Source organism: Echiichthys vipera (assembly GCF_963691815.1).
Source record: "Echiichthys vipera genome assembly, chromosome: 11".
In the NCBI taxonomy this organism is placed as follows: Eukaryota; Metazoa; Chordata; class Actinopteri; order Perciformes; family Trachinidae; genus Echiichthys; species Echiichthys vipera.
The window spans coordinates 31,342,552-31,464,447 of NC_139836.1; the positions used below are offsets into that span (position 1 = coordinate 31,342,552).

Here is a 121,896-nt window from a genome sequence, read left to right on the forward strand (position 1 = left end):
GCAGTGGAAACTCTCCTGAGTTTAGCAGGTCAGTGAGGAGCAGCTGAGGACTCAGGCAGGTCCGTGATGGCGGCACAGGGAGGCGTCCTGTTCCAGCAGAAGGTCAGCAGAATGCTCAACAGGCGGGACCAGAGACCAGTGCTCAAACCCAACAAGACTCTGGTTCTGAGAGATGCTGTAGCTGACCGCAAAATGAAGAAAGGAGGTAAGTATCCGCTTATTCATTCATGGAACTTTAACTTCAGGTCAGGCAGTAGAGACTCAAACCAAAATGCCCTGGACATGAATACATTAGAACGTTACATCATTATAAAACCAATTCGATATTTGGGGTTATAATGGTATAAAATAGCGCTTACCGCTTAAGGTTCAACAATATAATTAATTAGATGAATATAGATATGACTATATGGTCTATATCCTGGGAAATCCCATGACTAGCTATTAATTCTTGGATTATTTTGAAATATTGTTGTATTACTGTCCAGAATTTGATAGAATATCAGCTGTTACTATACCACTGATGTACTAGCATGTTTTTTAAATAAACAAGGCACTTCAGTAAAAACCTTTATTTTGTGAAAAAAGCTGTTAGCAAAATTAGAAGAACACTTTCAGATAACTCCCAGTTATTGGTGTTAATCTGGCACCTGGTGACAATTGACTTCATTGTAGGACACACCCTATATATGACTGAAACCCTGAGACAGCAGGTTGTCCAGATGAAGGCCAAAGGGCTGACCCTCTCAGCCATCAGAGAGAGGTTGGGAGTTCAGTCTGTGATTTCAAGAATACTGAAACTTTACAAGGACACAGATTAATTTAAGATTCAAGAGGGTTTATTTATCCCCAGGGAAATTATTGTGCAACAGTTTCAATACAAAGGTGGGAAGGATCAGAGTGACAATAAGCTATCATAATCAAATCAAAATAAAGCTCACGTAAAATATATCAAACAATAACTAAGTGTGACAGAGTGCAACAGACATTGTGGTTAAGCGTAGGTATATACAATATAAAACAATACGCACTGTGCCGTTAAGCAGCATATTGAAATAAAATAAGTACAAACTAAATAAGTGATAAGGAGCGATAATTGAAACAGTGTTAAAAATGTAGTAGCATTTCCTACAGAACTAAGTTACAGTAAAGTACAGGGAAGTGTAGCAGCCTTTCTTACTGAAGTAAGTTACAGTAAACCACAGTGAAGTGTAGCAGCCTTTCTGACTGAGGTAAGTTTACAATACAACTAAATAAAGTGATGCAGTGGTGTTATAAAGTGACATTTTCTCAGGCCAAGTGTCTCCACTGTTCCTTACCTGACCGGGGGGAGATGAATTATACAGTTTGATGGCCACTGGAAGAAAAGACTTCCTGCGGCGTTCAGTGTTACTCCGGGGGAGAATGAGTCTATGACTGAAGGTGCTTCTGCCGGAGGTCAGCAGCTGGTGGAGAGGGTGAGAGTTGTTGTCCAGGATGCAGTGCAGTTTAGACAGCATCCTCCTCTCAGACACCGACACCAAAGAGTCCAGTTTGACCCCCAGGACGGAGCCAGCCTTCCTGATGATCTTACTGATTCTCTCGGCGTCGGCTGCCCTCAGAGGATGGACGAGCTAACGGCGCTGACCCAGCATCAGGGGGACTACCGCGAGTGCAGCATCATAGTGCTCACTGAGACGTGGCTAACGGAGCTGACCCCCGACACGGATGCTAACCTGGACGTGTTTCAACTACGGCGGGCAGACAGGCCGGCAGAGAGCGGTAAGAGGACAGGAGGAGGGCTGGCTGTGTTTGTTAATGACAGTTGGTGCAACTCTGGGCACATCACTGTTAAAGAGCAAGTCTGCAATAAGGACATCGAACTCTTGGCTGTTAGCATGAGGCCATACTACCTCCCGAGGGAGTTCACACAGGTTATTGTGTTAGCTGTGTACATCCCCCCCTCTGCTAACGCTGATGCAGCTTGTGATGTTCTTCATTCAGTCTCAAGCTCACTGCAGACACAGCACCCACAGGCCCTCTTCCTCATCTCTGGGGACTTAATCATGCCTCTCTGTCCTCTACTCTGCCCACATTCACACAGTATGTCACCTGCCACACCAGAGACAATAAAACGCTGGACTTATTGTACGTCAACATCAAGGAGGCATACAACTCATCCCCCCTCCCTCCCCTGGGAAAATCTGACCACAACCTGGTGCATCTCCTGCCTGTGTGCAAGCCCCTTGTAAACAGGCAACCAGTGGAAGTCCGCACAGTTAAAGCATTGACTAAAGAGTCTGAGGAGGCTCTGAGGGACTGCTTTGAATCAACTGTGATCACTGTCCTGGAGAAGGCTGGAAACACTGTGAGGATTATGTTCTTTGATTTCTCCAGTGCCTTTAACACCATCCAGCCTGCACTTCAGGGGGACAAGCTGGAGCTGGCAGGGGTGACCCAGCACCTCACATACTGGATCCTGGATTACTTTACTAACCGGCCACAGTATGTGAGGACTCGGGACTACGTGACGGACACAATAGTCTGCAGTACCGGGGCCCCACAGGGCACAGTCCTGGCTCCTTTCCTGTTCACCCTGTACACCGCAGACTTCTACCACCAATCCCCTCACTGCCATCTACAAAAGTTCTCTGACGACTCTATCGTCGGCCTCATCAGGGACGGTGACGACGGAGCCTACAGAGAACTTATTAAGGACTTTGTGGACCGGTGCCGGCGGAACAACCTCCAGCTCAACGCCGGGAAGACCAAAGAGCTGGTGTTGGATTTCCGCAGGCACAAACAACCCTGCACACAGGTGAACATCCGGGGAACGGACATTGAGATTGTGACATCTTACAAGTACCTGGGAGTTCACCTGAACAATAAACTGGACTGGTCTGACCACACTGCAGCAACATATAAGAAAGGTGAGAGCAGACTGTACCTTCTGAGGAAGCTCAGGTCCTTTGGAGTGCAAGGGGCACTCCTGACCTCCATCTATGATTCTGTGGTGGCATCAGCCATTTTCTATAGAGTAGTCTGCTGGAGCAGCAGCATATCAGCAGCAGACAGGAGGAAACTTGATAAACTTATCAAGAAGGCCGGCTCCATCCTGGGATGCCCTGTGGACTCAGTGCAGGTGGTGGGAGAGAGCAGGAAGCTGGACAAGCTGTAATCTCTGCTGGTACAGGAGTCCCACCCCCTGCAGGTCACTCTCACGGCACTGGGCAGCTACTTCAGCAACAGACTGATACACCCTAAGTGTGTGAAGGAGAGGTAACGCAGGTCCTTCCTTCCTGCAACTGTCAGACTTTACAATCAGCACTGCTCCCAAAAGACTACTGACCTCATCCTGTACCCTGTACCCTGCACTGTGCAATATGCCTGTACTATGGGCACTTCTGCTTTTTGCATTGCATTTGGCACTTATTTAATCATATTTATTCACTCCATATCACATTTTTATAAACAAACAAAACAAGAACAACTGCACTACATCATGTGAATATGTACATATGTCTATTTCTTCCCTTTTTAAATGTAACTTTATTGCTTATTTTTGCTATTTTTTATCTTTTTTTGCTATTTTTTATCATATTTTGTCATATTCTGTTGCTGCTATGACAAAAGAATTTCCCCGTCTGCGGGACATTAAAGGTTTTCTGATTCTGATTCTACACCGGAATTACACTTTAAAACTTCAGTTTGTAAAGACAATGTTAATTAGGCATTGTATGGTATTAAAGGTTAAACATGAAGCCTTTTCTCCACAGATGCCACCTGTATCACAGAGATGTCAGTCCTGATGGCCTGCTGGAAGGACAACAAGTTTGTGGACAGCCTGTGCTCTGAAGAGACGAACGCCTTTTACAGTTGTGTTGAGCAGGCTCGGGTATGTTCAAGTTCACAGAAGCACAACTGACACATGAACTGGTTTGTGCTGTAAGATGACATGCATGTTCAGTTTAAAATGGGCTGCATGAGTAGAGGAATGCACCATTCTATAGAGCCCCTGAAGAGAGGGCCTTCTAATGCACACTGGGCAATGACACGTTCACTGAAGTATCAGTTTAAGTACACAAAATTATTTTTTGTACAAATTAGGGATTTGCAATATTGATTAAATAATTATCACAATATTAATCTGGATATTTCCTTCTATCTATATGCAGTTTATGAAAATACGGCAAATGTATGCAAAATAAAATTATCAACTGCAGAGTGCATCATTAATTCAATTCAATTTCATTTATAGTGCCAAATCATATCAAAAGTTATCTCAGGACACTTTAAAATAAGATAGGAAAAACAAGTGACAGAAATTCTTCTTGGACAGGGCAGGTTCAATTTAAACAATAAATAAATACATACAAAACAGACAGTCCCAAACAATGACAATACATTAATGCCAAAAGTAACGCAATGGGGTGACTGAGTGGAGTGAGCTATGTTGCCTATTTGTGACTGTTCAGTGTGGTGATGGCAGTGGCGATAAAAGATTTTTTATAGATGTTTTTTCATGCCAACGGGACCTTGTAGCGTTGACCTGATGGCAGTAAGTCAAAGGATTGGTGGAGGGGGTTGGTGGGGTCTTGTGTGATTGTATTGGCTTTCCTGAGTACTGACCGGGTGTACAGTTGTGGTAGGTTTGGGAAGAGCCAATTATTTTGCCGGCCTGATTAACTATACGTGCAAGTTTTGTTTTGTGCTTGATGGTGAGGGTGTTGTACCAGGCTGAGATATTGAAAGTGAGTACAGATTCAATAAGGTGAACAGTAAACCACAGTTAAAATGTCCTTGCTGACATTAAAAGCTCTGAGCTTCCTCAGCAGGTGGAGGCGCTATTGGGCCTTCTTGTACACAGAGTCAGCATGATGTGAGAAGGACAGTGATGTGTCCAGCTCTGTGCCAAAGTATTTAAAAAAACCTCAACCTGTTTAACTGGCAGACCCTTGATGCTGAGTGGTTGAAACATTTGCTGTGAGCTCGGTGTTCCCCTGCTCCGACAGCACAGCTCCTTTGTTTTCTCAATGTTGATTTCCAGAGATATTTCCTCAAAAGTTATGGCCAAGGTTTTCACTGCCTGATGGTAGTCAGGCAGAGCTCTTGTGTCTGTCAAATGGGCCAATACTAAGGCCATGTCGTCTGCATACTTTAAAAGTGTCATTCATTCTCCACTGCACGAGATGTTGTTGGTGTAGACAGAGAAGAGAATGTGGGATAAAACACAGCCTTGGGGGAGACCAGTATTTAAAACCAGTTTGCTGGATTTAAAACCATTCACCTGCACTTGTTGTGGCCTGTCCTGTAGAAAACTTTTAATCAATAAAATCAGTGTGGGTTGGATCTGAAGCTTCACAAGAAAGTGCAGGATTGTGAATATGTGTACAGTATTTAAAGCAGAGGAGAAGACCATAAATAAAATCCTTGTGTGGGGGTGTGATGAGTCCAGTAGTCGGGTCACGGTATCCAAAAGGGTCAGATTTGCATCTTCCACTCCACGTTTGGCCTCATAGGCAAAACTAGAGTGGATCCAGTCTTCCAGCTACCATGCTGGAGAGAAGGTTTCCCACTCTATGACTTATTTATGATTTACATAGACCCAACAATTCCCCCATTGAGTACAATGCCAACGAAAACCTTCAAATACCCCCAGAAGCAATTTCATTCAAAAAGCAACTGGACTTGGTTATTTGTCTAGGAAGACGTTTCACCTCTCATCCAAGAGGCTTCGTCAGTTCATGTACGCATCTGACCAGGCTGGGACTGGTCCAACTAACTGCTGTGGAGATCCAGGTATTTAACCTCTCACAAGGTCGATGATGTCACTGGAACCCTTTGTGCTCCAGGTGCCAACGTCCGTCGTTAGAGTTGCAGTCGTTGGTGGGAAGTTGGTTTCGACTTTGTTAGTGCTCTATTGAGTCTTAACGACAGTCGTTGGAGTTACAGGAGGCCATTTGTGAACACTTGTTCTTTGAGGTTAGTTGGTTGAATCTCCTGGGAAGGGATGAAAGGACTGCATTGTAAAGTGAAGATAAGTGGTGTTAGAACTCCTCCTCTGTTTAGCGGTTTTCTCTACTTTTGCATAGATGGCTTCTTTTACTCCTCTTTCAAACCATCTGTCCTCTCTGTCCAGTATTTGGACATTGTTGTCATCAAAGGAGTGGGCTTTCTCTTTGAGATTTAAGTGGACAGCACAGTCCAGGCCTGAGGAGTTAGCTCTCCTGTGTTGGGCCATGCATTTATGCAGTGGTTGTTTTATTTCTCCAATGTAGAGATCTTTGCATTCCTTGTTGCATTGGACAACATAAACCAGATTGCTTCTGTGGGTGTGTGTAGTAACCCCGAGCCATTGGTTCAGATATGTGGACGAAATCCAAAGAGGTGCAAACTTTTACCGAACATATACACTCTGTGGACAGAAACATCAAGTTCACCAGAGAAGAAGTCAAGGACAATAGTTTGCCTCTCTTAGACTGTGACGTCCATATGGAGAATGACAGGAGCCTCCTCATTGGGGTATTCAGAAAACCCACTCTCACAGATCAATATCTACTGCTTGACTCTCACCACCCCCTGGAACACAAGCTTGGAGTTATCAGAATCCTGAACACAGAGCTGATAATGTACCCACCTGCTCACAGGCCCAAGGGGAAGAACGCAAGCACCTGAGAGGCGCCCTCACAACCTGGCTACCCCAGCTGGACCTTTGTGAAAACGGCAGCTGCTTCCAGAAAGACAACCAAAGTGGTTGAGAAAGAAAAAGAAAAGTTATTCCGTATGTGGCTGGGGTATCAGAGAAACTCAGGAGGATCTTCAACAAACACTGCATCCCTTTGTATTTCAAACCCAGTAACACATTCAGACAGAGATTAGTACATTCCAAGGACAGAACACCACACACCCACAAAAGCAATCTGGTCTATGCTGTGTGAAAGAAATTCTCTGAAGTCTTCAGTGTTTCTCAATCATATCTTTACTAAATACTGCATGCATACAGGAGAGACATCCTAACCAACCGCCGGGTCTCCAACAATCTCTCTCTGTCCCCAAATTTCTTCAGCAGATATACAAGTCAGATCAAAGCCTCTTACAAACACAATGACATTAGAATAAACAAAACACACTACCCCATGTTTATGGCCCCTGTGGAAGTTATCAGTATTTACGACCCCCCTTTTGTCACCATTTGCAATCTCATGTGACTCCTATCCACAATCCCCCAGCACTCATTCTCAGCTTGACTGTTATGCTAATCAAGGATTTACAATCATAGATAAATAAGGTAGGTCATCTTTGGTTATTTCTCACAGCTGTCCAATGCAACGAGGAATGCAAAGATTTCAAATCAACCAGGAGAGCTAACTCCTCAGGCCTGGTCTCTGCTGTCCACTTACATCTCAAGGAGAAAGCCCACTCCTTTGATGTCCAAATCCTGGACAGAGAGGACAGATGGTTTGAAAGAGGAGTAAACGAAGCCATCTATGCAAAAGTAGAGAAACCATTGCTAAACAAAGGAGGAGGTCTGAGGGCGCACTCACACTGTCCTACCGCACCAGGCCAAAACAGGTTTTTCGGCTAAAGCCTAGTGTTTTTGACCAGTGTGAGTGCACCCGCTCCGCGCATAACTGCGGCCAGCTGGCCGTCCACGGCCCATCTGAGAGAGGTGGGCTTTTTTAGAGCGTGTTTGCACATGTACGAGCACGAGCGCGCACACGTGTACGAGCACCAGGCCTACGGCGGTTCTGATGTCATTTATGTGCGCCTGTTCGGACATAGAAAATAGAAGGACGGACCATCCATGGACATTTAACAACAACAACAATGGCGGCGAAAGGTTCACGTTGGTGTGATGCGGAGGTGGAGTGTTTACTGCAGATTTGGTCGGATGAAAATATTAAAAAACAGTCGGACAAGACGCACAAAAACTCCGAGGTCTATGGAAAGATTTGTAAACAAAACGACGCATTGCGATGATGTTAGCAATGCGTGTGACGTGTTACGACGTGATGACGTATAGGCAGGCAAGAAGCATTGGCCGAGGCCCAGGCAGTGTGAGTACAATTGGGCTGGCAAGCGGGGGGAGAGGGAGGGGGGGACGAGTACCCTAAAGCCCGGGGCGCGGTGCGGAAGGACAGTGTGAGTGCGCCCTGAGACACCACTTATCTCCAATTTACAATGCAGCCCTTTCATCCCTTCAGGAGATTCATCAATCTAACCTCAAAGAACAACTGTTCACAAATGGCCTCCTGTGACTCCAACGACTGTTGTTAAGACTCAATAGAGCACTCACAAAGTCGAAACATACTTCCCACCAACGATACCCATCCGTACCGTGCCCTGTGCTTTAGGGTACTTGTCCCCTCCTCCCTCTCCCCCCGCGGCCCAGGCCCGTTTGCGCAAATGCTTCGTACCTGCCTATATGTTATCACGACGTAAAAGGTCACACGCATTGATTGTGTTATCGCGATGCGTCGCTTTGTTTACAAAAAGCGTGCGATCTTTTGGCCACATAATGGAAAGCAGCGCAGAAAACATGGTAACGTTTTTGGCTTTGTGGTTTTTCTAACCAAATCTGCAGTAAACACTCCACCTCCGCATCGAACCAACTTGAACCTTTCGCCGCCATTGTTTTAAATGTCCGCGCATGGTTCGTCCTTCTTTTTTCTATGTCCGAACAGGCGCACTTAAAATGACATAAGAAACATCGTAGGCCTTGTGCTTGTGCTCATACATGTGTGAAAGCTCATGCTCTTACATGTGCAAACGTGCTTTACAAAAGCCCACCTCTCCCAAACAGGCGGTACGGTTGCACTCACACTGGTCAAACTAACAAGACTTTGGCCGTGAAGCGTGCTTGTGCACAGTACGGATGGACAGTGGCCCTCATTTATCAGTCTTGCTTGAAAACGGGCGCAGATCTGAGGGCAGAATTGGTCGTATGACAGGACACACGTGTGATTTATGAAACATTCCCGCTGAGGTCAAACATGGAGAGGAGAAACGCTGGTACGAAAAGAATTTTTCCGACACACAGGTCGGCATTCTGACATCCGAGATGGAGCAAAATAAAGATGTTCTTTTTGGCAGTCTTAAGAGTGGAATAAAAGGGGCCCATAAAATCGCTGTATGGAAAAGAATAACGGAGGCAGTCAACCCGAAGCAGCGCTCCACTGTGACCCGTGTGCATGTGCGCACTGTTGAACCTGCGCTCCTGCTCTGTAGCGGGGTTTGCCAGCGGGGTTATTAGGTATTCCATTAGAGGATAACCTTTGTCACCGAAAAGAACCATACCAAAATGTTAATCATCTGATATCTTGTTTGATTTAATGCAATTTATCGAGGGTAGCCACTTACCGAAGAGATGACTTTGGCTCTGCCGTGCGCTTTCCTGCAGCCGCGCGCCAACACATTCATTCAAGATTCAAGAAGCTTTATTTATCCCGAGGGAAATTATTGTGCAACAGTTTCAATACAAAGGTGGGAAAGGATCAGAGTGACAATAAGCTAACATAATCAAATAAAAATAAAGCTAACATAAAATAAATCAAACCATAACTAAGTGTGACAGTGCAACAGACATTGTGGTTGCACAACGTAGGTATATACAATATACAACAATACGCACTGTGCAGTTTAGCAGCATATTAAAATAAAACAAGTACAAACTAAATAAGTGATAAGGAGCGATAATTGAAACAGTGTTAAAAATGTAGCAGCATTTCCTACAGAACTAAGTTACAGTAAAGTACAGGGAAGTGTAGCAGCCTTTCTTACTGAAGTAAGTAACAGTAAAGTACAGTGAATTGTAGCAGCCTTTCTACTGAAGTAAGTTTACAATACAACTAAATAAAGTGATGCAGTGGTGTTATAAAGTTACAAAGTGACATTTTCTCAGGATACAGTGTCTCCACTGTTCCTTACCTGACCGAGGGGAGATGAATTATACAGTTTGATGGCCACTGGAAGAAAAGACTACCTCCGGCGTTCAGTGTTACACTGGGGGAGAATGAGTCTATGACTGAAGGTGCTTCTGCTGGAGGTCAGCAGCTGGTGGAGAGGGTGAGAGTTGTTGTCCAGGATGCAGTGCAGTTTAGACAGCATCCTCCTCTCAGACACTGCCACCAAAGAGTCCAGTTAGACCCCCAGGACGGAGCCAGCCTTCCTGATGATCTTACTGATTCTCTCAGCAGTCTGCTGCCCCAGCAAACAACAGCGAAGAAGATGGCACTGGCTATCACCGACTGATAGAACATCCTCAGCATGGTGTTACATACATTGAATGACCGGAGCCTCCCTAGAGGAAATAGAGACGACTCTGGCCCTTCTTGTAAACAGCCTCAGTGTTCTTGGACCAGTCCAGTTTGTTGTCCAGGTATACTCCAAGGTATTTGTAATCCTGGACAACATCCACAGTCACGCCGTTGATGGAGATGGGTGTGGGGGCAGATTTACTCCTGCGGAAATCCACCACTAGCTCCTTAGTCTTGGTGGCGTTTAGAATCAGGTGATTAGCTTCACACCAGTCGATGGAGTCCACAACGCCCCTGTACTCCTCCTTCCCCTCAATGACACAGCCAACAATTGCAGAATCGTCAGCAAACTTCTGCAGGTGGCAGGACTCATAGAGGAGCGGAAAGTCTGAGGTGTACAGGGTGAACAGAAAGGGGGAAAGAATAGTTCCCTGTGGAGCTCCAGTGCTGCTGACCACAGTGTCAGACACTCCGTCCTGCAGTCTGACATACTGTGGTCGACCCGTTAAGTTATCCGTAATCCAGGAAACCAGGGGAGGGTCCACCTGCATCGCCGTCAGCTTACGTCCCAGCAGAGCAGGCCGGATGGTATTGAACGCACTGGAGAAGTCCAGGAACAAGATTCTCACTGTAGTTCTCGGTCTGTCCAGGTGGGCGCAGGCACGGTGGAGCAGGAAGATGATAGCGTCCTCCACACCTAGTCTCGGCTGGTAGGCAAACTGAAGCGGGTCCAGTGATGAGCTGAACAGGTGCGGAAGAAGTGATAGGACCAGCCTCTCCAGGGACTTTATCAGGTGCGACGTCAGCGCCACCGGTCTGTAGTCTTCGGAGGTGCTGGGACACACCTTCTTCGGTACTGGTACCAGGCAGGATGTCTTCCACAGCACAGGGACCTTCTCAAGACTCAGGCTGAGGTTGAAGATGTACTGCAGGACTCCACTCAGCTTCGCACATGCTTTGAGGACCCTCAGGCTGACACCGTCGGGACCTGCTGCCGTGCCTGGGCGGAGTCTGCACAGCTCCTTCCTCACCTGCTCTGCAGTGAAGGTCTGTCTGCTGTGTGCCTTGGTGAGGGTGGAGAAAGGTAGGGCAAAGTCGGGAAGGAATTGAGTGGGAGGGGGGGTGTCACCAGGGCTGGAGGTTTGGAGGTGGATGGTTGTGGAGGAGCCGTTGGGGGGTTGTCCAGAGCCCTTTGATCAAATCTGTTAAAGAACAGATTCAGCTCATTGGCAGGTTCACTACCACCACCTACTGTCTGGCTACCAGATGGTTGGTAGCCAGTAACGCTCCTCATGCCGCTCCACATGTCCTTTAAATTGTTCTGCTGGAGTTTGTGCTCCAGCTTCCTCCTGTAGGAGTCTTTGCCCTGTTGAATCCTCTCCTTCAGCTCCCTCTGGACCTGCCTCATCTGCTCTCTGTCCCCTTCTCTTAAGGCCCTCTTCTTCTCATTCAGCAGGACCTTGATGTCCCTGGTGACCCACGGCTTGTTATTTGGGAAACCGCGTACAGTTACTGTAGTAACAAAGCTGTCCACACAGAAATTGATGTACCCTGTAATGCAGACCGTGAGATCATCAATATCATTTCTTCATGAGCGTGCCTCTAAGTCAGTCAGTATGGCTTAGATTTGGTCTTGATTAATCAAATTTTTAGACAGCACGTCTTTCGCCATGGCAGTCCACTCCCCCATGTCTGATACACACTGTGCTGCCTCCTCGGCTTCTGTCAAATCGGCCACAATTTCGTTCAGCTTTCCATTAACGTCCTCTCTGAAACTAGCCAAATCTCTCTTCATATTTCTGGAGAGGTTGTCATGGAAACAGCCAAATTTCTCCTTCACATCCAGGCAGATAGCCAGTATTTCTTTGTGTATAGCGACGATGCAAGCTATACAAAGCTTCGAGTTATATATAGACATAGCGTCTTTTCCCGTCGTGTCTTCTTAACTTTTTTCTTGGTTCTAACAAAATAACAAATCCTGAGTCAAAACAAAAATAATAGAAACATTGTTTGTATATTACTTCTTACACAAAGGCCTATATCATATCATTTCATTATCTATATCTAGTATAGTATAGCTAGTATAGCTGTTTCCCCCAATGGCTAAAACATCACCAGAAACTGTCTAACTCACCCAATTAGATAGGTCTAAGAACAGTCTTAAATATCTTTCTGAAACTGGCAACAGGTCTCACAGTTGCCATGATCTATGGAAGCCTTTCCACATCGGAAGACTTAAGTATGTTCTCATTACAGAAAACTAGACTAAGCAGGAATGTCTACCTCTCAAAGTTTGCTAACCTCATCTTACAGAGTGGTGAAGCAAGTTTACCATTCTGGGCTGCCTGTCAATGTGCAAAAGTTTCTTAGTTGTACTTAATAAAAACATTACTCATTAAAAAGCACCGGTAACAAATCATCTTTCTCTTTCACAGGCTGCTATGAAGAATAAATCTAACCAGAACAGCCTCCAAGAAGGACGTTTGCACCCAAAACAAGCCACAGCCTTGCTGAAGAGATATCCCACCCTGCGCACTGAGATATAAGAAACTAACTCTTTAATGTGTAACTTATATGGTTTATAACTTAATGTGCAGGTTAAAAAAATTGATTTGATCATGTTAGGAGTTGTCAGCTTCTGTATGATTCAACTTATGCCTGGAGCAGAACACTGGAAAGTGTGATTTCAACGCAAACGCACTGCACCACTCCTTCAATTTGTAAAGTTATTCAGTCATTTCACACTGCTGATCAATCATTTGTAATGATACAACCTTTGTATTCATAGCACGCTGCTGTTCATGGTATGAAATATAATGTTTCACCTTGTGTCCTCAATTGGCTCTGATGGATCTGATGCCATATTATCTCAATTCAATTCAGCAGAGAGGTCTCATTCAGTGCAGAGATGTTATTAGTGGATGTGATGGAATTTTTCTTCTTAGGTTTCATGGCTCCTGGCTGGAAGTATACTGTCATCATTGAACACTTAAATGCATTGACATTCCTGTCGAAGTTGATATTGGTAGTTGACAGATGTTGAATTAAAATCAAGACTCACAGTGGTGGATATTCATATTTCACAATGGACTTCAACGTTTTAATCAATTATTTATTCATTTATTGTCAAATCATTCATTAATTCAGAGCAGGTTTTGTGTGTCTAGTGATTTTACAGTGTAACGCGACAAGATCAAAATAGTCAGTAGGCCTATGACCTCTAAAAAAAAAAACTGCATTTTGTTGAATGTGATGTTGATTTTCTCCCGTCTACAAAGGAGATGGAGTACAAATTAATTTATAGTGATTTGTGAAAACAAGTTAGCAATCAAGCACGGACTTTTTATACATATGGTAAAACCAATGAATGCATGGTAAGATAATCTAAATGTAATGAATACATTTCAAGTGATAAGCTAAAACTAATGGACAAATGGTTAGCTAAGCAGCTGGGATATTTAGCTAAAAGTCATGCGTAAGCAGTTTAAATAGCTAAAAAAGTCATGTATAGACAGTTGAAATAGTAAGCTAAAATTCATGTATGAAGAGTTTTAATAGTTGGAAAAGGGTAATGAATAAATGGTTAGCTAACATTAATTTAAATAGTTCTCATCTCATCTTCAACCGCTTATCCGGGGTCGGGTCGCGGGGGCAGCAGCTTTAGCAGGGGACCCCAAACTTCCCTTTCCTGGGCCACATTAACCAGCTCTAACTGGGGGATCCCGAGGCGTTCCCAGGCCAGTGGGGAGATATAATCTCTCCACCTAGTCCTGGGTCTTCCCCGAGGTCTTCTCTCAGCTGGACGTGCCTGGAACACCTCCCTAGGGAGGCGCCAGGGGTATCCTTCCTAGATGCCCAAACCAGCTCAACTGGTTTCTTTCAACGCAAAGGACCAGCGGCTCTACTCCGAGTTCCTCACAGATGGCTGAACTTCTCATCCTATCTCTAAGGGAGACTCCAGCCACCCTCCTGAGAAAACCCGCTTGTATCTGCGACCTCGTTCTTTCGGTCATGACCCAGCTATCTTTCCCACCAGGAACGAATCCGACTTATTGCCGTAGATCCAGACACAGCACTCTCCTCATTCATCTCCGTAAGATGGCGCTGCGTGAGTGGCAGCCTGTTACAGCAGCTCTCGCTCACTTTTGAGCTTTTTCCTCTTTTTATATTTCTTTTGCACATTTTTAACTATTCTTTCTTAACACTCTTTTGAGATCTCTAGGGCAGTGTGGAGACCAGACTTGCGTACTTCGTTCTGGTCTCAATACTTATTTTTTCAACTTTTTCCGTTGTGTACGCAGCCCTGTTGTTTACAGTAGGGATCAGCTGTTGGCCCAGAGTAGCACTGCGGTGCAGCTGCACGAGCGGCCTGATGTCCCCCGCGAGCTGAGGAGGAGGAGACGCGGGTGTCATTCCGGAGCCGTCGCAGGAGGACATGCTACAGACCCGTCCTCCCGTTTGTCATCATGGGGAATGTAAGATCTCTTCCCAACAAGATGGACGAGCTAACGGTGCTGACCCGGCATCAGAACTGTGTGTTTCTCATGGGGAGGACATTGACAGCTTAACAGACTGCATAACGGACTACATTAATTTTTGTGTTGATAACACTGTACCCACCAGGACTGTACGGATTACAGCCCCTGGATTAATCCTGACATAAAGGCCCTTCTTAAGGAGAAAAAGAAGGCCTTTAGGTCAAGAAACAAGGAGGAGCTGAAGGCTGTGCTGAGGAAGAAGATCAGAGAGGGGAAGAACAGCTAGAGGAGGTAGATGGAAAACCAGCTGCAGCAGAGAAACGTCAGTGGAGTCTGGAAAAGCCTAAAAACTATCTCAGGGCAGAGGACACCAGGCTGCAGGGGATCAGTCGTGGGTGAACAGCATGAACCTGTTTTTCAACAGGTTTGATCAGAGCGTGGTACCTGTACCAAAGACCCCTCACCCAAAAGACTTCAACAGCTACAGACCAGTTGCTCTCACTTCACACCTGGCTGGTCCTCATCCATCTCCGCCCTCTGGTGGGCCCCTTTTTGGATCCTCTCCAATTCGCATATCAACTCAGCATTGGAGTGGATGACGCCATCATTTTCCTCCTGGAAAGATCACTGTCTCACCTGGAGAAGGCTGGAAACACTGTGAGGATTATGTTCTTTGATTTCTCCAGTGCCTTTAACACCATCCAGCCTGCACTTCTGGGGGACAAGCTGGAGCTGGCGGGGGTGAACCAACACCTCACATCCTGGATCCTGGATTACCTCACTAACCGGCCACAGTATGTGAGGACTCGGGACTACGTGTTGGACACAATCATTTGTAGTACGGGGGCCCCACAGGGAACGGTCCTGGCTCCTTTCCTGTTCACCCTCTACACTGCAGACTTCTACCACCAATCCCCTCACTGCCATCTACTAAAGTTCTCTGACGACTCTGCTATCGTCGGCCTCATCAGGGACGGTGACGATGGAGCCTACAGAGAACTTATTCAGGACTTTGTGGACTGGTGCCGGCGGAACAACCTCCAGCTCAACGCCGGGAAGACCAAAGAGCTGGTGGTGGATTTCTGCAGGCACAAACAACCCTGCACACAGGTGAACATCCGGGGAACAGACATTGAGATTGTGACATCTTACAAGTACCTGGGAGTTCACCTGAACAATAAACTGGACTGGTCTGACCACACTGCAGCAACATACAAGAAAGGTCAGAGCAGACTGTATCTTCTGAGGAAGCTCAGGTCCTTTGGAGTGCAAGGGGCACTCCTGACCTCCTTCTATGACTCTGTGGTGGCATCAGCCATTTTCTATGGAGTAGTCTGCTGGAGCAGCAGCATATCAGCCGCAGATAGGAGGAAACTTGATAAACTTATCAAGAAGGCCGGCTCCATCCTGGGATGCCCTGTGGACCCAGTGCAGGTGGTGGGAGAGAGCAGGATGCTGGACAAGCTGTCATCCCTGCTGGTGCAGGAGTCCCTACCCCTGCAGGTCACTCTCACAGCACTGGGCAGCTCCTTCAGCAACAGACTGATACACCCTAAGTGTGCGAAGGAGAGGTATCGCAGGTCCTTCCTTCCTGCTGCTGTCAGACTTTACAATCAGCACTGCTCCCAATAGACTATTGACCTCATCCTGTACCCTGCACTGTGCAATATGCCTGTACTAAGGTCACTTCTGTTTTTGCACTATTTGGTAATATTTACTCATATTTATTCACTCCATATTATATTATTACAAAAACAAACAAACAAAACAAGAACAACGGCACTATATCATGTGAATATGTATATGTCTATTTCTATTTCTTCCCTTTTTAAATTTAACTTTATTGCTTATTTTTTGCCATTTTTTACCTTATTTAGTAGTATTCTGTTGCTGCTGTGACAAAAGAGGTTTTCTGATTCTGATTCTGATTCTGATTACCATTTACTGCTAACAAAAAGTTGCTTTGGGAAAGAAGGTAAATTTGCAACTGCAGCTATTTACAAAATTATAATGTACTTATAAAGTTGCCTTCTTGATTTCAGTTCTTCCATACTTCCGCACAGCTTCCATTTAGCTAGCAGTAAGCTCTCAGAGCTGTGCACCAATAGAATAATGAGGCTTTATACTATTTCCTGTTTAAACAAACTAAATTCCTAATTTTTGAGTATAATAGTGTATGTAAGAGAGTATGATAGTATTCGTGTGTGACTATAGTAGTGTATGTAAGAGAGTATGAAAGTAAGTGTGTGACTATAGTAGTGTATGTAAGAGAGTATGATAGTAAGTGTATGTGACTATAGTAGTGTATGTAAGAGAGTTTGATAGTATGTGTGCGTGACTATAGTAGTGTATGTAAGAGAGTATGATAGTAAGTGTGCGTGACTATAGTAGTGTATGTAAGAGAGTATGATAGTAAGTGTGTGTGACTATAGTAGTGTATGTAAGAGAGTATGATAGTGTGTGTGACTATAGAAGTGTATGTAAGAGAGTATGATGTAACATGTGAGAGCAAATATGAATTATTTCCTAAACGGCCTCTCATAATAAACAGTTGAAATAGGTAGCTAAAATGCCTGTATAAACATTTGAAATAGTAAGTTAAAAGTAATGGATAAACAGTTGAAATAGGTAGCTAAAATTGATGTATAAACATTAGAAATAGTAAGTTAAAAGTAATGTATGAACATTTGTAATGGTGCGCTAAAATTCATCAGTTGAAATAGTTAAAAGTAATGGGTAAACAGTTAATGAGTTAATCAAATATGTTTTGTTCCAGGGATTTTCCAAGTGGGGGGTGTGTCGAGGCTAAATATTAATTATTTTTCTTTACTGCTAGCTAGAAAATCATGGAAAAGTTTGTGGAAGTACTGCCAGGTAAACGTAAGGCAGAATATGAATCCATACCAAACGCCACAACTACCAAAAACAAAGACCAGAAAATATGATGAGCCATATCTTGGCCCCGGCTTCACCAGTACAACACTGGGGACCCTGCAGTGTGTTGTGTGTCTCAAAATATTATCTTCTGTCAGTATGAAGCCGAAAAATTTAAGAGGCCAATTGGAGGCTTCACATTGTTCACATTCACAAAGAGAAGCCCATTGATTTCTTCAGAAAAAAAGCATAGTCATACACAACAGAGTTCTCTCTCACTCTCTCTCATCTTCAACCGCTTATCCAGGGTCGGGTCGTGGGGGCAGCAGCTTTAGCAGGGGACCCCAAACTTCCCTTTCCTGGGCCACATTAACCAGCACTAACTGGGGGATCCTGATGCATTCCCAGGCCAATGTGAATATATAATCTCTCCACCTAGTCCTGGGTCTTCCCCGAGGCCTCCACCCAGCTGGACGTGCCTGGAACACCTCCCTAGGAAGATGCCCAGGGGGCATCCTTACTAGATGCCCGAACCACCTCAACTGGTTCCTTTCGACGCAAAGAGGCTCTTCTCCGAGTTCCTCAAGGATGGCTGAACTTCTCACCCTATTTCTAAGAGAGACTCCAGCCACCCTCCTGAAAAAAAACATTTCGGCCGCTTGTACCCGCGACCTCGTTCTTTTGGTCATGACCCAGCTTTCATGACCATAGGTGAGGGTAGGAGCGAAGATTGACTGGTAGATCGAGAGGGTTGTCGTCCGGCTGCAACTGTGCGGTAGAGCAACAGCAACACCGCCCCCGCTGCTCCGATTCTCCGGCCAAACTCATGCTCCGTCCCCTCACTCGTGAACACGATCCTGAGGTAGTTGAACTCCTTCACTCGGGGTAAGGACTCATTCCCTACCTGGAGTAAGCAATCGACTGGCTTCCTGCTGAGAGCCATGGCCTCAGATTTAGAGGTTTTGATCCTCATCCCAGCCGTTTCACACTCGGCTGCGAACCGATTCAGTGAGTGCTGAAGGTCACTGACCGACGATGCCATCAGGACCACATCATCTACAAAAAGCAGAGACAAGATCCTCAGCCTACCCAACTGCAACCCCTCTCCACCACGACTACGCCTTGATATCCTGTCCATGAAATTCATGAACAGGATTAGTGACAAAGCGCACCCCTGGCGGAGGCCAACCCCCACCGGGAACGAATCCGACTTACTGCCGAGGATCCGGACACAGCTCTCGCTTTGGGTGTTCAGAGATTGGATGGCTCACAGAAGTGACCCACTCACCCCATACTCCCGCAGAACCTCCCACAGTATCTCCAGAGGGACCCGGTAATATGCCTTCTCCAGATCCACAAAACACATGTAGACTGGATGGGCATACTCCCAGGCTGCCTCCAGGATCCTTGCGAAAGTGAAGAGTTAGTTCATTGTTCCACGTCCAGGACGGAATCCGCATTGTTCCTCTTCAATCTGAGGTCGACTATAGGACGAACCCTCCTTTCCAGCACCTTGGAGTAGACTTTACCAGGGAGGCTGAGTAGTGTGATACCCATGTAATTGGCACACACCCTCTGGTCCCCCTTTTTAAACAGAGGAACCACCACCCCGGTCTGCCACTCCCTTGGCACTGTCCCAGACTTCCACGCAATGTTGAAGAGACGTGTCAACCAAGACAGCCCCTCCAAACCCAGCATTCAGCTTTTCTGGACGAATCTCATCATCCCTGGGGCTTTGCCACTGTGGAGTTGTTTGGCTACCTCAGTGACTGCTGCCAGAGATATTGACAATGATTCCCCATCAGCCTCCAGCTCTGCCTCTACAAAAGAGGGCGTGTTAGTTGGATTAACGAGTTCCTCAAAGTGCTCCTTCCACCACCTGATTACCTCATCGGCTTAGGTCGCCAGCGTCCCGTCCTTACTGTAAACAGCTTGGACGGTTCCCCATTTCCTCCTCCTGAGATGTTGAATGGTTTTCCAGAAGCACCTTGGTGCCGCCCGAAAGTCCTTCTCCATGACTTCTCCAAACTCCTCCCACACCCGCTGCTTTGCCTCTGACACAGCAGAGGCGGCTGTAGCCCCTCTGGCCTGTTGGTACCTTGCAAAGGCCTCCGGAGTCTTCTGGGATAACAAATCCCTGAAGGCCTCCTTCTTCAGTCGGACAGCTTCCCTGACCACCGGTGTCCACCACGGTGTTTGAGGGTTACCGTCCCTTGAGGCACCTAAGACCTTGAGGCCACAGCTCACCGCTGCAGCTTCAGCAAATGAAGCTTTGAACATTGCCCACTCCGGTTCAATGCTCCCAACCTCCACAGGGATGCCAGAAAAGCTCCGCCGGAGGTGTGAGTTGAAGATCTCTCGGACAGGGGCCTCCTCCAGACGTTCCCAGTTCACCTGCACTACTCGTTTGGGCTTACCTGGTCTGTCCAGAATCTTCCCCCATCCTCTGACCCAACTCATCACCAGATGGTGATCAGTTGACAGCTCTGCCCCTCTCTTCACTCGAGTGTCCAAAACATACTGCGTCAGATCAGATGATACGATCACAAAATCGATCATCGACCTTTGGCCTAGGGTGCTCTGGTGCCACGTACACTTAAGAGCATCCTAATGTTCGAACATGGTGTTAGTTATAGACAATCCGTGGGTAGCACAGAAGTCTAATAACTGACGACCACTCAGATTTAGATCAGGGAGGCCGTTCCTCCCAATCACGCCTCTCCATGTGTCTCCATCATGTCCCACATGGCCGTTGAAGTCTCCCAGCAGAACTATGGAGTCTCCTACTGGAGCCCCATGCAGGACTCCATTCAGGGTCTCCAAGAAGGCCGAATACTCTGAACTGCTGTTCGGTGCATATGCACAAACAACAGTCAGAGTTTTCCCCCCTACCACCCGCAGGCGTAAGGAGGGGACCCTCTCGTCCACCGGGACGAACTCCAACACCGCAGCGCTCAGCCGGGGGTTTGTGAGGTTAGGGTCACGAGTGAGGGGACAAGCTTCATTTTAAAAATATACACTTTAAGGTATATAAGTGATGTCTTAAACTAGACAGAAATGTATATACTGTGTTGTGAGAGGTTGGTGCAACCTAACAAATGAGAGAGGTGTTTTGGAAAATACATAAGCATTTGGGGAGAATATGAATGATTTATAAATCAATTATTTAGAGTAGACATTGTATATATTATAACTATAATCTCTTGTTTATTTTTCTGATTTATTTATTTGTCTATTTATTATTGTTGATTTGTTTTATTATTAAAATATTATTATTATTATTATTATTATAATATATTATTAGTGTCATTACCATACCATCATCATTATCAAAGCTTCTTACCTTATTTATCATCCCATCATTATCCAGTGTCTTAACTCACTCATTTACGAATTCATCATTATAACTATAATCTCTTCTTCGTTTGTTTATTTATTTATTATAATTTATTTATTTTATCATTATTATATATTTTTTCTTTTTTTAAATATATATATATATATATATATATTTATATATACATACATACATATTTTTTCTCACTACAATAATCAAGATAATGACATCATTAAAATAATATAAAGGCAGAGGATGGGCCGGACTGGATTGGTTGGAGGTTGAGGTTAGATGGGGCTCCATGCCCAGTTCTCTTGTGGCATGGCAGGGCCTCCAGTGGGGTGGCTGTAACCCCCCATGAAAATAGTAAATAAACCACTCCACCAAGGGCAGACAACCTCCCAAGGGTCTGGAAATTGCCCACACCAGGAAGTGGCACAGGAGGCTAGATTTACAACGGGCTAGCAACTGCCTTATGGTTTGACTGCAACCCAAGGTACAATCTAATAAAGGAAATGAAAAATGTGTGTATGTATGTGTATGTGTATATATATATATATGTGTGTGTGTGTGTGTGTGTGTGTGTGTGTATATGGCTTGGGGACCCCTGGATGCCCTGCCCTGTCCTCACCTCCCATTGCCATATATTATCACTGAAATATTTAATTAATGATCATTCTTATGATAGTCATAATCGTGATATATTGGTTCATATTAGGTTATTTATTCTTTTTTTTCTTAAAAAAAAAAAATGATTCATTACCTTATTTACTTTGTATCTGTATTCTATCATCTGTATATGTCAAGTTATATGTGTTCATAAATACTGTACCACTGCCTCCCATTCACATGCACGCATACACAAGCACAAGCACACACACACACATAAACATGCACTCATATACCACCTATACACATATTGTAACTTTACATTGTATTCTGTTTATTCTGTTATCTGTACTTTATGTCCACTGTCTGTATTTGTAATCCACATGATGTGATGTATTTGTCCCTCGACTTAATAAAAAATAAAAAAAACAGAGTAGGGTCCATCTCTCTCCACTCTCTCGCAGCAGCACTGTTGTTGTTGCGTGACGCTACGGGGGTCAGAGGTCTGAGTTGGGTCGATGACGCCAGCGTTAACCAAAGAATGCGGTTTCAGGCTCCAATAACGGCTGCGTGTGGATGGTTGGCCTAACAGATACTTAAAATGTGCGGTTACAGGTAAACGTGTCCTTGTGTTGACGGGCCCTTTAGAAGCTGTTGAAAAAGCTTATTGCTTCTTGTTGGCTCTGGGTGAAGAGGTGGGATCATCGCATAATGCGCTACCTGGACGAAAGTCAGGGTTTGATCATCCCCGGCTGGGTTACCTGGGTGAGCACCACTAGGTGTCAAATAACAACCAGAGGGGGTTCTCATTTTTGTATGGCTGTTCATATTATTTTTTAAATGTGGCCCATATCAGATTCCAGTGTGAACGGCTCTTGGTCCCGCTGTCAGTGGACGCCAGCAAATGTGTGAGCAGGTGATAGCAAGGACAAGGAGAAAGAGAGCCAAATATTTAATTATGGCTTATGGCTTTTTGTGGAGCAATGGCTGCTGCTTATGTAAAGATGTCAAAGGCTACTTTTAACTGCATCTGTCAGCACCTCTCCACAAGACTAGCAACAGGTGTGGGTGAGTGAGTGATGTAAAAGTTGCATGATTCTGATATGACTGTTCAGACTGAGGTCGCATTGCAAATCTGATCTGATCTGCGGCCCAAATCTGAATTGAAAAGATCAGATTCTATTTGATTTGTGCTCTAAACACTGTCATGAGAAAAAAAAATAGATCTGAATTGAGTCACATTATCAGAATTGGACCACTTTTGCCTGCAGTGTGAACCAGTGCTGCTTGTCTTTCAAGGAGGGGAAGCTTATTTTTCCGGCCCACTTCATAAATGTGTTTGTTTATTTAGATCTAAATTCTACCCTTCGTTCTTTTTCAAGAAAATGATCTGTGACCTTGTTGTATCAACTAGGTGTCTTTTCCAGGGACTTGACCAGTGTCCTCTCAATGGCCAGCAGAGCTAGGCTGCTTAAACTGCCTTGGCCCAGCTGGAGCTGCTGCGCCAGGCTACTGTGAAGTATGACCGCCTGTGAGTGTGAGTGATCGTGACGGGGGAGAAGCTCCGCAGCTGCCACTGCTCGTTGGAGAAAGAAAGCGCAGAGTGGCAGAACAGAGTCGCCAAACACAACGCCAGTCGTTTTTAACAAAGACAAAGTTGCTGCCGGATCGGTAAAGTCTCTGGATCAGTTCAGAACAACGGAATGAGAAACTTGGAAAATGTTCCGGTGGTGTGTTTATTAAATTTTCAACATAAATAATCACACTACAACACAATAATTCAATTCAATTCAACTTTATTTATAGTGCCAAATCATAACAAAAGTTATCTCAGGACACTTTACAGAGTAGGTATAGACCACACTCTATGACTTATGGACCCGTGGAGTACAGGCGCAGAACGAAACTATCACAGTAAGGCTCATCTACAATGAGATAGAGATAGACATCACAGGGCAGTAGCATGTGTCATTTTTCACAGTCCAAAACGTAAATAATCTGTCAAGCCCCTTAGAGAAAAGCATTGCAAGTAAAAATAAAAAGGAGTGAAGAACAAACAAACAATATTATTTGTTGATGGTTTACACACAGGGGGAACATTCCTCCAATGCTTTCATCCCCTCTAAGAACGGCATAAAAGATCTCCACATACTTTTAAAAATTAGATGTTTACCCTTTAACATGAGTTTTCAAGTGCCAGTGAAGCTGATAGTCCTGTAAGCCATACACTAATACTTGGTTTAGTCGTTGATTTCCATGATTTGGCTATAGTGTATTTGGCTTGTAGCATGCAAAAAATAATCATAGATTTATTGGCTTTGCTAAGGTCATGGTTTATCGGAAAAATACCAAGGATACACAGTCCCGTAGGCAATGGTATAGTGTGCCCTCTCTACCACACTTGTAGCACGTGTCAGGGTTGTTGGGGTTGAATTTATTTAGCTGAGTTGGTGTTACATATATTTATATTATCCACTTGTACTGAAGTAGTTTAAAATGGGTATTTATTGTTTGCGTTTGAGATTTTAAGCAAATCTTCTGCCAGTCCTCAGTGGAAATTACTAAATTTAAATCCTCACACCATTTCAATATTTTCCTATCTGAGGAAACCTTTGGTCCTTCCATGATTGATGCATAGAAGCTTGAAGTCAATCCCCTCTTAAGATGTTTAATTGTTGCTATTTCTTCTATAGGGCTAACTGTAGGTAGAGATAAAGACTTCTGTAATTTAAATATATAGCTTCTTATCTGCAGGTATTTAAAAAAAATGGTTTGGTTGGATGCCATATTTTTGTTTCAGATGGAAGAGAGTGTTGTTGTCAAATAAATCTGCAATTTTGATAAGGCCTTTGTTCGCCCAAATTTTGAAGCCCATATCTTTTTTGCCAGGTTTAAAATCACTGTTGCCCCTGTCACTGTTGATTGGAGTAAATTGAGATAACACAGGCATTGCATCTTTATGTTTATGAACGTCCAACCATACCAGAATTGTGTTTTTAACAAAGGGATTATGTGTTATGGCCTTTAATTCCTTTAATTCAGCCAAGTATAGAGTATAGGGATGACATACTTCTTTCCATACTCATCCAGGATTGAGGTGTTTCTTCTGAGAACCAACAATAGGCATTAGTGAGCTGGGCGGCCAAATTATACCATTGGAGGTTTGGGAGTTTTCAGCCTCCTCTATCATAGGGGAGATAAAGCAAAGTTAAGCGTAGTCTAGCCTGTCTGTTGTTACAAAGGAAATTGCAAAACATGCTTTTCATCTTTGAAAAAAAAATTAATAGGAGGACTAAAAGTAATGAAATGAAAGAGGTAAAGGAATTTCGGAAGAACATTATTTTTAGGTATATTGATCCGCCCAATCATTCAATTCAATTCAACTCAATTTTAGTATCAAATCATAACAAAAGTTATCTCAGGACACTTTACAGAGTAGTTAAAGACCACACTCTATGACTTATTTATGATTTACATAGACCCAACAATTCCTCCGTAGAGTACGCAGGCAACGAAAACCTTCCCTACAACAGGCAAGAACGTCGGACAAACCCAGCTCTGTGGAGGACTGCCATCTGTCTTGACCGGTTGGGGAGGAAGAAAGGGAGAGAGAAAGAGAGAAAAGACTGACTGATGGATAAAGAGAGACAGACAGACACACTTCCAGAGATGCAAGCAGTAACAGTAACTATAATAATATCTATAGTAATGTGAATATGACTTATATGTTATGGCAGTTAATACAGCTGAATAGTAGAAACAAGCACAGCAAAGGTGATAGAATATGACAATGATAATAATTATGCTGGCAAGCATGGTCAAAGATGAGTAGTGGCAATAGCAGCTACGATACAGCGAGACATACTACTGATGGTGTTTTTATGGCTACAAATTTTATAGTTTATTAGACTAGTGATAGTATATATTAGTAACAGTGATAATAGCAACATGAAGTGTCATGCAGGACCACGGCAGCAGGCACCACCACGTTCAGCAGAGACCTGCGAGACGACAAAGCACACACAACTCTGGGGAAAAAGGTTGAATTAGTAACATGCATTGATGAGATATGAATGATACAGACAGAGAGGAGAGAAGCTCAGAGTATCTGGAAAAGTATTATCCCCTAGCAGACTAGGCCTATAGCAGCATCATTAAGCAGAACAAAATCATTTAAAAAATAACAACATTGTTAAGGGATTGTAAGCCCTAGCTGTAAGCTTTATCAAAAAGGAAAGTTTTAAGTTCACTCTTAAATATGGGGACAGTGTCTTCCTTTCCGAATAATATTTGGGAGTTTGTTCCAGAGGAGAGGAGCTTGGTAGCTGAAGGCTCTGCCTCCCATTCTACTTTTGGAGACTCTAGGAACCTCAAGTAGCCCAGCATTCTCAGAGCGCAGCGATCTAGTCGGGTAATACGGTACTATGAGCTCTTTAAGATACGACGGAGCCTGACCAATAAGAGCTTTGTAGGTAAGGAGAAGGATTTTAAATTCTTTTCTAGATTTTACAGGTAGCCAGTGCAAAGAAGCTAATACAGGAGAAATATGTTCTCTTCGATTTGTTGTTTTGTGTTAGTACACAAGCTGCAGCATTTTGGACCAACTGGAGACTTTTAACAAACTTATTGGAACAGCCAGATAATAAGGAATTGCAGTAGTCCAGCCTAGAAGTAACAAATGCATGGACTAGTTTTTCTGCATCTTTCTGAGACACAATGCTCCTTATTTTCGCAAAATTACGCAGGTGAAAATAGGCAGTCCTTGTTGTTAATTTTATGTGAGAATTGAAGGACATATCCTGATCAAAAATAACACCCAGATTCCATACTGTGGTGCTGGAGGACAACACAACATCATCCAGAGTAACAATATCTTTAGCTATTGAGTTTCGGAGAACTTTGGGGACACAAGTTATTTCTGAGTTTAACATCGGAAAATTTCAGGTCATCTTGCTTTTTATTTCCTTAATGCACATTTGAAGTTTATCTAACTGATCCGTTTCTTCTCGTTGGATCGACAAATACAATTGTGTATCATCAGCATAACAATGAAAATGTATGGATTGCTTCCTTATAATAATTCCTAAGGGAAGCACATATAAGGTGAATAGAATCGGTCCGGTTCAGGCACTGTGTCGAGCGGCAGCCAGCAACAGTTGCTCCCTCTCTTTTCCCCACTTTTTAGCTACTTAATCTTATTTACTGTCTTTTTATTAGTGCCTTTTTTCCTGTAAGTCGTCGTGCTAACCTTAGCCAAATATGTTCGTTAACTTTCTTACATGTTTTTTGTCCGTTTGTCTCATTCTTGGGACTATTTTTGCCGACCGCGTCTCCGTCTGGACGCAACAATGCGGCGGCTCCATTGTTTACACCCATGAACAGCTGTTGTCGCTAGCACCAACGGCGCTAATGCGGGAGAGGCCTGAAATCCCCACAGAACTGAGGAGAAAGTACAGGGGATGTAAGGCTGGACGTAAACAACGGGAAAAGAAGAGGAGATACAAACCATCTCTCCCTTCCATTACCATGGGGAACGTGAGGTCGCTGGCTAACAAGATGGACGAGCTGGCGGGCCTGGTGGAGACTCAGTGGATGTATCGTGTGAGCAGTGTGCTGTGTTTCACGGAGATGTGGCTACACGAGGACATCCCAGACTCTAACGTAACTGTGGACGGCTTTCAGACTGTTCGGGCGGACAGGAGTCACCGTAAGAGTGGCAAGAGGAAAGGTGGGGGACTTGCTATTCTTATTAACAACAAGTGGTGTCATGACATTCCTCCGACTGCAAACGCGGCGCGCGCATGTGACATCATCCACACCGTCGTCGCGGGACTTCAGACACGGCACCCAGACGCATTAATTGCAATATCTGGGGACTTCAACCACATCACTCTGGCTGCAACACTGCCCACTTTCATGCAGTTTGTGGACTGTCCCACCAGGGAAAACAAGACACTGGACCTGCTGTATGCTAATATTAAGGAGGCTTACAGCTCCACTGCCCTTCCTCCTCTTGGAAGATCAGACCACAACCTCATCCATCTGCAGCCATCGTATAAGCCCCAAGTTCTGCGGCCAGGACTGTGAGGAGATGGTCACAGGAGACTGATGAAGCTTTACAGGGCTGCTTTGAACTCACAGACTGGGATTTGCGCTGTGATTCACAGGGAGAGGACCTTGATGATCTCACGGACTGCATAACAGGGTACAAACCATCTGGTAGCCAGACAGTAGGAGGTGGTACTGAACGTGCCAATGAGCTGAATCTGTTTTTCAACAGATTTGATGAAAGGGCTCAGGACGACCACCGGACGGCTCCTCCACAACCATCCACCTCCAAACCTCCAGCCCTGTTGACATCCCCCCCCTCCCCCTCAATTCCTTCCTGACTTTGCCCGACCTGCACCCCCGCCCCCCCCCAACGCACACAGCAGACAGACCTTCACTGCAGACTCCGCCCAGGCAAGGCAGCGGGTCCCGACGGTGTCAGCCGGAGGGTCCTCAAAGCATGTGCGATCCAGCTGAGTGGAGTCCTGCAGCACATCTTCAACCTCAGCCTGAGTCTTGAGAAGGACCCTGAGCTGTGGAAGACATCCTGCCTGGTACCAGTACCGAAGAAGGTGCGTCCCAGCACCTCCGAAGACCACAGACCGGTGGCGCTGACGTGGCACCTGATGAAGTCCCTGGAGAGGCTGGTCCTATCACTTCTTCCGCACCTGGTCAGCTCATCACTGGACCCGCTTCAGTTTGCCTACCAGCCGAGACTGGGTGTGGAGGATGCTATCATCTTTCTGCTCCACCGTGCCTGCGCCCACCTGGACAGACCGGGAACCACATGGACTTCTCCAGTGCGTTCAATACCATCCGGCCTGCTCTGCTGGGACGTAAGCTGACGGCGATGCAGGTGGACTCTCCCCTGGTTTCCTGGAAACGAAGTGTCTGACACTGTGGTCAGCAGTACTGGAGCTCCACAGGGAACTGTTCTTTCCCCCTTTCTGTTCACCCTGTACACCTCAGACTTTCAGCTCCTCTCTGAGTCCTGCCACCTGCAGAAGTTTGCTGACGATTCTGCAATTGTTGGCTGTGTCAGTGAGGGGAACGAGGAGGAGTACAGGGGCGTTGTGGACTCCTTTGTCGACTGGTGTGCAGCTAATAACCTGATTCTAAACACCACCAAGACTAAGGAGCTAGTGGTGGATTTCCGCAGGAGTAAATCTGCCCCCACACTCATCTCCATCACAGCGTGGCTGTGGATGTTGTCCAGGACTACAAATACCTTGGAGAATACCTGGATAACAAACTGGACTGGTCCAAGAACACTGAGGCTGTCTACAAGAAGGGCCAGAGTCGTCTCTTTTACCTGAGGAGGCTCCGGTCATTCAATGTATGTAACACCATGCTGAGGATGTTCTACCAGTCAGTGGTAGCCAGTGCCATCTTCTTTGCTGTTGTGTGCTGGGGCAGCAGACTGAGGGCAGCAGACGCCAAGAGAATCAGTAAGATCATCAGGAAGGCTGGCTCCGTCCTGGGGGTCAAACTGGACTCTTTGGTGGCGGTGTCTGAGAGGAGGATGCTGTCTAAACTGCACAGCATCCTTGACAACAACTCTCACCCTCTCCACCAGCTGCTGACCTCCAGCAGAAGCACCTTCAGCCACAGACTAATTCTCCCCCGGTGTGACACTGAACGCCGGAGGAAGTCCTTTCTCCCAGTGGCCATCAAACTGTATAATTCCCCCGGTCAGGTAAAGAACTCCACTGTTCCACTGTATCCTGAGAAAATGTCACTTTATAACACCACTACATCACTTTATTTAGTTGTATTGTAAACTTACTTCAGTAAGAAAGGCTGCTTCACTTCACTGCACTTTACTGTTACTAACTTACTTCAGTATGAAAATGCTGCTACACTTTACTGTACTTTACTGTAACTAACTTAGTTCTGTCAGAAAGGCTGCTACACTTCACTGTACTTTACTGTAAGTTAGTTCTGTAGGAAATGCTGCTACATTTTAATGAAATGCTGCTACATTTTTAACACTGTTTCAATTATCGCTCCTTATCACTTATTAGTTTGTACTTTATTTCAATATGCTGCTAAACTGCACAGTGCGTATTGTTGTATATCGTATATACATGTTGTGTGTGAAAGACTGACACGCACAGACGTTTCGCTTCAGAACATCAACTGCCTTTTTACTTCAGTCTCATGTCTACATACCTGACTTCCTTGTTTACCGTTTTCACGTGCTTCTTGCGTCACGTAACATCCCATAATACTCAGTCTCTTAAAGGTCCCTTAACCGCTATTTAGCAACATACAGCAAACCCCATGTATCGCAGTTTGACCATGTTATTAGAACATAACATTTTCCCTCCCCGCACAAAGAACAAACAACATACCCCCCGCATCTGACAACCAACCAAAACATTACTTAAGGAACTGAATGTCCAATCAAGATGGACATAAAACCGCTAGATTAAGCATGGTAATTTGGGACATAGTCCTGCAAGGTAACAGGCCGAGCTCTAGCCCGCACCGGCCTCAGGTTCGGCACCCCAGCCTCCTGGCACGGCGCAGGGGAGAGTGGGACAGGGGCGGGGTGTGTCACTGGGGCCGGGGGCGGGCCTGGATCAGTGGCCATGTTGTAGGCGAATTGTGACGGTGCTCTTGCCGTGGCCGAGTGCTCAGAGAGGGGTGCTGGGACTTTCCTCAGCCTACTAGCATGCCACCGTTATCCATCGTCAAGCAGAAATGTGGCGGGGCCAAGAAGGCGACTGATCTGTCTAGGTTGGGACCAGAACGAGGCCATCTTGTTGTGTCTCTGCGGCTGGCGAGCCCTGACCCAGTCGGAGACCTGAAAGGACGGTGGTCTCGCCCTGCGTTTCGTGTCAACCCTGCCCTTTGTGTCCCGCTACCGTGCAGCAACAGTCTCCCGGACTTGATTCAGGGAGGGTGTGGGGAAGTCACCATTTGGTGCTCGGAGCCTGTGCAATGGCAGCCCCAATTCTCGTCCGAGCACCAGAAACACCGGTGATACCAGTGTGGTGGAGTCATGGCTTGCTCTGTAATGCAGCAAAGTCTGGTTGAGTGCCCCCTCGAATGCGCAGCCTTGGACCAGGTGTGCACGAATTCCATTCTTCAGGGTTGCATTAAAACGCTCTACTCCCCCATTGGCCTGTGGGTGGTAAAAAGCGGTTTGGATGTGCCTGACACCCCTGCTGGCAAGAAAGTCAGAGAAGTCCGCAGATGCCATCTGTGGGCCATTATCTGTCATTATGGCCCGAGGCACACCCCAGCGGGCAAAGAGGCCATCCAGTATCCGGATCATGACGTGCGATGTCACCGTCCCCACTGGCACAACCTCTGGCCACTTAGAGTGGAGGTCATAAACGACCACCGGGAAGCGCTGGTGGTGGAGAACACCACGGCCGTGGATCTCCCCACAAATGTCCAGCTGTACATGTTCCCAGGGGCTTGAAGGCCAGGGGAGCAGTTGTAGGGGAGGGGTTGATGGGGGTCCGGTTTTCCCACTTCAGTTTCACGATTCCCAGGTGACCTTCATGTGCCATTGACAGGATACGTGCACGCAAAGTGTTTGGGATGACGGTGCAGAGTCCCCTTGAGACACTTGTGTCTGCCCAGCAGGAAAGCTCATCTTTCACCCGAGCAAACGGTTTCAACTCTTCTGGGATGCATGGCGGCCAACCGTTTCTGATGTAAGTGCACAGCTTGAATAGTATCGGGTCTCTTCCTGATTCAGTGTTCAGTTCCTCCAGTGTGACTACTGGCTGTAACAGTCTATAGAGTGCTTGGATGAGAGCCGGTTCTCCGTCATGTGATGGTACAGAAGGGTTTGGGGCTGTGATGGAGCGAGAAAGGAGATCTGCCACTACATTCTCCCTGCCTGGCGTAAAGACAAGGTCATAGTGTTACTGGCGGAGGTGTTCCGCCCAACGGTGGAGTCGCAGAGGCTTGTGTCCCGAACCTGACGTGGAGAGCACTGTTGTGAGGGCCTGGTGATCGGTCCTGATGGTGAAATGACGGCCATAGACATACATGTGCCACCGCTCACATGCCCAAACACAGGCCAATGCTTCACGTTCACCAACGGAGTACCGCTGCTCAGTGGGTGTCAGGGCCCGAGATGCAAAGGCGATTGCCCTCTCTGTGCCATCATGAAGCTGTGATAGGACAGCTCCAACTGCAGCAGTGGAGGCCTCGCAGGTTATGAAAGTTGGGCTGGAGAGGCTGAAATGATCAAGGACCGGAGGGGAAGTCAGTTGTGTTTTCAGCATGGAAAAGGACTCAGTGCACTGTGGTGACCAGTCCCACGGCTCCTCCTTCTTCAGGAGTTGGCGGAGGGGTGCTGTCGTTTGTGAGTAGTTGGGCAGGAAACGCAAATAATAAGCTGTCATTCCTGGGAATAACGGCTTATTATTTGCCTGTGTGGTGGAGGTTGGTTCGGGGATGCGCTGTATTGCGTCGATGTTGGAAGAGAGAGGTGCAATACCTTTGGCTGAGAGGCGAAATCCAATAAAGTCCACAGTCGGTACTGAAAAGAGACATTTCTCCCTGTTCAAGGTCAGGTGATGTTTGGTGAGGGCCACAAACACTCTGTGCAAGTGGGCATCGTAGGTGGCTTGGTCTGGCCTATGCACCACAATCTCGTCCAGGTAAACTGCTGTCCCCGGGACCCCAGCGAGCATTGTGGACATGACCTTTTGGAAGCAGCTGGGGGCAGAGCTAAGGCCAAACGGCATGCGCGTGTACCTGAACACCCCAGCGTGTGTCACAAATGCCGACAGGTCCCGGCTGGCTGGGTGAAGGGGAACTTGCAGGACTTGCAAATCCAACTTTGTGAAGATCGTAGATCCATGGAAAAGGGAGGTGAGTTCCTCAGCTGTAGGTAAGGGGTATTTATCTGGAATGACAGCTTTGTTGACCCGTCGCAGATCCACACAGACCCGGAGACCCCCTGACTTTTTCTGTGCGACCACCAGGTTTGAGATCCAAGGTGCTGCATTTATTGGCTCAATGGTGCCCTCTTCTAGCAGGGAGGTGAGCTCTGCAGTGACGCCCTCCCGGAAGGCGAGTGGCAGGTGCCTCAGGGGTTGAATAGCTGGTGTCACGGCAGGGTCAACCAGGGGTCGATGAGTGAATGCTGTCAAGCAGCCTAGGCCGTCGAACAGCGCTGGCCACTGCTGGTGCATGGTTGGGGAGACCTGCATTATAGCCCTTCCACTATTGTCCATCAGAGAGAAGCCCAGTGTAATAAAGAGATCAAGGCCGAGAAGGTTGGTTCCCTGCTGTGCCACATGAAAGGGGAAGGAGGGAAGGTGCGACGTACCGTAGCGGACAGGCAGGTCCAGGGTGCCCACTATTTCAATGGCAGAATTTGCATATCCCCGCAAGCTTGTGGATGGGGGTCCCAGTGGCATGCGGGAAAATAATTTCCTGTATGTGGGGAAATTGAGGAGCGATGCAGCAGCCGCTGTATCCAGGATGAGTGGCATGCTCACTTCCCCCAGCTGTAATGTGCAAGTTTTGAATGACACTCGTGTAGAACGGACATTACTAATTTCTGTATATCCAGAAGTGGGCTTGGGAAGCCTTTGCTGCTGTGCCACATTGGTTGGGGCTGAACGACAAACTTTAGCAAAGTGGTTTAGTTAAGAACAGTTTCTGCAGGTTAACCACAATGTCTGTTGCACTCTGTCACACTTATTGCTTGATTTATTCTATGTAAGCTTTATTTTATTTGATTATGTTAGCTTATCGTCAATCCTTTCCCATCTTTGTATTGAAACTGTTGCACAATAATTTCCCTCGGGATAAATGAAGTTTCTTGAATCTTGAATCTTGAAACCCTGTGGGACAAACTGAGATCTTTCTGATAAATAAGACTTAAACGAGCTTAATGCGGTTCCTTTTCCAATTAGAGGCTCCAGTCTCGGTAGCAGGATGCGATGGTCAATAGTGTCGAAGGCAGCACTAAGATCTAGTAGAACAAGCACAGAGACAAGTCCTTTGTCTGAAGCTATTAGAAGGTCGTTAGTAATTTTTTACCAGTGCTGTCTCAGTGCTATGGTTCACTCTAAATCCTGACTGGAAGTCCTCAAATAACTCATTATTATATAAAAAGTCACACAGCTGATTGGCGACTAATTTATCAAGGATCTTAGAGAGAAAAGAAAGGTCAGATATAGGTCTATAGTTGGCTAGTACCTCAGGATCAAGACTGGGCTTTTTTAAGAAGAGCTTTAATTACAGCTACTTTAAAAGACTGTGGTACACAACCTGCTGATAAAGACACATTAATCATATATAATACAGGAGTGCTAACTAAAGGTAACACTTCTTTAAGTAACCTAGTTGGAATAGAGTCTAGGAGTCAAGTAGAGGGCTTTGATGCTGAAATAGTAGAGGTTCATTTGTTAAGGTCAACTGTAGAAAAGCAGTCCAAGAATATATCAGGTGGCACAGTTTTTTCTAAGGTTCCTGGGTTTGATGAAAAATTAGTGCCAAGCGAGTTGATTTTGTCTCTGATAGTTATAATTTTGTCATTAAAGAAGGTCATGAAGTCGTTACTACTGAGGGTTATAGGAATACATGGCTCACTAGAGCTGTGGCCATCTGTCAGCCTTGCTACAGGGCTGAAAAGAAATCTAGGATTGTTCTTATTCTCCTCTATTAAAGATGAGTAATAGGCTGCTCTGGCATTACACTGGGCCTTTCTTTATGTTTTTAGACTTTCTTGCCAAACTAAGTGAGATTCCTTCAATTTGGTAGAGTGCCACTTACTTTCCAATTTTCGCGATATTTGTTTTATTCACGCGTTTGTGAGTTACACCACGGGGCTAACTTCCTCTGTTTCATTATCTTCTTTTTAAAGGAGCAACAATGTCGAGTGTTGTTCGTAGTGAGTGGGGCGGCAGAAGCTCAGTCCATAGGTGACTTGGCTGGAAACCGAAGGGTCGCTGGTTTGAGTCCCTGTGTGGACCATGAATGGAGCTTGGACTGGTGGCTGGAGAGGTGCCAGTTCATCTCCTGGGCACTGCCGATGTTGGAATAAATGTGCATAAAGTAATCTCATATTAACTCAAATTGCCTTTACATATAATCTAACCTTACTTGGTGTGTGTGTATAGCCAATTCGTGCTGAGTGGATGCAGGTCAAGGAAATCAGATAAGCGTGACTGTTAATGAGTCACCAAAAGGGGGGTCTGTGGAAACACAGACCCTGCTCAACTGATTAAGGACAGGATATGTCTTGAGTTGCAGCTATGTGACCCTCACCTTAAGAATGGTAATTCATTGTAAACATTGTAACCACCAAAAGCCAATAAAATCAAGGGGTCTGGCAGAGATTACCTCAGATCGGTAGGAGATTTGTAACTGAGCAGATCTCTGTCCGTTCTCCTTGCAAGTAAAATAACTCTTGTCTTTCTCTCTTTTGTTAAGTTTTGGGTGTTTTAGGTTGCTTAAACCTGACAGCCGAGGTGCTGTTGAGCAAGGCACCGAACCCCCAACTGCTCGGGTTGTGGTCACTGGCAGCCCCCTCGCTCTAACATCTCTCCATTAGTTGCATGTATATAGGTCCTTTCTGTGCATGTGTGTATTTCGGGCCTGTGTGTGTGTAAAAATGAAAAAAAATAGAGTGAAAATTGAATTTCCCCATTACGGGACAAATAAAGGAATTCTTCTTCATCTTCTTCTTCTAGTGAGCCTGCAACACTGTCAACAAGGTAATCAATTTCGGAGAAACTAATGTTAGTACAGGAATCTTGAATATTAGGATGAGGCATTCAATTAAATGCAGATGGAATCGCTTCCTTAAATTTAATTACAGCAATAGTGTCAGATAAACATCTAGTGTAGAAACTTTTGCCCAGAGGTGAGTAGTCCTGTAATATAAATTCAAAAGTTATTAAGTAATGGTCTGATAAAATAGGATTGTGTGGAAAGACTATTAAGTCATTGATTTCCACACCATAAACCAAAACAAGGTCAAGGGTGTGATTAAAACAGTGAGTAGGTTTATGTACACTCTGACTAAAACCAATCGAATCTATTAGAGAAATAAACTCAATACTAAGACTATTATTATCAACGTTCACGTGAATATTAAAATCTCCTAGAATGATTACTTTATCAGACTTAAGGACCAAATTTGACAGAAACTCTAAGAATTCAGATAGAAATTCAGAGTACGGACCAGGAGCACGATACACTATAACAAATTTAATTGGCTGCACAGTTTTCCAGGTTGAATGTGAAAGACTAAGAACAAGACTTTCAAATGAATTATAATATAGTTTAGGTTTAGGGTTGATTAATAGGCCTGAGTCATAAATAGCTGCAGCACCTCCTCCTCGGCCACTGCCTCGAGTAATATGAGTATCAACATGACTGGGAGGAGGGGATTCATTAAGGCTCACATATTCTTCATGACACAGCCAGGTTTCAGTCAGACAGAATAAATCAATATGGTTATCTGATATCAGATCATTTACTAATACAGCTTTTTGCAGCAGATTTTGTGTTGATTTGTATCAAGTTTTTCTGTATAGCTCCTCTTCTGTTAATTTTTGATCTGGTTAATTTAGATGATCGTGGGGCAGAGAGCATTTGTATACTATACTGAGCTGGAAAATGCTCCACAGGGAGCGCAGAGTGGTGTGTAAGACTGCCACTCTGCTTCCTGGGCATTTGTGGTAAGGGCAGCGCAGAGAGGTGTATTAAACTGCGACTCTGCTTCCTGATCCCAACAACCCTCCAAAGTAGGATGTATACCATCTCTCCTAATAAGACCAGGTTTCCCCCAGAAAGCCTGCCAATTATCTACGAAGCCCACATTATTTACCGGTTTATTTACGCTACCAATTTGGAAATTGGTATCGTTGATTGAACCTGAAACTGACTCTATCAAGAAGTATGAATGGAGTAGCTCAGTCCATAGGTGACTTGGCTGGGAAGTCGCCGGTTCGAGTCCCTGTGTGAACCATGAATGGAGCATGGGTGGCTGGAGAGGTGCCAGTTCATCTCCTGGGCACTGCCGAGGTGCTGTTGAGCAAGCCACCGATCCCCCAACTGCTATTGGCAGCCCCCTCGCTCTGACATCGCCCCATTAATTGCATGTATATAGGTCCTGTTTGTGCATGTGTGTATTTCGGGCCTGTGTGTGTGTGTAACCTGTAATAATAACAGAGTGAAAAAATTTAAATTCTCTTGCGAGATAAATTAAAGGAATCCTTCTTCTTCTAACATGAGGTTTTATTCTCTCTGAGTGCTTGCGGAAAAGTATAGCAGATTTGGATTCATTAATTTTGTAGCCGGATAGTTTACTAAACAAGTGATGCAGTGACTGTTCTAAATGGGATGAAGAAATTACAATATCATCCGCAAATAAGCCTATTTTTGTCAAGATCTGGTTCTGTCAGTACCCTCCTCTCTTCCATTATGTGTGAGTTTGTCTCCCCCTGTCTGTGCTTCCCTGCATGTTCTCTCCCTCGTCTCTGTGTAGGTCCGGTAGGCGTTCCCCCAAGCTGCAGCCTGTTCTGCTGATTACCCCAACACTTTAAATACCTGAAGCTGACAGGCATGCAGCGCCGGACCGTCGTCGACCCTGTATAGTTTCCCGCGTTCCCGTTTCCCGTCCGTCTCCTGATCTTCCGTCGTCTTCCTGTTCCTGTAATTCCCGTGTTCGTTTAGTTAGTCTTTGTGTTTGTATATCTGTAATGTTTTTGTGTTTGTCCGTTTATTATATTAAACGTTTATTTTGTAACTTTACCTTTTTGTCTGTGTCTGCATTGGGTCCACCTTTTTGTGTTATACCTGAACCGTTCATGACAGAACGGTCCGGCCATAACATGGACTCTGCGGACATGGAAACAGAACCCCCGGGTTTTTCCGTGCGTCACGCGGTTACTTCCCAGGGAGTACTGCTTCGGTAAACATTCACAGACGCTGCAAGGAATTCTGGAGAATCTCAGTCAGTTGACTGCCTGCGTCACTCGTCTGGAGTTTAGACAGGTTGGACCTTTCCTTGCTGCTCCCGTGAATGCTGAGTCACCCGCTAGTACCGTGAGTACTCTCCTCCCTTGTGAGCCCTATGTACCGGCACCAGAGCGTTACTGTGGAACGTTGGGTGAATGCGGAATTTTTATTTTCCAGTGCTATCTGGTGTTTGGTCAGCAGCCCCGCACATATGCTAACGATAGCACCAAGATAGCATATGTGCTAGGTTTGTTGTCAGGTAGGGCTCGAGCCTGGGGAGCTGCGTTTTGGAACAATCCCCTGACTCTGCAGGCTACGTTCCAACAGTTCTCCAGTGAGATCATGTCGGTATTCGATCATCCCGTCTCTAATAGCGATTCCAGCAACCGGTTGCTGGATTTACGCCAGGGTTCCGCTAGTGCTGCAGATTACTCCGTTGAGTTTCGCACGTTAGCGGTAGAATTATGATGGGATGATCGGGCTCTTCAGAGTATTTTTGTTAAGGGGCTTAATAAGGAGGTTGAGGACAGTTTAGTGGGTAGATCTGAGACTGATAACCTTCAGGAGCTCATTAGCCTCGCTATAAAGATTGACAACCGTCTGCGTGAGAGATGCCGTGAGAGATGCCGCGAGAGACGGTCAGGGTTTCCCGTGACTCCTGTTCCCCCTATTGGCTTTCCCGAGCAGATCCCCGTGGTACCCGTGAGTAGCCAGGTTCCTTTATCCTCCGTCCCTGACCAGGAGGAACCCATGCAGCTAGGACGTAGCCATCTGACCCCCACAGAACGTGAGCGGCGTTTCCGTAACAGGTTATGTTTTTATTGTGGGGATCCGAATCACCAGATCTCTAATAGTCGGAAGCGGTTAAACTATCAGACTCACCAGTCACGGGCGGGGTCCTGGTGAGTCGTTCAGTGGTCCCTAACAATCCCCGTCAGCGCATTAATCTAGATGTGGTGTTGTCGTGTGAAGGCAGGGAGTATTCTCTGCAGGCACTTATTGACTCTGGTGCCGACACCAATATTATAGATTGTGATTTTGTAACCATTAACGCCATCCCCATGAACCAGCTGGAGACCCTGTTAAGTGTTAACAGTCTCGGTGGGAGCGAACTCGCTCAGATCTCCGCTGAAACCTTACCCTTAACTATGTCCCTGGCTGGTAATCACTCTGAGTCAATAGCGTTTCATGTTATGCCTTCCACCAATGCTCCAGTAGTTCTTGGTCTCCCCTGGCTAATCACTCACAACCCGGTCATTGACTGGTTAACGGGTCGGATTGTGAGTTGGAGTGGTCATTGTCACTCTTCCTGTCTTCGCTCAGCTCCTTCTAGTTGTCCTAGTGCTCCCAGTTCCACTGTACCTGATCCGCCTGATTTGTCTTGTCTGTCTTTGTCTGTCCTGTGTATCACGATTTCGCCGAGGTGTTCAGTAAGACTAAGGCGCAATCGTTGCCTCCTCACAGTCCTTACGACTGCCCCATTGAGCTCTTGCCTGGATCTACCTTCCCCACTAGTCGTCTTTATAATCTGTCCGGTCCCGAACGGGAGTCTATGGAGACCTATATAAATGACTCACTTAAGTCAGGGATTATTCGCCCTTCATCTTCTCCACTGGGAGCGGGGTTTTTCTTTGTGGCTAAGAAGGATAAATCCTTGCGTCCCTGCATAGATTATCGGGGACTCAATAACATCACCATAAAAAATAAGTACCCTTTACCATTGATTAACTCTGCATTCGAGCCGTTGCATGGCGCAACCGTGTTCTCGAAGCTCGACCTCCGCAATGCTTATCACCTCGTGAGGGTGAGGGAGGGGGACAAGTGAAAGACAGCCTTCAATACACTCCTCGGACATTTTGAGTACCTCATCATGCCTTTCGGTTTAACTAATGCCCCGGCAGTATTTCAGGCGTTGGTAAATGACGTTCTTCGGGATATGCTCAACCGCTCTGTGTTTGTGTATTTAGATGATATCCTGATTTTCTCGAAGGACTTGAATGAGCATGTGGTGCACGTTTGTCAGGTCCTTCATCGTCTACAGGAGAATCGTTTGTTCGTGAAGGCAGAGAAATGTGAATTTCATGTGTCGTCGGTAGCCTTTTTGGGGTATATTGTGGAGAGTGGACAGTCACGGCGGTGACCGAGTGGCCCACACCTACCTCTCGCAAGCAACTTCAGAGATTTTTGGGTTTCGCTAATTTCTACCGCCGGTTTATTCGTAACTACAGTCAGGTAGTCTCACCTTTGACCAAATTGACCTCTCCCTCTGCTCCGTTTGACTGGACCCCTGCCGCCAACAATGCGTTCTTGACTCTGAAGAAGCGTTTTTCTTCCGCACCTGTTCTTGTGCAACCAGACACTAGTCTCCAATTCATCGTCGAGGTGGACGCTTCAGATCTAGGAGTGGGGGCGGTCTTGTCCCAGCGAGTGGTTTCCGACAAGAAGATTCACCCTTGTGCGTTCTTCTCTAAGAAACTACTGTTATGCTGATTACTCCAACACCTTAAATACCTGAAGCTGACAGGCATGCAGCGCCGGACCGTCGTCGACCCTGTATTGTTTCCCGTGTTCCCGTTTCCCGTCCGTCTCCTGATCTTCCGTCATCTTCCTGTTCCTGTAATTCCCGTGTTCGTTTAGTTAGTCTTTGTGTTTGTATATCTGTAGTGTTTTTGCGTTTGTCCGTTTATTATATTAAACGTTTATTTTGTAACTTTACCTTTTTGTCTGTGTCTGCATTGGGTCCACCTTTTTGTGTTATACCTGAACCGTTCATGACAATTTTGTTGTCAATCACATTTATTTTAATGCCGGTAATGTATTGATAACTCCTAATGGCAATAGCCAAGGGCTCAATTGCCAGCACAAACAAACGGGGTGAAAGTGGGCATCGTTGGCGTGTGCCTCTTGAAAGATTAAAAGGTTTGGATATAATAACATTAGTTAATACAGAAGCTACGGAGTTGTTTTATAGGACTTAGAAAAATGTTCGAGTGCTTTGTGAAGATATTGATGCTCGACTCGATTGAACGCTTTCTCTGCATCTAACGAGAGCACTGCTGTATCTGGATGTTCTGTTTTTGCATAAACAATATTGAGAACCCTGTATACGCAGTGGAAAGCTTACCGTCCCCTAACAAATCCATTTTGGTCTGGATCAGAGAGAAAATGCAGGTACTTCTAAAGCCTTCGTGCCAGTACTTTGGTAATTATTTTAGCGTCAGAATTAATCAATGAAATCGGTCGATAAGATTGTTGGTGAATTTCCAGGCTTCAGTATCAAAATTATAAGTGCGTGACACATGGATGTTGGACGTTTGCCAGAATTGAAAATTTCTACAAACACATCCAACAGTGGGGATAGTAACTTGTTCTTAAACATTTTATAGATGTCAATAGGAATCCCATCTGGGCCAGGAGCCAGAGGATATTTCAGCTGATGTGATGTGGTTATCTAAGTCAGCTTTAGCTTCCTCACTTAGGCCCTCATTTATCAAACGAACGTACGGCTAAAAAACGTGCGTACGGCCATTTACTGGCAAACTTCTGCATTTATCAATTTGGACGTGAGCAGGAGCTACGATCACATCTCACGTCTGGTCTGAGATCGTGTACGCACATTTCAGCCTGTGTATTTGCGGTGCAGCACAGCAAAATCTGGCTGAAAATAATTAACAAACCTCAGCTGTCATTAAGCATAAGCAGTCACATATTAAGAACAGATCAAACGTATATACCGGTAACCCACAACGGTCAGAACATTGGTTACTTACAGTCTTTAAACTATTTTAAAGAGTTTAAAATCACAACCTTGGATAATAGCGAACACAAAACAACACCTTTTTGTATGTTCTGTGGAAATATACTGCAGCCATAATTACAAAATGAATTAAATGGATCTTTTGAGCAAGTTGAATGTATTTGACTCAGCGTTTCCTAAATATAATCCCAGTTTTTCTTGCAATTAATAGGTTCAAAGGTGTGTGCTTTTAATGTGGTTACCTGTATTTTAACTACTCCTATAGGTGGAAACAACAGCCTTCTGATCCAGGCTATCACCTATAATGCGAGGGGGGGCATTTCACGGCAGGGGTGCTGAAAACAGAACAACACCTGTCCAACAGTGCGCACACGCGCACACGGGTCTCAGTGGAGCGCTGCTTCGAGTTGACTGCCTCCGTCATTCTTTTCCATACAGCGTTTTTATAGGCCCTTTTTATTCCACTCTTAAGACTGCCAAAAAGCACATCTTTATTTTGCTCCATGTCGGATGTCAGGATGCCGATCTGTGTGTCTGAAAAGTTTCTTTTCTAACCTGCGTTCCTTCTCTCCGTGTTTGACCTCAGTGGGCGTGGCCTCCGAAACAGGAATATTTAAGGGTGTAATATGTTAATGACGATCGAATTCAAGCACCGCATTTATCAAGGCCCCGCTCATTCGTACGCTGAGATTGGTCAGATACGAATGTTTCATAAATCACATGTGGGTCCTTTCCTACGACCAATTCTGCGCTCAGAACTGCGCCCGTTTTCACGCAAGATTGATAAATGAGGCCCTTAGTGAGGGGAGCGTTAACTGATCAAAAAAGTCTTGGAATGATTCATTAGTCACTGAACATTCCGATGAGTATACCTGTGTGTAATATGATTCAAAAAGTGCATTAATTAATTGAGGGTCTGATGTTTTAGCTCCATTAGCAGTGACAATCTCTGTGATAATTCTTGCATTTTGTTATGTTTTTATTAATCCTGCCATTAGTGGATAACTTATTGTACCTTGCTTTTAGGATTGCTAATTTCCGTTGTTTTACTCTACTATTGTTCAGTATCAGTTACTTCCAATTCAAGTTCCTTTATATCTCTTTCCAGCTCCAATATCTCTAGATATTGTTTGTTTGATTTATTTCTTGTGTATCCCATCATTTGACCCCTAATAATAGTTTTGAAAGTCTCCCATCTTGCTGAGGCGGATGTTTCTGTTGTCTTTAACTCAAAATAGTCATCAATATTTTGCCCAACATATTCGACGAATTTGGGATTTTGTAACCACTGTGGCCTTAAGCTCCAGAGTCTTTTTCCTTTGACAGCAGTTGTAGCTGTGTAGTTAAGCATAAGCAAAGCATGATCGGAAATGAGAATACTCTTATAATTACAATCATTGAATCTCTGAAGCAAGGGAATTGGACACAAGAAAATAAGCTATGTGACTGTATGTATTATGTTTGGCAGAATGACAAGAGAATTCTTTCTTTGCCTGTTTTTTTACTCTCCAAATATCAATTATGTTAAGCTCCTGCAAAAATTGATGAATGATCTTCCTGTTTCTTGCATGGATAAGATCTATACCTGAAGAGCGACAAGTTATGGGTCAAGGGCGCACTTAAAATCACCGCCGTTAAAATTATGACACCCTGAAGAGGAGAGATTTGCAAGAATACATTATTATAAAAGCCCATATAGGTTCACAAGAATCAAGTCTTGGTTTATTAAGGAAGCTTGTATAGTAATATATATGCTTGCAGGGTCCAAAACCGTCTTTTGAATACGAAGAGGAACAGACAGCACTGCAATTCCTCTGGCATATGATTAAAAAGAGCATTTGACTACTTAACCTGGCCATCTTTTCTTTAAGCGACCCGTTTCATTAGAGAGCAAATGTGTTTCTTATTTTGATTATTTTGCTTGATCCTATTCATAACTTGCTTAACTTTAACAAACTAATTTTTTAGACCTCTAACATTCCATGAAACTATCTGAATGTCTAAATTCCTATTAATGTATTAATACTGTGATTATGGCAAGGCCCAGATGATACCGTTTTGCCCTAAGTGTGAAGAAAAGCACCTTACGTTTCAAGAAAAAGAACATTTAAACACTCATTGTAAAACAGAACTCTTAACCCTTCCCGTCCCCTGTAACAGAGTTTACACTGAAACCCTCCCCGCTTAAAGCGATCCAGTTAAACTCACCGATCCTTCAGAAGGAGCAGGTGAGAAAAAGACGAGTTAAAAACAAAACAAAAAAACCCACAAGAGAAAACTTACTACATAAACTATATAGGTCAAGTGCTCCGATCCCGGTGAACACTAATCATGTCATCCGTCACCCTTATGATAAAAGCACAATTGTAAGCCTCCAATCATATTCACCTGTAACGTTATACAGGGCAAACACCACTTAGATACTGTGATAATGTTCTTAAAGGTCCCTCATATTTGTTTAATAGCTTGATTTGGCGTACATAATGTTAACAGTTGTTTCCACCTCTTCTGGTGTGTTGAGCTGGTGTCGGCTGCCTTTATGACAGATCATCTTTGCGGGGAATATAAGCCCGAAGTCCAGGTGCAGCTCCCGGAGTTTCAGCTTCACATCGTTGTATTGACGGCGTCGTTTCTGTACCTCCACAGACATGTCCTGAAAGAACATGACTTGGCACTCCCGATATACCACTTTTTCTTTTTTTACGATCTTCTCTCATTACCCGGACTTTGTCTTGATAGTTAAGGAACTTCATGATGAGCGTGCGCGGGGGTCCACTGGAGTCTTGTCGGCCGGGCAGCCGATGGGCACGTTCAATAACAACTGGTCCTGGGAATGTGTCCGGACCGAGGATTTCGGGCAGCCGGGTGTGAAGGAATGCAACCGCATCTCCCCCTTAATTTTTCTCGGGCAGGCCGATGAGCCGTAGTTTTGATCCTCTGTGTCTGTTTTTGAGGTCGCCAAGTTTTAGCGTAAGCTCTTGTCTATGTCGTCTTCAGCTTTGCTAATGCGGGACTCTGCCGCAGTTGGCCTCTCAGAAAACACACCAATTGCTTCTTTTATCTCTTGGTTATAAGAGACGACTTCACACGGTTGAATACAAAAGTCAGCTCTCATTGAACGAATGGCAGCTAAAATATTAGCACCGTCGTCTTTGTGAGCCGCATTAGCATCCTCCAAATCCACCTAGTCGTCTTCGGAGGTGCGGACCATGCTAGCGTCGTCGTCTTCATCGCCACCTGGTGCCGTTTTAATTTGTTTCTTTCTTGGCATCTTGTTCAAAATATTAACAAGCAGTTTTTGTAAAAGTAACTGAGTTGATTGAGGGTCGACTTGGCAAAATGGAAGTGCAAAAAAAGCACACAGTATTGGAGCTCAGAAACCTGCTGATGCTCAGGTAGACGCCATAAGCGGAACCCCTGTTCCGGTGGATGTTAATTCTTCAAGATCCCTGATTCACTCATTTAGCTGTCAATCAAAAAAGGATTCTGCCTCCGACAGCTCATCCAATCATCATGCAAAAGCCGAAGCCCAGCACTTATCCAATAAGCGTCTATTTTTGCTGTATTGGAACAACCTGCTCTACGCTTCCCCATTGAAGTCAGCAGAAGCTAATCGTCCGACTGTGTAAAGAGCTGTGGCGCTTTCGGGATGAATGATGAGTTGCTCTGGTTACCTGCGATAAGTAGCTGATTCTTAACAAAAGATGAAGGCTTTCTAGCGTGTATTTAAACAATGAAATGTACACACAGCAGTGCATAATTCACCACTTTTATTTTTTGAGACATTTTAGGGTCTTAGAGCAATCGCCACTGGCGCCTATCCACAGCAACTTTCTATTCCCTTTGTATCGTGCACCAAGCACTTAATTCACAGCAATTTCTTACCCTCAAGACAGCGTAATTAAGCCTTAAAGTTCTATCTCCTACATACGAGATAATGCCCGAAAAAAATTGTTAATCTTGCCTTTCAGGGCTGGATAGAATATGTAGATAAAAACTACCAATGTCTAAAAAGTGTACCATGAAAAAAATTACTCATTTCCCTCCAAATACACAACACAACAAATATATGACATAGGTCTAGTCGTTCTTAGAAATTTTAATGAAGAAATTCTACACATATCCTAAATGCTTTCATGTCTGCTTCCTGCTGTCAGACTCGGAGTACTCCAGGACTCTGCTCCAGGCCTGGGTCGCCCTGCTTCCAGCCTGGAAGTGTAAGAAGAGATACAGTGATCGCTTCACAAGCCACATGCTGTGTGCCGGGAGCCTGTCAGAGCATCACCGTGTGGACAGTTGCCAGGGTGACAGTGGGGGTCCACTGGTTGTCACTAATCACACATGACCTACCAAAACCCTGAGTACAACTCTCTCTCTCTCTCCCTAACCGGTCAAGACAGGTGATAACAGTCAAGATAACGATAATGTTTTTTGTTGCCACTGTGTGCACAAGATTGCTGGAATAATACTGTATATAAAGAGTATTATTATTATTATTATTAATAATAATAATAATAATTATTATTATTATTAAACTGCGACTTGCTGCAACTCATTGGGAAATTGTTGGGTCTCTCTAAATCATGAATAAGTCATAGAGTGTGGTCTAGACCTTCTCTATATGTAGAGTGTCTTGAGATAAGGTAGGTAGCATCACAGAATGTACCAATCACCTAGGGTTGCCTGCAAATGAGAAAGTCATGCAGGACGGAAAGCAGAGAAAGAATGACAGTCATGGAAAAACAAAAAGATTGGTGATAGTCCTGAATGTGTACAAAGAGACATCGTATTTGTTTTATTAACATTCCAAATATCTGAACCAAAACCAAAGGTCAAACCATTACTCATTAATATTCTATCCATTAATGGCATCAAAATGTATTTCTTTTCATTCCTGCTGATATTGTGCTTACATGGTGTAATTAATGTGTAATTGTTTTTTATTTTTAACTATAGTGTATATAAAGTATACCTTTTTTCTGTTACATATTCTGCATTGCCTAATGACATTTTCATCTTTTATCATTTTAATTTATTTGGAAAAAAATATTTACTTTGTTAAGCTGTATTTGTTGAAGTATGGTTCATTTTTACACGGTTACATTCCATCATGAGGCTAGAGAAATGCTAATTTTAAGTAACCATGCTGCTGGGGCTTTTATTATACTGTATCTCAACCACAGGACACTTTACAAGGACTAGCTGGCTAGTCTCTGTGTAAAATTGAAGCCTTATACCATTCAATACATGTCTCTAAACCATAACAAATTATTCAATTCTTCATAAGCCCTCGCAAATTCCTGTATGGCGCATTATAACATCTCATACACAAAAAAAAGTTAAGAGAATAGTGCCCTAAACAAAAACACTTTTTTTTACTGGTTAGTTTATTGTGACAATCATACTTTGTGCTCCCTCAACATTATGTTGCTCTTTATGATTCTCAGCACTTACCGCAGATGCTTAAAAACCTTACAGGGAAGTTTATTGCCTGCATTGCTGTCATTTAATGTGAAGTAGGTTGAGGAAGAATGAAAGGAGCAATGTGTAATATCTGGCTGGATGTCTCTATTATATTGCTGAGAAATCTACTGAAATTAGCATGCTAACCAGTTAGCTCGAAACCATCCTGTCTTGTAATACCACTTTGTGCCTGGAGAGGTGGTAGTGGGTCACTCTAGTCCCCCGTCTGCCAACCAGAGAGGAGGGTGCGTCATGCCTTCGCCATCCTAGGAAAAAAATGTTATGCCCCAGCTCACAGAAGTACCTAGACAAGGGGTTTCCAAACTTTTTGCAAAGAGGGCCAGATTTGATAAAGTGAAGATGCGCGGTGTTGAGATCAACCTGCAGTTGCCTCCCCGGGTTCGTTGATCGGAGGATGGAAGAAGAGATCTTGAGACAATGGCTTGAGATCACACCAATATCTTTATTGGAGCACTTTGCAAAGCGGAGACAAGTTCTGATACAACACCAACCAGGTCATACATCAGACGAGTCTGTTGTGGTCTAAGAGTAGCGGCTTTAAATACACTGGTGGGCTGATGGTAACGCCCCCAAGGTAAAAAAGGTGGCAACAGACGTTAATCTGCCTAGCAACATCTTATAACACTAAATGCTGAGAGAAGGAATTTAGTGCATGTCCCTATATGGCTATCTAGAGAGACAGATGTGTCTGTGTTTGCAACACACAAACTTGTTAGTTAATGAATATGTGTGTGTGTGCCTAAAATGAGGAAATGAGCATTTCCTCTGTTTGTTAGAATCTTTACGAGGTGATGGGAGAATGGGCCGAGATCTCTATCTTCCTCTCTTTTCTGTGAGGCTCTGTGATGCAAGTTTATTATCTGCTCAACCAGCAAGGACTAGTCTCATTCCAGGGGTTTATGTACCATGACCCCACTGTGTACCAACTTCAGTTTAGCCATTTCAAAAAGCCACATGAAGAGAGCAGCTCATTTCTCTTACTTCCACAATTCCCCCTTTTGAGCTCTCAAAAGAGCTCAACATCAAGTGTTCGCAATTGCAGACAATCATTGATAGTAAACATGAATATAGCTCGGCCGTATGCTATAGTTCAGCCGTACATGGGTTTTAAGAAAAAGCGTTGGAATCACATCTGTAGTGGGTCTAGACATCGACCAGTCTAATATCCCGTACATAGTCACCATCTTCATTCTCCTGGTTTTCCTGTTCTTCAGCTAACAGTAGAGGCATGGTCATCATGACAGGAGCTTTAGCTTCAATGGTGGTGGTGATTAGCCTAACCATCAAAGATCTGATACATGGTACACAACAGCATCCACAAGTTACTAGTATAGCCAGGAAAACAGCGATAGACAGAAACAATGACAGAATCAATGTCTTCCATTTTCCAAATACTCTGGTGAACCATTCATCCAAGGGGTTATCCAATCCAGAATGAACGTGCATAGTTTTAGAGAGGGTTCGCAATCCTTCTAAGGCCTTGGTCACTGAACCGTCCGGCGCTGTATTGTTGGGAATGAACGTGCAACACATGTTCCCAAACATTGCACACACACCCTTTTTCGGCTAAAACCATGTCCAAGGCCATCCTATTTTGAACTGCCATAAGTGAAGTCGGGGCTAATTGAGCCGAAAGACCTTCGACTGCGTCCCTGGTTAAATTGGTTAGTCGCAGGACATTGTAATGCACATAATTGATGCGATCGACATTTTTGTTAGGCGTGATCGGGAACACAGCACTAATAAGGGGGATGTTTTCGAAACCTGCTGCTACTTGATCCACTAATTTGTATCGGTTGGGGACCCCGCGTGGTACTCCAACTGCATCAATATACGTAGGATTGTTTAATGACGTATCAAATGAACCGGTGTGTCGCTTCTCGAGCACATGACGTCGTCGACGTTGTGTGAGTGCCTGTCTAACGGTTTCGGTGGCAGACAGATGTCTCAAATGGTCGCCTATCAAAAGGAGAGGTGTTCTCAGTCTTACCATCGCGCATTTCCCAATGCTATGTGGGAGAAGACGGACATAGAGTCGGTTAGTGCCGCAATAGTAATACAATCCTGCCCGAGCCCACGTGCCAATTTCACTTCCGTTTCTGATTTCTTTGCACCAGGAGGAGTCTATGGACCCATAGTCGAGTTTATCAGGCATTTTGCTGTGAGTTAGATTACATCTTGGGGTATAGTCAGACCATTCATAACATATGTACGTACCATTGTTCTTATTGGGCGTAAATGGACCTACTGTGGTTTTGTTAGATATCGGGGGAAACAGATGTCCCAGAGTGGAACAGCTGGTATCAATGCCGTTAGTCAAGCTCATCATGCAATTATAGCCTACTGTGTCGTGTGGAAAGAGTGGCGCTGGGACTGTTACTAAACTGGGGCGAGCAGATGCACATGCTACACAGTCCCCTTCACTCTGTTCTCACGCTACCTGAGCTACCCAGGATACCCACAAGTTTTCTTCAGAGTACCCGGTAGCCATCCGTACTACATCTGCCAGTTTCAATAGAGAGTAGTCTATAACCTTAAAGGTAGATCCCAGATCCGGTTTAGTCGCCGGGGCTGGAGTGGACACAGTGGCTAATGCGGTGAGGTTTTGAGGACGAGCCGGGTGTAAGTTTAGTTTTATTAGGCCCATAGGGTCCTTTCCTGTGATATCTAACCCTAATAAGAAATAGAAGGAGTTTTCGGTATAGTTCCAACAATGTCCACTTGGGCGGTTAGGATACGGATTGGCTGTTAATTGTAGGACACTCATTGTTAATGGGTTTGTTTGTGCACTAAAATCCCTCTGTATACGAAAGTACCCTGCCGTTTTTATCTTTCCTTCCGAGGTCGTCGTTTGCGGGTTAAAGTCTCGATTGGTGGCCTGCCAGACATGGTTCCAGCTAGGACACCAAACCTGGCTCCCTGGCCACCCCAGCTGGCAGAGATATACGTCATACCCTCTATACGAAGTTGGCTTGCCTCCACAAGGAATTACGCTACATAGGTCAAATTGGAATGCCGAGGTTGAATTTAGGGTGTAATATAACTCAATTCCCCCCTATTTCTGTATACACTTATCCTTTTTTTGCGTTCCTCGTTTCTCACGAGAGAACGGGCTAAGGGGTGTCACCATAGATATAAAGAGTAGATGCCGCATCGAACGTTGGGCCGCGAGAAATGCGGCCGCCATCTTGGATCGGTCATCCTACCAGATAAGTTCTATGAGTGACTCGTTGAGCCTATGAGTTGAGCAGCAGAAGGAACAAGATGCCAGAGCACTGTGCAGCGTATTCCTGCTCTAATCTAATATTACAATATTACAATTCATAATCAGTACAGTACAGTACAATTTTAAACAATTATACATAAATCCATGCATTTTTGAATGTTATAGTGAGTCCCTCAGGCTGTGGCAGGTAGATACATATTTATTTAGCTGCCAGAGGAGCTGCTGTCCCTTATTTTATTATTATTATCTTGTCACAGTAGAGGCGTGGAGATTAGCCTCTGTGGGAATCTTAGTTAATTTACCCCCGGCCAGATGTGTGTGTGCAAGCCTGTGTGTGTGTGTGTGTGTGTGTGTGTGTGTGTGTGCCTGTGTAGATATGAAAGGAGAAGCAGGGAGGAGAGGGGTTGTCGTACATGTGGTCTAGTGTAAATGGATTGCACATTTCCAGCAGTAGGTCAGCGGAGGATGTGCTGTGGTTTCATGAGAGGAAGACACTTCAGAGACAGTTCATCTCAGGTCACCTCAGATATTCTCAGTTTTGTTTTTTTAAATATTGAACATGACTTTGAGATGAATTATGAGATAATTTTTCATGTCATGTCACTTTTTTTTTTTAAGTTTAGACTATCAAAGGAGAAGTGACAGAATCTGATCAATATCCTTTGCTGTTAAACTGTTTCATCAAACAGGAGCAACATGATGTGGGGTTTATTATAAAGAATGAATTAGAGATTTACGAGGCAAGCGTGAACATGTATTTCCACTCTGTGCCCGATATTCTCACAGCTGAACAAAATGTTCCACACATTTTTACTTGGTTCTCCACATCTCCACTTAAAGCAGGACGAACGTCACATGTTTGTAAACCAGAGCTGATGAGTCCAGGCTTTTTTAGTTCAGTTGTACCACAGAAGTTGAAACAGTCTGAAAAGAAAAAATCATACATTTATTTAACTAAGGAAAAATCTTAAATGGTTTGTATAATTTAAAATGGATATTACTGAACTATGCCCCGTGTTTTTGTTTGCACATTAAATACAATTACTACATAATTAAAATATGTAATAAAGAAGACATTCACATAATTAGACCTTGCCTAAAAACAAGGACAGAGTCATTTTAGATACTATACAAAGTACTCCTACAACATCACTTTCTTTACCAATTAGAGCTACACTCAAATTGGTAACTGTGCAAGAACAAAACAGTGTGAAAATGATCGATTTAACAAAATTTTATATATATTTTTATACCACACACACTCGCTCCCTCTCCTCTCCACTACCACGACTATGCGACTGGCAGAGCATGGATCATTTCTGAATATTTATAAACATATAGGGTTCGGCTCTTGGTTTTTTTAGTGCTTTAAATGAAAGTGTGTCTGTTTGACTTGTATTTAGATGTGTCCAAAATGTCATATCTCTCTCTCTGACCTAATTGTATTGATACTCTTGATTTATATGTATTTTAATTTTCTCTGAGTGTGTGTGTGTGTGTGTGTGTGCTTGCGTGTGTTTGTGTGTTTGTGTGTGTGTGTGTGTGTGTGTGTGTGTGTGTGTGTGTGTGTGTGTGTGTGTGTTAGTGTGCTTGCGTGTGCTTGCGTGTGTGTGTGTGTGTGTGTGTGTGTGTGTGTGTGTGTGTGTGTGTGTGAGAAAGAGAGAGAGTGAGTGAGAGAGAGATTTATGTATTCATGTATGAAATATAGCCTATTAATACTCTATAAATGATTTCTCTTGTTGTGTTTATATTTATAGTGTTTGCAAAACACCTATCATACATCACATATATCATATATCAGAATATTCTATTACTGCTAATCCCACTGTGAATATTAAAATACGCTGAACCGTGTCCTGTCCTTACACTGAGTGGAGCGGGCGACCGGGCCAAGATGGCGGCTCCACCGCTCGTCAGCGCCAATAGGCCCAACGTTCGATGAGGCGTCTACTCTTTATGTCTATGGGTGTCACTGCCTGACTCTGTTCATGCTGACCCTCGCATACCCAAAAAATCAGGGGTACAATTATACATGTTAGAGCACCACACGATAATAACACCCCTCTATTACCAAATAGTAGCATGATTTAGCACTAAAACCTAGTGGTGCCTGTGAGTATTAGTTTTAGCAAACCTAAAGCAAAGTAAATAGCAAATATTACAGATAGAAAAACGAAAAAGTTCAGTTGACACGTTGTCATGGAGATGGTGGGTCTGGCGACGTCGTCTTCTTCGGGTGTTGGTTTTAACGAGCTCAGGTATACTACCTTCCCTCCAGTGCCACCAGGGGATTATTCTGCCCCTTGTTGGTCGGTGGTCTTTTCTTCTGTACCAGCCGGTACAGTGCACGATGCTTTCAGGTCCTGATGCACCTCACTCAAGGAGCGTTGTGGTTCTGCTGCTGCCGCACACTGGCTCCAGTGGTACCAAGTGTCGCCTTTCCCCTTCAGTCGGACGGCGTGGGATGTTCGCTCCACCACCTGGTATGGACCTGTCCAGCGAGGTTCGGACCACTTCCGCTTGATGACCTTCAGCACCACCCAGTCTGTCTCCGGCGTTGCCTGGGCCTCCGCATTGCCGAGTCGATCGGTCACCTGTTTGGCGAATGCTGAAACGAGACTTTGCAATTCACGGAAATACTCTCTGTTGGTTAGTGGTTGGTCATCATTTTTCATACCAGGCAGCCTAGACTTTGGCCCTGGCAGAGCCCTTCCCGTTTGCAACTCAAAAGGCGTGAAACCTGTGCTCTGATTCACAGAGCTCCTAACAGACATCAAGGCTAATGGTAGGGCGTCAACCCAATTCATTTTGGTCTGTGCACAGATTTTGGCCAATTTGTTTTTTTATAGTCTGATTCATTCTTTCTACTTTCCCTTGTGACTGGGGATGGTAAACTCCGGGAACCCATGTCTCCTATCCACAATCCCCCCAGCAGTCATTCATAGCTTGACTGTTAGGTAAATCAACATACAGGGATTTACATCATAGATAAATAAAGAGTTACAAAAAAAAGTAAGGTCAATCTTGGTTATTTCTCACATTCCCCCCTTTTGACACAAAGTGTCAAATAATTTTCTTGAAATAACACAATATCATCAACGAACTCTTTCTTTGACTACACACTGCAACCATTAGTAGAGGTTAACTTTTAACTCTCCGAATATGACAAGGAAAAATAAAAACAACGAAAAACCTTAAAACAAAAACAATTCTATTCACACCGTATCATCATCTGCTATTGCATTGCCCTGTGAAAACTGAGTTTTTACAGTCAGCGTGAACTCTTTTAGCTGTAAACAGGTAAAAGTGTTGGAGACAAAAGGTTAAAAACAAAAGGTTTTCCTGTAGGAGTGAGAATGCCACAGTTTTTTCCCAGAGTCTGCAAGTTATGGACAATATTAAAGCATATTGTGACTCTGACACTGTATCATCTGTTGCGCCTGAAAGAAAACCACAGATTAATACAAATAACTCTGTTGCCTTAGCCGACGAGTTATTTTGGCAGTTTAGTTCAAAGGCAAACACAGAAAGAGCAGTTAGATGGATTCCTCGCAGAACCATCTATGAAGAAAAACAGAATCATCATCATCATCAACACTATGTATCAAACAATGCATCAAATGGTTTTGATCCACTGTTAAACATTTCCATTCAAGAATGGTTCTCCATCTTCAGCTGTCGGATCAAAGGCCCAAAAGTTAAGACGGTACAGCGCTTCAAGCTGACATAAACATTAGTGTGACAATGAGTATCATGCAGAACATGCACACATTGAAAATACAATAGGGTCAGATGTTAGTGTTTGTTGATCGACATAAAACTATTGACATACAACTATCATGCAAAAATTAAAAAGAAACAATCAGAGCTCGATCAGGTAGGTCATTTTAAGTTGGTAGAGGCTGTTTGCCTCAGCAGTCACAGTCTAAAAAGTCAGTCATTGGCCAAGTTTCTTTATACAGGGCTTGGGAGATCTCCACAAAAACATAAAATAATCCATAAGTGGCAATAGAATTTAATCTATTTATTTATTCATTTTTTCTTTTAAAAACCCATCCAGTTCCTATGGATGCAGTCAGGACCCACTTATTATCATTATTAATAATATTATCCTTATTATTATTGTTATATCTAATGCTTCAATTTGCAAAAACAAGACGTATGTTTCTGAAAACTTCACCATCACTATGGCAGTTTTTTAAACCAGGTTTTCCCAGAAAACTATACCATTAAATTCCAAAAATTAAAATACCATTGAGAGTGAAAGCAAAAAACCCAGAATAATGAGTCAGGATTTACAGTGATGCATCAATATTGCATTTTCTAAACTCAATCACCAGAAACTCAAACCTGTGACATCTATGATGCCTCTTCAGGTAAAATGGGAGTTATATTTGAGACATTCCACAATGGCATGCTTGTTTTATAAGAAATAATCAGTGTTGCTTTCAATTACTTGAATTTTTTCTTATGTGAGCTAAAAAAGATTTTGTCTGAGCATAGTAATCAAAACCTTAACTTTCTGGTTGTCTAATGATCAACTCTCACTGCAAAACCCTAATTTTCCCTATTGACACCAATATTTATTCTTAATAAATGCATGTATATGCAAGTGTATGTGTGTGGAACATTAACATCCTGTTCATTCTAAGTTCAGTTACGGTGTCATCTAGTGTGGATGTTTTTATCTTTAATTTCTAATTTGTGATTTTCAAATGCTCTGACCTTCCTCCGCTGTCTGTATGGCCTGTTCATGGGGGAACCATGAAAAAAAACCCAATCAGAAACACGCAACCAGGACTTCTCTGGATCTTGTCCCAGTCTCCTTCTTTCTCTCCTTCTGCTGTTGTCTTGATGAGGCAATCTTTGTCCAGGATTCTGTGCCCCATTCTGCTGGTATAGCGAACCAAATGGCCAGTCGAATGTTGTGTTCACACCTCTCCAGCTCCCACCTCCTTGCAATCTTTTAGTTCCTCTGGCTGCCATGTCCTGAACACAAGCTCTTCAGTGTTCAATTCAACTGAACATCTGGTGCCGTGGACATCCGTTTCCTTTTTTTTCAGGCCAGTAGTCAAAAAAGAAGTCGCTGTTTGGAGAGAGAACTTTTCTGGAGAAGCAATGCTAGCTTTTTCTTTGTTTCAGTCTGTTTTCCTCAGTCACTGGTTTTGTGACAACTGACACATCAGATGCAGGTTCAGTCTCCCCTCCCCCTCATTGTCAGAGTCCTTCTGGGAATATGCATATGGGCTTGATGCAGGGGCTGCATGGCCTGGAGACAGCATGAGGAGGCCCTGTCTTTTATCCCTAATAACTGCTCCTCATCATTCACACATACTTATTTCTTTAATTTCTTGTCTTTCTATAACTGAGTTTGCTTTCCTCCTATCTTTCCCTACTCGCTGTCCCTTTCTCTCTCATCACTTTACCCTCTTCACTACATCTGTACCTAGACATGTGCCTAATAAAAGACGAAAAATAAAAAAACCTCTTAGTCTAGTAATGCCAAAATGGAAGCTCTCAACCACATTAACCCATTTATCTGCTATAAATTTAGCAGGATCTGTAAAAATTTTAACTTTCCCAATTTGTTTCCCATTTTTCTATTGACTCACTGGGATGTGCTTTTACTTTCAATGGGCTTATTGTTCACTCAGACAGATTTCACACATGCTGATCTTTCCATACGAATATGGTTAGATCTTATCACACATACACTAACTTTGGATAATCTTTCAGCCAGGTGGTCTATACGACAACACACCCTTTTAATATCCAAACTGGATATTTAGACACTGAAATGAGTTACCACCAAGTTTATTTTTCTTATCACATTCATACGCCCATTTTATTGTAGTTGGGAATCCCTACACTCATGCAAATTATATTTGCATTTTAAAAATTTCTACTCCTTTGTAGAATTGAATTGATTGATCATTCATTTTCTCCCTAAATGCTTATGTATTTTCCAAAACACTTCTCTGTTCTCGTCAATGGGGGTCAATGCCGGTAATGCCGTTCTAGTAAAGGAAGCTTCTACACAGACTCACGTCTGTGCGCCTTCACTCTTGGGGTTACCCCAGAACATGCACCACTTTTCCCATTTCAGATAAAAACAGCTACAGAACTATACCACCCTCTGTTGTCCCACAGAAATGTGTATTCCTCAGAACCTGAGTCTGATGTCAAAGTGGATATACACATGAACCTCCCACACTTCGTTAAACACACTTATGAGTCCCAGACTCGACTTATAGCAAAATTGCGATACAAACACACATATGAGTCCCAGACTCGGCTTATAGCAAAATTGCGATGCCTTTACATATGAGTCCCAGACTCGGCTTATAGAATTCGGGGTAACCTCAGTTCCCCGGGCCTCTAACCCACTTATAGAATTCGGGGTGTCCTCAGTTCCCCGGGCCTCTAACCCAGTAACCTCCTAGGTTTTGTCCGTATCCTCGTCAGAATAACGGTGGGGTCAACCACGACCCAGGACCATTCTCAGTTTACCATTCTCAGTTTACCATTCTCAGTTTTGCCATTATCTCAATTTAAATAGTTTACTCACTGTGGCGCAGGCAAGACACAATGTTTTAGAATGCCCAATGTGCAGAGTTTCGATTAAACAGGTTCTGCTTACCTTTACTAATGTGCAGGATTGTGTCTCACGCTGTTCCCCGTGAAGAAACCTTTTTGGGTCGAATTTACCTTCTCCTCCTTCCGATCCCGGGCGAGCCCCCAAATTGTTGAGATCAACCTGCAGTTGCCTCCCCGGGTTCGTTGATCGGAGGATGGAAGAAGAGATCTTGAGACAATGGCTTGAGATCACACCAATATCTTTATTGGAGCACTTTGCAAAGCGGAGACAAGTTCTGATACAACACCAACCAGGTCATACATCAGACGAGTCTGTTGTGGTCTAAGAGTAGCGGCTTTAAATACACTGGTGGGCTGATGGTAACGCCCCCAAGGTAAAAAAAGGTGGCAACAGACGTTAATCTGCCTAGCAACATCTTATAACACTAAATGCTGAGAGAAGGAATTTAGTGCATGTCCCTATATGGCTATCTAGAGAGACAGATGTGTCTGTCACACAAACTTGTTAGTTAATGGATATGTGTGTGTGTGCCTAAAATGAGGAAATGAGCATTTCCTCTGTTTGTTAGAATCTTTACGAGGTGATGGGAGAATGGGCCGAGATCTCTATCTTCCTCTCTTTTCTGTGAGGCTCTGTGATGCAAGTTTATTATCTGCTCAACCAGCAAGGACTAGTCTCATTCCAGGGGTTTATGTACCATGACCCCACTGTGTACCAACTTCAGTTTAGCCATTTCAAAAAGCCACATGAAGAGAGCAGCTCATTTCTCTTACTTCCACAGCGGGGGCAGTAGTTCATTCTGATGTTTTTTTAACAACAGAGTCCCATGCAAATGAGCAGTATTATATCTTCATCTTTTAAATGGCAGTGTAACCAAATATAAGCATAAGTCCAAGTGCTTAAATATGCTTTTGGCTTTTCACTGTTAGTAGTGACAGATTTAAAACATTCAATTTCAGATTTCAGACACTTACTTGCTGTCACTAATGAGAAGGGTGATACTGAGATCTGGATTTCAGTAAGGAGGCCAGGTCTGGTTTGAGGGAACTCGTTGAAATGCGTAAAATGTCACGCAAGTGGGGGTCACTTAGTGTTGACCTCATTCGGTTCTTGTTTAAGTTCATGACAGAGAATGTTTGTTCACACAGATATGTGGAGTCAAATAAGCTCAGCATTTTCTTAGCAAATGTTCGCATTTCTGGAAACCTGCCTTTATCCAGCTGCCTGTAAAAGTCAACAAGAGTACGCTGCTGGTGTTTACCGTGCTGCTCATCATCACACTGCAGCTCAATGAGCTCCAGCTGCAGCTGTGGAGGAGCATCGTCAGGGTCCACGGAGAAGGGAGAAGAGAAAAGCAACATGTCCTTTTCAATAGTAGCAAAATCCCGAAAGTGTCTGTTAAATTCCATAGAGCTGCTGTTGCATAACTCATCATTTGCGCACCGATGTTGTCCTGTGGGAAACGGTCCATGACCTCTTTCAAAGCTGGGAAGTGAGCAGTGCAGGGCTCTGTTTGGGACAATTGTCTTTGGAAAAGTTGCAGCTTGGATCTAAAGGCCTTGATGTGAGCGTACAGCTGGCTCACCACTGCATCTTGTCCTTGCAGATTAACATTCAGCGCATTCAGATGCTTCGTTATGTCAACCAAAAAAGCCAAATCTGCCAGCCATACAGGATCGGACAGTTCTCCCATCGGTTGCATCTTTTCACATAAAAAACGTCCAATTTCTTCTCTGAGAGAGAAAAATCGCTGCATTGCGGACCCCCGACTTAGCCACCTCACATCGTTTTGATATATTACGTCTCCATATTCAGCCTGAATGTCAAGCAAGAACTGCTGAAACTGTAGGTGGTGTAGAGCTTTAGAGCGAATAAAATTGATAGCCTTTACCACTGGTTTCATAACATGGTCAAATTGGAGATGTTTGGCGCAGAGAGCCTGCTGGCGAATTATACAGTGAAGTTTAATAGCGTTACCTCCTTCTTCACTGAGTTTATTGCAGATCAGCGTGGACAATCCACTTCGCTCACCAGCCATGGCAGGCGCACCATCGGTAATGATCCCAGAAACTTTACTCCATGGTAGTTTCAGATCATCAACAGCTTTACAAACAGAAACGAATAAATCTGTTCCTCTTGTTTGGCCTTTGAGGCTTTGGAGGTCAAGCAGCTCCTCTGTTACGTTCATGTTGTCATCAACTCCTCTTAAAAAAATCAAGAGCTGTGCAGTGTCAGATACATCGGTGCTTTCATCACGGGCTAATGAGAAATAATCAAAAGCCACTCCCCTGTCCCCCAGTTGTCTCTGAATATCTGATGATATGTCCTCGACTCTCCGTGCCACGGTGTAACGTGTCAGGCAAACATTCATAAATTCTTCCTTCTTTTTCGGGGCAAACGTTCTCCACCATTTTCAGGACACAGTCTTTGATAAATGTACATTCAGTGAAAGGTTTGCCATGCTTAGCTATTAACAGGACCACCTGGAACTTTCCTTTGACTCACTGGCCTGCGTGAAAAATCGCTGTTGTGATGCCAGAGCAGCTTGCAGTTGTTTCACTTTTTCAGCGCGGTCACTCCCTGTTAGCTTGTCGTATGTGTTAGCATGTTTAGTTTGGTAGTGTCTCTTTATGTCAAAGCTCTGTTACCTATTGGTATATATATATATATATTAAGGCAACAGAAACAAACAAAACACAGAACCAGCTGCTACTCAGACACAATACTTTTTCATGCCTTGGAAATAAAAGAATACATCTAAATCTGTCTTAGTTACTAAACTTGTCTTACTGTCTGGAGAACTCAAAACATTCTCTATGTTCTCTCATTTTACCGTAATTGCTGGAATTTTCATTGGAACCAGTGCATGGGTTGCTAATCTGTCAAATGTGTTGTATCTTGAAAAGTCACTGTACAGTAAACGTCTGATAAAATACTCATGACTACTTATTTTATCAGCTCCCCATCTGCAGTTTATATGCTACTGTATGTTTTTTTATGTTTGACTTTTGCTTTGTGTGTTTTATTACATCGATCTGCGCTGATATGGAGCAGCTAATTATCCTTATCACTACACTGCTCTCTCTTCTTCCTGACCACCGACGACCATGCCGGAAGAAGACAGGAATGTCTGCTGAGTGAGAGTTTTGCTGTTTAGTCTTAATCTTTCTAACATGAATGTAGTCATGTCAATTTTACTTCTATAACACAATATCACAAATAGCAAATTTCCCCCAAGGCACTTTACAATCTGTACCGCAGGTACAACACCCTCAGGCTTCGGAGCCCTCCCAGACCATGTGCCATGAATTATTACCAGTGATCAGCTAGAAGTCATAGCTGTTGAAAGGAGCCAGTTGAGGTGGTTCGGGCATCTGGTAAGGATGCTCCCTGGGCGCCTCCCTAGGGAGGTGTTCCAGGCACGTCCAGCTGGGAGGAGGCCTCGAGGAAGACCCAGTACTAGGTGGAGACTTTATATCTCCACATTGGCCTGGGAACGCCTCGGGATCACCCAGTTATAGAGCTGGTTATTGTGGCTCGGGAACTGGAAGTTTGGGATCCCCTGCTAGAGCTGCTGCCCATGCGACCCGACCCCGGATCTGCTGATGAGAGATTTGGTCACTGCAGAGTGGGCTTTCAGTCCAAAAAGTCTTAAACACAGAGACACTTGCCCTCATTTATCAATCTTGCCTGAAAACGGGCGCAGATCTGAGCGCAGAATTGGTCGTAGGAAAGGACCCACGTGTGATTTATAAAACATTCGTATCTGACCAATCTCATACGAATGAGCGGGCCTTGATAAATGCGGCGGCTGAATTCGATCGTCATTAACATGTTACGCCCTTAAATATTCCTGGTTCGGAGGCCTCGCCCACTGAGGTCAAACATGGAGACAAGAAACACAGATAAGAAAAGAAACTTTTCCGACACACAGATCGGCATCCTGACATCCGAGATGGAGCAAAATAAAGATGTGCTTTTTGGCAGCATTAAGAGTGGAATAAAAGGGGCCCATAAAAACGCTGTATGGAAAAGAATAACGGAGGCAGTCAACCCGAAGCAGCGCTCCACTGTGACCCGTGTGCGTGTGCGCGCACTGCTGAACCTGCGCTCCTGCTCTGTAGCGGGGTTTGACAGCGGGGTTATTAGGTATTCCGTTAGAGGATAACCCTTGTCACCTAGAGGAACCATACCAAAATGTTTATCATCTGATATCTTGATTGATTTAATGCAATTTATCAAGGGTAGCCACTAACCGAGGAGATGACTTTGGCTCTGCAGTACCCCTTCCCGCTTAATTCATTAAACTATCTTCAACCGCTTGTCCACCGGGCACACATTTAATGCGATAGCTTGGCATCACAAATCACCTGTGCATTTATCGAGTGGTAGTTTTTGCGATTGATGAATGCGTAATCATTCATGGATGGTGCCTTCAGACGCACATGAGTACAATCAATTGCTCCAGCCACAATTTTTATTTTTTTTATTTGTTTTAAGAATCCGTTTTGATCTGTTCTCAATATGTGACTGCTTATGCTTAATGACAGTTGAGGTTTGTTAATTTGATTTCAGCCAGATTTTGCTGTGCTGCACCGCAAATACACAGGCTCAAATTTGCGTACACGATCTCAGACCAGACGTGAGATTTGATTGTAGCTCCTGCTCACGTCCAAATTGATAAATGCCGAAGTTTGCCAGGAAATGGTCGTATGCATGTTTTTTTTCTGTCATATGTTTGTTTGATAAATGAGGGCCACTGAGTGCAGAGACAGATCCTTGCCCTGTTCAGCACTGAACTGGAGACCAACTCCAGCTGCAGTGTTGAACTGATTCCCCATTGAGAGTCTTCTCATAATTCTGTCCTCTGGTGCACTTGTTTTATGTGGACGACCGGCCTTTTTAAGGGACTTAAATGAATCTTGAAAATCACAGACTGTGACGGCCCAACCTCTCTCTGATGGCTGAGAGGTCATCCCTTTATACAGTATCATATATTGTTTTGGATTGAGCTACACAAGTATATAGAGTAATTCAATTCAGCCCCATCTTATATCAGCTACAGCGTGATATTTACATTAATCTATCAGTATTAATCTAATGATGTTTAGATTGTACGTTAAGTAAATGTTCATGCTATTCTAATAGTTTTGTACTTTTACTTAAGTAATTTGAATGCAGGAGTTTAACTACAGTGTGGTATTACTACTTTTACTTAAGTTAAAGCTCTGAGTACTTCTTCAACCACTGTGAATATTTGAATAAATGAATGTTGTGAAAATCGGCATTATCTTTGAGTATCTGCTATGCCAGATACACGCCAACAGGTGAATAAGGGGAGGCCTGGCACTTATTTTTTCCATTTAAAGCACTGATGATGACACAAACACACAGGGCTAACAATCAACCAGTCAATCAATCAAAAGTCAATTTCAATTTCAATTTCAATTTTATTTATAGTGTCGAATCATAACAAAAGTTATCTCAGGACACTTTACAGACAAGGTAAAGACCACGCTCAATGACTTATTTATGATTTACATAGACCCAACAATTCCTCTGTAGAGTACGGTGGCAACGAAAACCTTCCCTTTAACAGGCAGGAACATCAGACAGACCCAGCTCTGTGGAGGACGGCCATCTGTCTTGACCGATTGGGGAGGAAGAAAAGGAGAGAGAAAGAGAGAAAAGACACACAGATGGACAGAGAGAGACAGACAGACACACTTCCAGAGATGCAACAGAGCCTAACAGTAACTATAATAATATTTATAGTAATGTGAATATAACGTATATGTTAAGACAGTTAATACAGCAGAATAGTAGAAACAAGCACAGCTAAGGTGACAGAATATGAAAATTATAATAATTATGGTGGCAAACATGATCAATGATGAGTAGTGGCAATAGCAGCTACGATACAGCTACAAATTTATAGTTTATTAAACTAGTGATAGTATATATGAGTGACAGTGATAATAGCAGCAGGAAGCGTCATGCACTACCACGGCAGCAGGCACCACCACGATCAGCAGAGACCTGCGAGACGACAAAGCACAAACAACTCCGGGGAAGAAGCTGAATTAGTAACATGCATTGATGAGACATGAATGGTACAGACAGAGAGGAGAGAAGCTCAGAGTATCAGGAAAAGTATTATCCCCCGGCAGACTAGGCCTATAGCAGCATAATTAAGCAGAATAAAATCTTATCGTAAGTCCTAGCTGTAAGCTTTATCAAAAAGGAAAGTTTTAAGTTTACTCTTAAATAAGGGGACAGTGTCTGCCTCCCGAATAACATTTGGGAGTTTGTTCCAAAGGAGAGGAGCTTGGTAGCTGAAGGCTCTGCCTCCACTTCTACTAGGCAGAATATACATGCCCAATATTAGATGTGAACTGTAAGTGCATTCTACATAAAAATATCTGCCTGGTTGACACATCACCTCACTACACTCTGTCACTAATTTACTGGTGCTTGTGTTGAGCTGAAAGCCGGAAGCTGTGATCAGCTGATGGAGGAGGAGCTGTATGAGAGATGAGCCATCTTCCCCCGGCAGAGTGATATACTTGAGCCTGGTCGACAGGGACACGGGAGATCTTCGGTGATCCCGGTGTTATTTGGAGGTAGATCTGACTATAAGACTTAAGGACACGGTGTCATATTTGTGGGAAGATAAGTGGAGTCATCGGAGCGGACTGGGGAATATACAGCAGCTGTGGTCGGCAGAGAGTGAGAGAGGAGGCTCTTCCACTGCTACAAAGAGAGGAAAACATCGAACCAGAAGCGGGGATTCATGTCCAAATATGAGCCTTATGTAACCTTGGAACATGCAAAAGTCTAGAAGATATGCGATATAAATCAGCATGTAGTCCTCATAGTAATAAAGGTGTCCAGCGTCACCAGTTAATGTAAACAAACAGCTACTGAAGCTAGCTCAAGTTAGCCGGTTAGCTCTCTAGTGCTAATACATATAGCTAAGCTAATATAATAGGACAGCCTGAACAAACCTGTCGTCGGGTTCAAAACCAGTTTAAACCTCATTATAGTTGTCTTCAGTAGCTGACAGGTGTATGCAGTTATTAGCATCATTAGCCTTTCAGCTAACGTCAGATACATGTTGTTTGCATTAGCAGCCGAGCATGAAACCATTTAACTAACGTTAGCACACTAATATAGAACAAAGAAGACTTTTGAAGTATTTGTGACATCCACTCAGTTAAATACAGTTAATTCTACAATAGATATTCTAAGTTCAGATATATCCAGTTAGTCCAGGTGACTAAAGAGCAGCACGTCGGGATGGAGGAAAACAACTTCATGACTTCTTAAATATTGAATCTCATCTCTAGATCAAACTCTATATAGTGTGTTCGCTCAACGGTAGTGGCTAGCCATTTTCAGCTTTGCATTCAAACCTCTTCGGTGTGTTTGGCAGTAACAATAGTTGGTTGTTGAGTGGCTCACTCACATGACAGGCCCTGTGTTCACAGTAACAGGCTGTACGGGAGCATCAGTGACCGCAGGCGGGATGGAGGGAACTGTGAAGTCGATCTAAATGGCTGCTAGTTTGAAACACATCTAAACAAAAGAGAAGTTAAGAAAATACTTTTTTGATTTGAGTCCTCCAGATTATTTACAGGAGATTGCCGCATTGTCATTTAGTATTATGGAGCTGTGTTAGAGGGCCCAGCGGTAAGCCTCTCAGCTGTGTTTTGGTTGCTAGTGGCCTCCCCTCCCCCAGTCTTGAGACTCTTGATTCTCCCCGAGTGTTGGACACTGTCCGCTGGGTTTCCTTTGATTTTTAGGCTGAAGAAAGGCCGTGGCCTCAAGCCTCAGTCCTCTGAACTCCGGAGCCGTTAAAAAGTGGATGTAATGGAACTGATGTTCGCCGAGTGGGAGGATGGGGAGAGGTTCTCATTTGAAGACTCGGACCGGTTCGAGGAAGACTCTCTGTGCTCCTTCATCTCAGAGGCCGAAAGCCTCTGTCAGAACTGGAGGGGATGGAGGAAGCAGTCAGCTGGACCCAACTCCCCTACTGTCAAGATTAAAGGTTGGACAAATACATACTTTTACTCGCATACATTTCCACTCATTTTGAATACTTTTACATATTCAGTTTGAAAGTCTTTACTGAAGGAAATTACAACAAGGTTTAAGGACGTGGGCAGCTGTTGCTGGAGGCCCATGGTGTATTATATCTCATCATGAAAAAGTTATGTTATATGATCCTAATAAAACTGATTAATTGGGGTTATACAGTGGATAAACTTACTTGTGGTAGGCTGATATTACAAACACTGTGGCATGCTGACAGGTGAATGTGTTTCCTGACCGACCAGTCAGTCAGTGTACAGCCTCTTAATGGCTACTTCGTACAATTATGCCACTATGGACTACTATGGAATTTTTGAGCCCCTAAAACGGAGATGTTTGTAAATGCTGCTGAGCCTACTTCAGTGTTAAAACTCTGGTGTGTGTTTTAGTTTGGACAGTAGAAACAGAAATGTTTGGAAACGATGAGGCAGACACCCACGTCAGTCAGTCTTATCAGTCTGTGCGTTAACATACAATTTAAAAACCTGATTATATTCGGGTTAAGGGCATACCCCGGTTTCTCAAACACCATGTAAACAACATACCCTCGGTAAAATCGGAGTTCTCATACCCAGGTTAACAGACCTAGAGAACTCCTTCAGTACCCCGATTATTCACGCATGTCAACAGCATTCTCGGGTTACAGTCAGGCTCAAGTTTATAACTCCCCCCACCCTACTCCGCGGCGGTGACTTTTGTCCTGGAAATAGAATAAACCAGGAAGCAACGCTGCCAAAAACAATAAGAAAAAACGATAGCGTTACCTGTAAACCGAGGGAGGACTTCGCAACGGCAACTAACATCACTACCAAGAAGACCCGTTTCTATCGTAATTCAGTCTAAAAAGTCTTCCGTTTGTGATTTGGACAAAGGTGAACCGGAAAAAAAGCCGTATTCTGACCAGCTGTATGCTGGTCAAGTTAATCTGTCATTTTCCCATTCAACCCCCTCTCATGGATATGAGGGGAACTTCTGATCCTTCCCTGAACCGGGGTATGGCCTTGTGTGGCTGCTCCTTTCTCTTTGCCATGGCTTCCTCCGATGATGGATAATGCTCTATGCAACTCTAATGTTTTGTGTGTATTTACTTTGCAATGATTCCCAATGTGTGTTTTTCTCTGCTGCTATACCGCCTTATACTCATGTCTTACTTTCAGTAACAGTTCCACCTCGTCGTCAGGTGTATTTTATGTATTTTCAAGTTAGTCATCCATGATTTTCAACTGCATAGAAAATCGCACAACCTGCTTCCTGCTTACATTGGCACACACATGCCCAGTGTACGAGAAAGGTCAATGATCAGTTTTTTCAGTCGTTTCAATATGGAGAGAGATGATTTCTAAAATTCTTGTGTGGAACGCCGTATGTGTGTGTGTTCACGTGTGCACATGTGACTGACTCTTCAGAGACTAAACCCAAGTAAGTTTTTTTTTCTGAAATATGTATGTGCTGTGTTTTTCATGTGCCACAAATGTCTGTCTGCAGTAGAGCCTGTACTGTAAAAAAGAATATCCCTAAGGGGACAAACAATAAACTAACTAACTAATTAACTAACACTAGCTCGGGCTCTGCAGTATGGCCTAGAAATTTCACAATATTTTTAGGCTATATCGCGATACACAATATATATCTAAATATTTTGTGATGTCCTCAAACACTTCATAGATGCGCAGCTTAACATTTTTATGCAAACAGTCACACCTGCCTTATAATTGTAGTAGCCCCAGCAATATGTCTGTATTAAAACCTTTTTGTTTATTGTTTTGTTGTTTATTCAATTCAATTTTATTTATAGTGCCAAATCATAACAAAAGTTATCTCAGGACAGATAACAGACTAGGTATAGACCACACTCTATGACTAATTTATGATTTACATAGACCCAACAATTCCCCGTAGAGTACGGTGGAAACGAAAACCTTCCCTATAACAGATAGGAACGTCAGATAGACCCAGCTCTGTGGAGGACGGCCATCTGTCTTGACTGGTTGGGGAGGAAGAAAAGGAGAGAGAAAGGAAGGACAGATGGACAGAGAGAGACAAAGACAGAGACAGACACACTTCCAGTAACTTTAATAATATCTATAGTAATGTGAATATGACTTATATGTTATGGCAGTTAATACAGCAGAATAGTAGAAACAAGCACAGCTTAGGTGATAGATTATAATAGTAGCAGGAAGCGTCATGCAGGACCACGGCAGCAGGCAGCACCACGTTCAGCAGAGACCTGCGAGACGACAAAGCACAAACAACTCCGGGGAAGAAGTGAATTAGTAACATGCATTGATGAGACATGAATGATACAGACTGAGAGGAGAGAAGCTCAGAGTATCTGGAAAAGTATTATCCCCCTGCAGATTGGGCCTATAGCAGAACAATTAAGCAGAACAAAATCAGCTTAAAAATAACAACATTGCTAAGGACTCGTAAGCCCTAGCTGTAAGCTTTATCAAAAAGGAAAGTTTTAAGTTTACTCTTAAATATGGGAACAGTGTCTGCCATCCAAATAACACTTGGGAGTTGGTTCCACAGGAGAGGAGCTTGGTAGCTGAAGGCTCTGCCTCCCATTCTACTTTTGGAGACTCTAGGAAACACAAGTAGCCCTGCATTCTCAGAGCGCAGCGATATAGTCGGGTAGTACGGTACTATGAGCTCTTAAATTCTATTCTAGATTTTACAGGTATGTTCTCTTTGATTTGTTTTAGTTAGTACTCGAGCTGCAGCATTTTGGACCAACTGGAGACTCATTACAGACTTATTGGAGCAGCCTGATAATAAGGAGTTGCAGGAGTCCAGCCTAGAAGTAACAAATGCATGGACTAGTTTTTCTGCATCATTCTGAGACACAATGTTCCTAATTTTCGCAATATTACGCAGGTGAAAATATGCATTCCTTGTTGTTAGTTTTATATGAGAATCGAAGGACATATCCTGATCAAAAATAACACCCAGATTCCTTACTGTGGTGCTGAAGGACAACTCAACATCATCCAAAGTAACAATATCTTTAGCTATTGAGTTTCGGAGGCCTTCGGGGCCAAGTACAATAACTTCAGTTTTATCTGAGTTTAACATCAGAAAATTGCAGGTCATCCAGCTTTTTATTTCCTTAATGCACATTTGAAGTTTCGCTAACTGATCCGTTTCTTCTGGTTTGATAGACCAATACAATTGTGTATCATCAGCATAACATTGAGAATTTATGGAGTGCTTTCTTATAATAATTCCTAAGGGAAGAATATATAAGGTGAATAGAATCGGTCCAAGGACAGAACCCTGTGGGACTCCGTGACTAACTTTAGTGTGAATGGAGGATTTGTCATTACCATGTACAAACTGAGATATGAAATATGACTTAAACCAGCTTAATGTGGTCCCCTTAATGACAATGAGATGCTCCAGTCTCTGTAGCAGGATGCTATTGTCAATAGTGTCAAAGGCAGCACTAAGATCTAGTAAAACAAGTACAGAGACAAGTCCTCTGTCTGAAGCTATAAGAAGGTTATTAGTAATTTTTACCAGTGCTTTCTCAGTTCTATGATTAATTCTAAATCCTGACTGGAATAACTCATTATTATGTAAAAAGTCACACAGCTGATTGGCGACTAATTTCTCGAGGATCTGGGTCTTGATCCAGTCTTGATCTGAAGAGGTTTAATTACAGCTACTTTAAAAGACTGTGGTACATAACCTGCTGATAAAGACATATTAATCATATCTAATACAGGAGTGCTAACTAAAGGTAACACTTCTCTAAGTAACCTAGTTGGAATAGAGTCTAGGAGACAAGTAGTTTATGTTCATTAATGGTTTCTGTTGGAACTATTTTAAACCTGAATGCGAAAAGGGGGAAATCATGACCAAGGTAGTATTTATTCAAACAAGGTGACACACACACACACACACACACACACACACACACACACACACACACACACACACACACACACACACACACACACACACACACACACACACACACACACTGTTCACTCAGAACAGTCTTTTATAGATATCATACAACTCACTGGAACTTCGGTTGAGAGAGGTGGACTTTTGTAAAGCACTGATGCAGGCACAAGTGTGCGCACGTGTATGAGAATTGACGGTGGTCCTGATGTCTATTTATGTGTCTGTTCTCCGCGATGGACATGTAAAAAGATGCTGCCGAAAGGTTCACGGTGGTTTGATGCGGAGGTGTTGTCATGAAGATATGACCTAAACATACAGACTAGAATGTTTTTTGTACCAGGCCTTAAATAGGTTTAATTATGCCGTGCTCTATTTTGCAAACTACTCCTAGTGGACACTTGGAGAACTGTAGTTTTTGGCACTTCCTCATCTGATCAACAAGGAAGTCACTTCGGTTGGGGCTTGATCCCTACCCACACCTATCACACACTTCATGTATGACTCAAGATATTATTCTCTGCATCCTACTTGGCACTGCAAATTATGGATTTAAATTATTGTATCCCTTCCGATGTTCACTATGTGGCGCCAGAGAACACACACTAACATTACACCATGTTGATATGAGATACACATATACATTTCATGTAAATTTGACGATGTCTGTCACAGAAGCTTTACTTCCTTTAACTCTGACTCAATAAGGGTGTGTATATGTCTTCAGGTCTGGATCCAGCATAGCTCTGTTTGGGCAGAGCTAATGAAAGCCAAATTGAAATATGTCTGAAATTATGTAAGCTGTATCAAACTTTGTGAATATCAGAGCAATTGGGATTTAACTAAGGTGTTCCAGGCATTAGGGGGCATGATGGAGCCCGCTAAACACACATTAAGCAAAGCGCTTTATATTTTCGCAATGTTTAAAGGAGCAGTGGGTAGGATTTAGCGTTATCCAGTGGTGAGTAAGAGATTACAACCAACTGAATAACAAGCCACATTCTGCAAGTGTTACAACAGCGTGCCTTTGTGGTTAAAGACTGCAGGCACTAGACTGGCCTGCTGCAGTCCAGACCTGTCTCCCATTTAAAACAGAGACCCCGGACTGATGAGCAACTGAAGTTGTTCCTTTAAGCATGAATGGGAAAGAATTCCACCTACAAAGCTTCAACAATTCGGGTCCTCAGTTCCCAAACTGAAAACCAATATTGGATATTGGTGATCTTCATTAAAAACAGACAGGATTCTATTTTGGACATCACTGCATTGGCTCGGGAACATTTCCAGAAACCCTTGTCTGTGAACACAGGTCATCGCTGCATCCACAAATGACAGTTGAAACTCTTCCATGCAAAGAGGAAACTATAAACCAGATCCAGAAATGCCAATGTCTTCTCTGGGCCCAAGCTCATTTAAGATGGACTGAGGCTAAGTGGAAAACTGTCCCGTGGTCTGAGGAAATTCTTTTTGGAAATCATGGACGCTGTGTCCTCCGGACTAAAGAGGAGAGGGACCATCCAGCTTGTTATAAGCACACTTCAAAATCTAGCATCTGTGAAGGTATGGGGGTGCATTAGTGCACATGGGTCACCTGCACATTTAAGAATGCTCCATTAATGCTGAACCATATATACAGGTTTTGGAGCAACATATGCTGCCAAGTAGACAACCTCTTTTTCAGGGAGGCCTTATTTCAGCACGACAATGCTAAACCACATTCTGTATGTAGTACAACAAACTTGTCACCCGTTGAAAATATTTAATAATAATAATGCATTTTATCTTCCTCAGATGGTCAGGTGATTCCACTGGTGGAGTTGTCAGCTAAGCAGGTAGCATTCCACATCCCGTTTGAGGTTGTGGAAAAGGTCTACCCCCCTGTCCCAGAACAGCTCCAGCTCCGCATCGCCTACTGGAGCTTCCCCGAGAATGAGGAGGACATCAGGTGAGAACACTGATTTCCTGGATTTTTTTCCCCGATTGATCATCCTGTCAGTGTCCTGTCAGTTGATGAGCCAAGTACAAGGTTTAGACATCAATGTTGGATGGAAGATGATGTGATAGATGAATGAGATGGACTAGGGATGCAAATTATCGAGTAATTCATTAATCGATAATAGTTTCATCTTATCGATCGATAATCGATTAATTGATAAGTGGCAATTCTTCAGAGAAGCTGAATTTCCCTCTGAAAAGGTTAACTGTATAGACCTTTTTAAATGGAATTCCATTACTAGGCAACAGCCTTGGTCCTTGTTAACTTCCTGTCAGCTGATGTCCTTCACATTCACTGTAACAGGAATCAAACTTGGACAGATTTTGAATGTTTATGTTTACAACTTGAAACAACTGAAACGGTCTATACGTTACATAAAATGCTATCTTCCTTATGATATAAAGAAGAAAATGCAAATCATATTCCTTAATCACTCACTTGAGGGCAGGGAATGACGTTTTGGTAGCATATCAAACATATTCTGAATATCATAATATTACACAGGCTACTTAATATGAAAATACATTGGGCATTCTCTCATCTGTGACATTGGAAACATTAATAGCAGCAGCAGCATAAAATAAATAAATAAATCATTCCTGAATAGAAGAATACAATCAGGGCTCCAGACTAACTTTTTTCCCTAGCACCACTATGGCCCCTACTGAAGATTTTAGGGGCGCAACCAGAACCTTTAGGGGCACACACGGTAAATCAATAATAGATGCAGAAATTACAATGTGCTGTTTCAAATTCAGTGTCACATCTTCATTGTGCTCTTTTGAAGATACAAGATGGAAGGTAAACATACAGCACCATCAATGTCATGACAGTACAATATTAAAAAAATATACCATACATTCAGAATAAGGGGTGTGATGAGATGATACACAATATAAAGTCCACGAGACGCAACAAGATTTTAACATTAAACTTTAACACTAAAATTTCATTTTGGTGGTTCTGCAGGTGTCTTTACATAGTACTTGTGTTAGCTGCAGTGTAGCCTACAATACTCATGGAGGTATAGTATTTGAACCTGTCAACACTGACTGATCATATCAGTCTGTGTGTCACCTTCTGCCTCACTCGCTGCGCTGGGCGGAAAAACAAAGTCAATTAATCAGTTAAACACTGTTGATTTCTTACCATAGGGCCAACATCAAAACTATTTTGGTTCAGTGAATTGTTTCTGTCACTCGGCAGAGACCGTCTGTCGACAGCTCGTCACATATGGAGGCTTCACGTCCATCAGGTGCGACACTGTGACTATAACTTGTAGCCTGATGTTAACAAAACTGCGGGATCTCATGTCTTAAAGTTGCTCCATACTGCACTCTGTTTTGCCCTCTTCATTCTGTCAGTGTACTGCTTCTCATTTGTCTTGTTGTCGTCGTCAGAGAACTGCTTCAGTAATGTAGGTAAATGTACAGCAATGAATAAGATAGACAATAACGGCTGTAGAATTAATACATTTGTCAGCTCCATATATACTTTTCCTCATTCATAACTATTATATTGGGGTGATAATGCGATTGCAAAATCAACAACACAAGTGACAATAATTATAGATTAAGTAATATAGTTTGCTATCCATGTTATAAAAATATCTGGAACCACTTTGATCCAGTCCTCGACTGTTGGAGAATCTTTTAACAACCATTTACTTTTGATTGCTTTCTTGCTTGCTATTAATAAGATATTGTACATATATTTGTTTTCAGACCTCTTCAGTGTCCGGTCTTAATCCCAGACATAAACTCACAAATTCTGGTGGAATCACTATTTTCAGAATTTTCTCCATAGTCATTGCTTCAAATGCATGTCAAAGTTTATTTTGAATGTACAAACAATTTCATTTATATCCCCTCAAACAGCCCCTCATTCACACTGACAAAGAAAAAAGAAAACACAAAATGGACAGTGACAACAGACATCAAACTAATGGAGTAAAATAAATGAATAAGATGTAACAAATAAAATAAGATAAAAATTAAATAAAATAAAAGGCAGCATCATTTCATAACCTGTTATTCAGTCAGTGTTATCCGCTTCATTGGTCAGGAATGACATAAATGATTTTCAAATACCAGCAAACTCCTCCTGTTTACCTCTAACAACGTATGTCAATCTCTCCAGTCCAAGACAAGTCATCAACTCCTTCTTCCATATTGCCAGTGATGGTGGTTCCATATTTTTTCAATATAATGCAATCGCTCTCCTTGCGTGGAGAAGTCCAAAGACAATCATTTTCAATTGCTTCGTTGTTCTGGTGAAGTCCTTGGGGTATATGCCGAGTATACAGATAGTTGACGTCAAAGGAATGTTACACTTAACCATCCGTGATAAACATTTAACTATATTTTCCCAAGATCCCAAAATCTAAGAGCATTCCCATAGGCAGTGAATCAAAGTACCTTTTTCAGTTATACAGTTAACACAAACATCAGGGATGTTAGTGGAGATATGGTAAAGTTTTGCAGGGTTTATATAAACCCTGATTAACCCATTATACTGAATCAATTTTAATCTTGTTTATTTAATTTTTTCACATTGCCCCGTCCAATGCTTCCTTTTCATCTTCGGATAAGCTCTGGAACTGTGGCTGATCGTGTAGCTCCTGAATATTCTGATTTAATTAGAGCCCGAGCACCTACAAAGTCGTTATCGAGGGACCTATTGTATCCCTCGTGATTATTATTATAAGGGCCCGAGCACCAAGGAACGTCAGTTGTTGTTATTCATGCAAATAACAGCCTTTTTGGAAGTTTTATCATATTCAAAAACTCCCCAAAATTCACACAAAATCAAAGCTTGGTGAAAATTGACGTATTTCATTGTTTTTAGAAATGGGCGTGACACATTGGCTCATAAGCGCCCCATAGAATCAGCCAGGGTGCTACGAATGAGGTACATTTACCAAAATGGCTTCCAGACAAACAAAAAAGCCTCTTTGAGCCATATCGTAAACTCAACAGGAAGTCAGCCATTTTGAGTTTAGTGGCGATTTGGTGGACATTTTGGAGATTTGCACATTTCATACTTTAACAAACTCCTACAGATTAAACACGATCGACTTCAAAATCAGTCAGTACCATCTTAAGACATGTCTGACCAAACAATACTGAAAACTTTGAGTTTTCACTGCAACGTGTGGGCGTGGCTTGGCGCCAAAGTTGAGAAACAGGAAGTTGCTGTAATTTTAATAAACTGTAACCGTGATATGAACCCAACAGTGGATTTTGAGAACCGTTCCACCCCTATTTCAGAGCGTTTCTTTGTTTTCACAATGTTTTCAGCAATGAAATGCGTGAAATGGTCGATGATATGGAGGTACCATATACTTGGTTCCAAGTCGTAAAGATCAACTGCTACCATTTCTTTATACTCTGAAGCCAAGGGCAAACCTACAGCAGGCTTTGGTTCTGTCTTGCTGTACCTTTTGCATATCATGTACTATTTGTTGCAAAATTGTAATACATTCTTTGTCCGTATTTCCTGCGCTATGATTGAGCCTTTGTAGACGATCTGCAGAAGCATGGCCAAAAGGTTTGTGAAGCTTCAGGAGAACATTGTTTCTCATCAGTGGACTCTGTTACTGTAAGTCGAAGCACCAACAACGTAGTTAGTGAACCCGGAGTTTGTAAAAAGAGTGTTTTGAAAGACCTACCTACTGGCCCCGGTACCAGCTCCCCTCGTATTAAAGTCTATTCAAGTCAATTACCAAATGCAATCCAAAAGGAAGGAGTCAATTGGTGCTTCATTTTATGTGTAGGGACTCTTCTCATGCTACTGCAGAGGTTTGGTGTTATTTTGAGCAGTAGTAGTAGTTAAAAAAGCCGTTTTAATGCCTTCAACATAATGCCCCAAGGTAATTAGTGTTAGTCACGTCCGGCTGTTAGCAACTCTCCTGGATTTCTACGTTAATAGTTGTTACATGAAAAAAACTGTCTCAATGGCTTATTTGATGTATGTAAATGCCGAAAAAGACCATGTGATGATTTTGCGCCGGAATTACACTTTAAAACATCATCAATATGTGAGTATTGTTCCAGTTCATCGATTATCCCTTTGTTCTTATTATTTAGACCAGGCATCTCCAATCCTGCTCCTGGAGGGCTGCTGTCCTGCATGTTTTAGGTTTATCCCTCATCAAGTCTAATGCTCTGCTCGTTATCAAGCTTCAGTTGCTCGTTATGAAGCAGCTGAAGCTTGTCACAGGTTTGATAATTATTAGACTCAGGTGTGTTTCAGCAGGGAGAAACCCAAAACATGCAGGGCAGCGGCCTTCCAGGGGCAGGATTGGAGAAGCCTGATTAAGACTGTCCTCTAACTTTGGCCGTCCACTTGTTCTGTCAGCTTGAGTATCTGTGTTTGCTGTGGGGCAATTTTGCCAATCTCCTGTTGTATGGTGCTCAGAGAATGCTTAAGTTCATCCATCTCTTCTTTTACCTTTATGATGGCACTCTGCTCTCAAAAACATAGTATGATAATGGACGAAAAGGACTACATATTGACTCAAAGCCACAAAATCTGATTTGGATTCAGTGTGCCTGTGTATCTCTTTTCCTGTTTAATGTTTTTCAATAGCCTTGCACGTACAGTACATGTGTTCCGTATAATGTTCTATTGAGTGTACAATCCACAACTAAGTGTGCTTATCCACAGCTAGTTTCCGGAAAGTCTGTGAAACATTTTAAATTAAACTAAAACTAAACTAAAATATTAAGAGCTTAAGCCCTGTGATGTTGGGTAAAAAAAACAACATAATCTTCAATGCAAATTTTTCCAGTTCATTGTCTAAGCAGCAGACATTTGCTGTGAAAACAGTCAGGAGAGCTGGTCTGCTGGTTAGCTTGTAGTCTAGCATAAATATTGTTTACCACGTTTACGTTTCCTCTTGCACCGCCTCAGTGTCTCTGGTTCAAGAGGAGGGCGTTCTCACTCGTTTTTGCTTTCTGACTCTTCCCACTTTAAGATAAGACAAGCAGTTAGAGTTTTCTGTAATGAGGCCCCTAATCTATCCTAGGTGTACCCTACCCTACTAATCCAACTTTGCTGAAGAGGCTCCAAGAAGCCACTGACCCTGAACAGGATGACAGGCTTTGAACATGGATGGATAAAGGACTCCCCAGTGTGAATACGTTTTGTGATTCATTCACTTATTTGGTTCTCTTAATCTTTCCTTCACATCTTCCTTTTGTCTTCTTCTCTCCCTGTCTCTCTGTCCTGCTGCAGGTTATACTCCTGCCTGGCTAATGGCAGTCCAGATGAATTCCAGCGTGGAGAGCAGCTCTACAGGATCAGAGCTGTTAAAGACCCCCTGCAGATCGGTAGGCTGAGGTGTCTCTTGCCAGACTTTCAGCTTTCAGCCCTATTGTAAACTATAAGTGTATAGTCTGATCAGGATGGCACACCAATTAACTAGATTTAGGCTCAATCCCATTTTACCCTTTGCCCCTATGCCTTAGCCCTACCCCTCAGTATTCAAGTTTATGTGGAGGGATAGGGGAATCTCAATTCCCTCTGGCATCGAGGGGTAAAGCTAAGGGGCCCTCCACGCAAAGATTTTCCAGACCCACACTTCAAAAAGAGGGGTATGAGATGTTGTTCAATATTACTTAGAAGCCAAAGAAACCAATGATACGCATGTTAGTTAGCATGTTTGTAACAAGGCTTTATACTACATACCATAAACTGGTCCACCAGCACTCCCAGGCGTTGAAGACTTTTTTGTTTTCTGACAAGTCTTTGCTTTGCTGCAGAAAGCGCAAAAGGATGCCAGTAACAAACAAGTGATAACAGCTGAGAACGGCATGTTGAATCTCCAGCCAAAACAACGTTACGTCTGCATATATAAAGCCGTACGTAATGATGTATCGCGTTCGAAGGGATGTCCTATTTTGTAGGGGTACCTAAAGGCAGAGGGGTACAAATGAGAAATGGGATCGGGCCTTAAGCTTATGATGATGACATGTACAGCTTGAGTTATAATGTGATTTTTAAGGCCATTAGCACATTACAAATTGATTAAGTAATTTTTTATTTAACCTTTATTCATACAGGTAATCTCATTTAGATACATGGTCTCATTCTCGAGAGACCTGATTAACAGAACAGCAAAGCAACACACAGTTACATAGAACAGGACATTCACACAAAGACAAACGAGGACACAGTTCATAAAAATGACAAGTAAAATGCAGTATAGCACTAAGAAAGTTTTAATTTCTTCGCCCAACCCATTCCTGTTGTCTTCTCTAATTCTTATTGTCTTACCAGGCTTCCATCTCAGTGCTACAGTGGTGTCCAGTCAGGCTGGTCAGTCTAAAGGGGCCTACAATGTGGCGGTCATGTTTGATCGCTGCCGCATTACTTCCTGCAGCTGCACCTGTGGTGCTGGGGCCAAATGGTGTGCTCATGTGGTTGCACTCTGCCTCTTCAGGATCCACAATGTGAGTCCTATGTCTGCATGAAACTCAATAGATCTTGTTTTTTCCAACAGTAAACCAAACCAAAGTATTACTAGACTAGGATTTATCTGGCATAGCATCATCATCGATGGGAAGAAAGTGGGTCAGAGCTGATTAGTGTAGTTTTATTCCAGAGGTTGCCATAAACAAATATTTTCAGACATTGACAGGATTTTTTTTTTTTTTTACAATGACAGTCGTTTGTTATTTTAAAGCTTAATATACTTAATGTTATTTTGCTAATCTCAAGGGGTTATCCATGAATAAACTTGAAACTAGAAGAGAAAACAAAAAAAAACTTGATAAACCACTGATGGTGATGGACTGTAACTTTAATTCACAGCCCGCCCAGTTAAACTCAAAGTGTCTGCTCCTTCCACAACAGCAGAGTCACAGCACAGAGCAGCCTGACTACATTTCAAATTTAAAACCATACTAATAGGGGACCTAATGACCTAAAGTGGCAATATGTGAACGGTAAACTTGTCGGCTGCTTCGCAGCCGAAGCCCAGTGCTGCTGCACCTGCTCCGCAGTGGAAGCTCAACCGCAGAGACCTGAGACACCATATGTCACAGTGATGACACCATATGTCGAGGAAGTTGAGTGTCCAAACCACAGACCGGTTAGAAGGATAAATGGCTTGACAGCTCCTCAAAAGTGAAACCAAAGCATCTCCCACCGGTAACTGAAACTAGTGAAAATGTCATTTTTCAGTAGTTTGAAAATTGGGAGGCTACAATCTCCCCTTGGGATGGATCTAGTAGCTCTGCCCATTCGTTCAGAGCAGAGATGGACAAATTCCGCCTTCATGTACAGTACACGTCAAATACATTTTTCCTTCAAAGGAGCAGTGTGTAGGATTTAGCGTCATCTAGTGTTGAGTTAGAGATCACAACCAACTGAATACCCCTCCTCTCCCCCTTCTGGCCATTTTCCTCTGACCTCTGGCATCAACAAGGCATTTGCGCCCACAGAACTGCTATTCACTGGATCTTTTCTCTTTTTGGGACCATTCTCTGTACACCTTAGAGATGGTTGTGCGTGAAAATCCCAGTAGATCAGCAGTTTCTGAAATACTCTGACCAGCCGGTCTGGCACCAACAACTTAAATCACCTTTCTTCCCCATTCTGATGCTCGGTTTGAACTGCAGCTGATCGTCTTGACCATGTCTGCATGCCTAAATGCATTGAGTTGCTGCCATGTGACTGGCTGATTAGAAATTTGCGTTAACGAGCAGTTGGACAGGTGTACTTAATAAATTGGCTGGTGATTGTATGATATACATGAGAACCAGGGGTGTAGTTCTGCCGGAACGCATCGAAGAGGCGCTCCTGCACTTTTTTCTCCAAGTGAGAAAAAAAAGAAAAGTATAATCTGGTTGACATTCAGGCACGGCAAATAGTTTGTCATCATTTTGATGTTTGAGTTGGCTCGATTGATTGAAGACGTCAACTCATGCACTAAGAAACCTGAAAAAAACACTCCACCTTAAAATTTCCAGTTGCTGTCAAAGAGTTGTAAAAGACTGAACAATAGTGGGGAAAGACTGAATGATAGCGGCACTATTTACACCGGCAGCGGTGCAGATGTGCGACATAAAAGGTTTGAACATTCACAGCAGCTCAGGAGGAGCCGTGTCTTGTTTCTGCTGCTGAGTGAAGTGACGGAGGTTAACACCAGAGGCTCCATCCAGGAGACAAAATAAAAGCGTCTCCTCCTGTGATTTCTGAACAGTCAGGAAGCTGAAGTTGGAAAACCTCAAACTGAGCTGCTCTAAGATATTTAATTGAGTTTCCTTTTAGTGAAATGCTCTGAAAGAATTTAAGTTCCCTGTGGTAATCAGTTGTGCAGTGCGTGTGTCGAGAGCTTTTATTCTGAAAGAACGGAAGAAGTGAAGCTATCTGCGTTTCCTTTGTCGATGTTGAAAGTCAAATAGTTTTCGCTCTGATCCATAGATGATAGATATAATCATAATAAATAAACTAACAGCCTGATTGCTTGATGTTTTTTTGCGGTGCGAAAGCCTGAAAAATTGTCCTTGATCCGAAAAAACATCACTTTTCACTGTGTAATATTCACGTTCTGTTAAAGTTAATAAGAAAAAAAACAGTTATAAATATATATTTAAGGTCAAATTAATCACAGGAAAAAGACTCCCCTGGTGTGTAGAGGCCTTTATACTGTTGACTCATATTAGGTCTATGTAGACTCACAGTAGGGTACACAACCTTTATAAAAGGTGGACCATTTTAATAATGCACGTACGTCATAGGTGCGCTCCTGTAGTGAAAAATATTGCACTATAGCCCGAGAACTTCATTTCATGTAGAAAAGACTCGCTCATATTGTAACAAGTAACCTGCTCGACACTGCTCCACAGAGCTTGTTAGGGCACACTCACACTGTCCGTCCATACCGAGCCCCGGGCTTTAGGGTACTTGCCCCCCTTTCCTCTCCCCCCGCGGGCCAGCCAGTTTGTACTCACACTCCTCGCGCGAATGCTTCTTGCCTGTCTATACGCCATAATGCCGTAACACGTCACACGCATTGGTCATCGTGATGCGTCGCTTTGTTTACAAATCTTTCCATAGACCAGGGAGTTTTTGTGCGTCTTGTCCAACTGTTTTTGAATATTGTCATCCGACCAAATCTGCAGTAAACACTCCACCTCTGCATCACACCAACGTCTTTTTTTTTTTTTTTGTCCTAACAGGAGCACATAAAATGACTTCAGAGCCGCTGTAGGCCTTGTGCTCGTACATGTGCAAACGTGCTTTACAAAAGCCCACCTCTCCCAAACGGTCCGTGGCAGGCAGGCGGGCTGCAGCTAGGCCCTGTAGGTCGAGTTTTAACAGTTCCGCCGCAATTTCCACCAGCGTAGCATGTTCGGCGCTTCTGATTTGAGAAATATAGGATATCGCCTATCCTTGAATAGTATCTTTAAGTGCTTCCCACAGAGTCCCACGTCAGGGGTGTCATTAAACTCTATGTAAGAGCGGATTTGAGTTGCAACAAAAGCTTTAAACTTACTGTCCGACGGTAAGTGTGAACTGCACCTCCATGCTGAACGTGGAATTGTATCCTGTGGAAAACTAATGTCAACTGTTGTAGGAGCATGGTCAGAAGTCACTATTACTACTGTAATAGTTGAGGAAGAGAGTGGGGAGGAAGGGTAAAACAGAACAAAAAAAAAAGCAATACATAAAACATAACAAAACTACATAAAGGGAACTAGACAATAACATTGTGAAAAATCTGAGGGCTACTCCCATAGAAAAAAAACACCATCTGAGCTCTGCAGCTCACAACCAAAACCTAAACTGAGCTTCCGGGGTCTCCTCCCTTAACTAATAGTTTTTAACCCCTTAAAGTCACATGGAAATAATAATAATAATAATAAAAAGTATAATAATAACGATGATTCTGAACTGACAGACAGCCATGTAAAATAAATTAAATCAGCCAGCAGAGGGCACCGAGATGCCTAAGGGCGGGCAGGTAATGAAGGCATATCTCCATATTAAACAAATGAATAGACCAGAATGCATACACTTTACTGGTGCAGGTCGCCTCTGCACATCAGACCATGATAAGTGCCAGGCTTCAGTAAAACCCTTCGACCGAAAAAGTCACAGAAAATAAAACACTTTAGATAACCCTATGGCTGTGGGCGATAAACACCCAAAACATTATTAAATAAGGCTGTTATATATAAGGAAAATATATAATAATGAACTGAAAACCCCATGTGGACGAGCTTCCAGTACCAGGCACAAAGGCCGATTAAGGATAATCTGAATTCACATAGTAATGTAAGCAGGCACAAAGAGAAAGATGAAAAAAAACAAAAAAAAAACATCAGAAAACACTGGATCTCAAATTAAAATGTCCATCAAGCAATTTCTGCTCAAAACTTTTTAACAGACAGAATATCAGCAGCCTGTCAGGAATTCAGCTATTAACAAAGCGGTCTAAAAATAAACTCCTGTCAGTCCGGGGCAGCTATACAGTCAGCAACACACAAATTCACGGTTATCCAGACAGCATGACAGCGGCTCGTCTGCGGTGAAATCAACAGCCTCCCGCAGTCATCAGGTCTCGTCCATGCAGGTGGATCTTATGAAGGTTTTCGCCTCAGTGAAGAGAGCCTTTTCCTAACTCCGTCCTTCATCATGATGACAAGCCTGTAGGGGAACAGCAACGCAGGTCTGAAGCCCAGGTTGTAATGCTCAGACATCACCTCTCTGTATTTCTGGCATTCTGCCACCACCTCCGATACATAGTCCCCGTATATGGCAATAGGGTAGTCTCTGTACTGCAGTTTCCCTCTCCTGGTGCGGGCTTCGCCTATGAATTTCTCCTTCGCCTGGCATCTGTGTAGCCTGATGATGACTGCCCATGCTCTCTGGCCTGGCCCAGGCTTCTCAGTTAGTGTTAGGTGAGCCCTGTCTCGTTCCGGAGGTGAGTCTAGGAAGCCTTCGCCGAAAACCTCCATTAGCAGCTCTGCAAAGAAGGCTGTCGGCCCCTCCACTGCTTGAGGTACGCCAACAACACAGATATTACTGCGCCAGCTGCAGGACTCCAGTTCGCTGACTTTAGCCAGTAGTGCAGCGTTGCTCTCTGTTAGCGTCGGCACATTTCGGTGGTGTTTCTGTCAAACAAGACGAATATTACGATTTGAGGACACTTCCTAGTGCCTGGAAGGAGAGACACTGCTCCCCCCGTTTTAAAATGTGTGTGTGTGTGTGTGTGTGTGTGTGTGTGTGTGTGTGTGTGTGTGTGTGTGTGTGTGTGTGTGTGTGTGTGTGTGTGTGTGTGTGTGTGTGTGTGTGTGTGTGTGTGTGTGTGTGTGTGTGTGTGTGTGTGTGTGTGTGTGTGTGTGTGTGTGTGTGTGTGTGTGTGTGTGTGTGTGTGTGTGTGTGTGTGTGTGTGTGTGTGTGTGTGTGTGTGTGTGTGTGTGTGTGTGTGTGTGTGTGTGTGTGTGTGTGTGTGTGTGTGTGTGTGTGTGAAGGCATCAGCTGTGTGTCTGAGGGCTCCGGTCTCTGAGTCTTTGTCCAGGCTGCAGAGGGACCAGCTACAAAAATTTGCCCAGTACCTCATCAGTGAGCTTCCTCAGCAGGTAACATCCATGTCCTAAGCCAGTTGCTAACTTTATAAATAAAACTATTGGACAAAATACGGCAATAATATCCCTATGGTGAATATATCTGATAAAGTATTGATCCAGTTTTGTGTCTTCAGATTCTCCCCACAGCTCAACGGCTGCTAGATGAACTGCTGTCCTCTCAGTCCACTGCCATCAACACCGTGTGTGGAGCTCCAGGTAAAGTGACAGTAATGGCAACACTTTGTTCCTAACATACAGTAATAAGAGAGCCAGCCTGAGCTGCCCTGATGTGCACTGTGTGATATTATCACCAGCGGAGAACGTTTGATCGTTTCATTCAACCTTTTGTCTGAAAATAAGAGTGTGTGTGTGTGTGTAGACCCAACAGCAGGCCCTTCAGCATCTGACCAGAGCACCTGGTATTTGGACGAGTCAACCCTCAGCGACAACATCAAGAAGACTCTGCACAAGTTCTGTGGGCCCTCACCGGTCGTCTTCAGGTACACACTACTTGTGTGACAATATTTCTATACATATTTCATAATTTCCACAGGCACTGGAAAGTTTCCGAATTTGAGGAGTACAAAATCAAGGCCTCAAAAGACTCACTGAAAGTCTTGACATTTATATTAAATTCTCAGTGCTGTAACAGTAATTAACCATGATCCATGTCTCAATCGCCGCCTCTTTCTTCCTTAGTGCCACTTAAGTAAACTCACTTGTGTGTGTGTGTGTGTGTGTGTGTGTGTGTGTGTGTGTGTGTGTGTGTGTGTGTGTGTGTGTGTGTGTGTGTGTGTGTGTGTGTGTGTGTGTGTGTGTGTGTGTGTGTGTGTGTGTGTGTGTGTGTGTGTGTGTGTGTGTGTGTGTGTGTGTGTGTGTGTGTGTGTGTGTGTGTGTGTGTGTGTGTGTGTGTGTGTGTGTGTGTGTGTGTGTGATCTACAGTGATGTAAACTCCATGTATCTGTCATCCACGGAGCCGCCGGCCGCTGCTGAATGGGCGTGTCTGCTGCGACCTCTGAGGGGCCGAGAGCCGGAAGGCATTTGGAACCTTCTATCAATCGTCAGGGAGATGTTCAAGAGACGAGACAGCAACGCTGCCCCGCTGCTCGAGATCCTCACCGAGCAGTGCCTTACCTATGAACAGGTATATACGTAACACAACAAGAGCTCTAGCTGCTTGAAGGAAACCACTCCAAAAATGAAGATGTACACACACTAGTATGGTGGTGTCAATAGCAGGATAGAATAAAAACAGTTCCTGTAGACATGGTGCGGCTGTGGCTCAGAAGCTAGAGCGGGTTGCCCACAGAAAACAACATGTTGAAGTCATTCAACCCCAAACTGCTCCATATTTAGAGAGGCTATATACCAGGGAAGGCAGGGGCACAGTGGGACACAAAAATCTCTCCTTCCAGGCACTAGGAAGTGTCCTCAGCATCATCAGGAGTAACAGTAAGACTTTTACCAATAAGAGCCAGCAGTGGGTCCCTAGTTTGGTTGAATGCTGTCAAAGATCCCCTCTGTGAAACCTTAACTTAGTTCACCTTAGACACTAAAATTTCACGTATCCAACTGTTATGAGTCGGTGGAGAAACATGTTTCCATTTGAGGAGAATGTTACGTCTGGCGAACAAGGGGGTAAAGGGGAGCTCACAGCAGGGGATTGAGGGAGGAGGGGAGGAAGCATTTGGGGCAGTGAGGGTGTGTGGGGGTCTGGAGGTGTCATGGAGACGGCAGGAGGCTGTGAGCTGAACCTATTGAAGAATCTGTTTAGCTCGTTTGCCCTCTCCAGGCTGCCTGATGACTGTCTGCCACTCACCTTACACCCGGTGATCTGCTTCATACCAGTCCACACATCCCTTACATTGTTTTGCTGGTGTTTGGCATCCAGCTTCCTCCTGTAGTTGTCTTTACAGGTCCTCAGCATATCCCTGAGTTCATGCTGCACTCTCCTCAGTTCTTCCCTGTCTCCAGACCTGAATGCCCTCTCTTTTTTGTTAAGAAGGGCTTTCAGGTCATTGATGATCCACAGCTTATTATTAGGGAAGCAGCGTTCTGTGATGCAGTCAGTCATGCTGTCCAGATCCTCTCCATGTAGCTCAACAAGTGCATCCCAGTCTGTCGACTCAAAGCAGTCCTGTAGTGCATCAGCAGCCTCCTGAGTCCACCTCCTCGCGCTCCTAGTGTGGACAGGCTGTCGCTGAACAAGGGGAATATACTTAGGGGTCAGCAGAACCAGGTTTTGGTCAGATCTTCCAAGAGGGGGAGGGCTGTGGGACTGTATGCATCCTTAGCATTTGCATACAACAGATCCAGTGTGTTACAGTCTTTGGTGAGGCAGTCAACATACTGGTGAAATGTTGAAAGGGTTTTATCCAGTGAGACGTGATTAAAATACCCAGTGATGACAAAAATGCATTAGGATGCAGCGTCTGTATCTGGGCAACAGCGGAGTGGATGACGTCACAGGCCAGCGCTGCATCAGCTGAAGGAGGAACGTACACACCGATAATGATTGCAGACGTGAACTCCCGGGGCAAATAATAAGGCCTCATCCCCACAGTCAGCTTGTCACGTCCCTGTCCGCCCGAACAGTGCTGAATTCAGGAATCGCCACGCTGTGGTCCGGGATGTGTGAGTGAAGCCATGTCTCCGTGAAACACTACACACTGCACTCACGATATTCCCTCTGAGCCTTTATCAGCGCGGAGAGCTCGTCCGTCTTGTTCCCCAGAGACCTCACGTTTCCCATGACGATCGCCAGTACAGCCAGTCTGTGTCTTTCACTCCAGCTCTGAAGCCACGACGTCTCCTCCACAGCTCCTTCAGGACCTCAGGTCTGGCTCCAGGCAGCAGTACAGGTTCACACAGCGCAATCAGCTGGTCGCGTGTGTAAACAATGCGCTCAGTGATGCAAAGATAGAAGCCCTTTGGAAGCCGTAATGCTTCCGGAACTGGATCCAGATTTTAATGGTATTGGCGACAACCGGATTAGATGAGACCTTGTGGGTTTGAGAGGGAAATATGCTGAGCGGACACCGTTACTGTTTACAGATGCAGAAGGGGTTACATACAGAAGCTAAACCCAAGAAATAAAATCACATCAAAGCCAAATTTCTCCAAAATGAAAAATGGAAAGCCCCACTCCACCTGGTTGAAGGCTTTCTCTGCCTTCAGTGCCACCACGACCTCAGGAGTGTCCGATCCAGATGAGAATATGGTACACTTTGGAGGCGGAGACTGAGGACATTAGCAAGGCCATTACAATCCACGTTTAAAAGTGAGACCGGTCTGTAGCTGCCACCTGAAGTAGTGTTCCTGTCTGTCTTCAGGAGCAATGAAATAGATGCCTCGTACAAGGTCGCTGGCAGTCATCCTTCAGGAAATTAGTCAAGGAGTCATTGAACATTCTCACAAGGATGGGGGCCAACAGCGTCGAGTACGCCTTAAAGAACTCGCCTGTAAAACCAGTGGTGGAGTAGGTTCCATCGAGTTTCACCAGTTCCTCTGCAATTTCCACCAGTCTAGCCCGTTCAGCCCTTCTTACTTGAGTGAGATACCACTTGTCCCAGGACAGGGGCTTTAAGCGCTTCCTATACACTGCTGACGTCAGGGGTGTCATTAAACTCTATGTAAGAGTGGATTTGAGTCGCAACAAAAGCTTTAAACTTACCATCTGGCAGTAAGTGTGAGCTGAATCTCCAATGGTGAACGTGGAATTGTATCCCATGTAAAACTGTCAACTGTGGGAGCATCAAGTAAAAAGAAATCAATTTGGGAGAATGTGTGGTGTACATGGGAGAAAAAGGAGAAAGCTTTACCATGAGGTTTTCTAAACCTCCAAGGATCCGAAATTCCCAACTGTGACATACGTTTTTACTGTGTGCTGATTTGGATAGTGTAGTCTGTGTAGGAGAAGATCTGTCAAGAGTCACATCCTGCACCAGATTGAAGTCCCCACTTATAATAATGCGGTGACTGTCAGCGTTTGGGATTTTTGCAAATAGCCTTGTAAAAAAATTCCCAATCGTCCCAGGTGGGCGCATAAACCAAAACTAAGACCACCGGTGTGTTCTCAAGTGTGCCCGAAAGTATGACATAACTGCCATCATTATCTAGGATGACATTTGTCGGCTCAAACAGGACCCTTTTATGAATGATGATAGCTGCCCCTCTAACTCTATCTGTAAATTTGGAATGGAATAAGTGGCTCATCCAAGCCCTTTTAATACGTGTGGTGTCAGCTGATTTGAGATGTTTCCTGCAGGAACATCACATCCCCCTTAAGGTGCTGTAACTGTGTCAGGACCTTACTGATTTAGATTGCGTTGTTCATTCCCTTAGTATTCCAGGAAATCAGACCCACTCCAGTACCTGTCTTTACAGCATTAGCCATAGGAACAATGATAATAAGTTAGAATGACACTGCATGACCCAAAGTATTCTGTAGTAGTGGAGGAAGAGAGTGGGGAGGTAGGGTAAAACAGAACAAACATAAAAAAAAAAAAAGGAACCCAAACACACATAGAACACAACAAAACAACATAAAAGAAACAGGACAATGACACTGCGACCAATCCCAGGCTACTCCCAAAAAACGTCTAAGCTCTCCAGCTCACAACTAACAGCTAAACTGAGCGTCTGGGGTCTACTCCCTTAATTAACAGTGTTTGATCCCTTAAGTCACCACTAGAAATGAGAAAAAAATAATAAACAGAAGATATTCCAGAGCAGACAAATACAAAACCATGTAAAATAATTTAAATTAAATCAGCCAGCAGATGACACCAAGATGCCATAGAGCAGGCAGGCCATTTAGGTATTTTTCTACATCAGATAAGATCTTTAAATGCCTGTATGAAACTCACCTTTCACCTGTGTTAGAATGCACATGCTGTATCGATGATAAGTGTCAGGCTTCAGTAAAGCCAGTCAAACAGTGAACAAGAACACTGCAGATAACCCTGTGGCGGTGGGTGCTAAATATTTAAAACAAAATAAAGCTGTGAAGAAATTATATAATAACGAACTGAAATCTATATATGGACGAGCTTTCGGTGCTTGGCACGGAGACCGATTAAAGATAATCGGAATTCACATAACAGTGTGAGCAGGCACAACAAAAAAAGGATGAAAAAAAACATTAGAAAACACTGGATCTCAAATTAACATGTCCACAGTGCTTTAACAGCCAGTTCGGGGCTGTTAAAGCACAGCTTCACAGTCAGCAACACACAAACTCAAGGTTATCCAGACAGCATGACAGTGGCTCGTCTGCGGTGAAATCAACAACCCTCCGCAGTCATCAGGTCTCTTCTGTGCGGCTGGATGTTATGAAGGCTTTCGCCTCGGGGACCAAAGAGAGCCATTTTCTTCATGATGACAAGCCTGGCAGGGTCTGAAGCCCAGGTTGTAAAACTTTGACATCACCGCTCGGTATTTCTGGCACTCCGCCACCACCTCCGGTGCTTAGTCCTCGTATATGGCGATAGGGGAGCCTCTGTACTCCAGTTTCCTTCTCCTGGCGCGGGCCTTGCGTATGATTTTCTCCCTCCAGGAAGCCCTCGCCGTCAGCCGCGGACCCTCCACTGCTTCAGGTACGCCAACCACACAGATGTTATTTCGAAGGCTCCGGGCCTCCAGTTCGCCGACTTTGCCAGCAGTTTAGCGTTGCTCTCTGTTCGTGTGGCCAAACGGGAAGTCCCCACCGGGAAAATTCTGACTGAACCGACACACAACTGGCCCAACCCTTCCCCTCCACCAGGACTTAACAGAAATATGACCACTAGAGGGCAGAAGGCAAAATCACACAATTTACAATAAAGTATAGCCCGCTTATTAGAGGGTATATAATTCACCTCACTTACCCCCACAAATTATAATATTTTCCATCCATGACAGAGAAACATCAGATAAGATATGTCCATGGACGCATGCATGTCAATTGATTTTGTCTAGATGTGATTTAAAAGTTACTGAGACCTATGCAATCTTCTCCCAACACATCATGGACAATAAAATCCTCTATTGTACAAAGGCAAATCAGGTGAGAAATTTTGGCAATTTAAATTTAAGGAAAAACTAATTACATCACCCAAAACATGCAATTTCTATAATTGTATTTCCTCTAGATCTGATTAAACAAAGGCTACATTGACCAATCAATCACGAAAAAAAACTTATTTATTTTTTAGGAAAAATAAAAAGAACAAATCAAATAATTTCAGTAAAATAACAACTGGTGGACTGCAGAGCCCACTGAGAATGTATTCTGACAAGAGTTAAATGACGACTGGTTCTGGGTTGTTTCTGAATAAATCCATGATTTTTGACCATTTTCTTCTTCAGCATCCACTTCTTCATTCTGGCCTTTTCAGCCCCTCCTTTCTCCTTTCAGAATCAGAAATACTGTATTGGATAAATGCAGAGCAATTATTGGAGCGATACGCAGTTCCCATTTCCCATGAAGCTTTGCTCCGACCATTCTACCTTAATTTATGAACAAAAAGACAAATTAAATCGTTGCCGATTTTATATTTGTGGTCATGAAAGTTATGAAACGTCTGAATAAAAAAAACAAAAAATCAGTAGGCTGGATTAATGAGATTAAGTCTGACACTCTAGCAACCGACGTAGAGAGACAAGTGTTATATATAGGGGTTGGACTCTATGTGTTTGGTTTATAGAAATCATGGCGACTTTCACAGGATCGTGCTTGTTTATGAATAGCTTTAACTCAATGGGCCAATTAAGAACATCACACAGGTGAGCAGTCTGCCAGCCGGTTCACTTGAGTTTATTGGCCACCAGCTAACCAGGAGATTTCCCATCGTCCCGATGGCTGCTCTGCCCCTGTGGGCAGGTCTTGATTTGTGCCGCACCATATGTCACTTATTTAGTTATAACTTGTAACAAAACATTCTCAACCCATCATAATATAACATTGTATCATGGACAATTTGATGACTTTAATTAATGTTGGTGCATTGTTCTGGTAATAATCCAGACTCCTGTTGATATGTGGACATTTAATAAAAAGCTACCTGTTCTAAAGTGTTTTCTTTGACATTCTGGCCGTGTGTTTAGATCATCAGCTGGTGGTACAGTGTTCGGACTTCGGCATCCCACAGCAGTGCCAGTGGCCACACCGGACGTAGCAACGGCCAGTCAGAGGTTGCAGCTCACGCTTGTGCCAGCATGTGTGATGAGATGGTGGTGCTGTGGAGGCTGGCTGTGCTCGACCCCACGATGAGTCCCTGCAGGTCAGGTCTTAAACTGTCACAGGATTTGGTCATGAATGGGAAAGTTACAGTGGAGATAAAAATTAGAAAACAAAGTAATTTTTTATGGAGAGGATATCCGCTGTGGCTATACTACTGATGTACTAGCATGTTTTTTTTAAATAACCAAGGCCCTTCAACAAAAAACTTTATTTTGTGAAAAAAAACGTGAGCAAAATTTGAGAACACTTTCAGATACCACCCAGTTAATCTGGCACCTGGTGTCAATTGACTTATTTGTTTGACACACCCTATTTATCTGGCAGCTCTCCTGGTTACTTTGCAAGATGGCGAGCTGCTCTAAGGTGACTGAAACCCTGAGACAGCAGGTTGTTGAGATGAAGGCCAAAGGGATGACCCTCTCAGCCATCAGAGAGAGGTTGGGCATTCACAGTCTGTGATTTCAAGAATATTGAAACTTTACAAGGACACAGATTCATTTAAGTCCCTCAAAAGAGTGCACTCCAGTGATGAGAGTACGTTAAGTTTATTTGAGTCTGATGGAAACATTATGTTGGGCGTAGGTCTGGGGAAAGACTGAACCCAAAGTGTGTAAAGAAGTGGAGGAGGAAGTGTCATGGTTTGGGGGATGTTTTCTGCAGCAGGAGTTGGGCCTCTTGTACAGCTCCATGGCACCTGACCTGCAGGGACCCCACGATGAGTCCCTGCAGGTCAGGTCTTAAACTGTCACAGGATTTGGTCATGAATGGGAAAGTTACAGTGGAGATAAAAATTAGAAAACAAAGTAATTTTTATGGTCCAGAATTTGAGAGGATATTCGCTGTGGCTATACTACTGATGTACTAGCATGTTTTTTTTAAATAACCAAGGCCCCTTCAACAAAAAATGTTATTTTGTGAAAAAAAAACGTGAGCAAAATTTGAGAACACTTTCAGATTCCACCCAGTTAATCTGGCACCTGGTGTCAATTGACTTATTTGTTTGACACACCCTATTTATCTGGCAGCTCTCCTGGTTACTTTGCAAGATGGCGAGCTGCTCTAAGGTGACTGAAACCCTGAGACAGCAGGTTGTTGAGATGAAGGCCAAAGGGATGACCCTCTCAGCCATCAGAGAGAGGTTGGGCATTCACAGTCTGTGATTTCAAGAATATTGAAACTTTACAAGGACACAGATTCATTTAAGTCCCTCAAAAGAGTGCACTCCAGTGATGGAGAGTACATTAAGTTTATTTGAGTCTGATGGAAACATTATGTTGGGCGTAGGTCTGGGGAAAGACTGAACCCAAAGTGTGTAAAGAAGTGGAGGAGGAAGTGTCATGGTTTGGGGGATGTTTTCTGCAGCAGGAGTTGGGCCTCTTGTACAGCTCCATGGCAGGGTGTATGCAAAGGTTTATGTGAACCTCCTTCGGCCACATGCAATAATTTCACTGCAACTGTCTCCCAATCAGCTGCAATTTTCATGCAAGACAATGCCCCCTGTCAGACTGCAAAACAGGTTAAGCAGTTTCTTGAAGCTAAGAATATTGAAACAATGAAATGGCCAGCCCGTTGTCCAGATCTAAACCCCATAGATAATCTCTGAAAAATCCTCTGCGACAAAGTAATAGCTAAGAAACCCACTACAGCTACTGAACTGTGGAAGAATGAACCAAGATCAAATCGGAGCAGTGTGCGAATATAGTGATGTCCTGTGGGTGCAGATGTGCTGAAGTCATTCAAAGCTGTGGCCTCTACACTTCCTATTCATTTTTGAATCCTATAGAAGAAAACATTGAACTGAAGTTCTTTGGTTATTTAAAAAAAACATGCTAGTACAGCAGTGGTATAGCCACAGCTGATATCTGTGCTCTTGCCTCTGCTTGCCATTCTGTGCTGATATACATGCTTTTCTTCTAAGATAAATTGCGAGAAGTGGCCCTGGATACCTATAAATCACTGGGACTAGGGATGCAAATTATCAAGTAATTCATTAATCGATAATGAATGTTAACTTGTTAACTTCCTGTCAGCTGATGTCGTTCACATTCACCGCAACAGGAATCAAACTTGGACACATTTAGAATGTTTATGTTTACATCTTTGAAAAGGTCTATACATAACATAAAATGCTATCTTCCTTATGACATAAAGAAAAAATGCAAATCATATTCCTTAATAAGCCTGTGAATGTTCTCATGTGTCCAGGTCATCGTTATCCTCAAAGCAATTTCAGTCAAAAGCAAATGGACTAGGTTATTTGTCTAGGAAGACGTTTCACCTCTCATCCAAGAGGCTTCATCAGTTCATGTACGCATCTGACCAGGCTGGGACTGGTCCAACTAACTGGTGTGGAGATCCAGGTATTTAACCTCTCACAGTCGAAACAAACTTCCTACTAACGACTGCCACTCCAATGGCGGTCACAAAAGGGGTCCAGTGACCTCATCGGCCTTGTGAGAGGTTAAATACCTGGATCTCCACACCAGTTAGCTGGAGAGGTGAAGCGGCTTCCTAGACAAATAACCAAGTCCAGTTGCTTTTTGACTGAAATTGCTTTGAGGACATATTCCTTAATCACTTACTTGAGGGCAGGGAACAACATTTTGGTAGCATATGAAACATATTCTGAATAGAAAATATCAAAATATTACACAGGCTGCTTAATATGAAAATAAATTGGGCATTCTCTCATCTGCGATATTGAAAACATTAATAGTAGCTGCACAAAAATAAAACAATCAGGGCTCCAGACTAACTTTTTTCAATAGCACCACTGTGGCCCTTACTGAAAATTTTAGGGGCGCAACCAGGAAATTTTAGGTGCACACACAGTAAATCAATAATAGATGCAGAAATTACAATGTGCTGTTTCAAATTCAGTGTCACATTTTTATTATGCTCTTTTGAAGATGCAAGATGGAAGGTAAACGGACAGCACCATCACTGTCATGACAGTACAATATTAAAGAATACCATACCTGCAGAATAAGTGGTGTGACAAGACGATACACGATATTAAGTCCACGAGAACGAGGCGCAACAAGATTTCAACATTAACTTTAACATTAAAATTTCAGTCTTTCCTTTACAGGGGGGCTGATTTTAGCAGAGAGCTGTTGTGGTGCTGCAGGTGTCTTTGCATAGTACTTGTGTTAGCCGCGGTGTAGCCTACATTACTCATGGAGGTTAAGTAACATGAAAGAGCTGGTCACTGCTGGGACCAAATTCACACCCCGCCCGATTCCTAGATTCCATCCCTCAAATGACCCACTGCATCCTCCCCCACTGACCCCTCTCCCATCACTCGCTCTAAGTCCAGTTCTGGCCAAATCACCAAAGACACATCATGCACCACCCCCACCTCGACGACGGAATAATCCTCTCAACAGCGTGATAACAGTACAGTATAACAAATTACAAATATTATAGATACCATTGCACCCACTAAGGTGAAAGTGGTCTCTGGCAAAAAAAGTCTCCATGGAGAAATGCCACGTTGGTAAGAATAGAAAAAGGAAACTGTTGGAAAGCTGAATGCAGATGGAGGAAAACTCTTCTTTTAGGTGTCTTCCCACAGGCCCTGAAAATGGCTTTTATTTAGCCTTTCTTAAAAAAGAAAAAATTGCGCACTTCACTAACGAACAATTATAGACCAATATCAAACCTCCAATTTATCAGTAAAATCATTAAAAAAGCTGAACAACTTCATGATAATAAACAGCTGTTTTGATGTCTTCTAGTCAGGTTTTAAACCACACCACAGCACCGAGACGGCTCTTGTTAAGGTCTTCAGTGGCATCCATTTAAACACGGACAATGGCAAATATTCAGTCTTAGTATTATTGGATCTCAGTGCTGCATTTGTCACAGTCGATCACAACATATTACTAGACCATCTGGATAACTGGGTGGGACCTTCAGGCACAGCATTAAAACGGTGTGAATCCTACTTGAAGGCCCCATTCTGGGGCCTCTTCTGTTTAATATCTACATGCTGCCACTTGCTCAGATCATGAAAGACAACAACATATGTTACCACAGCTATGCAGACGACACACAAATCTACATAAGTATATCACCAGGCGACTATAGTCCAATACAAGCACTGAGCAGGTGAATAGAGCAAATCAACAATTGGAAAGAGCAGAATTTTCTCTAATTAAACAAAGAAAAAAAATGAAATTATTGTTTTTTGAGCCAAGGAAGAACGATCAAAAGTCAGCACCCAACTTCAAACAGTAATGCTAAAAACCACAAACCAAGCCAGGAACTTAGGTTTAGTCATGGACTCTGACCTGAACTTCAACAGCCACATTAAAACAATTACAAAGTCAGCCTACTATCACCTAAAGAATATATCAAGGATTAAAGGACTTATGTGTCAGCAGGACTTAGAAAAACTTGTCCAGGCATTTATCTTGTCTTTACAGGTCTCCCTTAAAGTCAAGCAGTTAATCCAGAGCGCTGCTGCTTGAGTCCTCACTAAGACCCAAAAGTTGTTGTTGAATTGTGCTATACAAATAAACTTGCCTTGCCTTACAGCAGTGGTATAGCCACAGTGGATAGTCTATCAAATTCTGAACAATAAAAAAATAATAGTATTTCAGAATAAATCAAGAATTAATACTTTGTTTTCTAATTATGATCTCCACTCTATGTCATATCTGTGTATCTGTCACTTAAAGGTTGAATATGGAGAATGAGCAGAACACACTCATTTAGTGTCTCAAGATCGTAGTCACAACAACAAAAAATAACTCTAGCACTCGGGTTGCCAGGTTGGTCAGGAGACTGGAGTCTGTTTGAACCCATCCCCTCCGGCAAATCGCACCATAAAAACAAGTATTGCAGAGGAGTTACAGTGACAGTTACAGTCACAGCTAAGTAAAGATGAAAGTGATCTTAGCCATTTGGGCGTGCGTTTTAATGGCATTTCTCTCCTTTCTCTCAGTCCGTGGAGTGAATGCTTGGCTTATATTGACTCTGGTTTTTGCCCGTCTCCGGTCACTCAGCTGCTGGGACAAATAACGCCCCCTTCACTGAGGCTCCAAAGCAGCTACAGGATTGGCAAACTCCATTTTACCCGGTGCCAGCCTTCAGTAGATGCACCCCACAACAGACAACCCTGGCAACCAGCAACGCCCAACGCTATTGGCTGCTACAAGGGAAACAGAACGTGACAGAAAGTCATTGTCAATCCGTCAGAAAAAGTTTAATTAATTCAGACTAAATATATATATTTTATGGAAAAGCAATACTTTCATTCTGTACCCCTGAAATGCTCCTTGGGTGTGTTATTTAAAAAAATATATAGCGTATAATTAAGATTTACATACTCAACCTTTAATGACTGCATTGGACAACATATTTTAATAGTAGTAAATATAAAGTAGGGACTAAAACTGCTGACTGTATGCTCTCTTCCAGGCGTCTGGAACTGGCAGGCCACCTGAAGCAGTGGCACCTGAAAGTTATAGAGATAGTGAAGCGGGGACAGCATCGCAAGTCCCTGGATAAACTGTTTCAGGGCTTCAAGCCCGCTGTGGAGTCCTGCTACTTCAACTGGGAGGTGGCCTACCCACTAGAAGGCATCACCTACTGCAGTGCTGATAAGAAGAGTGCCACCTTCTGCTGGTCCAGGGCAGTGCAGCACCAGAGAGGAGTCAAAGCTGCTGCAGGAGCAGGCGGAGAACCTCCTGAACCAGGGGGAGGTGGCAGAGCTGAAGGTGGAGTGGGGGGAGATTATAAAGGAAGAGGCCACTCGTCCCAACAGGAGGTGGCAGTGAGACCAAAGGAGACTATACTGACCAAGAGGAAGGGTCTGTCAGTGAGCGGAGGAGGAGGAATGCTGGTCCGTCTGGGAGGAGGTGTCTCTCTGTCCCTCGAAGATGGAGGAGGAAAGTGCGTGTACAAAGGTCCTGGCTCCTCCTCTGGAGGGAAACTGAAACTGACACAGGGAGGTTCGAAGAGCGCATCTGTAGGAGGTCCTGGAGGAAGTGGAGGGACTGGAGGTGGTAAACATGCTAATGTCAAGCGGAGAACCAGCAGTGAGGACAGCTCCCTGGAGCCTGATCTGGCTGAGCTCAGCCTGGACGATGGTTGCAGTCTGGCTCTGGGGGCAGAGGCCAGCAACACTTTTGAGTTTCTCCCACCACCACCAGAGATGCTTCCCTCCCCGAGCCCATTGCTCCGAGACTCACGCAAGTACAGCAACAACAGCGGGGGTTGCAAGATGTTTGAAACGAAGCGTGCCAGCCACACTTCAGCTGCACTTCCTGCAGAGCCAGCTCCACCATGCTTCCCTTCCAAAGAGACAGTGGTGGTTGTCATGAACATGCCCAGCGCTGCAGAGAAGGAAACAGAGCTGGAGGTGGATTCTATCCAGAACAAAGATGAAGATGTAGACTCAGCTGGTAGTAACCAGCCTTCCACCTCAACCACTACAGCAAAATCAGGCACCAGTCAATCGTCTGCTAAGCCACTGCGTGGCCGCAGAGAGGCGGCATCTGCTGAAGAAGCAGCAGGCAGCGGGGCGGCAGCTGCAGGTGAACTAGCTAACCAAGGAGCAGAGGCAGCAGGTGGAGCTGCAGGCGTAGAAGCTGTGAGAGAGGATGACTATCAGGCATACTACCTGAGTGCTGCCTCAGAGGAGGGAGCAGACAGACAGCTGGCTGACAACCACCAGGACGAGGAGCCAGACATCTTCTCTGGGATGAAGCCGCTGGAGCAGGAGGGACGCATGGAGGTGAGGAAGAAGACCAAGTGTTGTGCTTCTTACGTTGTACACAGAAATGGAATGAAAGCTTTTCCACAAGCATGACGTTACACAATTTGGTTATCAAGAGGGGAATTTTAAATCTAACCTTGTATTTCTGCTATGACATCACCTCCTGTATTAAAATATTTAATCCTGAAACACTGCCAAAGACAACATTTGGTTTTGGATTGTTGCATTCTGCTACAATTGTGGTTACGATAATTTTCTTCAACTAAATCAGTAAGATTTTCAACTAGTTAATTTTCTGGTTAGGTCCTCTCTTTCACAGAGTGAGTTAAAACAATGGTGATTGATCATATGAACCACAATGAAAGCACTTGTTGCCTGTTTTCCAATAGTATTCCAATCTGTGTGTCTATGGAGACATTCCCCCTCTAAATGTAAATACACCACCATGTTAGTGACGCTGCTGACAGCGGTTGGTCGGCTGGTGGAGCACATCACTGCTGGTTATGCTGCGTTCACTTGTAATCTGAAGTCAGGAAATTCCAACTTCTGAGTCAGGCTTGTAGTAAGGGCAGAAGGATAAAAGGAATGGATTTAAGAGGGTAACATATAGGGGACGCACCAACAGTGAATGTGTTCCAATAAGTTTGCAAAAAATAGCGGCCGTGAACGTGATAAGATGGAGGCTCTGAAAGAACAGGCTTGCCTGTATCTTACTGAATAAAAACAACATATTTTAATCTTACGGATTATGACTTTAAAATCTGTCTGATTGCCCTTAGTTATGTTAGTGTTAATCTCACTTTGCCATGTGGCTACCCCACACACACAGTCTGGGATAAGGGAAATAAAACCCTCTCGCTTGACCGTATTTCTTTGAACCAATCAGAATCGTCTTGGGTGGAGCTAAGCTCGGTGCAGCGACGGTGTCCTTGCAAAATAGTCATACTTAGGGAGGCGAGCCCTGGCATTAAAATGTCTAATTCCCCGCCAATTAAAATGCTGCAAAAAAATATTGTGGAAATGCATGTGGACTGTGTGGTGGGATTCGTACAAACTGACAAACATAAGTGTGAAGTGGAAAAGATCAGTACACTGGTCAATTCGATGTCACTGATGAGTGCCACTGCCAGAGTTAAAAGATGTGATGCATGATACTCAGTGATGCTTGGAAAATGAAGCTTTTTCCATACCTGTTGGGCAAACATTGTAGTACGTCCCTGTTAAGCCCAATTCATACCAAAGATTCGCAACATGACCAAAAAGTTTTAAAACGTTGCAGTGGTGTGAACTGACCAATCTCATTTGGACTCAAACCGACTGATGTTGTCGCCTGTGACTCATCTTGTCAAATCACCAGCAGCTGGTTTTAGAACGGAAGACACATCATCTGCTGTGGCAGCCAATTAACCTGCCAGCCTTAGCAAAGTCCGCTGGTCCAGTCACTTACAAACTGTCACCTGGTTGAAAAGGCAGTTATGGGCGGAGGCTCAACGAGCGTGTGTGTGTGTGTGTGTGTGTGTGTGTGTGTGTGTGTGTGTGTGTGTGTGTGTGTGTGTGTGTGTGTGTGTGTGTGTGTGTGTGTGTGTGTGTGTGTGTGTGTGTGTGTGTGTGTGTGTGTGTGTGTGTGTGTGTGTGTGTGTGTGTGTGTGTGTGTGTGTGTGTGTGTGTGTGTGTGTGTGTGTGTGTGTGTGTGTGTGTGTGTGTGTGTGTGTGTGTGTGTGTGTGTGTGTGTGTGTGTGTGTGTGTGTGTGTGTGTGTGTGTGTGTGTGAGACAGTGAAAAAGAGATGGAAAAAGAGATGGAGAATAAGAAGGTCGAGCAAGCAATTCAATGAATAACGAGTGGGAGCGTAATCCAGAACAAAGCAGTGAATCAGGGATATAAAACAGTATTTTCGCTATTTCATCACTACTAAAAATGCAGCTGTAGCACACTACCTCCATCCTCACTTATATTTTATAGTGCTACAATATTATTATATAATATTATATCCAGCTGAGAAAAAAAGCCTGAAAAGTCAGAGGTTAGAACAGGAGTACAGATAGGTGTTGCTATGGAGATGATACACCGCCTTCTCACTGGTGTGAACTGGCAAGTTTCAGAACATTGCAAGTAGTTTTAGCACATATGCTGCTAGTTCGGAGGTTGTTGTTGAAAGGGTTGCCAAAAGTACACAATCAAGTTCCGGTTTGTAAACAAATGCATGATTTTTCTAGAAGTGACCAGAATGTGTGATTTTGAAATCCAGACGATGAAGATGTCTTGACCACTGGAGAATGGACTCCTGTGCTCATTGTAGATCTACTGCATGCACAATGTTGTTCATTTTTCGCCTGTGTTTACACCTGACAAGATCCAATGCCATTGGACAAAAATACTTCCCAACTTGGCAGCTGTGAAAACCCCAGTTGTTTCTTAGTGACCTGAAAACTGTGTGTACGCAGGTGCTGTTTGCGTGTGCTGAGGCCCTCCATGCCCATGGCTACAGTAACGAGGCGTGCCGGTTGGCCGTGGAGCTGGCCAGAGACCTGTTAGCCAACCCTCCAGACCTGAAAGTGGAGCAGCCACAGACGAAGGTAGATGCACTCTCAAGTCCCTGCACCCTGCTATACATTGTCCTATGTCCTTTGACTTCTCTTCTCTCCTTCTGTTGTACAGTCTCAATCTTCCAAACTCATCAGTCAGCATCTTGAACTGTGTAGTGGGATATTGAGCCTTTCTTCATGAAGGAAAGCCACCAGATTCTTCTCACATCTGTTATATATTGGCATTGTTACTGTGCCAGTTTGTAAATAAGCAACACATATTAACCATTCACAAGAATTAATAAATTCAAAAGTGAACCTACTTGTCAGAAGTAAAATGTTGTTACATGTCATCATCATAATTATTATTTCCCTTGTTTGATTTTAGGGTAAGAAGAGCAAGGTGTCGACCAGCCGTCAGACACAAGTCGCCACTAACACTCTGTCAAAAGCTGCCTTCCTCCTCACTGTTTTCAGTGAACGACTGGAGCTCCACAACCTGGCCTTCAGCACTGGCATGTTCTCCCTGGAACTCCAGAGACCACCTGCATCTACCAAAGCTCTGGAGGTCTGCCACTCTTACACACACACACACACACACACACACACACACACACACACACACACACACACACACACACTCACTCTGTATCTGTATGCACAGGTACATGAAAAACCCAAAAGTGAGTTGCATTGAATGGTTGTACAGTTACATTTATTGTATTTCTATCTGCTATGCAAGGGTTAATGAGCGACGAGGTGTCCTATATCAGAAATTAATAATGTAGTTTCCATTACAGTTGAATATCTGGAATAAGCTTGGTCTCACCGAAACGCCCCTAATTTGAATGTGAGCTGCCCCTGGAGGCCGTTTTTCTCCCCTGAAAAAAAATATGATGCTGATTGGATATAACTCTAAGCGGGATGTCACGTGTGATAGGAATTGATGCCACAACCACACGGCAAAAGTAGAGTAGACACTTTTATCCATTTAAAAATTAAAAATTAATCTTTGCACGGGCTTGTTAAAATGAGTGCTGCAGCAACTGGGTTGGATTCTGATCTGTCGTCTTTTGCTCTCTCTCTCCCCCATTTTTAGCAACACACACACCGTACTGAGCTATTCCTTAAGGGAGATGCGCTATATACGTCCTCTAGTTTGCACCTGGGCAAGCCTGTCCGTCACTAACACACACTTTTACATCAAGGATGCAATGGTCAATAGTGTCGAAAGCAGCACTATGATGCCAAACTCTTTGTTTTCATCGTCATTTTTGAACTAAATACATTTTAATAATAGTCAGATCTTGAAGTGCTCATAAAACTGACTAGATGTCAACTGGATTATTCAAATATAGGATACGAAGAGAGAACTAAACGTATTATTATAAATTAATTAATCACCTTATTAAGTATTAATTAGGCTAATGAATTATTCCTTGTTAAAAAGGGCGCACCACCACCATAGAGACAGGTAATGTGGACTAAGCCCGATGGAAACCTAGTCACCTGCAAGCATTAAAAGAAAACTTTTCTATCAGTTTCTCTTATCAATTAATTGTATCAATTATTTTCTATCAATCAGTGGAACAGTGACCTCAAAACTTTGCAAAGCAGAATGAAAGCTCACAGACAACAGCTGGGGTTTTGGGGGGTTTTACTACAAAAATATCGATATATTTATATACATAATATACATGATAGATTATAACATGAAATGACACACGAGAATAATACACAACATTAATGGGCATGGTGAAGCTATGAAATGGAAATGTAATTTCTAATCATACCTTTATGGAAAGTAAAGTTTAATATCAAATAGCCAGTGGTCACCAGATTTGCTCATTAAAGTACCAACAACGTCATCTCACCAAACTCAGCTTTGTGGAAGGGGGATCCAAGAGGAAGGAGGTGGGTTTCACAGCTCCAGAGCAGTCTTCCAGACGTGCAGTACACCGGGTCTCTCTGAGGTGCAGGGCTGTCAGATCCAGGTCGTCAGATGGTTTGTCAGAGGCCGAGGAGTGGACGGGCTGTCCAACAGGGCGGCATGCGACAGGGGACGCCTTACCGTGGCAACTGATATTTAGTGTCAAGGGTCACTTTCGTTGTGAACCTTAAATCTTCTGCTTTAAGCCAAAAGTCTTTCTGTATTCTTCAGCGTCGACAGCGTTGAGTTAGGTGGATGAGACTTGGTCTCTTCTTGCGAGCTCTTGGGGATTTTGATATAAACTTTAGTGGCTAACTTTGCACTGTTGACTAAAGCTTAATTTCTCCAGCCAAGTTAAAAATAAGCTTGTTCTCAAAAACACGAGCACTAACTTAAAACGACGTTTGACTGATTAATAAAATGTTATTAATCAAATAAAACACTGAACTTCGTTTAAACAAAGTCAGGCAGAAAGTTTCCTGTAAAAATAAAGACAAAAATGAACTACATAGATGTTACAAAATAAAAGACAAAGGATAAGACTAAGAATAGTGATTATTGCTATCGTTAGCACAGGGCGATGCATGAGGGTCAAGCTCGTTACATGGCTACTTACTAAATAACACAAAAGTTTGACAAAATATTATTTAAAAAAAGATTTTATGGATTTAGAAAGGGTTTATTGCTTCCACTAAAAATAGTCTGTTGGAACAACATCCCAGCAACGTGAACTTTGAACTGATTCATAAAATGGCAGCCGTACCTGATGAGATTTTTTGCTCTGTCAAAGTCCGTAGACATGTTCTTTTGAATCAGCCAGTCTTTAAGTCCTACTTAATGTATATGTTGTATGAAAACTATGAGTACTACTGACTTCATGTTTGTGGGTTGACCAGGTGAAGCTGGCCTACCAGGAGTCGGAGGTGGTGGCTCTGTTGAAGAAGATTCCTCTGGGCTTGGTGGAGATGTCCGCCATCAGAGAGAGAGCAGAGCAGCTCAGAGACGGAAACTTCTGTGACTACAGACCTGTCCTGCCTCTCATGTTGGCCAGTTTCATTTTTGATGTGCTGTGTACCCCAGGTAAGCACCAATTATTGTTTGATGAGTTTAAATGTTGAGTTCTATTTACCGTTACCCTTTCAGTTTTTTTTTTGTGATTGGTACTGAAAATAAACATCTTTACAGATGTTTGGGATATAATTGACAAGCTGGAAAATAAATTAAATATCAACAAATATCTCCCGCCAGAATCAAAATTCACTGGCTCTGCCTGACTGATTTTGAGAAAGTGGTTACAGAGTGACTGAGTTGCACTCGGACTAAAATAAAGAAATTTTCAGTGGGAGCTTCAAGAATTAACATCCCTTTTATTTTTATCCATATTGTTTGTGCAGTTGTGTCTCCAACGGGTTCCCGTCCACCAAGCCGCAACCGTAACAACGAGATGCCTGGTGATGAGGAGCTGGGCTTTGAGGCTGCTGTCGCTGCACTTGGTACATTTATTCTCGCCCTGTTCCTTAATTTCTGTCTGGATTAGTTTTTGTCACTCATCTGCTCCTCAATATCTCTGCCCTGTACTGTCCATTACACTATATCCTGTCTCCCCTACGCTGCCTGCTGTAATCCTTCCACTTGTGTCTGAAGGTATGAAGACAACAGTAAGTGAGGCGGAGCATCCTCTGCTGTGTGAGGGAACTAGGCGGGTGAAAGGTGACCTCGCTTTAGCTCTCATGATCACCTATAAAGATGACCAGAGCAAGCTCAAGAAGGTAATCATCCCTACTGTGTTAATTCTTACCATTTTATAAGAAAATGGCTTTTTTTTCTTGAGCCAATTTTCAGATATGACTGATAACTGTGAGATATGTTCTTCCAGTAAGCCAGGCATCCCTCTTCCCACTCTCTTACTCCCTGTGTTCCCTCCTGCTTGTGTCTCTCACCCCCCCATCTTCAGATATTGGATAAATTGTTGGACAGGGAGAGTCAGACCCACAAGCCTCAGACCCTAAGCTCCTTCTACTCCAGCAAGCCAGCAGCTGGCAGCCAGCGCAGCCCATCCAAACATACTGCCGCCAGCCACAGTGGGGTGAGTGGGACCTCCGGGAGTGTCTCTAAACACGTGTCTTCATCTTCGTCTGCGACCACTGTGGCAGCCTCTTCTTCCAGCTCTTCCTCGGCTGTGGTAGTGGCTAGTGAAGAGGTGGCTCATCAGGCTGATCTGAACCCGGTGCCGAACACTGCAGCAGGAGAAAGCACTGCTGAGACCAGGGAGCATGGTGAGAATCCACCACTACCAAACCCTTCCTGGGTGCCATGTCTCATTATACTGTAGAACAGTGATTAACCAGGGTTACTTCTGTAGTTGCCTGGGGTTATGTGGAAAGATTGTAGTATAGCTCAACTAATATACAAATAATAGGGATCATAATTTGATAAACAGAATATCCACATAACATTAAGTCAACTGTAACACCTGGACAATAGATAATGCAATTGAAGAGTGTGTGAAAATGAGTTAAAGTAGAAAGCATGCACAGGGTTTAAACAGATAGCTAAAAGTAATGAATACATAGTTGTTAAAACAGCTTAAAGTAAAGAATAAACGGTTGAAACATTCAGCTTTCCTCCAAGAAGTAGTAGTAGTTTGATTGCTGACCAAACCGACATAAATATTAACAGTTCAATTGTATAAAAACAAAAGCATTGTCCACTTTTCTATAATGAATAATGTTATACATATGGAGCATACAGTAGGAGTTGATGAAGAGGATATGTGAGTTTCGCTTGACAGGGCTGTGTGTGTACGTCAGACCAAAAAGGAAACCATTGCTGTAGAGCATCCACAGCAGCGTCATATTGTAGAAATGGGTATTAAATGATCTGGCTCACATGTGGATGTGCCCGCTCAGATGTGTAATTACCTATAGAGACAAAGTAGTCCCTGTCCTTCAAGTAGGATTCAAACCATTTTAATGCTGTGCCAGAAAGTCCCACACAGTTTTTCAGACGGCCTAGTCATATGTTGTGATCGACTGTGTCAAATGCAGCACTGAGATCCAATTAAGACTGAAATTTTGCCATTGTCCGTGTTTAAGTGGATGCCATTGAAGACCTTAACAAGACCGTCTCGGTGCTGTGGTGTGGTCTAAAACCTGAGTGGAAGACATCAAACAAACATGAAGTTTTTCCGCTGCTTAAAACAGCTTTTTCAAGGATTTTGCTGAGGAATGGGAGGTTTGATGTTGGTCTATAATTGTTCATTAGTGAAGTGTCTAAACTGTTGATAGGCTTGATAACAGAAGTGTTCAGGGCCTGTGGGAAGACACCTAAAAGAAGAGACATGTTTACAATCTGTAGAAGATCTAAGGCCATGCAGTTTAATACATCTTTGAAAATGCCTGTTGGAAGAATATCGAGGCAGCAGGAAGAGGATTTCAAATTATGTATAATGTCCTCCAAGATCCTATGGTTAATCATATGAAACTGTGCCATGGTATTTGAGTTAGGGTTAGGTGGACACATGGACATCACTGCACCTGATGTGCAGGCACTGGCTGTTTGCCTAATTTTTTAATTTTGTCATTGAAAAAGGAGGCAAATTCATTGCAGGCCCTGGTGGAAAGCAGTTCAGGGGCTAGTGACACAGAAAGGTTTGTTAGCCTTTCGACGGTAGAAAACAAGGCACGTGTATTATTATTGTTTTTGGCAATGATGTCTGAGAAGAAGGATTGTCTTGCATTTTTGAGCATCAAGTTGTAGATTTGAAGTCTTTCTTTATAGATGTCATAGTGAACCTGGAGATTTGTTTTCCTCCACCTGCATTCAGCTTTCGACACTTTCTTTTTTCTATTCTTACCAACGTGGCATTTCTCCATGGAGACTTTTTTTTTTTGACCACTTTCACCTTAGTGGGTGCAATGGTATCAATAATATTTGTAATTTTCACATTGAAATTATCAACAAGCTCATTTACTGGGACCCAGGAGAGGGTTGGTGTGGAGGAGAAAGCCTGAATAAATGCTCCACAGGTGTTTTCTGTGATATTACGTTTTGTGATTACTTTTCTTTGAACATCACACTTAAAGAAAACACAGGAATGATAAAAAAGAGCAACATCTATCACAACAACCTTAGAAATGCTCACACCCTTGGACATAACTAAGTCCAGGGGGGGTACAGTGAGTCATTTGAGAGATGGTGGAGATGATAGAGATATAGAGACTTCTGGTGCCATATTCATAAAACATCTTAGAGTAGGGGTGTCCCCGACAAAAAAAAGATTCCTAGTCGAATCTGATTCGTCACATCCTGCCTATAGTCAACTAATCGTCGAATCAGTTTTATTTTTTTTGCTCATTAAAAACCCTCTGATGTGAGTCGAGCGCTGCATGGTCACGAGTGTCAGGTAGAGGGTTAGAGATTGGCAGTCGAATCAGGCTCCTCGAAACGAATTCAGGGTCACCCCTTGCTTAGAATAGGTCCTAACTTGCTGATTTAGGAGTAACTCTTAAAAATAAAGGGGTATTTCACTCCTAATTTTACGACTTACAACTTTTTAAGATAAGTGTAATTCACAAGGCATTTTAGTGCTAAAAATAGCACCTAAATCTATTAAAACGTAGGAGTCCTCTCGAGGACTCTTATGTCACTAAGAGTAAATGAGGAAGGACATAACATGGCTGCTGCAGTCAACATTTTGGAGAGATTAAATGATAGTGAGTTTTTAAAAGGGGTTTGCCTTAATGGAGATGGCATTATGAACGTGGAAGAGTTGGTCAGTGATTAGATCGCATCACCAACCAATAAAACCACCAAATATCACTGCAGATTAAAGTTGGTACATCTTTCTGCTGTTTGACCATGGGAAAAATGCAGCTGTTTGCTCAGACGATCTTGGCGTCTCTCAGCTGTCAGGAGGATTTTGCTCCAGGTGATAAATATTCTATCCAGACCCAAAATAGTGCTGCAGTTCATTCACTCCCCCATTGAAGTGTTTCTATCATAAATTCACTCTTAGAGACTCATTCCCTCTCAGCCAATCACTGTGGGCATAGAAGGGATGAACATGATGCCACCCATAGTCAACCCCGCCCTCTAGTCTTATTTTAGGAGTCCCTCCCACTCCTTGGGAAAAGTTGGTCTCAGAGGGTTTGGGAATAGGTTTGAAGAAATTACTCTTAACAAAGAACTTTGAGTGCAACTCTTAGAGCTGAGATCAAAAGTTTTGTGAACATTGTCCTTGTTTGCGGATAACAGATGGGCCTCCTTCAAATGACCAGCAGAATGAAACGCCTCCGTTTAAGCTGGAGGCCACAGTGCCCAGTCGGCTGGCACTGGGGGCGCGATGTGGATACAGCCAACGCTGCTGGGGCTCACCTGTCCGCCAGAAGAAGAAGCACACTGGTAAACTCAATAATGTCTATTCTTAATACAGTCACAACTTAACCTATCCTTAACAATCCACATGATCAGCCAGACAGTGCTGATTTTTAGCCTGGCTCATATTTTTTTGTATTTCTGAAACAACATATAAAAACTAACCAACACGCAGAGCAGTAATGTGATGTGCATGTTGTATGGACAGGCATGGCAAGTATCGACAGCAGTGCTCCGGAGACAACCTCCGACAGCTCCCCCACCCTCAGCCGGCGGCCACTCCGGGGTGGCTGGGCAGCAACATCTTGGGGACGGGGCCAGGACAGTGACAGTATCAGCAGTTCATCATCTGATTCCCTGGGCTCCTCCTCCTCCAGCGGCTCTCGCAGGGCAGGAGGTGGGGCCAGAGCAAAGAGTACAGACACTAGCAGGTAAAGTACTGCACAGAGCACACTAGCTGGGTTACTGGAATTAGCAACAATAGATGAAATAAAGAAACAAAGACTGCCTGTTAACAGAAGTCTTGAACTGTGACTGATTTCTCATCAGTTGGCATCTGCTGACTTGTCAAGTCCCTGTCAACCTGTGCCAGTTTTACACTTTTACTTACTTACAATACTTACAAGGGGTAAACAGAAGTCCTGCTGTAGATACCTTTAGTATGACATAACTTTTTATTCCTAGTTCAGCGTCCTATTTGACTTCAACACTACAGTACGTACATGTATATGTATCGTACATGACCATGCCTGTTTTGAATCCTATCCCCCACACTAGAGCTGCAACAGTTAATTGACTGATCAATAAGTAGATCGGCAGAAATGTATTGACCAACTCTTTTGATAATCAATCCATCGTTAAAGTAATTTTTCTTTTAAAAAGTGCAGAAAATGCTGCTTTCAGCCTCTCAAATATGAAGATTTCCTGTTTTTCTCTTCATATGAAACTGAATATTTTTTGGATTTTGGAGTGATAAAATTACGTTTTAAGACATCATCTTCTTTGAGAAACTAAGATGAGATTTCTTTATTTATTTTATTTTTTATATTTTATAGACAATAGACGATTCATAGATCGACTAACTGATTACTTTATAAAATAATCTGCAGATTAATTGATAATGAAAACCCAACGGGTCAATGCAGATGGCCGTCTACCAAAGAGCCAGGTCTGTTGGACGTTCCTTCCTGTTAAAAGGAAGGCTGGATAAATATGTTGATATTGCAACTTGCTGCTGCTGATGGGGGAAGTGTTGGGTCTCTGCAAATCATGAATAAGTCAGAGTATGCTCTTGGCCTTCTCTATATGTGAAGTGTCTGTGAGATCAATTTTGTTATGATTTGGCATTATAAATAAAATTGAATTGAATTGAAAATAATCCTTAGCTGTAGCCCTACCTCACAGTAACTTTGTTTACATTCTTTCATTGACTTTGTGATGCAGAGCGATGATGGGCTATGAACCTACTTATAGAACTGGAGTCACATCCAGGTAACTTCTATTTCTCCTTCCTTCTTTCATTGGCTGTGATAGAGAGCTGGGTTCACTCTGAGAAGAAGGCTTGCGATGGAAATGTATTTGCTAGATGTGTTACTGGGATATTACTTACAAAATATTTCTGAGCCTTTCTTCAACTTTCTTCAACTTCCTTAATGGAGACTGTTGAGATTAATCTCAACAGTCTCCTCTAGCATCAGAAACTTGTTGGCGAAAATGCCAGTAGCCCAAGCTGACTAGTCACGTCTCTTGTGGTGTCCAGGTGGTATATCTGTAGGGGCTGTAGCTCCAATGTGTAGTTACATTTTTGAAGGAGGCTCACATCAGCCACGGCATAACTATGCTGCTACACCATAACCTCTAACATACAACTGTATGACACCCTCAATAAAAGTGATGTTCTCCAAGGGGGCGAAACTATATGTGATTAAACTGTTCCAGAATGCTTATTCAGATGTAGTATTAACAGTCAAACAACAAACTCCCAAACCACCTTAGTTTGCAGGTAATCTTGTTGTTTGGAAAGATATAGAATGGTTGCCATGAGATGGAAATAGTTTTAAATATCCTTCAGACTGGCTGTCTACTGCTCTTACGCTTTCAGTAAATTGTTGAACTTTATTTCCAAATACTACTTTTGGTAACACTTTCTATGACGGTCATGTCATAAGCACATTAACATTGTACATTATAATGCAGTTATAAGGCTTTATTAAATTCTTTATAGACATTTATAATTTGTGCATAACATATACAAGGTATTATGAATATTTTACGTGGTGGACATGTATTATAACCTCAGCATCTGTAATACTCAATGTCAGAGTAACTACATTATAACTAACATAAGTTTAGCCAGTTATAACATCACATAGAGAGCTGCTCTAATGTATCATAATAGATTATAAACTCCAAGTTTCTAAAATGGAAACATATCTTATTAACATCAATAATACCCCAAAGCATGACTTTGTGAGCACTTTATAAGGTTATTAGCAATAATAATTAATTAGTATCTCTTTATATGACGTTATAACTGGCTAAAGTTATGGTAGTTACAATGTGCTGCGTAACCCAGGACTCAGATTCTTCTCTCAAATGCTGTTGTTACTTTGACATGGGGGTATAAAGCGTTATGATGCCGAATTTATCCTACATTATGTCCACCACTTCTAATACTTACAAAACCACGTATATGTCATGCATGATTCTAAACCTGTTTTTATGAAACTCTTTATCTTAAATCCTTATAAATGCATTATAATGTCTTATGATTGTGCATTGAATCTTTATCTGAACAACTAAGATTAATTCTACTTCACATGTATATTATTGTTGTTGTTGTATCTCTATGTTCAGGTATAAAGGGCGACGTCCAGAATGCCATGCCCCACACGTGCCCAACCAGCCATCAGAGGCAGCAGCCCATTTTTACTTTGAGCTGGCCAAGACAGTTCTGATCAAAGCTGGAGGAAACTCCTCCACCTCCATTTTCACTCAGCCCTCAGCCAGTGGGGGCCACCAGGGGCCCCACAGAAACCTGCACCTCTGTGCCTTTGAGATTGGCCTGTATGCTCTTGGCCTTCACAATTTTGTCTCACCCAACTGGCTGTCCAGGACCTACTCCTCCCATGTGTCCTGGATCACTGGTGAGGCGGAATGTATTCTTTGTTTGCTTTCCTGCCTCCACCCACTCTTCTTCCTGTCCTTACTGTATCTTCTCTCCTTCTCTCAGGCCAGGCCATGGAGATTGGCAGTGCTGCCCTCAACATTCTGGTGGAGTGTTGGGACGGTCACCTCACCCCTCCAGAGGTGGCATCCCTAGCTGACCGAGCATCCCGGGCCAGGGACCCCAACATGGTTCGGGCGGCAGCAGAGCTGGCCCTGAGCTGCCTGCCTCACGCTCACGCCCTCAATCCTAATGAAATCCAGAGAGCCCTGGTGCAGTGCAAAGAGCAGGTACTGTGAGAGTGGCTGTCCACTGAAAAACTGTTGCTCAAACTGTAGCTGAATAGGTCAAATGCTGCTGAATGTGTTTGTAAGTGTGGTCTGATTTGATGCTATGGCGGCACGTTCCACCCCCCCAGGCCAACAGCAGGTGTTCAAACAAAATCAACAATCAACAAAAATAGCTGGCCATTCTAAATTTGGAAAAGAAGATTCACACTGTTTCCTAGTGCTCATGGAGTTTCCCTTGGGTCTGTCATGAAATAAATTAGAATTAATGTTTATTAATCAGATAAGCAAAATTTTTCTTCCGTCAGTAGTTCTCTCTCCATCTCCAAATGGGAGGTGTGCTAGCAGTCATCTACTGTAGTGGCTGTGAGGAGTAGCTCATACGATCACAATTCAAAAAGGCCGAATTATCTCTTTAAGTATAATATCGTTAGCAGAATGAAATAGTTTCAGCGCAGGAACGCAAAAAAATGTTTCAAGAGACACAGCATGTGAGCACAAGGTAAACATTGAATGACTTGAGTGACTTGAATGACTTGAGGAAATGGAGATTTACTTATCTTGAGTCCTGGCGTGTAGAGTGTCAGAGAGTGAAATCTGAATTTGAAATGAGTTCTGGCACCACAATATGAACTTTAATCTCATATAATCTTTTTCTCTCTTTCAATTTCAGAATTTGATTAAATTGCAATTTCAAAATCCAAATTGCAGCTGAATACTGTTGCCCACACACACACACACACACGTGTGTTTCTTTAAAATGCTCTTAAAGTCAGCGGAAGTCTAAGAAGATATTTAGCTCCCTGGAACCTTCTGATAAAGAAATCAGAGAAGACAATGCATGATTTATTGTATGACCCATTGGTTTCTCCTCTTCACTCAACGTAGGTTCTCTATCCGTATCTCCTCCAGGACAATGTGATGCTGGAGAAGGCCTGCATGGCAGTAGAGGAAGCAGCCAAGGGTGGAGGTGTGTACCCTGAGGTTCTGTTCGAGGTGGCTCACCAGTGGTACTGGCTGTATGAGCAGTCAGTGGGCGGGGGTTCAGGCCAGCAGCGGGAGACCTCAGGGCGCTGTGGTGCCAACGGGGGCTCATGCAGGAGGCCCCCAGAGTCTAGCTGTGTTGTCCTTGACACTGGAGCCAACATGGAGTCTGCTGGCGTGGCAACGGTCACAGCCTCAGTCACTGCAGCAGCTGTCGTACCTGTCATCTCTGTGGGCTCCACCATCTATCAGTCCCACGCCATGCCGGGCCAGGCCATGGCTCACCCCCACAGCCAGGGCCTCCACCCCTACACCACCATTCAGGCCCATCTCCCTACCGTCTGCAGCCCCCAGTACCTGGGACACCCTCTGCAGCATGTGCCCCGACCCACTGTCTTTCCTGTAGCTGGGGCTGCATATCCACAGGTAAGAACTGCACTTCATATAACCATTGGTGGAATTTCCTTTTTTATGAACAAATAGCCAAGAGGTTGTATACAACTGCAATTTGAAAGTACAGTTTTGACAACAATTGGCAATACATTTTTTTGTTGATCAACTCATTTTTTAAACAACCACTTGTTTCAGCTCTAGCACATTTCCACCCTTGTGTGTTCATTTGCACATTGTCAGTTTGTGCATACCCAAATCTGTTTAGGAACCATGGAAATGATCAAAAAGCCCAAACATTGCAAACATGTTAAAGGCTTGGCTAAGGTGGAATGTTGCCATACAGAAAAAGCATTGATCTGAAATGATTAGTCAATAAATCTACAAGCCAGTCAACAGAAAATTAAAAGGCTATTTTAATAAGCAAGTCATGGAGTATTTTTGAAGCAAAAATGCTTCTAAGCTGTGTATATCTGCTGCCTTTCTTCGACATATAGTAGAGTAAAATGAGTATCCGTAGTTCTTCTTGTCTGAGAGGTCTGAAAGCTCTGGAAAATTTTGATGTCATGTTTTCTGAGATTTGAAGACCAAAGAATTAATCAAACGATTAATCAAATTGATTAATTTACAGCAGATTATTTAAATTAAACATTTGAAATCTCTTAAATGTATTTGAAACTTGCCTAATAAAAAAGTGGCTGTTGTGGAACAGAGTCCCAGGGTATCCTGTTCTAAGAAAATAATAATTAAAGCAGCAAGAGGTGATTAGCGTGTCCTCGCAGCTGCCGAGCATCACGGGAGCTGGCCAGACCTTGATGTGTGCCCCCGCACCTTTACGCGACCACGCTCTGCATCCAGTGTAGAAAGCACATCGAAAATTTGATGCAAATGAAATGAATTTTGTCCTATCAGCCTGACTTTGTGTTGTCGGTAGGTGGCACTGTGGCTGTTGGCCAATACTGGCACATTATTGTCTTCGGGCCTGGACTGTCATCATGTCTGGGAAATTTGTTGCAGGAATCGGGAAACATGAGACTTTTGAAAGAGTTTGGACAATGTATGGGGAAGTTACAACAACTTCCTGTTTTCATGGCGAGAGGCGAAACTTTGGTGCCTTGCATCATCCACATTGTACACTTAAAGCGCAAACCCCGAGTATCGTTTGTTCAGATGTGTTTAGATGGTACTAACCGATTTGGAAGTATTAATTGTGTTAATTGTCCAGGAGGAGTTCACTAAAGTATGACACATGTAAAAGTAGAAACATTTGCATAACATTCAAAATGGCCGTCTTCCTGTTGAGTTTAGGATATTGCTCCAAGAGGCCTTTTTGTACACCCTGATGAGTTCTATATGCCTACTGGTTTTCATTCATTTTTTTTCGTCAATCGCTATTTTCTATGGGGCTCTAGTGAGTCAATTTGCCACGCCCATTTCTGAAAACACTGAAATATGCCTGAATTATTTATGAAGTTTGGTGAGTTTTTGAATATGATAAAACTTCCAAAAAGGTAATCTGTCTCTCTCTCTGTGTGTGTGTGTGTGTGTGTGTGTGTGTGTGTGTGTGTGTGTGTGTGTGTGTGTGTGTGTGTGTGTGTGTGTGTGTGTGTGTGTGTGTGTGTGTGTGTGTGTGTGTGTGTGTGTGTGTGTGTGTGTGTGTGTGTGTGTGTGTGTGTGTGTGTGTGTGTGTGTGTGTGTGTGTGTGTGTGTGTGTGTGTGTGTGTGTGTGTGTGTGTGTGTGTGTGTGTGTGTGTGTGTGTGTGTGTGTGTGTGTGTGTGTGTGTGTGTGCCCACCTCCTCAGGGGATGCACCCAGCCTTCATCGGTGCCCAGTACCCGTTCTCGGTGGCCACAGGCCCCCAGCCACCTATGGCAGCCACAGCTGTGACCTTTCCTGGTGTACCCGTACCGTCCATGACTCAGATCGCCGTCCATCCCTACCACGCTGAGACCGGCCTGCCCCTCAGCACTGCTGTAGCAGGTCAGGACTTCCACTGTGTTTAAATCCAGAAAGACCTCATTGTTGTTCATCGGTAAACCTCATCCAGATATGTTGAGGTTTACAAATGGGATAGGTTTGTGTGTTGGTCTAACAGTAAGATGTGCCTGTCATGTTTTACAGTAGGCAGTGTCCACTCGGGCCCCACCATCCAGGCCATACAGGGAACAGCTCTGACCTCCCTCTCCTCCCAAACCGGCTCATTGGTCAGCACTCCGTTCCCAGTAGAGGATGAGCAGCACAGCCAGCCAATCAGCCAACAAGGCCTGCACTACCTGCATTCTGCCTACAGAGTCGGTGAGGAGTTTTGTCCAATAATTATATTTTACTCTCACTAATGCATATGTCGTAGGGCTGCGCGATTATGACAAAAATCATAACCATAATTTCTTTCGTAAATATTGAGATTTTAAAAAGATCTTTTTTTGGTCTTTAAATATAATTGAACTGAAAAAACAAAAATAAATATATGCACGTAAATATGAGATAAATAATAAGGTGCAGACAGGAGGTCTTTTAGGAGCACGATGTACCTGCAAAAGCCACATCTCTGCAACCTATGAACATTATTACATGATCACAGCCAAAATAAATCACCTAAGCTAACCATTCTTCCCTCTTCTGTCTTGAGCCCTGTCTTATATGCAGAGATTGTACAACGGGGCCGTGTTTGAAGCCTTGCTAAAGTTTGCATTATGAGCAGCTGCCTGCCCTGTTGCAGCAGTTCTGCCCCGATTAAAAAGTGTCTGGACTTCTTCGTTCAGAGAATTGAAGTGCACACAAGTTTTAGGTTTCTTGCAAGTGTGTTTATGACCTTGTGATTATTGAAAGTAGCTGAAACCAAAGCTGACCGCATCTGCATTGGTCAAAATACAAGATTCAGAGTTTCATTCAATATATTCAGAGTTTCATTAAATATATTCAAAGGTTCATTCAATATATATTAATTTCCTGAATGGCATGCCATAGTATACATACAGTATATATATATACAAGTTGAAACTTGCAACGTGGAGGTCTGCAATGTTCTGAAACCTGTCCATTTAGGTTTAGACCAATGCGACGAGACGGGACGGTGTATCATCTCCATAGAAACGGCTCTCTGTACTTCCGTTCTGACCTCCGACTTTTCAGGCTTTATTCAAAGCTGGTTATAATTTGTAGCATTGTAAAATATAAATGAGGACAGAGACAGTGAGATACTCACTACAGCTGCATTTCTATAGAGATGAAACAGAGAATACCGTTTTATTTCCCTGATTCACTGCTTTGTTCTGGATTACTGCGCTCGCTCTCTTATTCATTGTATTGCTTGCTCGACCCTCTCTCTCTCCGTCTCTTTTTCTCTCTCTCTCTCTCACACACATGCTCGTTGAGCCTCCGTTCATAACGGCCTTTTCAGCCAGCTGACAGTTTGTCAGTGACTTGACCAGCGGACTTTGCCAAGACTTGATTGGCTGTTGAAAAAGGTGACGTGTTTCGTTTTAAAACCAGCTGCAGATTAATTTAAAAAAAAACATGATCTATTTTGTCCTTTTGTGTGAAGGCATGCTGGCTTTGGAGATGCTGGGTAGGAGGGCTCACAACGACCACCCGAACAACTTCTCCAGGAGCCCACCTTACACCGAGGATGTCAAATGGCTGCTGGGACTGGCTGCGAGGCTAGGTGAGCCTGCCCATGAAAGACTTGAGTGGCTGAAGCAGGAATTTATTGGGTAACAAATAAATTAAGGATTTAGTTAAGGAATGGCGTCACAAACTTGTGACACTGTGTTGAATGAATGAGCACAGGTCAGGTAGATTAGAAATGAGCCGGTTACCTTGAAGTGACACTATCAGGGTCAGCAGATCAAATGCTGCTGGAAGTCCCCAGGACCAGACTGAAAACCAGAGGGGACCGAGCCTTAGCGGCGGCTGCCCCTTGGCTCTGAAACAGCTTGCCCTGGCACATTAGATCAGCCCAGACCCTGGAGGTTTTTAAGTCCTTATTGAAGACCCACCTGTTCTCCATGGCTTTTAATTCAGGCTGAGCATGACACCCGTCTACTGTATTTATGTGTATTTTTTATTCTCATTGTATTGTATTGTACTGTTTACCGAACTGTACAGCACTTTGGTCGACCATTGGTCGTTTAAAATGTGGTCTATAAATAAAGGTTGAGTTGAGGGTGTTGATGGTGTTCACAGCCAAACTGAGCAGTGAATGACTGACGGCTTCCTTAACTGTCATTTCCTCTGTTCCCCATCTACATATGCAATCCTCTTCTGTCTCTTCCTTCTCTGCCTGTCCATCTTGTCAGGAGTCAACTATGTGTACCAGTTCTGTGTCGGAGCAGCAAAAGGTGTCCTCAGTCCATTCGTCCTGCAGGAGATCATCATGGAGGCGCTGCAGAGGCTGAACCCTGCCCACATACACGCCCACCTCCGAACACCTGCTTTCCACCAGCTTGTCCAGCGCTGCCAACAGGCCTACCTGCAGGTGTGCTGCAGCGATGACAGACTGACAGGCGCCGTAGCAGTTACTTCTGCAGCACAATCAGCCCACACATATCAAGGAACAGATCCTCCTGGTTTATACAATAGCTGAGTCATTTGTGGTTGGTCTGAATAGGTCTTTTAACTTTTCCCTGAGCTGTTAGCAGTAGCCTCTTCTAACATCTGTTCCGTCCCCCTGTCTGTGTAAGATATTTATTATTGTATTATGGCTTTGATTTATATAGCGCCTTTCTCAGTGCTCAAGGCGCTTTACAGAGTCCAGGTTCCATTCATTCACACATACATGGCAGTGGTAAACTACGTAGTAGTCACAGCTGCCCTGGAGCAGACTGACGGAGGCGTGGCTGCTAATCAGCGCCTACGGCCTACGGCCCCACCTCCTCAAACATACAGCAGTCATACACATTCACACGAGGCAAGGTGGGTGAAGTGTCTTGCCCAAGGACACAACAACCATGACACAAGTAGGGCAGGGCGGGGATCAATCCGCCGACCCTTCGGACATTGGCCGACTCACTCTACCAACTGAGCCACAAGTGTGTTTTTGTTTTTAGGAACGTATATATACTCTTTAAACTCATCGAAATTCAGTGTGTTGTACAGTAGATGACTGTTAGCCCGCCAACAGTTTTGAGAAGCAGACAGAAGTACTGACAGAGAAACTTCTGTGGAAACTGAAGGAAGTTGTCTGACAGCAAGGTACTCTGTCTCAGTATGTAAGTGGACAACAATCTGTACAGCCGTAAACATCTCGTCTACACTTGTTTCCATTTTTCTGGCTATTGCAAAGAGAGATGACATCCCCATTTCTAATCGCACCTACAAACATTAAGCTCATCAGACCTCAGATCTATGAGAAAATCCTCCTGGAAAGACTCCAGTACTCCATACTGTGCCAGCCCATAATTTAGAAGTGCATGAGGAAGTGGGAGTGAACACACTGAACAGCTCTCATTATAATGAATGAGCTGCCATGTTTGGAATCATTCTGCATTGTATAATATGTCTTTATTGACTCCTTCCTCCCTCCCTTTCTGCAGTACATCCACCATCGGCTCATCCACCTGACACCTGCCGACTACGATGACTTTGTCAATATCATCCGCAGCGCCCGAGGTGCTTTCTGCCTGACGCCCGTGGGCATGATGCAGTTCAATGATGTGCTACAGAACCTGAAGAGAGGCAAACAGACCAAGGAGCTGTGGCAGCGTATCTCCTTGGAGATGGCAACCTTCTCCCCGTGAGCGTGCTGCTCACAGGGAGTGTGTGCTGGGCCTGCACCTGGGCTCGAGGAGTCCCATCCAGCGCCCATTCAGCCTCCAGCATTGCTACTGCCACTGCACTGAGTGGACATCCACATTGTCTGGTTCTGTCAGGGACCCTGCTCTCAGCTACGCAGACTCAAACTAACGCAGCACACAGGCAGTACAATCAGACCCACAGAGACTTCCTTTTTTTAACGTGTGTTCGTCCACCCAGAGCTTAGAGGAGCAGTCAGGTCACATTCCTGCTCTCCTCTGGTTTTAACTGACTCCTCACTCTCCGGTTTATCATGGTTCATGTTTGTGTAACTGTGGAATTAAAATGTACTCCTTCCTTTCTTCATCTTACTTGTCTCTTCCATTTCCCTCAAACTGAAGACATTGATGGGGATTTCTCACCCTCCATCCTCCAATATTTTGTAGATTTGTGTAGTTTTAGTTTGGTGTGGGTCATTTTCATGCAGCAACATTCCTGTCCAGAGTGGTAGGGGCTGTCACGATTGATCTGAAACTTTGCAGTGTGGGGAGACAAGGATTTGCAAGGAAAAAAAAGGTTTAATATGAGAAATTATATTGTGAGTACAGGTGAGGATTTTTCAGTATTTTGTTTAATCTTTTTGATACTTTGTATAGAATATGACATGTATTCAGAGAGGAACGGCAAGAGAATGTTCAAGGTGCTGTTGTTTTGTGGATCCCTATTTACATTTCAGCCTGCCTGAGGAGTTATATTAAAACAGAGCAGAACCAGAGGCCACCTGACCACCGCTGGGCCCAGCAGGGCCAGCAAGGGCTCGCTGTACACAAGTTCTTTGTTATGACCTGACAGTAGGGCTGGGTATGTCTTTTTTTGCTAAATATAAATGTGTTTTTTTTCCGAAACAGTTAATGACTTTTGAAAAAATAAGCCAAATTTGTCAAATTCACAACGGGACTGTACAAAAAATCTACTAAAATAAAATACAGTAAAAAAAAAACATCAAGAGATGTTTACATGACAACAAAGCAAGCATTCAGTGGCTCCAGATGCTTCCTGATGAAAAGTTTAGAGAAGCAGCTGACTTCCATGTCTTTCCAAGTTTTCCTTCTTGTAAAACCAAAAAACAATTTGAAAACATTGCTGATAAAACCTTATGTTCCTGTAGCTTGTACCAAGTCAGTTTTCAGGAGCTGTCTTATTTGCCTCGTTCTGGCGCACCAAACATGAAAGAACTGAGTAAAGCCCCCACTAGTCACTGTCACAGTCTCCAGGGGCAATAATGAAACCATTAAGGCCACACAATGATAAGATTTATGCTAGTTTATGTTTCAAAAAGCGTGCTTTGGTTTTACTTGAGAGATGATGGTTGAGATCTGAGTAGCATTTGGGCCTGTCATGCTGGATAAAACAGTGGCTGTCTCATTTTTTAGCCATCTTCAAAGGGAATGTGTGCTTGTGCCTTCAGCGCAGCTAAGAATTGCATCTGCTTAAATGTGGAGGCTCCCTGAGGTCTTTAGTATCCTAAACTCCACCGCTCACTTGTCTCTGTGAGGCTCCAGCTCACAGCTCCACCCTGACCCTGAAATGAGACAGAGCCTTGGTCCTGCTTCGCCAAGCTGTGTGATGCACACAACTCCAAATAGTCGCCCTGACTCGGCAGAAATCTGATACAAGTGTGTTTCTTCAGTGTGGTTAGCTCATAGACATGGTGCTGTTACTTTAAGATACGTTAACGTTCCATCTCTCCAGGCAGCTGCTGTGGTTCTGAACCCGCTCTCTGAATGGCTCGGGACCTCACAGGTGAAGGTGACTTAGTAGAAAATGTACTGTGATATTTTTGTATTCCTCAAGTGTAGCTTGATTGAAAAGTTCTACATGTGCTGATTGCAAAAGGTTCTAATTTAGAGTGAAAATGCTAATAAAAAAAGATAAAAGCAATACAAAAGTGTAGAGTTTACTTAATAAAGATCATTCAAAACACTGACATGCTGTGGCTGATGTGTGGGATTCAGTAGAGTCAGCATTCATTTTCTTTACAGAGGTCAACAGGTCAAACCAGTGTGGTCCTGAGGCCACAAGAGAGCGCAGTGGGACAGTTATCAGATCATCAATCACCAGCAGTGAACACCACAGCTGCACTAGCAGCCTTAGCTATAGGGGGGCTAATTCCCGTCCCTGCATACGACTTCCGGTAGACCCCATGAGACCTCAGCTCCCCAAAAAATTACATTGGTGTCCATTGCAACTATTGGAACAATTATGTTCTGATCTGAGTCATTATCTGTCCTGGATTATTATCCCCGTCTTTACTGTTGCAAATTTTGCTCAAATTACTACTACAAGCCTACTTGTTTATGCTGTTCATTTAGTATAGCGTGGGCTTTAAAAAAATCTCATATATTACATCTGTGGACATTTTGTGTTATTTAAAAAATATATTTGAAAGATATTTCTGCTATTTAAAGCATCTTGACATTAATAAGATGGCACTCCAAAACTCACTGGGAGAAGGACTGATAGTGGAATGGTTAGTGTCAGTTTGTGAGGCAGTTACCTACTGAGCTGCCACTCAATCACTTTTAAGTTTAGTGTCTATCCCTCTTCCATGCTGTCAAGGCTAGATAAAGAGTAATGCAGTGGGCTGCATGTCCACGGTTTGTTTATGTTTTAATATATTTTTGACAGATCTTATTTAAGGTATATTGTCATTGATTATCTATACTGTGTGCATACCAATGTAAACGTATGCCAGTGTAATATTTTCAAAGTCCTACCTACCTTTCATCTTCGGGCCAAGGACATTTGACATTATTAAGGGTATATAGTTGTTTTTAAATAAGAAATGTTAATTTCACCTTGGTTTTCATCTTCTCTTTTGATTATGGTAGATGTGAGTTACAGAGATGTGTGTATGTCAATAATATTTTCTGTTGTCTTGACAAAACAACACTCGGAGACTTCCTGGTTACTTCCTATACAAAAGTAACCCCTTTCAATCACAAGTCAGAGACCAGAGACTTTTTACGTGTCGACACGGAGAAGAGAGGAGGTCAACAAGCTCTGCCTGGCTTGTCCCTCTGCAATTCTCTTCTCTCGTCCGCTCCCCTCCGTGTCTTTTTATTAAAGAGTACATGAATAATCATTTAACCAGTTACAAAAGAGTACATGAATAATCATTAACCAGTTATATACCTGTTATATCTTCCACTCAAGGTTTCCACAAGGCCACAGGTGGTCTTTGCTCAACAAGCTTCAAACAGTTAATCACTAACCAGTTATATATCTGTTATATCTTCCACTCAAGATTTCCACAAGGCCACAGGTGGTAAATATAATTGGTGCAGACATGCTGGCACATACTTTGGACCCAACTCTTTGGAGCAAAACACTTTTGATTATATACATGAAAAGAACACTTATGATAATATTTCATACATTTCTTTAACATTTCCCTGCTGTTTATCAGAAGAGTTATATTTCATTCTCATATCAGACACATACCATTCTCTTGGTAGAGCTTTCAGTACAGTCCTCAGGTTCGGAAATAACACTTCTTTACACTCAGAGGTAATCAGGTTAAACAATGTATTTTATGTCAGCCAGTGCACACTCCTCACAGCTATCACAGTATAAGTGTGTGTCTACTGTGGTGGATCCTTCGTTATGTGCATGTGAAGTTATCAGGGCCAAGTTCTCCTGTTGATATAACAGAGTCTCAGCCATGGTTCTGCTTATCACTTTGGACATCAGGGACTGTAGACAAGGCACGATGCACGTGATGAATACACAGAATAGGAGGAGAATCACAATTATGGGTGTCAGAAACTTCAGCAGAATCTCCCACCAGGCCCCTCCAGTGAGCCATGCCCAAATACCTTTAGAAACTTGCTGGTGATCCATTTCCTGGATTGCGGCGAGCTTTCGCAAGTTCTCAATTGCTTTAGTTATTTTTCCTTCGGGGGCGGAGTTATCGGGCACGAACGTGCAGCAAGCTTTGTTCACCATTGCACAAACGCCTCCTTATGGTGCTGCTAGTATATCTAGAACATACCTATCCTGCAGCTCCATCTCTCGTAAGGCCTGAACTTCTTCAGCCAACCCATCCAAAGCGGCAATAGTGAAGTTGATGTATGATGACATGCGGAAGTGCAGTGTTTCTATCATCAAAGCTATTTTCCCCACACCAATGTTTGAAAATAACAAGTAGAGAACCTTCTGCCCAGTGTTCCATAGCTTTTTGTCATCAGGGACATCAGTTCCCCAAACACCAGTCTGTGAACACGGGGTGACTACCTCTAGACAATGTGCAGTGTCGACTTCGCCAAGGTTTATGGGGGAGGCTGTTAGGGTTCGATTATTCGCATAACAGATCAGGATTAGAGCCTCTGGCAAGGGGATGCCTTGAGGAAACAATGGGTTAGTGCTGTTTATCCTTAGCATCTTTGTGAAATGACGCCCTTTGTATGGTGGAGTGACCGAAATGTTATGGTATTTATTGGTGAGGAGACCATTGGACAATCAGTAGGATTGTGCATAGGCCTAACTTCAACCATGGGTGTACCTGTAGACACTGGCATTTTGGTACAGACATAACGATCTGGGTCATGCCATTTCCTGTCAATGAGGTTACGATAATAATCACCTCTAGGATGTCGTATGCGGAGTGTGTATGGTTCAACAATAGGTGTCCATATGCTATGATTACGGAACAAATGTTTGCATGTCGTCAATGATTTATTGAGAACCTGAAGTGACCAAGTACCTTCTGCTGTGAGAATAATGTAATCACTACAGTATATCAAAGTCTTACCATGACCCTGCTCGTTGTCTTGATAACATTTCCTACGTAATCTGAGATTTACAGACCTCGTCATACCAGTACTGTTACGGAGAAGAAATTAATCATCACAGTTATCAATCACAGTTTTCACCATTGGAACCATTTCTTGATCCTTTGAGTCTTGAAGTGTTGTCCACATCCTTGGGGCGAAAGCAGCAAAGATCATTAGTGAGACCATCGTTGCACCTGCAGTCCTGGAGGCTAGCCATCTTCCATCGTATTTTGGCATGGTTTCACACTTATGCTCTCGATCCACTAAACTGAGAGGATCGTTGTTTTCTTCACTGACGTTGAGACGAATGGACCTAGGCGTTTCCAAACCCATTTGTAGTCAGACTTCCCCTACTCAGCGGTTGGAACGAGATCACTAAGTGTCCTCACTTTGCAATGTGAGAGATGTATCCAGCTGGACCTCTCAGCGATCTTTACAGCAGTGGGTGTGGAGAGAATAACTTGGAATGGCCCCTCCCACCTTGGACTGGACCAGCACTTCCTCTTTATCACTTTCACGAACACGTGGTCACCAGGCGTCA

At 43.5% G+C, this 121,896-nt stretch overlaps 2 protein-coding genes across 5 annotated transcripts in view; both read left to right on the forward strand.

The window, feature by feature from the left end:
• Window positions 1-13,288, forward strand: part of chchd1 (coiled-coil-helix-coiled-coil-helix domain containing 1) — a 13,390-nt gene extending 102 nt beyond the window's left edge. Inside the window, exons 1-3 of the mRNA XM_083923579.1 lie at window positions 1-205; window positions 3,756-3,874; window positions 12,671-13,288. The exon at window positions 1-205 is cut by the window's left edge and continues 102 nt beyond it. Of these exons, the coding sequence (XP_083779705.1) occupies window positions 67-205; window positions 3,756-3,874; window positions 12,671-12,781 (369 nt within the window). The 5' untranslated portion in view covers window positions 1-66 and the 3' untranslated portion in view covers window positions 12,782-13,288. The remainder of the gene's footprint in view (window positions 206-3,755; window positions 3,875-12,670) is intronic.
• Window positions 13,289-63,186: 49,898 nt separating this feature from the next.
• On the forward strand, window positions 63,187-118,365 carry zswim8 (zinc finger, SWIM-type containing 8). Of its 4 annotated transcripts, none has more exons than XM_083923410.1 (27): window positions 63,187-64,647; window positions 70,395-70,548; window positions 75,838-75,932; window positions 76,882-77,054; window positions 82,086-82,193; window positions 82,316-82,397; window positions 82,561-82,681; window positions 83,124-83,325; window positions 89,268-89,443; window positions 94,831-96,148; window positions 98,574-98,705; window positions 99,043-99,222; window positions 101,481-101,663; window positions 101,969-102,077; window positions 102,229-102,353; window positions 102,539-102,860; window positions 105,841-105,987; window positions 106,169-106,391; window positions 107,404-107,451; window positions 108,817-109,106; window positions 109,193-109,416; window positions 110,302-110,823; window positions 112,590-112,767; window positions 112,909-113,082; window positions 114,332-114,451; window positions 115,086-115,264; window positions 116,322-118,365. In XM_083923410.1, the coding sequence occupies exons 1-27, from the start codon at window positions 64,470-64,472 to the stop codon at window positions 116,523-116,525; spliced, it is 5,967 nt and encodes a 1,988-aa protein (XP_083779536.1). In that variant the 5' UTR covers window positions 63,187-64,469; the 3' UTR covers window positions 116,526-118,365. The 4 variants fall into 4 exon arrangements, with proteins under 4 accessions (XP_083779536.1, XP_083779537.1, XP_083779538.1 ...); XM_083923411.1 differs by having other exon boundaries at window positions 110,326-110,823; XM_083923412.1 differs by lacking the exon at window positions 107,404-107,451.
• Window positions 118,366-121,896: the final 3,531 nt, after the last annotated feature.

Bases quoted from the DNA above. Each gene is read 5' to 3' on its own strand.
- zswim8 (XM_083923410.1), top strand. From the start codon at position 64,470: ATGGAACTGATGTTCGCCGAGTGGGAGGATGGGGAGAGGTTCTCATTT. The intron at 70,549-75,837 runs GTGAGAACACTG...GTCCTGCTGCAG, and splicing joins GAGAATGAGGAGGACATCAG to GTTATACTCCTGCCTGGCTA. The intron at 102,861-105,840 runs GTGAGAATCCAC...TGCGGATAACAG, and splicing joins TGCTGAGACCAGGGAGCATG to ATGGGCCTCCTTCAAATGAC.